This window comes from Schistocerca nitens, chromosome 5 (genome assembly GCF_023898315.1).
Source record: "Schistocerca nitens isolate TAMUIC-IGC-003100 chromosome 5, iqSchNite1.1, whole genome shotgun sequence".
Lineage (NCBI taxonomy): Eukaryota > Metazoa > Arthropoda > Insecta > Orthoptera > Acrididae > Schistocerca > Schistocerca nitens.
The window spans coordinates 850,167,288-850,311,466 of record NC_064618.1 but is presented as its reverse complement, the minus strand read 5'-3'; the positions used below and the strand labels follow the sequence as shown (position 1 = coordinate 850,311,466).

The 144,179-nt window shown below is 41.1% G+C and overlaps 1 protein-coding gene across 1 annotated transcript; it reads left to right on the top strand.

The window, feature by feature from the left end:
* Positions 1-65,365: 65,365 nt before the first annotated feature.
* Positions 65,366-130,616, top strand: LOC126260756 (uncharacterized). The gene is made up of 5 exons (XM_049958095.1): positions 65,366-65,551; positions 71,711-71,816; positions 79,652-79,845; positions 104,829-105,083; positions 129,788-130,616. The coding sequence occupies exons 1-5, from the start codon at positions 65,366-65,368 to the stop codon at positions 129,971-129,973; spliced, it is 927 nt and encodes a 308-aa protein (XP_049814052.1). The 3' UTR covers positions 129,974-130,616.
* Positions 130,617-144,179: the final 13,563 nt, after the last annotated feature.

Genomic DNA, 144,179 nt, shown 5'->3' with positions numbered 1-144,179 from the left:
TCTATTAAATGTTCCATGACAGGTGTCGAGGCGAAAGTGTCTGAAATCGCGAGGAATGATTGCTGGGGAAATATGGAGAAAGTCTCATAAGCTGTTTCTTTTGTATAAGCAGCTGGACAGTGGAGATAAGCTTCCTGTATCTTTGCATAGGAAGAAAGATTCAGATCTTCCTTTCGACAGCGTATCAGTTAATGGTATTGTTTGCCACAGTCAGAGCTAGCGAGTCCAGAAAATAAATTGTGCCTAAACCGTGTAAGACCTACTTTCTACAGATTCCCACGCATTATCTTAGTGTCAATAGCTGAAACTTTTACCTCAAAACACTTTCAGAATCTTATCTGGACAACAAAAGCAGTGATACATAACACGCACTTTCTCATGCAGTTAGAAGCTGTTACCTCGTGTTAAACAGAAACACGATCTGCAGTGGAGTGTGGACTGTTTATTAACGCTTTCTAGTTATTAAATAGTCCGTCTACAGGTAGAATACCATATTTGACTTATGCACAGAAAAAGTGTGTCACAAGTAACTTTCAAACCGAAGAAAGTCGAATCCACTTCATAGAATTACCGCTAGATTGGATGTTCTCAGACCGTTACAAGTATTAGTGTCTTCATGTAACAGTGCGTCATCGTAATTACTGAATGTTAGTTTGATGTCAATAGACCAAGAAATTACTCACTTTGCTATTCAGTACGATTATCATGCACACTATGTCTTATGAGGTAGAAGCTCTTGCAATTATATTGCGTAATTGTGTTAACCTCTAGAGTCCTGAAGGTTGGTCTGAAGTCTGATTTTATTGAAACTGATATTCACAAGCGATAAGGACATAAATAAGACAAAAATACAGAGAAAAATTTTATTTTCATTTTTACATATATTTTTCAGATGGTATCATATGTGATACCTGCCGTCTATGTTCATACAATGTAATGCATACGAGTGTTACAACAAAATTATTCTTAACAAATAAAATAATCCTGTTTTTGTGTGAGAAAATTCACTTCTTGTGAAAAAGAGCAAAACAATTTCTTTCAGATGTGAAGCACGGGAACATTTGACATGTGCTACATCGTACAAACGCTAGACTTCTACAATCTTCTAACCTGCAATTCGATATATTTTTCTGCATGTTGTTCGTCATCTGAGGCTTGTGCTTAGCATTTGATAACCTGAATATTAAAGATGGTAAAGCTTTTGGAGTTCTTGCCCATTTTGCTGGTGGACCTTCATCATCATCATCATCACTCTCATCATCATCATTGCTCGAGTCTGATCTTTGCTCATTTTCTGGCACACCATAGAAAATAAGATTTTGTGCAACATCAAGCTTGAAAGCTTGATATTGCATGATGTCTTTTTTCATAAATTTATTACTTTGCCTTGCTTGACTATCTTCTAGCCAAGCAACTGCAACAGCAAAATCTATGAAGTGGTGGATCACGTGTACTGTCCATTTGTTAGTTCTGCTTCTCATTGGGTATTTTACCACTACCCTATCCACGAGGTCTACATCAACTATATGTTTGTTATATTGGGTAACTGCATTTGGCGTAGGAATTTGAACATAATCTTATCTTTCTTTGATCAACGTTGTATTTGGACAGTGGGGTGAACATCAAAAGCTGAAGATGCAACTTAAAAAGGTCTATTGTCAAACCGTTTCTTTGCAGCTAATTTTTCATCACTCCTAACAAGCTGAACAAAAAACCTCTGCCCTCCCTTTTCAAATACAAATCTCTCTTGAAATTTACAGCTTTTGGAAGACGATTAGCCATGATAGTTCCAGTAGCTAAGATTGGGCCATGAGTTAGAAGACTATCTTGTAAGGTGACAGATGAGATACGAAGTATCTATCAATGTAAATGAGTGACCCAGGTGGCAAGGAACCTGAAAGATTTAGAACAACACGCCCTCCAATGTCAAGGTTGTCAGGAACTGGAATTTTTCCAGACAGTGATATCTTTGCCCTTTTTTTGGTATAGCAAAAATTCAATTGGTATTCCGTTGGATGTAGCTAGCTCAAAGTTCTTCAAGCCAACTGGGTGAGATTTACTCCTAACATACTGTCTTGTTCTTACTTGACCTATAAAGGGTATCATCTGCTCATCTATACATGCATGAGTTGGTTGGGGATGATTTCGAAATGCATTTCTTAGTCTGTCAAGTAGTCTATCTTCCAATAGCTGTCACTTAGTTTCGTTTCCTCTAATATAGTATTGTCATTAACCAGTTTCAGATTATTTCTTATCTGGTAAAACCTGTCCATGCTAATTGTATCTGCAGTCAGTGGATAACATGTTCGCCTTTCCCAACATATTCTCAATCTAGGTAACCCCAGTAAAGCAATCAGCATACGCCCCCCCCCCCCCCCCCCGCCAAACTTTTTTAATTGTGCTCCACTCAGTCCAATGACTTTCCTCTTAGCGTAACATGACGTAAATTTATATAATAAGCCATATAATCAAACAATGTGTGGTCAATATATTGCGTGAAATATCCAAATGGTGACTTCACAGTTGGAATTTCAGGTGTTGCAAATTCTGGTACTTCTGGATTAAACGTAGAAATTAAAGTAAAATAACATAAATCTTTGCAAACTATACATTAAATATGCCATACAGATTTGTATCTAGTAACTACTTACGCTGTCATGTGTCTCTATTTTGCACCTTTGTATTGGATCTCACTCAAAGGTACCCCATCGTCATCTGATTCGGATGATGACTCATCAGCTGCTGGAGTTTGTGATCTGACAGCTATATCAAGCTCATCTTCAGACAGCTCAAATTCACAAATATTTGGATCTTACACTGACAAAAGTTCCGCTATTTCTTCATCGGTTAGCCCTACAGCATCGAAAATGGTATTACTGGGATTATTAATTTCATTAAAGTAATACAATAAATACGTACCCAATATATTTACATGTAAGGGAAACACGTAATTTAATACAAGTAAACAATGACAGGAGATTTATAGTTATGGAGTCCCGAGGTATCAGGGATGATAAATGCAATTAAGTAGAACATTTCGTTTATGAAGAGTAGTTCCTCGGTAGAGATATTTATTTACAGGATAAATGAACCATTTGCGAATATAGATATGCTTCTAAATGTGTCAAATTGCAAAAGATAAGAATATTTACCTTTTTTAATTCCCGACACGGTGCATGCCGTCGTAACACTCTCTTTCCAGCTGCTGCTGCCATCTATTGATGGCGTGAAGAAGTTTAAAGAAATGACGAACAGAATGCGCTGAATGTATAGTCTGTGACACCGGCAAGCGTTCTCGCTAAAGCAGTCGAAAAACGCGTGAAAAAAATTCTAGGCCAGAGGTGTCATATAATACCTACGGACGCTAGAGTTAAACTTATTTTCGTATCTTCTGAGACTTAGCTCTGCTTGAAAGGGACATCATTCAGCTAGGAATTTACATATAAACACGATATTACGCCACCACCAATTTACTTACAAACAAGTGACGTTGAAGTAAGAAACCTGCTTCGAAAAGCAACTGATGCTGTTAAAAATGAATTAAAGAATAGTGGTCTTCATTGCGAAGACTGGTTTAATGCAGCTTTCCATGCTACTGTATCCTGTGCAAGCCTCTTCATCTCCGAGTAACTACTGCAACCTATATCCCTCTGAATCTACTCACTGTATTCATCTTTACTATTTTTACCCCACACTATAAAATCACTTAGCTATCTTCACTTACTGTTATTTGTATTTTGCCTGTACTGAGCCTTTAATACTGAGATGTTTCCCACACCACCTTGTGTTGTAGCTTTATATGTATGAGTGATTGTCTGTGTGTGTGTTCTGTTGTAGAGAACACATACACCGTTGGTAGGACACAGGGCGAAGGGTGAAACTGCTTTCACACTATACGCCTCCATTGTTATGGCGATCTGCTCCAGCTGCTGCAGATGCTGTATTGAAGCTGAAAGTGTTAATCAAAGATACTGAGAAATATTCGTCTGGGATCTGCTGCATAGCAATCAGATTTGCCTTCAGTTCTTACAAGGGAACCTCCCCATCGCACCCCCCTCAGATTTAGTTATCAGTTGACACAGTGGATAGGCCTTCAAAAACGGAACACAGATCAATCGAGAAAACAGGAAGAAGTTGTGTGGAAGTATGAAAAAATAAGCAAAATATACAAACTGAGTAGTCCAATGGCAAGATAGGCAACATCAAGGATAGTGTGAGCTGATGAGCGCTGTGGTCCCGTGGTTAGCGTGAACAGCTGTGGAACGAGAGGTCCTGCGTTCAAGTCTTCCCTCGAGTGAAAAGTTTACTTTCTTTATTTTCGCAAAGTTATGATCTGTCCGTTCGTTCACTGACGTCTCTCTTCACTGCAATAAGTTTAGTGTCTGTGTTTTACGACCGCACCGCAAAACCGTGCGATTAGTACACGAAAGGACGTGCCTCTCCAATGGGAACCGAAAACATTTGATCGCAAGGTCATAGGTCAACCAATTCCTCCACAGGAAAACACGTCTGATATATTCTATACGACACTGGTGACGGCATGTGCGTCACATGACAGGAATATGTTGTCGACCCACCTAACTTGTACACTTGGCGAATGGGTAAAAAGATTCTAGGTTTTCTTGTGGATGTGATAATCACTCCCAAGAAAGTGATGGAAACATAACGGCCGGACAGATAATAATTGTCTAAAAATAAAAAATTAAAATCTTCACCAAGGACGTACCGTTCCGCAGCTGCTCACGCTAACCACTGGACCACGGCGCTCCTTAGCTCAGACTATCCTAGATGTTGCCTATCTTGGGCATGGACTACTCATTTTGTATATTTTTGCTTATTTTTTTCATGGTTCCACTCAACTTCTTCCTGTTTTCTCGATTGATCTGTGTTCAGTTTTTCAAGGCCTATTCAATGTGCCAACTTATAACTAAATCTGAGGGGGGTGCGATGGGGAGGTTCCCTTGTTGGAAGCATTGGTGGCAAAAAAAAAAAAAAAATGATCCGCGAAATCACTTCTTTCCCGAAGAAAGCATCAAATTATTTAATGAGAACCGAACACTCCCGTCGGAATTGTTCTCGAGCTGGAATTCATTAATAGATCACACTTGAGTATTCGTCGTTTGTGGAAATAATACGTACCTTTTTGAAATGAACGTAGTTTTATTGATCTTAATGCCAATGAAATTCTTCTTGCAGATGAATTAGCGATTTTCTATCATACACTCCTGGAAATTGAAATAAGAACACCGTGAATTCAATGTCCCAGGAAGGGGAAACTTTATTGACACATTCCTGGGGTCAGATACATCACATGATCACACCGATAGAACCACAGGCACATAGACACAGGCAACAGAGCATGCACAATGTCGGCACTAGTACAGTGTATATCCACCTTTCGCAGCAATGCAGGCTGCTATTCTCCCATGGAGACGATTGTAGAGATGCTGGATGTAGTCCTGTGGAACGGCTTGCCATGCCATTTCCACCTGGCGCCTCAGTTGGACCAGCGTTCGTGCTCGACGTGCAGACCGCGTGAGACGACGCTTCATCCAGTCCCAAACATGCTCAATGGGGGACAGATCCGGAGATCTTGCTGGCCAGGGTAGTTGACTTACATCTTCTAGAGCACGTTGGGTGGCACGGGATACATGCGGACGTGCATTGTCCTGTTGGAACAGCAAGTTCCCTTGCCGGTCTAGGAATGGTAGAACGATGGGTTCGATGACGGTTTGGATGTACCGTGCACTATTCAGTGTCCCCTCGACGATCACCAGTGGTGTACGGCCAGTGTAGGAGATCGCTCCCCACACCATGATGCCGGGTGTTGGCCCTGTGTGCCTCGGTCGTATGCAGTCCTGATTGTGGTGCTCACCTGCACGGCGACAGACACGCATACGACCATCATTGGCACCAAGGCAGAAGCGACTCTCATCGCTGAAGACGACACGTCTCCATTCGTCCCTCCATTCACGCCTGTCGCGACACCACTGGAGGCGGGCTGCACGATGTTGGGGCGTGAGCGGAAGACGGCCTAACGGTGTGCGGGACCGTAGCCCAGCTTCATGGAGACGGTTGCGAATGGCCCTCGCCGATACCCCAGGAGCAACAGTGTCCCTAATTTGCTGGGAAGTGGCGGTGCGGTCCCCTACGGCACTGCGTAGGATCCTACGGTCTTGGCGTGCATCCGTGCGTCGCTGCGGTCCGGTCCCAGGTCTACGGGCACGTGCACCTTCCGCCGACCACTGGCGACAACATCGATGTACTGTGGAGACCTCACGCCCCACGTGTTGAGCAATTCGGCGGTACGTCCACCCGGCCTCCCGCATGCCCACTATACGCCCTCGCTCAAAGTCCATCAACTGCACATACGGTTCACGTCCACGCTGTCGCGGCATGCTACCAGTGTTAAAGACTGCGATGGAGCTCCGTATGCCACGGCAAACTGGCTGACACTGACGGCGGCGGTGCACAAATGCTGCGCAGCTAGCGCCATTCGACGGCCAACACCGCGGTTCCTGGTGTGTCCGCTGTGCCGTGCGTGTGATCATTGCTTGTACAGCCCTCTCGCAGTGTCCGGAGCAAGTATGGTGGGTCTGACACACCGGTGTCAATGTGTTCTTTTTTCCATTTCCAGGAGTGTATATATGGATGTATATTCAAATGTCCTTTATGTTCTCACAATAGCGTTAATATGTACTATGCAATATAGAACAGACTCCTCTCATGAAATTAAATCTTGACAAGAACAAAAACTTACCATCAAAGAATAATTATCTGAGCGCACAACGCCGCAGAGTAATAAAGAATATCTTTCTCTCTCTCTCTCTCGTACTGTCACATTAATGCATAGCAATCTTATTACATGATGCATCATATTTTCCCCTCTTGTGGACGAACGTTTTCGGGGAAAACAAACATGATCGTTCACACAACACTATTTTGATGATTTTTCATGACACTGTATACTATTAATGTCCAATATATTTGTAGTAACATTTTTTTGTGTTAGTCCAGTTACCATCAATTGTAAACTGAACTTAAATTATACATTTGGGTGAATATACATAATGTGGCACACTATTGTGCTAACAAGTCTGTGTTGCTTGGTAATTATTGAGATGCAGTTTATTTGCATAGCTCATTTTACTTGCATTAGTTAGTTTGCCGAGGGTGGCATGAGATGTGACCATAATCTTTTTTCATCATCACTCAAAGCTTCTGTCACACGTCTTGGGACTTCCCAAACTTGTAATCTAGCCATTCGGCCGAGCCTCACGAAAACCTCGGGGTAGATTTACCATCGCCGTACTTCTCATTTGCAAAACAAAAATTTCATTTAATAATACTGAATAAAAAAAAAACACAATAATTTCCTTTGAAATGAATTTAAACACTTTTCACACTAGAACCATAACACTGTTAATCTCCTGTGTCTTTAAGTGAACCATCGACGCATTGGGTTACATCCGTGTACGATTCCCTTTTATTTGTCATCTCCGGACAGCTGATTTGAATTCTATTCCCATTTCACAATATCCTCGTGGGTATTATTTTTTTCCAGCATATAGTTTACATGAAAATAAGAGTCAGTATAAGTTCTGTGCAAAAGGTGTTTGATCGATGCTGAGCTGAAATAGAATCTAATCTAAAGTCCTTTCTAATTCTCTGTCCTGAATTCCAAATATTCGTAAGTTACAAGATGTTCTTAATTCTTATCAATAAACATAGGATGCACTATACGCTAATCCAACTAGTGATGCCGTCTCAACTTATGTTCGTCATCTTTCAGCTGTACCTTAACACTTGTCGATGTGCTTGTAAGTGCCCAGCGTTCTCCTAGTTGGTAACTTCGCGAGTAACAAATGACATGACAAAAATTACATACAGAGGTATGTTACAACACTGATACAATTACAAAGCAAATGTCCATTACAAAAGATTGAAATAAAGCATAAGCAGGTGTGTAAGTACGCTGTTTAGGTTTTTATGTTGGTAACGCCACATAGCGCTCTGTATGAAAATCATTGGCTGTGCTGTGTGCAGTCTGTGGCTGGTTGGCATTGTTGGAATGAGTTTTGAGGGCGGACGATCTGGTCTTGTGTCCGTCAGGAAAAGGAAATTTGTAAGACTGGATGTCATATATATAATGACCTTTGAACACTATTAAGGTAAATACATTGTTTGTTCTCTATCAAAATCTTTCATTTACTAACTATGCCTATCAGTAGTTAGTGCCTTCAGTAGTTAGAATCTTTTATTTAGCTGGCAGTATTGGCGCTCGCTGTGTGGCAGTAGTTCGAGTAACGAAAGTTTTTGTGAGGTAAGTGATTCATGAACGGTATAGGTTATCGATAGGGATTATTGAAAGTCAGATTGCGTTGCGCTAAAAATATTGTGTGTCAGTTTAATGTTGATCAAAATAAGTAAAGAGGGAAATGTCTGAGTATGTTCAGTTTTACTCAGCTGTTTGAAAATCAAATAACGTAGAGGTTTTCCAGCACTGTCATTTATAAATTTTTTCTAAGGGGATGTTTCATATATCGACCCTTAGCTGAGGATACCTCACTGGAATCTTCTGATTTTTTCTTGTAGTTTGTGTAATTAGTGTAGCTATTGTTTATTGCTAGCACGTAATTGTAGAGAAAATCTTCTTTGTAGTTGTAGTTTTTCATTGTTGTACTGTAAAACAGTTGTGGTGTGCTTGTAGATTTGCATCATGTATTTCGTAGCCGCGCTTGCGATTAACTAGATATTATTTTCAGTGCTATGTTGATGTGTTTTCTTAATTTACTCTCCAAATTGTGCTTTTCTGTGTTATTGTGTGAAATATTGTAACAATTATGGCGTGTGAAACAACGTAACACTAGGCTCAAAAGTAAACTGATAAATGACAATGAAAACGAAACCAGTGTGTTAGCGCCACCGTCTAATGAATTAACTAATGTTCAAAGTAGTAATTTGGTAATTGTGCATAGGGAAATGGATCTGGTGGCAAATAATAGTATAGACAGTGAAACAATTAGTGAACAGGGAAGCATTATCGATCGATCGGTCGACAACAGTTCGCCTCAGGAATCCGAAATTAAAGGACACAATCTGGCAAATAATGTAGATTCAAGTTTTGCGTCCACACCGTTTCTCAAATAAGTCAAGACACATTTTGTGCTTTTCAAAATGCGAATGCACTGCCGAATAGCATTGAGGAACATGTTTCAGGCACCAGTGCATTGTTATTACAATTAATGCAACAAATGGGACAGAAGCTTCAAAAGTTAGACACAATGGAAAAAAATCTCTCACAAGTTAGACACAATGGAACCAAATCTTCAAAAGTTAGACACCACGTTAAGGTTTAACTTCTGAGTTGCTTAAAATCGAATCGAAATGTCAAAAAGTCTGTAATGGCGTAAAAACACAAATTTGTGAGCATTTACAACCTATTTTTTCGCGGCATGAAAATGCATTACAGAATCACGAAGCAGCCATAAAGGAACTACAAACTATTGTTCATGCAAATCACGACACCTTGTAAGCTAAAACTGATTCAATTGCATCTACCGATTCGGTTACACAACTTGCAAAAATTCAAGGAAACTCAAAGGACATCGTAGATACGATTTCAACACAAATGGACACTCTGAAACTTGGTTCAGAAAAACACACTGAGGGAATCAGTTCACTATCGGAGAAAGTAGACGAACTTTCGGATCAGTTCACTAACTTATCTGCAAAGGTAGATGATGATCTGAATGACACAAGACCGGTAGCCTTCACTGACACAGAAGAGTATGAACAAATTAGAAAATTCGAACAGAATCAGAATCAAATCAATACACAGTACAAAAGAGAAATCCGAGAAGTACAAGATCAGTTGACACAGGTAATACAAGAATTACATATTTCAGAGGACACTCGCGCTCCAATACGAGAAGAGGGACATAGAAATATGGAACAGCCATAAAATAATAACACAGGGCACTTCGGAAATTTTGAAAGAAACTGGCAAGGTACACCGAAACGACGTAACAATGACCGATATACGACTCACCGACATGATGATTTTGTCTATAAGCTGTTCTTTACTACACGTAAATTCAAAACATTTAAGAATTCTGGCGACGACATTCATCCACATGCATGGCTTCATCAATTATCCCATTGTTTTCCTCCCAACTGGTCATTGGAGCACAAATTAGAATTTATGTGTGCCTACTTAGAGAATGAACCAGCTGTAAGAATGCGATCAGTCATTCACGATTGTCACAGTGAAGGAGAATTTTATCATGCCTTCCTCTCAGCATATTGCTCTCAAGCTACTCAAGATCACGGAAAACAGCATCATAATGATGAAGCATTTCGAACAATCTGATTTTTTCAGTCTCGTCAAATATTTTGAGGATATGTTGCACAAGAATCAGTATCTGTCAAACCCATACAGCCCCTCAGAACTTATTCGCATTTGCTTAATCAAATTGCCTGAACATTTACGACATATTATTTTGGCAGGACGTTGCAAAGACGACATCGAAGCTTTTCAGGGACTGTTACAAGAAATGGAAATTGACACTGACAATCGCGCGACGCGAAACCAGGAACACAACAATTACAGGTCACATCCGTCACAATTCAGCGATGACAGAAATAATAACTGGACACGACAAGGCTATTCTTACAACGCAAATCGTGACCAAAACAGACACCACCCATATGACAACCGTTGGCAGATTAATAAAAATTACAGGGAAAGATCACCTCTCCGCGGTAATGACTATAACAGAGACAATCAGAGAAACAGACAATATGGGAACCAACATAATTATTATCAAGGGAAACAGAATAACTTCAGACGCAACGGACCACCGCAGAGTTACGGTTCCGGGAGAAATTCTCCACTACATGACCGACAAGAAAGACACTATGGAAACTATCGACATGACGACAGGCGATATAATCATAACCACAGACCTGAATTTCATCAGAACTGGCGGGATTCAAACAGGGCTGGGCCCTATCGCCAAGGTGAATTTGTAGAACTTAGGTCTGCTAATCCCAATAACGACGCGCGCCAACAAAGAGACAGTAGGCAGTGACTCACACCGCTGGCAGCCACAATACGTACTTATGAAGCTGACGACGTAGCTGCCTTGGCTGCTAATTATGTGAAAATGGAAGACATTAGGGACATCTTACTCCAGGAACTCGACGTAATACAGAACAATATTGCATATCCTGTAATTCACATTACAGTAAATGACGTAAAATTTTTGGCAGTACTTGAATCTGGCTGTCCCATTTCAGTAATTAATAAAACAGTCTTTAGCAAAGGCAACTAATCGAATGATTGCCCCACACTTGCATTACGTAAGATTAAATTACATGGTGCAGTCTTTGGAAAAAGTGTAAATGTACGCCAACAAACCAACTTAGAATTCTTTTGTCAAAGCCACAGTTTCTCTATGAACTTCCTTATCGTTCCATTATTGTCAACATAAATTATATTGGGAGTAGACTTTTTGAATGAATACAAAGTAATCTTAAACTTTCACGATGCTGAAATAAATTTAGAGTAAGCAAGGTAAGTCAATAGCTTTGAAATATGAAGATTGGCTCTCAAACCATGATGGGGAAATTAATCGGCTTTATCTCCTGTTAGACAACAGTTCGGAATGTTCGACGGAATTTGACACTAACAATCACTCTGCAAGTTTTGACAGGGATGATATTGACGACGTATTTGATACTAATGAGTTAATTCAGAATAAAATTCAAACAACTGAGAACTGTAATGACACTGATAGGCAGGACCTTTTTGACATTTTACAAGCACATTCCACAGTCTTTACTCACGAAACAGGAATAATCAAGGGATTTCAATACCAGTTTCGTGTTCTTGAGCATACTAAATTTTGTGTTAGACCATACGTAATTCCGGCACATTATAGGGACCGTGTTAGAACAGAAATACAATCTATGCTTGACAAGGGCATTATTGTGCCTGCAGTAAGCTCACGCAACAATCCATTACATGTTGTTGAGAAGAAAAATGGATTGATCAGGCTTGTCTTAGATTCTTAACAAATCAAACATTGGAAGAACTTCTTAAAAATTTTAATTGTGTGATAGTGTTGTCTTCCATTGATCTCAGATTCAGATTTTATCACATCAAACTTCATCCAGAATGTAGAAAATACACAGCTTTTATTTGTTTCGGCGTTTGTTATCAATTTCGGAAACTTCCTTTTGGTTTGACATTTCTTCGGCAGGATTCATTCGTGGGATAAATTACATATTACCTGAGTTCTTAAAACGTCACATCACCTTATATGTGGACGATATTCTAATAGAAGAAGCCTCATGGGAACAACATAATCGCATCCTTAACGGTGTGTTACGTATTTTTGCAGAATCTGGAATTACAGTTAACTTGGGAAAGTCTCAATTCGGTAGATCAAAGGTTAAGTTTTTGCGACATAGTATTTCTTCTGAAGGCATTCAGCCGAATCCTGAAAAGTTAGAAGCAATCAGAGCCATTCCAGTTCCATCCACAAAAAAAAAAACAATTCCGCAGTTTTCTAGGTCTCGTAAATTTTTACTGTCGTTTTTTGAATATGCAAATTCTAGTTACACCAAAACTTTGTTCTCTCACTGGAACAAATACTATTTGGAACTGGGACGAACAGGCACAGTTGGAATTCAATTCTTTGAAAGAAGCGCTACTTAACGCGCCAATACTAGCTCATGCAGATCTGTCACAAGATTTCTGCCTTGGCACGGATTCTTCTAAAGTCGGTCTTGGTGCCCATTTATTTCAAGAAACCATAGAAAATGACACTACTGTTCAGAAAGTCTTTGTTTTTGCTAGCCAAGTGCTAACAAAATCTGAAAAAATTATTCCTTTACTGAATTAGAAGCTTTAGCTATCGTTTGGGCATTTAACAAATTCCGTTTCTTTCTTTCCGGTAGGCACGTAAAAGTATACAGTGCTCATCATGCATTACGGTTTCTTATGTCTTCAAACTTAAATTATGACAGGTTAAAACGTTGGGCATTGTTTATGCAAGAATTCCACTTCCCAATAGTCTGCATTCCCAGCAAGGAGAACATTGTTGCCGACGCACTATCACGTGCACCGGCAGGGCTTGAGAAAAGTAACACAGAAGGCAGCATAGAAAAAAATTTCAGTATTCTTTACATTCAGAAAGTCGCCTTTGAAAGTCATCTTTAAAGGACGCCGGCCGGTGTGGCTGTGCGGTTCTAGGCGCTGCACTCTGGAACCGCGTGACCGCTACGGTCGCAGGTTCGAATCCTGCCTCGGGCATGGATGTGTGTGATGTCCTTAGGTTAGTTAGGTTTAAGTAGTTCTAAGTTCTAGGGGACTGATGACCACAGATGTTAAGTCCCATAGTGCTCAGAGTCATTTTTTTAAAAGGACATTGATCTTGAACAATATAAGGATCCAATTTGGAAATACTTCAAGAGTAAATGGCATGAAAGGATAAACACGCAGAATCGGCATTATTATCTGGTTACAAACAACATACTCTTCAAATGCTGCACTGTTGATGACAAGCTATGGGTACTTTGCATTCCTAATGATTTTGTTAATAAGCTCATTTGGTACATTCATTTCAGATACGCACATTTTGGCCCACGAAAATTTTATCATATTCTTTGGGCGACATGTTATTTTAGCAATATGGAAAATAGAATTCGAAGAGTCTTGTCTATTTTAAACTTTGTCAAAGGGCTAAACCATCTACTATCTCACATTGTGCTCCGTTGTTTCCTATCATTCCTTCTAAATTAAAAGAATTTACTACTTTGATCTCGGGACCCCTTGTCAGAATATCGAATGGATTTTCGTACGTTCAAGTAGCTATTGAACTTACTTCAAAATTTGTTTCTTTCACTCCGTTACGTAAAGCCACTGGACGGTCTGTATCCAACGCCTTTGTTAAAAATTTCTTATGTTAAGTTGGCCACGTTGCTAAAGTCATATCATATAACGGACCGCAATTCAGATCTGCTGTTTGGTCACGCATGCTTTGGAATCATAAAATCAAACCTGTTTTTATTTTATTGTACTCACCACATTGTAACCCGTCTGAACGGATTATGAAAGAAATCAATAAGGTTTGCAGACTTTATTGTCACAGAAAGCATCAGTATTGGGACAGATATTTACACTTATTTCAAAATGTGCTGAATGAAATACCTCGTGACTCCATTGATTTACCACCTATTCTTGTACTGAAGAATGAAGAACCACCGAACAGAATCAGCTTGTACCTATTCCGATTGTATGTAAACTTCGACACAAAGACATAATTGATATTGCTATTAAAAATATAAGTTCTGCTGTAGGCAATATGAGAAAACTACACGGTAAAGCAAATCCAAAGAAACTATATATTGGTCAGAAAGTCCTCATTAAAGCTCATTCATTGTCACATAAGAAGAAACACTTGAGTCACAAATTCTTTCTGATTTACAATGGACCTTACAGAATCCGACGTATACCACATGATAATTACGTTGAAGTTGAAACTCTGTGCACTAGGAAGAGTAAAGGATTGCACCACATTTCACATGCAAAACCGTTTGTTGAGAGATAATCTGCTTTTTAACTTAGTCTTTGCCATAAAATCTTTCACTTCACATTACTAGTACGCTTTGTCACACTTAGAAACTGTTAATATGCAACCATGTTTTAAAGTTAACTATCCAGTCAAGAACCTAGGGAACTTATTTAGACAGTAATTACGAATGCATTTTTGTAGGGAACAGACGACACAGTGTTATTGTGTGTGTACATTCTTGCTTGTTCATTGCACGATTACGTAACGACTATAAGGCTTACATACTTATAACATATACCGGTACTGCTAATGAGATTTTAATCCAACATTTCTGTTTACTTGAAAATACATTCTGGATTTAAAGTACTTTCTGAGAGATACGAGATGACACAATGGTTAGTTTATTTGACAGCTACACGATTATATCACGACGCTACTAATGAGTGACACAATTTATATTATTGCTTTTGCGCTGCATCTGTTTTATACCTGCACTGTTTTTCTGAATTCTTCTGGAAAGTAAAACATGTTTTAGTAGTAACGTTTGTGGTATAGCTACAATGAGACAGTATCAACTATTGCACAAGGTTGCAGTTGATTTTATTTGCGTGGAATGAAAGACTTTCATTTTTTAAAAAAAAGGTCAGTAATAGCATTGTTCGTGAAAGACAATGTTTCGGGTTTTACAAATAACATGTTTAAATTACACTTAATAAAAGACATGTAAAACATTTGGTTGAATAATCAATGTAGTGACGGGAGAAAAGACGAAGGAAGTCCCACAGGATTCAGTTTTGGATCCGCTTCTATTTGTTATACCCTCTGAGGCAACTAGGGCAGGGGTACACAGGTATAGCGCCCACGTGTTTATATACTACTGGAGGTTTTCACTAAATTGTAGCAGACAACGTGGCAAATTTTACAACCTTCGCAAGAGTTTTTTTTTTTTACGCTCGTAGCTGAATTTCTTTTTTCAAAACAAAACTGTATTTTTTTTTCTATGGCGTTGTAAGTGGCCTTCGAAGGCGAAGCACGTTTCGGACTTCATCAGACAGTGGCAAGATAGCAACGCTGTAGTGTCATGCCATCGCGAGTACAGACAGATCTCCCAAATGTTTGCCTTCCTTTACCAAATATAAGCAAACGTGCAACTCAGGTTCGGTTTAAGTGTTTCCCTGTGCGCTTGTGGCCCATCAGTATGTTTCTGCTGTTGTAGCGATCAGACAACTTGCTCGTGATTCTATGGAGTCTTTCACTTTCACAACGTACACATCAATCGAAACTGTGAATATGATTTTGGTTTATGGCGAATGTCGCCAAATGTGTAGTGCAACAGTGCGGTTGGATGCTAGAAGGTATCCGGTTTGTGCCAAGCCCTCACGATATATCTCTTTTATTTTTTTAAAATGATGTTTACAAAGATGGAAGTGTGAAGACTAGTACGCCAACTGAGAAGAACAGCAACTGATAGTAGAAATGCAAGACACACCTCACGCGTTGCTGCGAGGAGGCTTGAATGTGTGAGTGGGTTCAGCCGAAACGAGTGTTCTGTGGATACTGTACAATACTCTGCTGCGTTTCGTTCTTTCCACGATTCGTTCCATCAACAGCTTCACGGCAATTAGCTTTCAAAATCGGTTACAGTTCTCCGAATGAGGTCAATGAAAACTGTAAAGAACTGCGACGTTTCAGCGTAGGATTTAGTTCACTGTAGAAGCATCGTACACAAGCCACAGGCAAATCAGTCTTCAAAATAGAGGCTACTGATCAATTGACAAGCCATAAATGCTTAAAGAAGTGGACGAATAACTATCTTTATCTTGAACTTGGTTTTCAAGAATCGCATTATTGGTCCCCGCTGTAATGACGGTACACTAAATACCCTAAAGTACCTACAAATCTTAGCAGATATTCCGATGCAAGTTTGCACCTGACATCCATATGGTTGCAACGTGACAGATACCTCCCCCATACACAACTGGACCGATCCTTTTTGAAATCGCAAAATCGTCTGCAGACTTAACACCTTTGGACTTTCATCTGAGGGGAAAATTTAAACAAGAGGTTTACGAGCAAACGCTGATGACTAGCGAAGATATGGAACGTCTTATAACACGAACCCGTGCTGTGATAATTCCAGATGTTATCCAGCGTGCAGTATGTGTCTCCCAGGAATAACTTTATGGCATGTATCAGCGCTCAAGATCAACATTTTGAACGCTTGATATGATAATCATAGTGATACCAGACTTTTGTATTTGTTTACATTTCTTTCAGTAAGAGACACGTAACCGCGGTGGGAAACCGGTTTTCAGCGGTGTTAATCTGTGACTACCTGATCAGGCTCCACACATATTACGATGTTGAAGTCCGCTTCGAATGGTCTCTGCAAGGCTATACGAAAAATATTATTATACTTCCATTTTTAAAAACGAAATGGATGTTATAATTTGTCAGCTATAAACTTTAAAAATTACTGTCTTACGTCGCAAAACTCGCCACATTGTGCGCTGTAACTCGGTAAAAACCACACCCCGACAAACAATTACTCGTGTCGATATAACTGTGTGGGTCTGTCTTAGCTGTTTCACCCCGCACATGTGAATGACCTTCGGCTTTACACGCATCAAGACGTTTGAGAAGTTACGACAAGTGAATTAAATGTTACACTTAACGTTGTAAGAGTCAAAGGAAAGGCAGAACAGAATTATTAAGTAATTGTCTCAAAATGAACACTCCTCCATTAAAAAAAACAATATATTTAGTTTTTTGCAACTAACGGAATAACAACAACTGTTGATGTACCTAAGGAGTAGAAATCAGTAAACAGTGGAGAATCTTCAACATTTTTGACTGTACAATTACTGAAGACTAACTGAAAGGAACATATTACTGAACTAGTTGAAATACTTTTGTTCTTCCTAAAATGCCTAATTTTGGAAACAAACAATTGGGGGTAAACTATCACGCATGACGAAGTATTGATTACACAAGAGCGAGGAGTGAGAATAATATGTCGTATTATCCAAGATTATGTTATACATACCTGTTCAGGAAGTTGGACATTACAACCACTTTTCGAAGTATATGCATTCACTAATGAAAGTCGTCCCAAATAATCCAAAACAGTCTGAGAACAATGGTGATGTCCACTGCTACAACACTACAACAAAAAATTATCTTTATATCTCATTACTAAATTTGTCAGTGACTCAGAAATTTTAATGTGCAGCAACGTAAAGCTTTGTTCAGTTGCCGAATAGCATAAAACGTCTGACGGATAGCAAGGAAACTTTTAAATCTAACGCAAAATGTTTTTTTTTCTGAAGAACACTTTCCTTTCTATGGACGACGTTTTAACTAAAAACTGGTAGCATTTCTGGCTAAAAAACCGTAAGTGTGTAACAAATGACGTATGTAGTATTATAGGTTAACAAATTCAGTTTCATTCAGATTAAGCTGATAAGATACTTGTTAACCTGTAAATGGCCATCGTGTTGCTACTATTACAAACAAATCATATACACGTATCCTATAAACTGATTTGTTCCACGTGATTTCGATGTAAATTATGCATGTGATCTGAGGAACATGTAAGAAACTAGCTCACTTAGTCGTACGTAGAATAGTTGTAATTTTTGGCACTTTGTTAATGATCGTACTTCACGGACAGGCGCAAGAAAATCCATACAAAACTACAGCTCACTCCACGCAGCAAACTGCAGCTGTTGTCAACACACCTACAAGCCGTGAGAGGTGGAAGAATGTTTTACAGGGGCTATAACACTAAACTTCATGTCAATAAAGTCTCATTGTAATACATAACTTGATGAGACAGTTCATAACCTTAGCAAACTAGCATTCGGAAACGGAAGCACTATCGAGATTCCACTCTCACACTACAATTTTCATTACGGTAGTAAAGAAAGAACGTATACAAAATGGATGTCCGAGTGGGCCATAAATAGGAAAGGGGAAGGTCAGTGGTACGACTGCATCCAATCTGATATCTACAGATAGCCCACGTTCCACAACCTTAGATTCAGGATGCAGATTAGAGTGTCAGTAATCAGGATGGGATTCAGTTGTGTCATTTTTTGGCGTTTCTTAATTAACTGAAAATAAAGGAGAATACTCTCTTTGACTGTTTATCTAGAGATTTAAATTAAATGTTTTTTTAAGATTAAAATGCACAATAAAAATTATTTGTGAACCTAGAAACGTTGAATAACTATTTCCCCATAGATGTTAATTCCGACAGACGCCAGACTCTTTGTGCACAGACCTATTTCCACATTATTATTAGAGAGCAAATCAGCTAACATAAAGTTAATGCTGATATTTTTTATCTTACAAGTGGTTTTTAATGTTATTATCAAACTAATATCACATTATAGCTACAAAAGAATTTTTTAATTACTTCTTAAACATTGTTAATCTGAAATTTGTCCGGTCCATATTGGGTGTACCAAAAAGATACCAACAACATTAGAAGGTTTGTAATGGCTCTTATGGAGACAAAAATTTTCATTATGGAATCTATGTCTGTGAGCAAAATTCGGCACCGCTCCAGAGTGTAAATGTTATGGCATAAGAAAGCCTGCATCTAAGCCACGTAGGACATAAGAACACTCTAGGTTTGCCTAAGGGCAGTTGCGGTAGAGGAGGAAGTCAGACACATGCAATCATAATTACGTGTTCACATGTAGTTTGAACCGCATCGTCGGGTACTTCATCTGTGATATCTGTTTTGTTTTTGGTGGAGTTAGAGGAACACACAGCTTAAGGCATCTATGGGACAAAGTCATAACAATAGGCGAAGATGCCGCTTGCAGTAGATCGGAGTGCGTGGTTCCAGAATGACTGGACAATCATGCATTTTTGTCTATCTGCCAGAAATCAAATCCGACTGGTTTGGAGGTCGCTGGATTGGTCAGACAGTCCTTAACTTGACTGCCTCGGTTGCGTGATCGAAGCCCCCTGGATAATTTCCTACGGGGTCATTTGAAGGAAGTGTTGCAAGAATCCCTTGTGGACTCACCGAAGGACATAGCTGCAAGAGAAGACGTCTGCAATGTGCTCGGGTTCTTTGAGTGCCTGCGTCAATAAACGATATGTAGATGTCAAACGTATTGCAATGCTGGAGGCAAACATTTTGAACAACTCCTGTACTTTTATTTACGTCCTCGTAAAAATGGGACAAACAGTAACATTCATCCTTTTGAAGATGTGTGTTCTCTACGTCAGTAAATGATCTTAAGAACTTTCAGCATTGCAGCGCGTCAGCAATCGTAAGTATCGAAATAATTATGAAATCGAGGCGGATTTTTCATAATTATGTAAATGATCTTATATTTCCTCTCGTTTTGTGTGTGTTTACATTTACTTTCTTTTAAGTTAAATGAAAATACTGGTACTATATCTGCCACTGAGAGATGCTTGATAAGAAATAATAAGACAGAGGTAAACAAGAATAAGGGTTTATTATTAGCACAGTAGAGAGGTTAAATAACAAAGGAAACTCTTCTCAGCCGGCCGAAGTGGCCGTGGGTTAAAGGCGCTGCAGTCTGGAACCGCAAGACCGCTACGGTCGCAGGTTCGAATCCTGCCTCGGGCATGGATGTTTGTGATGTCCTTAGGTTAGTTAGTTTAACTAGTTCTAAGTTCTAGGGGACTAATGACCTCAGCAGTTGAGTCCCATAGTGCTCAGAGCCATTTGAACCATTTTGAACCAAACTCTTCTCAACAACAACAAAAATATATGCAACTTCTCGGATACTAACAGGAGCACCCAGTGAATAAACGTAGCTGGATGTGAAAACTACGTCACGTTTGAGCGATCAGGATTACTGGCTGAGAGGTACGTCTCGGCACATCGCTGGAAAGTCGTGGTTCGCGTTGCGTTGGCCTCCAACGGGCTCTGACTGGTGGGCTGGCGAGAGCCAGCGCGTGGATAGGCCCAGAATTCCAGTGGTGTGAACTGCCAGTGTATCGGCTTGTACCGCACTGTACAGCCGTGGCCGGGAAGAATACGTCCCGATCCAGTTCTGCACACGTGACACGGCGGAAGAAATAGGTTCCTGGCTTGGAGGACCTCTGGTGGTGCTTGTCCTGCCGTCTGTCGTAAGTATAGTGATCGACACAGTCCGAAGAGGCAACGCGCTGTACATGAGCAAATTCATGATGCATCAGTGTCTGAGTGATTGCCGATCCCTGTAGGTGAATGGCGGGTACATGGCATTCATTCCCAGCAAGAGGATGAGAGAGACGATAGTTGATTTCGCCGTCAGGGTCGATTTCCATGGCGTCAGCAGGGCCCCTTGGTTGGTATGGGTCTTGAACACTCTGCTCGACACCCATTGTTGTTTGTCCAGGTTGGGCACTGGAAGACCACCCTTCACAGGATAAGATGAAGGGATTACCTGACGTGGTACCCAGGCAATGACGTCCCCCTGTGTCGCAGATGGACCTGGAACAAAGAAAGGGCCTGAGTCTCTGTCGGTATCCAACGGCGGTTTTCTGAAGGGGACTTTGTTCAGAAGTTTGTGACAACGCTAACCATTTGGGAGTTGTGCTTTGACCACCACCTGTCCCAACAGCTGCGTCACTACTGCCGGAGTCCATCGTCGGTCTTGTCTGGAGAACGTCAGACACAAACGTCATCAAGGATGGAAAATAATTGCGAACGACCCCGTAATCGTGGCTCCTGCAGGTGCCGTGGGCGGAGGGGGAGAGAAGTGATCGCTGCGGCCATCCATGGAGCTGTTCAGCTGGAGTGGTTGCTTACTTTGGTGTCGATCGATAGTAGGCCAAAAAGGTAGGGAGTGTATCGTCCAGCAAGTAGTGATGACGAAGCTTCGATAGTGATCGTTAAATGTTTCAACGAACTGCTCCACCAGACCATTGGGAGTGGGGTGGAAAGGCGCTGTCGACACAGTGCCATTGTACGTACAGGAATACGTGAACACAGTGGATGTAAACTGAGGCCCACTGTCAGTGACTATTGTTGCTGGCAGACCTTCAGCTATGAAGATGAGGGTCAAGGCATGAACCACATGCCTTATATAGGTTTGGATGGTGACTCGTAGAACGATACTGAGTTTAGTAGGACTAACTGGAGAGAAACAGAGTCTTTTGTTAAAGGCAACGAACCCAATTTGTTGGATGTTGACATCGAGCGAAATAGTGGTAGCCATGGTTTTTGGTCGGTCAGTAGGATAAAATGACGATTTTAGACATAGTCATGAAATTGTTTTTAAAAGAAAAGACAATGATCAGAGCTTCTTTTTCTATATCTCGATAATGACACTGGGCCGACATCAATATCTTCGAGATGAACGCAACCAGTCGTTCTACCCCATCGATTATACACCAGAGAACGGCTCCTGTACCATTACCGGATGCGTTCGCCGCGATGACCACGGGAAGTGACGGATTGTAAACCATCAGGCATGCTGAGATATAGAAGAAATCCAGTAGATGTATGGAAAAGCAGAGCCAGCGTCGACTGCAATGAATTGTCAATGAACGAGACAAGGGCCCAAGAAATACAATTGTGTCTGTGTCTCTCGCCACAGAAAGTGGCGGCTCAGTGGGGCTGCTTTTTTGCTTTGGCAAGATGTGTAGGTGCCCCCCAAGGTAGCACTAACACTATCTATTTCTTTCCAATGTACATGTTGCTGCGACAGGGATGTTGTCAGTACGACGCCGCAATGACCGTGGTGAAGCAGATGCAGAACTGGCGCTGAATAGAAGATGGCATGACCACTCGAGTTTGGGCCATTCTCGTTCTGAAGCAACAAGACACTATTGAGAGCAGAGAATTCATGCCATCTATGCCTTTACCCTTAAATGTCTGAACTATCTGCCAGTGGTCCCATGGCCATCCTTGTGGGAGCAGAAGGAGAAGTTTGTGAGGAACTGGGTCTTCTGCAGAATGTTGGGACATTGATAGAGCTTTGATAGAGAGTGAGGCAAGAGCTGCTTCGTCTTCATTATCTACCTGTAAATGACGACATACTTCCAGATGTGAATCAAATGAGGAGTCCTGTCCCACCAGCAACCAGGAAAGGAGATTGGGTTTGGATGGTGACTCGTAGAACGATACTGAATTTAGTAGGACTAACTGGAGAGAAACAGAGTCTTTTGTTAAAGGCAACGAACCCAATTTGTTGGATGTTGGCATCGAGCGAAATAGTGGTAGCAATGGTTTGTGGTCGGTCAGTAGGATAAAATGACGATTTTAGACATAGTCATGAAATTGTTTTTAAAAGAAAAGACAATGATCAGAGCTTCTTTTTCTATATCTCGATAATGACACTGGGCCGACATCAATATCTTCGAGATGAACGCGACCAGTCGTTCTACCCCATCGATTATACACCAGAGAACGACTCCTGTACCATTACCGGATGCGTTCGCCGCGATGACCACGGGAAGTGACGGACTGTAAACCATCAGACAGGTGGGCTGAAGCAAATCCCGGTTAAGGGCGTGGAAAGCGCGGTCGCAAGACGTGTCCCAATTCCATGGCACGTTCTTGCCTAAGAGATGTGCTCTGGAGCGTTAGTTGAAGCGTGGGTAATGAACTTATGATAGTAATTCAGTTGGCGCAATACGGATTGAAGTTGCTTGAGATGGTGGTAAATCTTGCATAGCCTGAACATACGTGTTGTGGCATTGGCCAGATGCCGGAGGCGCTGACAATATGTCCCAGGTGTTCCACTTGTGGAACGAAAAACTGCGCTTCTCCAAGTTACAAGGACGATTTGCTGCGTGGAGCAGAGAGAAAAAGGCGTCTAGGTTACCAACCAGGTCTTGTGCGGACCGTCCCGCAGTGATGATGTTCTCTAGGTTGTGGCATGTTCGGTACATCCCGCATAAAGTGTTCCAAGTGTAGCTGAGGCACCCATAATCCCAAAGGGGAGGCGATTGATTGGAAGAGCCCGAAAGGCGTGTTGATTACCAGCAAAACGCGTGACACTTGATCCACCAGAAGCCGCAGACATGCGTTGTGTTGTTGAAACCAACACATACGCAGATGGAGCCGTCCGGCTCGTCCACCAGCACAAGATGAGTCACCAACTGACTACTGGAAAGTGCCATCAAGATGCCGGCGTCTTGCAAACGTTGCAGCTCCACCCGTAACCTCCCTCAGGGAGAATGGGACGTTCTGAGGCTTGAGAAAGTGGGACGTAGTCGTTGAGAGGAGGGTGGCATGTGCTTTGGATCTCACAATGCCCGGAGTAGAAGGCCCAAACACTAAATGATACTTCTCATGAAGAGTGTGGAAGGACTGTCAGTGCCTGGCTGGACGCTACTGGTCGAATCGTGCACTTGCAGTCCCAAAACGGCGAAGAGGTCAAGTCCTTATATGTCAGTCGCCCATGGATCATCGGCGACAAGAGGCGCCCTTCACAGGTCGTGGTCCCACGTTGGAAGAGGGCCGCGAACTGTCCTTTGACTGTCACTATGTCACTGCTGGACCTGAAGATGCGCTTGGAGAATGCTTGCAGTGGAGGAGAGCCCGTCCGCCAATAGGTGTTCTACACGATGATCGGGTGTTAGGATTGGTGTCCACCTGAAAGTCGGCAGGGCGATCATTGACTATCACCTGGAGGGACATTTATCGATCACGGAGAGGAAGAACGGCACAGACCTGAAGCAACTCTGAGGCAGCCGTATCCGATTCCTCCTTCGGGAAAGTGTCCAATTGAGCCGAATCCACGTCCATCTTAGTGGAGGATCGCCAGACATACGCCTTGTGACACGTCTTGCCACAGGAGGCACATCTGGCACGGTGAAACCGGCACTGGTGCCGAGGATGCGCGATGAAACAGTTAATGCAGGAAGGCAACAGTTGGGGGCTGCAGGCCTCATAGACAGAAGAAGAGTCTTTTATGCAAGCTGATGCAGGGATGGACTGCTCCAATGCTCGAACGATCTGAAGACAAGCGTCCAATGTTGGATCTTTCAGCCCGTCCGTCTGAAGTCACTCATTGGGTGCGTGCACCAGGATCATGTCCCGAATGATTGACGAGGCGTGAGACTGTTTACAGGCTTTATTGGAACACCGAAACTGGTATTCCCGAGACAGACCTTGGAGCGTCGCGATCCATTCCCGATAGCATACTGTTGCTTATGCCAGCTGAAAAATTTGTGCCACGCTACAGCAACGTGTACCTGCGAGTCAAAACACTCTTGGACGTAAAATTTTTCTTCCTCCTATCACAGGGCATGTGGTTCTAATTCATGGTTAATTTGCTGAAAAAGGCGGTAAACCTCTGGTCCAACATAAGCGAGGAGAAATCTCATGATAGGCGTCACCTGAGGTACCATACGCCAGAAAATGCCGCTCAAGGCGTGCCACGCAGTTCGCCCAAGGTTCGACTTTCCTGTCGAAAGAGGGAAAGCGAGGAGGCGCAGTGCGAAACTCTTTAGGTGGAGGTCCGGCCGAGAAGGGCGTTGGGAGCCACTGGCGGACGCTGCTGTAAAGCTCGCTGCTGTGGCGACCAGCCCTTGCATGACCTGCCAACATATGTTGCGTCAAGTCAATGGCTGGAGAAACAAGAAAAAGAAACCTGGGAAAATAAGGAACAGAAAAACAACAACACACACGCGGCCTTGTGGGTCCAAATACCTCGTCCCATGGGGAGATGCTTGATAAAAAATATCAACACACAGGTAAATAAGAACAAGTGTTCATCACAACCACAGTACACGGATTAAATGACAAGGGAACACTCCTCTTCTCAATAACAAATAATACAACTTCTCAGACACTAACAAGTAGACGCCTGGAACACACAGTGAATAGACTTAGTAAGACGTCAAGATTATGGCACTGATAATCCCTAACGAAGGAGGTTGAGCGTTCGGCGTAGTTGACTGATAGGTACGTCTCGGGATATCTCTGGAAAGTCGTAGCTCCTGGTGTGGTGGCTTCCGACCGCACTCTGACTGATAGGCTGCTAAGAGCTGGGGAGTGAATTGGCCCAGAACTCCGGTGCAGTGAACCGCCGACATGTTGGATTAGGCCGCCCTACATAGAGGGGGCGCGGATGTGTTAGTTCTCATCAAGTTCTACACACGTGACACGGCAGAGCAAATAGGTCCCTGGCATGTAAGACCTCTCTTTTGCTTGTCTTGTCGTCCTTCTTGTGATCGGCGGAGTCCGGGGAGGCACGCCTTGTACATATGCAAACCCGTGATTCTTCAGTGTCAGAGGGGTTGCCGATCACTGTTCGCTAACGATGGTACGTGGCAACTGGTTTCTCGAAAACTATGACGCCTGTTATTCACTGAATGCCAGTGATCGCCACAGTCCAGCGGAGTGAATGTTGTCCAGTGGAGAATGTGTTGATAGGTGCTGTGTAGCCACATATGCCCTATTGATTCGATCTTGTCGGTGTCATTGTGTTACACCCCTCATGCCGACAAACGTGGCGTGAATTTATGGCTAAAATGGAAAATAGACAGCCGGAACGGACCCATACCCGAAACTTTCATCGACGACGCTACATTGTATCGAAATCACAAGAATCAAAACCACCAGTGAGGAACAGACGACAAACGTCCACTATGAGAAGTTTAGCATGCGGTCTGTCAGCGAACAGACCTACGTTCGCAACCAATGGGGTGGTCCAGCCACAGGCGCTGTCCTCTGTGACTCCGACGCTGTGTAGTGACTGGATGACGTTTCCAGAAATGGGTTCTCTCCTTCAATTTGTTCAATATGTGCTCTATAATCTCTCAGTGTCTGCGTTTTGCACCCACTCAGTTTTATTCTTATCCGATGTGATGTACTTCCTTATTTGGATATGAAATGACGGACTTCCGCAAAACGCAGTAATCAGTTTCATGTTCAGAACAAATAAATCCCAAGTTCTCGGCACTGTAATTGCTCTGGAAATAGTAATCAGATTTTGAAGAGTGAAACACAGTTGAATTCGTCTCTTTTAGAGCTACGGTAGCGGCAGCAGAAGTCACAATACTTCCAGCGAACTTGCAATTGATATATCTATGACGAGACCATACGACTTTTAGTGAAGACTTATTCACAATTCATTTGGATAAAAACAAAATTACGATATCATAAACGGTTCATTAAACATCTGACATGCACAGCTTCGATGAGTCACCTTGTATGTGATGCTACTTTCTTATTATAAAATTATATTTTACCTCGTTCTGGTTAGCTGTTAAATGTATTACTATAAGTGGCTGAATAGACAAATTACTAGAAAACAAAATAAATAAACAACTGATGTATGCATCCCAACTCGTAGCTATGCGCATTTCACGAATTTTTTTTTTTTGACATGATTGGTTCTAACACCGTGAACATTCGATCTGACGGAAGTATCGAATGTAACAGACATCCAGTATATTTTGAATAGTTTCGGTCGAAAACTACATTTTTAGTAAGTAGCAACCCATCTAAGTAACAAACGCAGTTCTCATGTTTCCTCAGTCTGTCAATCTATGCAACAACGAGCAACATAGGATTAAGTGCATCCACACTTCAACCATATTTTTGCTGGAGTGACCTTCTACATCACGTAACGGAACTGTTCAATACACGTGTTTTTTGGTCAAGTATCGAAGGACCCATTATATTATAATTCACTGCACGCTCCAAAAAGATCGAAATTGCAAATTGTATATTTTCTATAATTTTGCCGTAAATACGAGCGTAATATTGACATAAAATTAATGGTTTTAAGGAAGAGTATGATTATTTTTGTATTTCTAACGTACTTCACAGTTTCGTTCTATTATGACATCAAGAACATTTAGCTTTAGTGTTATTATCATACTTGTTGTTTTCCATAATTTTTCAAAAACATAACATCTATGTCCTTGTTGTGGTCTTCGGTCTGAAGACTGGTTTAAGGCAGCTCTCTACGCTGCTCTCTCCTCAAGACTGCATTTATTTTTGCTTTCATGAAATATTAATCTAACTGTTATTCTTTGGATAAGGGCATCGATTATATCGATCATGTGCCATTATCTTTGTACTGAAACTGATGTATTTCTGTTCTTTCTCACTTGGAGTGTACATCATATCTTAGCGGGAGCTAACTGTTGTAAAGCAATTCTTGTTGCAACATGTTACAGTTAGAAGTTAGCAGTTCTTGTTAAGAAGAGCATTAATTTGTGAAACCTGAAAAATATGAAATACAATCATTTTTGACGAGAAAATAAGTTCCTACATAATGGCTTACTGTTTTGATGTATGGATAAACAGAACTCGGATACCTATTGGCAACTTTAGTATGAAGGTATCATTAACCTACGGTCACTGTGCCAAGGGAAAGAGGAACTTATAACATTCGACGAAAAATGAGTTCAGATACAGAATGCTTTTTACTGATTCTCTCTCTCTCTCTCTTTCTCTACTTCACGCTTTTATTAGTACACAGGTTACTGAAATTTTGGTAAGTTTTTTGGTTGATAAAACAATTATAAATAAAAAATATATAAAAATGTACAATTTTGTTCAAAATTCTTGGTAACTTACATAATGATAATAAATAAATAACATGCATAATAGGTTGTTGATGTATTTTAAATTAAGATTAAAAGTGTGTAAGTAGGCTGTTTAGGTTTTTATATTGGTAACGCCACGTAGTGCTCTGTATGAAAATCACTGGCTGTGCTGTGTGCAGTCTGTGGCTAGTTTGCATTGTTGTCTGCCATTGTAGTGTTGGGCAGCTGGATGTTAACAGCGCGTAGCGTTGCACAGTTGGAGGTGAGCCGCCAGCAGTAGTGGATGTGGGGAGAGAAATGGCGGAGTTTTGAAATTTGTAAGACTGGATGTCATGAACTGCTATGTATATTATGACTTTTGAACACTAGTAAGGTAAATACATTGTTTGTTCTCTATCAAAATCTTTCATTTGCTAACTATGCCTTTCAGTAGTTAGTGCCTTCAGTAGTTTGAATCTTTTATTTAGCTGGCAGTAGTGGCGCTCGCTGTATTGCAGTAGTTCGAGTAACGAAGATTTTTGGTGAGGTAAGTGATTTGTGAAAGGTATAGGTTAATGTTAGTCAGGGCCATTCTTTTGTAGGGATTTTTGAAAGTCAGATTGCGTTGCGCTAAAAATATTGTGTGTCAGTTTAAACACAGTCATGTATAATTTTTCTAAGGGGACGTTTCATATGTCGGTTCTTAGCCGAGGATACCTCACTGGAATCTTCTGATTTTTTCTTGTAGCTTGTGCATTTAGTGCAGCCTTTGTTTATTGCTAGCGCGTAATTGTAGAGAGAATTTCCTTTGTAGTTGTAGTTTTTCATTCTTGTACAGTAAAACAGTTGTGGCATGCATGTAGATTTGCACCAAGTATTTCGCAGCTGCGCTTGCAATTAACGAGATATTATTTTCAATGCTATGTTAATGTGTTTTCTTATTTTGCTCTTCAAATTGTGATTATCTGTGTTGTCGTGTGAAATATAGTGGCAATAATGGCGTGTGAAAAACGTAATACTAGGCTCCAAAGTAAACTGAGAAAAGACAGTGAAGAAGAAAGCAGTGTGTTAGCGCCGCCGAGTAATGAATTAACTAATGTTCAAAGTAGTAATTTGGTAATTGTGCATAGGGAAATGGAGCGGGCTGCAAATAATGGTGTAGGCAGTGAAACAATTAGCGAACAAGGAAGCATTATCGATCGATCGGTCGGCAACAGCCTGCCTCAGGAATCCGAAATGACAGGACACAATCTTGCAAATACTGTAGATTCAGGTTTTGCGTCCTCGCCGTTTTCTCAAATAAGTCAAGACACATTTTCTGCTTTTCAAAATGCGAATATTGCCGGTTAAAATGCATTGCCGAATAGCACTGAGGAACGTGTTTCAGACACCAGTGCATTGTTATTACAATTAATGCAACAAATGGGACAAAAGCTTCAAAAGAAAGAAACAATGGAACAAAATCTTCAAAAGTTGGACACAATGGAACAACACCAGAGACAAACACAGCAACAGTTAGACACAATGGAACAAAATCTTCGGACGTTAGACACCACACTTCAACAAACACTTGAAGATTTAACTACTGAGTTATATAACATTGAATCGAAATGTCAAAAAGTCTGTAATGACGTAAAAACACAGATTTGTGAGCATTTTCAACCTATTTTTTCGCGGCATGAAAATGCATTACAGAATCACGAAGCAGCCATAAAAGAACTGCAAACTATTGTTCATGAAAATCACGACAACTTGCAAGCTAAAATTGACTCAGTTGCATCTACCGATTCGGTTACGCAACTTGCAAAAACTCAGGAAAACTTAAAGGACACAGTAGATTTGATTTCAACACAAATGGACACTCTGAATCCTGGTTCAGAAAAACACACTGAGGAAATATGTTCACTATCGGAGAAAGTAGCCGAACTTTCGGATCAGTTCACTAACTTATCTACAAAGGTAGATGATGATCTGAATGACACAAGACCCGTAGCCTTCACTGACACAGAAGAGTATGAACAAATTAGAAAATTAAAAGAAAATCAAAATCAAATCAATACACAGTACAAAAGAGAAATCCGGGAAGTACAAGATCAGTTGACGCAGGTAATACAAGAATTACATATTTCAGAGGACACTCGCGCTCCAATACGAGAAGAGGGACATCGAAATACGGAACAGCCACAAAATAATAACACGGGACACTTCGGATATTATGAAAGAAATTGGCAAGGTGCACCGAATTTTGAGATGTAACCGCCGAAACGAAGTAACAATGACCGATATGTGACTTGCCGACATAATGATTCTGACTATAAGCTGTTCATTACTACACGTAAATTCAAAACATTTAAGAATTCCGGCAACGACATTCATCCACAAGTGTGGCTTCATCAATTCTCTCATTGTTTTCCACCCAACTGGTCATTAGAGCACAGATTGGAATTTATGTGTGGCTATTTAGAGAATGAACCAGCTGTAAGAATGCGATCGGTCATTCACAATTGTCACAGTGAAGGAGAATTTTATCATGCCTTCCTCTCAGCATATTGGTCTCAAGCTACACAAGACCGAGTAAAACATAGCATCATAATGATGAAACAGTTCGAACAATCTGAATTTTCCAGTCTTGTGAAATATTTTGAAGACATGTTGCACAAGAATCAGTATCTTTCAAACCCATACAGCCCCTCAGCTGGCAGCCACAAAACGTAGTTCTGAATCTGATGACGCAGCTGCCGTAGCTAGTAATTATGTAAAAATGGAAGACATTAGGGCCATCTTACTCCAGGAACACGACGTAAAACATAACAACATTGCATATCCTGTGATTCACATTACAGTAAATGACGTAAAATTTTTGGCAGTACTTGAATCTGGCAGTCCCATTTCAGTAATTAATGAAACAGCTTTTAGCAAATGCAACAAATCGAACGATTATCCCACACTTCCTTTACGTAAGATTAAATTACAAGGTGCAATTTTTGGAAAAAGTGTAGATGTACGCGAACAAACCAACTTAGAATTCTTTTGTCATAGCCACAGCTTCTCTATGAACTTTCTTATTGTTCCATTATTGTCGACGGAAATTATATTGGGAGTAGACTTTTTCAATGAATACAAAGCAATCTTAAACTTTCACGATGCTGAAATAAGTTTAGAGAAAGAAGGTAAGTCAATAGCTTTGAAATTTGAAGATTGGCTCTCAAACCATGACGAGGAAATTAATCTGCTTTACCTTCTGTTAGACAACAGTTCGGAATTTTCTACGGAACTAGACACTAACAATCACTCTGCAAGTACTGACAGGGATGATATCGACGGCATATTTGATACTAATGAGTTAATTCAGAATAAAATTCAAACAATTGAGAATTGTAATGACACTGATAGGCAGGACCTTTTTGAGATTTTACAAGCACATTCCACTGTTTCTACTCACAAAACAGGAACAATCAAGGGATTTCAATACCAATTTCGTGTTCGTTAGCATACTAAATTTTGTGTTAGACCATACGTAATTCCAGCACATTATAGGGACCGTGTTAGAACAGAAATACAATCTATGCTTGACGATGGCATTATTGAGCCCGCAGTAAGCTCATACAAGAATCCATTACATGTTGTTGAGAAGAAAAATGGATCGATCAGGCTTGTCTTAGATTCGAGACAATACTATCATCATTCCTGAAACAGACAGGCCGCAAACGATGGAAGAACTTCTTCAAAATTTTAATGGTCTAAAAGTGTTGTCTTCTATTGATCTCAGATCCAGCTTTTATCAGATCGAACTTCATCCAGAATGTCGAAAACACACAGCTTTCCTTTGTTTCGGCGTTTGTTATCAGTTTCGGAAACTTCTTTTTGGTTTGAACATTTCTTCGGCAGCATTCATTCGTGGGCTAAATTCCATATTACCTGAGTTCTTAAAACGTCACATCACCTTATATATGGACGATATTCTGATAGCAGAAGCCTCATGGGAACAACACAATCGCTTCCTCAACAGCGTGTTACATATTTTTGCAGAATCTGGAATTACAGTTAACTTGGAAAAGTCTGAATTCGGTAGGACAAAGGTGAAGTTTTTGGGACATATTATTTCTTCTGAAGGCATTCAGCCGGATCCTGATAAGTTAGAAGCAATCAGAGCCATTCCAGTTCCATCCACAAAAAAACAATTCCGCAGTTTTCTAGGTCTCGTAAATTTTTACCGTCGTTTTCTGAATATGCAAATTATAGTTACACCAAAACCATTGTTCTCTCACTGGAAAAAATACTATTTGGAACTGGGACGAACAGGCACAGTTGGAATTCAATTCTTTGAAAGAATCGCTAGTTAACGCGCCAATACTAGCTCATGCAGATCTGTCACAAGATTTCTGCCTTGGCACGGATTCTTCTAAAGTCGGTCTTGGTGCCCATTTATTTCAAGAAGCCACAGAAAATGACACTACTGTTCAGAAAACCATTGCTTTTGCTAGCCGAGTGCTAAAAAAATCTGAAAAAAATTATTCCGTTTCTGAATTAGAAACTTTAGGTATCGTTTGGGCATTTAACAAATTTGTTTCTTTCTTTCTGGTAAGCACTTAAAAGTATACAGTGATCATCGTGGATTACAATTTCTTATGCCTTCAAAATTAAATTATGACAGGTTAAAACGTTGGGCATTGTTTCTGCAAGAATTCCACTTCACAATAGTCTGCATTCCCGGCAAGGAGAACATTGTTGCGGACGCACTGTCACGCGCACCGGCTGGGCTTGACAAAAGTAACACAGAAGGCAACCTCGAGAAAAATTTCAGTATTCTTCACATTCAGAAAGTCGCCTTTGAAAACTTCATCTCCACATCTTTAAAGGACATTGCTCATGAACAAGATAAAGATCCGATTTGGAAAGACATCAAAAGCAAATGGCATGAAAAGACAAACACACAGATTCGGCATTATTATATGGTTAGAAACAACATACTGTTCAAACGCTGCACTGTTGATGACAAGCTATGGGTACTTTGCATTCCTGACGATTTTGTTAATAAGCTCATTTGGTGCATTCATTTCAGCTGTGCACATTTTGGCCCACGAAAATGTTATCATATTCTTCGGACGACTTGTTATTTTAACAATATGGGAAAGGGAATTCGAAGAGTCTTGTCGCCGGCCGCTGGTGGCCGAGCGGTTCTGGCGCTACAGTCTGGAACCGCGCGACCGCTATGGTCGCAGGTTCGAATCCTGCCTCTGGCATGGATGTGTGTGTTGTCCTTAGGTTAGTTAGGTTTAAGTAGTTCTAAGTTCTAGGGGACTTATGACCTCAGCAGTTGAGTTCCATAGTGCTCAGAGCCATTTGAACCATTTGAAGACTCTTGTCTATTTGTAAACTTTGTCAAAAGGCGAAACCATCTACTATCTCACATCGTGCTCCGTTGTTTCCTATAATTCCTTCTAAATTAAAAGAATTTGCTGCTGTTGATCTATTGGGACCCCTTGTCAGAACATCGAATGGATTTTCGTACGTTCTAGTCGCTTTTGAACTTACTTCAAAATTTGTTTCTTTCACTCCGTTACGTAAAGCCACTGGACGGTATGTATCCAACGCCTTTGTTAAAAATTTCTTACGTGAAGTTGGCCACGTAGCTAAAGTCATTTCAGATAACGGACCGCAATTCAGATCTGCTGTTTGGTCAGGCATGATTCGGAATCATAAAATCAAACCTGCTTTTATTTCGTTGCACTCACCACATTGTAACCCCTCCGAACGGATTATGAAAGAAATCAATAAGCTTTGCAGGCTTTATTGTCACAGAAAGCATCAGCATTGGGACAGATATTTACACTTATTTCAAAACGTGCTGAATGAAATGCCTCAAGACTCCACTGCTTTACCACCTACTCTTGTACTGAAGAATGAAGAACCACCGTGCAGAATCAGAGAGCTTGTACCTTTCCCGAATACACGTAAACTTCGACACAGAGACATAATTGATTTGGCTATTAAAAATATAAAATCTGCAGCAGACAAAAGGTGAAAACTACACGGTAAAGCAAATGCAAAGAAATTATATATTGGTCAGAAAGTTCTCATTAAAGCTCATTCATTGTCACATAATAAGAAACACTTGAGTCACAAATTCTTTCTAGTTTACAATGGACCTTACAGAATCCGACGTACACCACATGATAATTGCATTGAAGTTGAAACTCTGCGCCCTAGGAAAAGTAAAGGATTGCACCACATTTCACATGCAAAACCGTTTGTTTTGCGATAATCTGCTTTTTAACTTAGTCTTTGCCATAAAATCTTTCACTTCACATTACTTGTACGCTTTGTCACACTTAGAAACTGTTAATATGCAACCATGTTTTAAAGTTAACTATCCAGTCAAGAACCTAGGGAACTTATTTAGACAGTAATTACGAATGCATTTTTGTAGAGAACAGACGACACAGTGTTATTGTGTGTACATTCTTCCTTGTTCATTGCACGATTACGTAACGACTATAAGGCTTACATACTTATAACATATACCAGTACTGCTAATGAGATTTTAATCCAGCATTTTGGTTTACTTGAAAATACATTCTGGATTTAAAGTACTTTCTGAGAGATATGAGATGACACAATGGTTAGTTTATTTGACAGCTACACGATTATATCACGACGCTACTAATGAGTGACACAATTTATATTATTGCTTTTGCGCTGCATCTGTTTTATACCTGCACTGTTTTTCTGAATTCTTCTGGAAAGTAAAATACAGTATGCTTTAGTAGTAACTTTTGTGGTGTAGCTACAATGAGACAGCCTTTTCCCTATCACAACAATACGTTACAGCACAGTACTTTCTTCATCATGGCAATAAGTGTAATAACTAAGATATCTATACGCAAAGCAGTTCACTTTTGTTTATCATGAGGTAAGTACATTGACTTCTGCAGAACTTAGCTTTCGGAGGACGATAACTACGACACTTCCACAGAGATTGTCTTAAACAAGACGCACAGTTTAGCGCTACAGTACACGTATTTGAGTGATTAATTTTGTACTTAAAACATTTATTTTTAAAGATATTTGAAGTACAATGATACAAAGGTTTTCCGTGATACATTTCATTCCATTGCTGTAATCTGTAACACCTGAGGGTATAATTACATTAATCCTCAGGGGGGTACACGCTTACTTTGTTTACCACGTGTCTGGCAAACACAAGGAGCTAGCTAATATGGTATTTGCTTATACAACTTTACACATCGGTACCATATTTCTCTAACACATAAATTACACAGCTATCTGATCATTAAACTGAGAGAGACAAACTTTTTTTTTACTATGTCAGTGACAGATGTTTACACATTTACACAGCTGGATAACTTCACACTTATGAAATTGTATTTTGTCTGTACTGTGTGAACCCTTCATATTTTTCGGAACCATTGTGATACTATGAGAGCTTTGAATGATGTATTTGGTATGGGATCATGATTTTTAAAGTATGTTTGAGGTAGATGACACTATTGAAATGAGCAGAGATTTTTTTTAGGTTTTGAAATTATTGGAGGAAGCTACGACGATTTTGAGAATTGACTGAGATGTTATGATATTATTACGACGACGATGTGTATTATGCTGTTGAGATATGTTTATGATCAATAAGATGATGCTACCGTATATGAGGAATTTGATTATGCTACGTATTTCTTATGATGAAATATTGAAGAAGTGTCGACGAATATGTACATGTATAATAAGGTAAGGAATAATGAGTAGTGGTTAGGGACTCTGATTTGTGGAAAAGGATGTTGGAAACCAAGAATCGTACTTCAAGAATTATGAAATGTATGTGCATGCGCGAATGTATTACAATGATGTCGAAATTTTTTGGACACTGTTATATTTATAGGATTTTATTTTCTACACATTTGTGACACAAATTCTCAACCTGTGAAAATATTTTTATATGTCACTATAGTGGAAACTGCTGTCGTAAATATTTCAGTAAGAAAGGTAAGTGACCTTGACGTAATGCGTTTTGGGCGCCCAGCTGAGAGATAGTCGTCTGACAAAAGAAAGCCATTAGGTGAAAAAAAAAGAGGCCATTATCCTCGCTATTGACATTTCTTTGTCGAAAGCATCGTAAATACGGCACGCTCAAACTTGAAAACATATGATTACACTGTGGAGCTCTTAATTTATGATATTTACTAAAATGCCTAATGAAATGATGAGAAACATTTTACATCTATTGTCTTTGCAGTTGAGAGATTGCTCATTTTGTTTAATATCTAGTTTCTAGCTGCACTGCAGCATTGGTTAAAATAAAATTTTATAGATGTACTAATATAAATATTTTATGCCTACAGATCCAGTAAATAATAACTTTATAATCTACTTAAAAAAAAAACAAGGGAGCACAAAATGACATTTCCCTTCACAGGAATTGCATACATCATTTTTGTCAATGACTGGGTAACTCATTTAGTAGTGTAAGTTAAGGTGATGCATCACCCTAGTGTTAAGATGTGATATAGGTATTAAACATGGCCATTTTTACTGTAATATTTTTTCTGCTTGAGCTTTGTCATGTTTAGATATAAGTTGTTGCATTTGCTGCTGCTGTTTGCCAGGCATAATGTTACTGAATTTGACTTTGTATTACTCTGTTAAGCCAGTTTTACTACGGATTTATTTTTCTTGTCTGCTGCACATTGCCTTATATTAGTTGTAATATTGCATTTGCTTTGCTAATTTATGCTGCTTGCTTTGCCAATTTGCATATTTTATCATTGCTTGTTTGTGTTAATTGTTTTGCGCTGCTGCATTACCTCGTCCCTTAGTTTAGCATCTGAGCTCAGTAGATTTAAGTTAGCTTAAGATGGGGTAGGCTATATAAGAGATGAATGGAAAGTAATGCATTGAGAAGCTATAAGGAAATGGTTTGGCCAAAAAAGTATTTAAAAGAGGATATGAACAAAAAAGTAAGGTTTAGGGACAACAGGTGTAGGTAGGATTTTCTTGGAAATAAATGATGAGGTAAGATAATGGAAAATAAATAATGAGGTAAGAAATATGTGAACATATAAATACAGAAAGCATGCTTGGATAGGATTTTTTTGGTGGAAACAAATGTTGAAATAAGACGAAAGATCTATGGAATGAAGTTTTGGGTTGGACTGCAGTAACAAATGTTACACTGAAAACGAACCCTGTCCTGTATTTTTGTGTTATTATACTATGTGAATTTGTGTTTTTCCTGTCTGTATGTGTCTAGCTAATAAGATTTATGTTTGTGTTTTTCCTGTCTGTATGTGTCTAGCTAATAAGATTTATGTTGTAGAATTTTTCTGATAATATGTTATTTACCTTGTAAATATGCATAGATACTATTTATTCTGTTTTGTTTTAATGCTCATGTGTAAAGTTAATGTTTAGAAAGTTATTCTGATCTTTTATGTATTTACTTACGTCATAATTCCTGTAACACTGATGTATACGCTAGTTCGATTCTTTTGTAAAGCCCGTATTACTACAAATGTTATCTGTATTGTTATGTTCTTTAATGGTATATTTTGTACCTTTGTTATTGTATTCTCATGTTATAATATTGTAATTGACACCAGTTCAGCAAATTAAGTAACTTGTAAGCATTCATTTCACTGCACACATTTCTGTTGGTCATAGTATATGCACAATATGTAAAAAAAAAGAGGACTGTTAGTGCTCCCACGTGTGTTGATAAGTCAGCAAGGGACTGGTTAACAGCATTGCTGGTTCTAAGGACAATTCCAAAAACTTTGTGAGTACACAAGTGGTGGTTTATGGACTTGCTATATTCTCCGCAAAACTCTTCGATGGTGATTGTGCACCTGCACAGTCGCAACAGTTGGTTGCTGGCCATCTCTACAAGGACTACAGTGGGTCTGCATCTTTGATGACTCACCAATACCATTATTTCTACAAGGACTGCACTGGATCTGCACCTTTGATGACTCACCAATGATGACCTACCTCCCAATATTCTTCAAAACTTCGACTGACTCTGCTGTGGATTTGCTCTGTTGTGGCCCATTACCTGTCTGTATGTCAAGAGTCAGCACTGTCTTTCCGTTGGAAGGACAACATTACTTCTTCAAGACTGCATGGAAATCCACTTCTTCCGTGTGCATTTTCTTTAACTGGTCAGACTTTGAGAAAAAAAAAAACACTGCAATTTTACTGTGATGAATGATCAGGACTGTCTTTATGGACTGTGAGAAAATTTTAGCTTTTGACCAACATTGTATCAATAAGTGTGTGCATTTGATTTCTTTGTTATTGTAATTATGAAAAATGTTTTCAAATCTGCATTGGCCACTGCCCAAACCAATTTGTAAATTTTTTTGTGGGGAGCATGGGGGCTATGTAAGTAGGCTGTTTAGGTTTTTATATTGGTAACGCCACGTAGCGCTCTGTATGAAAATCACTGGCTGTGCTGTGTGCAGTCTGTGGCTAGTTTGCATTGTTGTCTGCCATTGTCGTGTTGGGCAGCTGGATGTTAACAGCGCGTAGCGTTGCACAGTTGGAGGTAAATGGAAATGTCGTGTGGCTAGGGCCTCCCGTCGATTTGACGCCACTTCGGCGACCTGCGCGTCGATGGGGATGAAATGATGATGATTAGGACAACACAACACCCAGTCCCTGAGCGGAGAAAATTTCCGACCCAGCCGGGAATCGAACCCAGGCCCTTAGGATTGACAGTCTGTCACGCTGACCACTCAGCTGCCGCCAGCAGTGGTGGATGTGGGGAGAGAAATGGCGGAGTTTTGAAATTTGTAAGACTGGATGTCATGAAGTGCTATGTATATTATGACTTTTGAACACTAGTAAGGTAAATACATTGTTTGTTCTCTATCAAAATCTTTCATTTGCTAACTATGCCTATCAGTAGTTAGTGCCTTCAGTAGTTTGAATCTTTTATTTAGCTGGCAGTAGTGGCGCTCGCTTTATTGCAGTAGTTCGAGTAACGAAGATTTTTGGTGAGGTAAGTGATTTGTGAAAGGTATAGGTTAATGTTAGTCACGGCCATTCTTTTGTAGGGATTTTTGAAAGTCAGATTGCGTTGCGCTAAAAATATTGTGTGTCAGTTTAAACACAGTCATGTATAATATTTCTAAGGGGACGTTTCAAGTGTATTTAATGGAAGAAACAAGAAATGACAGTTTGACATAGATACGATGTGACAATTCTTTCCTTACCTTCTGTAAATACAATTACATCTGTTACGTAACTTGTCTTGGCTGTGATAGTACTTAATTATATATTGATAAATTAGGTTACAATTTATTTCCGATCTTAAGGTAACAGTGGAGACTGGGAGTTTATTTAAAATGACACAGTCACATGTAGAAGGTGCGAGAGCTCGGTAAACTTCGAGCCAGTCACACTTGATGCAGCGAAAGAAGAAGATACGTCACATTTCAGATAGTATTACATTCTATGAAATGGTATAGCAACCATAGAGCTACATTTTCAGATTGATTCGATTTAGTGTTGGAGAACCTTAGTTTAGTGTTGCTATCTTTGTACGTTTATCTGGTCTTCACTTTCTGTGTGTGACACAACATCCGATTCAGTGTCCGTGTTCGTATCTGTGTCGTTTACTGGTGATGTACTGCTCATATATCATATGCGGTGCCTGTGTGGTCCCGCCTGCTTGTATGCTGAATGTAGTGCTCGGGATACTTCGTGTGCGATGTTGTTTATAGAGTTCCAGTCATCTTGTCTGCGTATTAACTGTCCTGGTTCCCTAAACTGGTTCTTATGTGTCCTAGGGTACCGCAGATGAGCACTACGTGTTCGGGTGTGCAGTTCTCATGACAGGCACAGGTGTGAGCCTGTTTTAGGCCAAACCTGTGGCGATGGACAGGAGACGGGCCGTGACCTGTGAGAAAGTGCACCATGCCACGTGTTGGATTTATGTACTTCACATTCACCCGCTCTCGGCTACTGGGGAAGAAAGAGCAGACTCGTCCTCCCCTATCAGTTGTGTCCCATTCTGTCTGCCGTATATCAATTCTCCACTTGTTTAATTTCCGCCTGTGGGTTTTTTCCAGTTATTTGTCTTATTTTGTCGCGTCTTCCCCTCTTCAGCCAGTAGTCTGCTGCTCTGTGACGAATTGTAATACCTACAGGCAGAACCCGCAGTACCAGACATATATCGCCTCAATCGAACTCTTGGCGTAACACTTAGTGTGTCCTCCATGTCTGTAGGGGTAGTCTGTATCTTGTAGTGTTCAGTCTTGCAAGTTTATGCACGAGTTTCGTCGTATTATTAATTGTCAGTGTGGCAAGTTCGTTAAAGCCTAAATGTTCCTCAGTATAAACGCCTAGGTATATTGTCACAGCTTTCCTTTTTATAGATATGTTGCCTAACTTCATAATTGGATTTCTTTTCAGTGTGCCTCTTACAAGTAGGTAAACAGTTCTCTTAGTTGCTATTGTAAATTTGTTGTTGGTGCATAATTCGCCGATGAACGCGAAGAGCAGCGTATCTTTACCCTTCAACTGGTACCTGGGGTTTGCAGATACCACGACCATAAAGTCATCTGCGAACGAAACCACCCAGTTTGTAATGTCGTTGTGTTCTAGTGTATTCACTAGTGGACCTATGGGTATATCCGAGAAAAACGGTCCCCGTATGGTTCCTTGCGGACAACCCCTTGTTACCCTTTGGATAACCTTTTGGCGACAAGTCTTCCATTCCACTATCCTGTTTTTACAATGATCTCTGAAGCTGTTGTATACAGCCGGTGGAATATTCATCTCTCTAAGCCTTCCAAACATGGCCGGCCACCAGAGGTTGTCGAAAGCACCAGCTATGTCAATTAGTACTGCTACTACGTATTTGTCATGTATTGTCTGTGGCATTTCAATGGCCGTTTTTACTGCGTCGTCAGTAGATTTATGTTGTCGAAACCCAGACTGACGTGCTACGGCCGAAGAGCGGCCGGTGCGACTGAGGTCTGTCACACAGCCAGCACTCTCGCCTGTACCTTTGCCATAGTGTTAATGAGACATATCGCTTTATATGTCTTAGGGTCAGCCGGGTCTTTGTCCTCTGCTTTCTTGATTATTACTGCATTGTACGCCTTGAAAAGATAGTAGAAGGGTCAGAATCATTAAAAGTTGTCACATTATTTGGATGGAAAAGTTAGCATCACGTGCTCTTTATAATGCAACGATGCAGCCATTTATTACGTGAGAAGAAATAGACAAGTTCATGAGCCGCAGACTTAAAAGAGAGAAAATCACTAAAGTAAGATCTGGTAATATTTTTTCATATAATGTAAGAGTTTCATCTGGTGTAGTATCATACCATAATCAAAGAAACTACGATTTAAGGGGGGTAGGACGTCAAACGGGCCGACTTGGAGCAGGAGAGTCACCACAGGACATTTTAATTTCTACTGTCTATACTTTTACAAATAAATTCATTAAACTTTGTCACCATGACCAGGAAGGATTGAAGACTCATACTGATCGCAGTGGAAGTTCAAAAACGTAGCCAAATACCTTTTTTTACATGTGAAATTTCATCATTTTTCACTTATTACTGGCTGCATTTGTTGCTATAGGTACACTTTTCTTCCTAAGTAAGAGAGATTCTTCGATGAATTTTTCATAGCATACAAACAGTAGTTACAGGTGTATGAAACTCTAGAATTTTCCAAATCTATTAAAAAAAGTGGAAAAAATTGAGATAATCAACTATAAAACTTAAGTTATTTCTAAACATGAAGTTTAAAATGTAACAGTTCATTCGTTTTTTCATAAATTAAATAACTTCTAGAGTTTCATACACCTGTAGCTATGGTTTGTATGCTGTGCAAAAGTCATCGAAGAATCTCTCTTACTTAGGAAGAAAAGTGTACCTATAGCAACAAATGCAGCCAGTAGTAAGTGAGAAAATGATGAAATTTCACACGTAAAAAAATGTGTTTTGTTACGTTTTTGAGCTTCCACTGCTATGAGTATGAATCCTGAATCGCTCCTGGTCATACTGTTAAAGTTTTATGAATTTATTTGTAAAAGTATAGACAGTGGAAATTAAAATGTCCTGTGGTGCCTCTCCTGCTCCAAGTCGGCCCGTTTGACGTCCTACCCCCCTTAAACGAAACATAGGTAATACTTTTTCCAAGGAAACTTATCTATTCGTGAGAAACTTGCTTTTGAATTGCTCATAAAACACCGTGCCAACTGAACTTGGAATTCATACGTTGATTACTCGCCTTGCGCAGAGGTCGTTGCTGTGTCTCGAGAAATGTCATGTTTCCGGTTAAGCGCCGGTGTCAGAGCAGCTCCTGCTGCCGAGGAACCATCAGCTGCTGCCGCTGTTTACCCGCAGAGCACGCTCGCGTTTCGCTTGCCCTAGATCTGCCAGCTGGCGAGTAGTCTTCGCGTTGTGTTGGCGGCCTTGTAGCGAGGGCGGAAGGGACGTGTGAGCACCTGGTTTACCTAGCCACCAGCGGGCGTAGCGCAGTACCAGGAAGGGGGAGACACCTCACCTCTTCTGACGCGTGAGGGTGTACGAAGTCAGACAGCAGTCAGGAGCGCTTTAGCAATTGAGCACAGAAAGCAAGAAATCCGATTGCTGTCGCTCAGTCCACATAACCGTTCATTACCTTGTCCCGGCTTGTTACTTGACACAACATTAGACGGACGCACGGGTTCTAGGTATCACATTGTAGACCAATTTCATCTACATCTACATCCATACTCCACAAGCCACCTGACGGTGTCTGGCGGAGGGTACTTTGAGTACCTCTATCGGTTCTCCCTTCTGTTCCAGTCTCGTATTGTTCATGGAAACAAAAATTGTCGGTATGCCTCTGTGTGGGCTCTAATCTCTCTGATTTTATCCTCATGGTCTCTTCGCGAGATATACGTAGGCGGGAGCAATATACTGCTTGAATCCTCGGTGAAGGTATGCTCTCGAAACTTCAACAAAAGCCAGTACCGAGCTACTGAGCGTCTCTCTTGCAGATTCTTCCACTGCAGTTTATCTATCATCTCCGTAACGCTTTCGCGATTACTAAATGATCCTGTTACGAAGCGCGCTTCTCTCCGTTGGATCTTCTCTCTCTCTTCTATCAATCCTATCTGGTACGGATCCCACACTGCTGAGCAGTATTCAAGCAGTGGGCGAACAAGTGTACTGTAACCTACTTCCTTTGTTTTCGGACTGCATTTCCTTAGGATTCTCCCAATGAATCTGTCTGGCATCTGCTTAACCGACCGTTAATTTTATACGGTCATTCCATTTTAAATCACTGCTAATGTCTACTCCCATATAATTTATGGAATTAACTGCTTCCAGTTGCTGACCTGCTATATTGTAGCTAAATGATAATGTATTTGCAGCACATTACACTTGTCTTCATTGAGATTGAATTGCCATTCCCTGCACGATGCGTCAATTCGTTGCAGATCCTCCTGCATTTCAGTACAATTTTGCATTTTTACAGCCTCTCGATATACTACAGCATCATCCGCAAAAAGCTTCGGTGAACTTCTGATGTTATCCACAAGCTCATTTATGTATATTGTGAATAGCAACGGCCCTACGACATTTTCCTGCGGCACACCTGAAATCACTCTTACTTCGGAAGACTTCTCTCCATTGAGAATGACGTGATGCGTTCTGTTATCTAGGAACTCTTCATTCCAATCACACAATTGGTCTGATAGTCCATATGCTCTTACTTTGTTCATTAAACGACTGTGGGGAACTGTATCGAACGCCTTGCGGAAGTCAAGAAACACGGCATCTACCTGTGAACGCGTGTCTATGGCCCTCTGAGTCTCGTGGACGAATAGTTCGAGCTGGGTTTCAGACGACCGTCTTTTTGGAAACCCATGCTGACTCCTACAGAGTAGATTTCTAGTCTCCAGAAAAGTCATTATACCCGAACATAATACGTGTTCCAAAATTCTACAACTGATCGACGTTAGAGATATAGGTCTATAGTTCTGCACGTCTGTTCGACGTCCTTTCTTGAAAAGGGTGATGACCTGTGCCCTTTTCCAATCTTTTGGAACGCTACGCTCTTCTAGAGACCTACGGTACACCGCTGCAAGAAGGGGGCAAGTTCCTTCGCGTACGCCGTGTAAAATAGAACTGGTATCCCATCAGGTCCAGCGGCCTTTCCTCTTTTGAACGATTTTAATTGTTTTTCTGTCTCTCTGTCATCTATTTCGATATCTACCATTTTGTCATCTGTGCGAGAATCTAGAGAAGAAACTACAGTGCAGTGCAGTGCAATTTCTACTAACAAGAACAATATTTCATACTCATGTGACTGACGGTTTGTAAACACTTACTCGCAACTGTCAAGCAAACGGTTCGTTCGTGGATACATGTTTTTGGAACTTTTTCGCTTCTATTATCGAATTATCAGTTTTGGCTCTTAATTACGGTACATCACGCGTACAAAGATAACGTAATACGTAAATTTTCGTTTGCAAAATAATGATTATTTAATAACGCGTTTCATCCTTTTTGGGTCTCTACAAAGCAAGAGAAAGAAAGATAAAATTAACAAGAGCAGAGGCAAGCTGCTACCATGATCTCTACAACGAGTAAATAAGTTATTTAGAAAATATCGTAAATGGAAAGCCTAGGCAAGGTAGCCTAGGGCGTAGACATATAACAGAAATAAACCGGTAAGAAATTTTGACAGTAATAGGTGAAAGGGAGAAAAAGCGCAAAGAGGCCAGAGCAGCAACCTCAAGTCTTACCTTAAAACACACCAGCATCCGCAGACGTAGCGCAGAAACAGGACCACGCTTACAGATCTGTACAAATGTGGCGTCATCTACATAAACAGCAGCAGTTTTCTCAAAACAGGCTTGCAAAATTGGAAATTTGTGGTAAGGTCTTATGGGACCAAACTGCTGAGGTCATCGGTCCCTGTGCTTATACACTACTTAATCTAACTTAATCTAACTTACACTAAGGATAACAAACGCACCCATGCCCGAGGGAGGACCCGAACCCCCCACGGGAGGAGCCGCGAGGACCGTGACAAGACAACAGGCTTGTAAACATACACGTCAAACTGGGAGTAAGCTGAACGCTACGTGACATTTAGTAATGGATACTTTACCTAGTTGGTGCGGATAGATGTAACACAGAAATTACAGCATTTGAGACATGATGAACACTTATAATACAGAACAAAACTACAAACGTTTAATACAACTGCAGATGAAGGCGGAAAAGATAAGTACGTCCACAACAATTTGGATATATGGAAAGAGTGCTGCAGTAGAAGTAGCAGCAACCAGCGTATGCACTAACATGAGCCGCCAGATAAGATATAATTATGTGGTTGAAAAATTACTACAATCAAGATTACAAGTAGATAAATAAATATGTAAAAATCAGAATTAAAATACAAACCCCCATAATGTGGGAACTAGTGCGCAAGAACACATTTATCCACGTAGCAAAACAAGGCAAGAAATTTAAGCAAAACAGCCTTAAAAAACACGGAAGTTCACTGCAGCAATCAAAAATGGGAAAGCCATTCCATATATTCAAATAGCACATCAGCATGTTTCGCATCTACTTATCTTTTCCCCTTGATTTGTAATTCTTTTAAACGTTTGTAACTCTTTATTATTGTTCTATATCACAACTATTATCATATGTTAAATATCGTAATTTGTATATTACGTCCATCCGCGGCCCACTCTACATATTTTTAAACGTCGTCCTTTTTCTGCGCATCTACGTCTGCGGATGATGGTGTGTTTGAAGTTAAATTTACGGTTACTGCTCTCTCGTTTTGGTCCCCTTTACCAATTACTTTCAAAATTTCTTACCGTTATATTTGTGTTATAGGTCTAAGACCTGTCTCGCACGCTTTTTGGCGAACGCTTATTTGCAGAATCTTACGTGAGTTTTCCCTTACGAAGTTTTTCAAAATTTCTTATTTACTCGTTTTAGCGAGAACCATGCCCCTTCTCTTCCTAATATATTCTTTTCCCTTCTTTTGTAGAAGCACAAAAAAGGACAAACACGTTATTAAATAATCATTATTTTACAACCAAGATTGTTTCCTTCTTGAAAGAAACTGTAACGGTTGCTGTACCAGACAGGAACGGGATGTAACAGATAACGTAATATTCAAATGCATTCCTTGACTGTATTTTTTTCTTCTTTAAAGATAATTATTAATTTACATCGTGAATATATTCACGTTTCTCTTCCATACTATCATTTATAAGGTTTGTTTTTCGTGTGCAACTATTCTTCGACGTTTAGTGACATAAAGTACATAAGAATTCTAAGCACTCAACATCACGACACGTCGGACCACATTACGCCCTTCCAGTTTCTGTGTTGTTTGGCCCATTTAATACATGAAGTTGTATGTGCCAGCGTGAGCAACGGCCTATTCCGGGATGCCCAACATCAAATGTCCATTGCATGCAACTCCTTTCAGTTTCAAGGAAAACGATGCAACTTGGAACATGGTATTGAAAGAGCAACAAAAGGGAAATAAATATAATTCGACATAAACCGTGTATTCTCGTTAGGCTGCCACAGATAGGTTTCTTTTTTGGGATGACACAAAATTATAGTCATTGGTGTGCACAGCAGACTCTGGGTCGCAGCTCGATGACTGAAGAGAAGGGCTTTCCTGCTCTTATTCTCGAAAGGAATGGAGGAGTGAAGTTCTTTTAAGTTGCTGTAACGCCAGAAATCTTACGGAGTTATATGCAAGTGGACTATTTACTCAACACAGCTGCCGGCATGTGTGAATATTACAGTACTATCAGTTTAATAATTCGTGGTTACGCAATATTAACAAAAATTCTTTACATAAGAATGGAAAAATTGGTGGAAGCCGACCTCGGGGTAGAAAACTTTGGATTCTGGAGAAATGTGGGAACACGCGAGGTAAGGTTAAGGAAAGGAAAAGCTATGTTTATAGCATTTGCAAACTTAGGGAAAGCTTTTGAAAATGTTGACTGGAGTACTCCTTGGAATCCTGAAGGTATCAGGGGTAAAATACGAAAAGCTATTTAGAAATTGTATAGAAACCAAACGGCACTTACAAGAGTCGAGGGGTATGAAAGGGAAGCAGTGGTAGAGAATGGCGTGAGACAGGGTTGTAGCTTATCTCCAATGTTATTCAATCTGTATACTGAGCAATTTGGAGTAGAAATTAAAGTTCAGGGAGAAGAAATAAAAATTTTGAAATTTACCAATGACATCGTAATTATATCGCAGACAGCAAAAGATTTGGAAAAGCAGTTGGTCATTGTCTTAAAAGGAGGATATAAGATGAACATAAATGAAAGTGGAACAAGGATAATGGGATGTAGTCCAGTTAAATCCAGTGACGCTGCGGGAATTAGATTAGGAAACAAGACACTAACAGAAGTAGATGGGTTTTGCTATTTGGGCAACAAAATGACTGACGATGGACGAAGTAGAGAGAATATAAAATGTTGACTAGCAATGGCAAGAAAAGTGTTTTTGAACAAGGGAAATTTATTATGTCGAATTTAGATTTAAGTGTTAGGAATTCTTTTCTGTAAGTACTTCTCTGGATCGCAGCCAGATATGGAAGTGAAACATGGACGATAAACAGTTTAGACAAGAGGAGAATTTGGTGCTACAAAAGAATGCTGAAGATTAGATGGGAAGATCGCGTAGCTGATAAGGAGGTAGAGTTGGGGAGACACGAAATTTGTGACACAGCTTGACTGAAAGGAGGAATCTGTTGATAGGACATATTCTGAGACATCAAGAAAAAAAAAATGGTTCAAATGGCTCTGAGCACTATGGGACTTAACATCTATGGTCATCAGTCCCCTAGAACTTAGAACTACTTAAACCTAACTAACCTAAGGACAGCACACAACACCCAGCCATCACGAGGCAGAGAAAATCTCTGACCCCGCCGGGAATCTAACCCGGGAACCCCGGGCGTGGGAAGCGAGAACGCTACCGCACGACCACGAGATGCGGGCTGAGACATCAAGAAATGACCAGTTTAGTATTAGGGGGAAGTGTTGGAAGTAAAAATAATAGAGGGAGAGCAAGAGATGATTAGAGTAAGCAGGTTCAGAAGGATGTAGGTTACAGTAATTATTTGGAGAGGAAGAGGCTTGCACAGGATAGAGTAGCATGGAGAGCTGCATCAAACCAGTCTTCGGACTTAAGACCACAGTAACAACATTCTCAGAACACCTATAAACCCATGAGAAGCTCATGTCTTAGCCGAGCTGTGCACAAATAATTCTAGAAGGACAAATATCAGAACAAGGTTAACGCACCAGTCTTTCAAGAACAGACACATGTTCTGCTTATTCCTTTGAACACTGTATAGAACGCAGTTTGGCTTTCCGATAGGAAGGCATTTAACCAGCTCCATTTTCAAAAAAATGAAAAAATTAAAAACTAATTTATCGTTGTATATTTATAGATCGTCATAAGTTCACACAGGATCATGTTACAGACTGAAAGTGACGGCACACCCATGTTATTTCTCGCTACCCGAGGTCACGGCGAACAAAGCCTGAAAAGGATTAGATACTATCTTAGGACTGACGGGTAAATAGAATGCCGAAGACGTACAAAGATCTTCGTCCATCAAAACCATCGGACATTGTTAACGCATAATCCACGTTTCTATTAGTAAACAGCTCTTCTAATCGCGAATATGATCGTCGGGGAAAGGTGCAGAGCTTCTATGTTAAGTACACATAATTCTCCAACGAGATAAAGCAGGTAATCACAATTAATCTGTGCGACTTTGAGCCACCATCTCCAAAATTTCGCTGTTTTTAAACCAGCTTAGTCAGAGAAATTGAAAAACATCTTAAAAAAACGGCAGCAATCGTCATGACAAAATGAGAAGTATATCCCACTAAAGAGAACGTCGGCACGGTAATAAATACTTAGCCAGACGAGGTGTGGGTTGTATAATGATATCCACAACACATCTCTAGGCGGATTACTTCGTTATCAAACAAGAAGATTAATTATGCGTAGCAGGGAAATTGATTTTCGTATAACAGGGATTAAGCTGCGTATGCTTGGTGGCGGAGATAAAAAAGCGGAGGATAATTTGTCTGTCTTGTTGTACGTAAAGGAGATATGACTATCGTCAACTGTAAACGGCTTTCCATCGTCGTAATGTCTGCTGCGAGAGAACTGTTCCGTTATTAGATTAGGTTACCCAGTATTTTTTGTGGAACTATCGGCACAGAACTAGCTACAGCACAGATTAAAACAGCACAATTAGCGTCTGCATCTGAGATCGCTAAAGCGAGCCCGTCTGTTAGCATTAGACGGCGAAGTTGGCGCTAGTTGATGTCATGGATGTGGAGTAAGTATTTGGCGTAACTTTCCTGTCAGTCCCACGGTCTTTCCATGTGCCTCGCAGACTGAGTGCATGTGACATCTGGTAGTCACCCACGGAAACGTTCAGATCATTGGCGTCGTTGGCGAGAAGAATAATCTACACTCCTGGAAATTGAAATAAGAACACCGTGAATTCGTTGTCCCGGGAAGGGGAAACTTTATTGACACATTCCTGGGGTCAGATACATCACATGATCACACTGACAGAACCACAGGCACATAGACACAGGCAACAGAGCATGCACAATGTCGGCACTAGTACAGTGTATATCCACCTTTCGCAGCAATGCAGGCTGCTATTCTCCCATGGAGACGATCGTAGAGATGCTGGATGTAGTCCTGTGGAACGGCTTGCCATGCCATTTCCACCTGGCGCCTCAGTTGGACCAGCGTTCGTGCTAGACGTGCAGACCGCGTGAGACGACGCTTCATCCAGTCCCAAACATGCTCAATGGGGGACAGATCCGGAGATGTTGCTGGCCAGGGTAGTTGACTTACACCTTCTAGAGCACGTTGGGTGGCACGGGATACATGCGGACGTGCATTGTCCTGTTGGAACAGCAAGTTCCCTTGCCGGTCTAGGAATGGTAGAACAATGGGTTCGATGACGGTTTGGATGTACCGTGCACTATTCAGTGTCCCCTCGACGATCACCAGTGGTGTACGGCCAGTGTAGGAGATCGCTCCCCACACCATGATGCCGGGTGTTGGCCCTGTGTGCCTCGGTCGTATGCAGTCCTGATTGTGGCGCTCACCTGCACGGCGCCAGACACGCATACGACCATCATTGGCACCAAGGCAGAAGCGACTCTCATCGCTGAAGACGACACGTCTCCATTCGTCCCTCCATTCACGCCTGTCGCGACACCACTGGAGGCGGGCTGCACGATGTTGGGGCGTGAGCGGAAGACGGCCTAACGGTGTGCGGGACCGTAGCCCAGCTTCATGGAGACGGTTGCGAATGGTCCTCGCCGATACCCCAGGAGCAACAGTGTCCCTAATTTGCTGGGAAGTGGCGGTGCGGTCCCCTACGGCACTGCGTAGGATCCTACGGTCTTGGCGTGCATCCGTGCGTCGCTGCGGTCCGGTCCCAGGTCGACGGGCACGTGCACCTTCCGCCGACCACTGGCGACAACATCGATGTACTGTGGAGACCTCACGCCCCACGTGTTGAGCAATTCGGCGGTACGTCCACCCGGCCTCCCGCATGCCCACTATACGCCCTCGCTCAAAGTCCGTCAACTGCACATACTGTTCACGTCCACGCTGTCGCGGCATGCTACCAGTGTTAAAGACTGCGATGGAGCTCCGTATGCCACGGCAAACTGGCTGACACTGACGGCGGCGGTGCACAAATGCTGCGCAGCTAGCGCCATTCGACGGCCAACACCGCGGTTCCTGGTGTGTCCGCTGTGCCGTGCGTGTGATCATTGCTTGTACAGCCCTCTCGCAGTGTCCGGATCAAGTATGGTGGGTCTGACACACCGGTGTCAATGTGTTCTTTCTTCCATTTCCAGGAGTGTACGTGCCTGCACTGGGATCCAAAACAACATCCACCCATAACAAAACACACACACACACACATGCACACACACACAAACACACACACAGACACACACACACACACACACACACACACACACAGTTTCTGGAACAATGCTCGACTTGGCTTGACTTGGTATAGTCCCATTTATTAAATAAACATATTTTCCTTCTAACTCCAACACTTAGTTGATATCGAAACCTGGCTATTGCTACAAAATTTGTGCAACCGGTTCGCTAATTGTATCCTTCATGAAAACTTACACACAGTTGTTGAAAGTCAACCATGTTTAAGACTGTAATATTGTGTGCTCTTTTCTGACACCATTTCTAGATCAGGCTGTGAACAAATTTGTTCTTCGAAACGTAATAGGACCACACATAAAGTACAGCTACCGACTGAAACTAAATTTCGTTGCTTTTAAAAAAGCCTTTGACGGTCTACACCGAGAATCATGCTGGAATATTGTCAGCCTATATAGAGTTGCTACCAGCTCATTGATGTTTTCCGAAACCTGCATCTAAACTTCAGTTGCTGTATAAGAACAGAAGATGGGAAAAGTCCTGTCTTTACCATTCTGACAAGCGTCAGACAAGGATGCATTTTGTCGCCATTCCTTCCCATATTAGTCATAGATTTTATAATGACAGAAACTATGCACAACTCCAACATGGTAATAAGTGGGAATGAGCAATCTAGGCTTATGGATCTGGATGTCTGATATCATGCTATCGCTGTTCACGGAAAACTTTTCATAATTGTTCTCACAATAATATGTACCGCCAATGGAAACTACCAACAATGGCTATACTGTCTCGTCCACAGACTTTATATATAATCACATGCAGCTTTCCGTGAATAAACTGGATCATTAATTACTTTTGTCCTTCTTACCGATTAAATGTTTTAAAAATCATAATTTATCACTTAGGAAAATCTATACTGATATTAGAACTATAAATCTGTCGCCTCTGTCTGTTTGAACACGATAATCCCAAAAACTACTAGGCGAAATTTCTCGTGGTTTTAACAGGTAACTAGAGCATGGCGCATGGCCAAATAAAGGCGTTACTGCATCAAAATCGGATCATGAAACGAATATACTAATTTAAAGTGTTTCCTGAAACCGCTGTGTCCGTCTCTTTGTCTGTCTGAACAAGCTAATGTCCTAAACTACTAGACCAATTTTAATAAGGGTTTCAATAGTAACTTTAAAGTAACTTGGAGCAACGTTTACGCTTTATTTCATCAAAATCATATCACGGAAAAAATATCGTGATTTAAAGGTTTCCTAAAATCACAATATCTGCCAATTTCTCTGTTTGAACACACTAATTTATAAAACTACTTGACGGATTTTCATGTAGTTTTCACAGACAACTAGAGAATATCTTGGGTCAACATGTCGGCTTTAGTTCATCACAATCAGATTACACTTTTCCGAATCTTCGGAAAAAATTAATATTTCGGTCAACATTTGTAAAACTCTAATTCCTCTCTTTCAAACCCCACCCTTTGGGGAGAGTTTTAGTTTTGGCGAATCAAAATTTACGAAGTAAATAAGTATTTTTATTTATCCGTAACCATTTTCCACGCAAAAATGAGAACATAATTTTCTTAAATTACAGAGCCAACTACCAAAAATCAAAACAAATGTACGTAGTTTTTTTTTATGTAGAATCTGATTCTGCAATAAAAAATTGGGGTTCCCATTTGAAATTTTAAAGTTGTCTCCCGCCCCAACCCCAGGGGGTTGGAGTGGCGGGCTAATTTTAGCACCAACAGATGTCCCCTTCAAAAATAATCAACTTTGGATTCCACACATTTTTTCGTGTGAAGCTCATTTTTCGAATTATTCTGGTTTGTCAACTTAAAATTTACACCCTTTAGAACACATACTGTTTGTCATCACTCCCACGCAATTGAGCCACTTAAACTCCAAATGCTACTGCTTTCATAACACTTTACTGCCACCTTTTATCTGTATTACTGGTTAATATTCTTTTTCCCATGAGATTTCACCTGTTCATTTATCGCCGACAATAATTTCACATTTCATATCCATTAGTCACTCTTTTCCTTATAATTCCTATTCTCTAGACTGCAGCGATTCGCTGACTACCGTATGTCAGAACAGAAGCATCCATGAGTCTAAATCTTCGCATTATCAGCGATACTGTACTGTACCCAGCGAATGCTCGGTCCCGAAATAACACCTCGCCCCCAGTAGATACGGTGTAGCTACAGTATGCACAGCTGACAGCGCTGCACTTGGTACTACAAAATGCTCCACAAAGTGAAAGTGATTCGTAAATCAAGTTTTTCGCAAGTTCATCGTGGATAACAAATAACAAAAGAGTAATATGCTTTCCATAAAAGCATTCTTAATTCCTGAAAGCGGCTCGCAAAACTCAGTATCATTTAAGTCCCAGAACATATCATTTACACACATCAAAAAAAGTTTTGCATCACCCTAGAACTCCTGAAGATAGACGTTGACTGTGGATATTGTATCACAGACACAGTCCTTTTGACTGTTCAGAGATGTCACTAAACCCGCCCAAAGATGTAAACAACCAGGCATGAGTAGCGCCTATTAGACGGAGGGGGTCTGACAGCCGATCAGTTCCAGTCATTCCACCAGGAAGGAGGTACACGGCTCGTGTTGTCTGTAGTTCAACCATGCTTAGACGGTCAATACCGCGGTTCGACTGCGTCCGTATTGTTACTTTGTGCCAGGAAGGGCGCTCAACAATGGAAGTGTCCAGGCGTCTCCGAGTGAACCAAAGCGATGTTGTTCGGAAATGGAGGAAATACAGAGAGACAGGAACTGTCGATGACATGCCTCACTCAGCCCGCCCGAGGGCTACTACTGCAGTGGATGTCGGCTACCTGCGGATAATGTCTCGGAGGAACCCTGACAGCAACGCCATCATGTTGAATAATGCTTTTCGTGCAGCCACAGGACGTCGTGTTACGACTCAAATTGTGCGCAATCTGCTACATGATGCGCAGCTTCACTCCTGACGTCCATGGCGAGGTCCATCTTTGCAGTCGCGAGACCATGCAACACTGTACAGATGAGCCCAACAACATGCCAAGTGGACCGCTCAGGAATGGCATCGCGTTCTCTTCACCGATGAGTGTGACATATGCCCTGAACCAGACAATCGTCGGAGACGTGTTTGGAGGCAACCCGGTATGGGTGAACGCCTTAGACACACTGTTCAGCGAGTGCAGCAAGGTGGATGTTCCCTGGTGTTTTGGGGTGGCATTGTGTGGGACCGACGTACGCCGCTGGGGTCATGGAAGGCGCCCTAACGGCTGTACGATACGTGAATGCCATCCTCCGACCGAAAGCGCAACCATATAGACAGCATACTGGCGAGGCATTCGTCTTCATGGACGACAATTCGCGCCCACATCGTGCACATCTTGTGAATGATTTCTTTCAGGACAACGACATCGCTCGACTAGAGTGGCCAGCATGTTTTCCAGAGATGAACCCTATCGAACATGCCTGGGATGGATTGAAAAGGACTGTTTTTGGGCGACTTGACCTACCAACCACTCTGCGGGATCTACGCCGAATCACCGTTGAGGAGCGGGACAATCTGGACCAACAGTGCCTTGATGAATTTGTGGATAGATTGCCACGACGAATACAGGCATACATCAATGCAACAGGACGTGCTACTGAGTATTAGAGGTACCGGTGTGTACAGCAATCTGGACCATCACTTCTGAAGGTCTCGATGTATGGTGGTACAACAAGCAATGTGTGGTTTCCATGAGCAATAGAAAGGACGGAAATTAGGTTTGACCTCTATTCCATTTTTCTGTACAGGTTCCGGAACTCTCGGAACCTAGGTGATGCAAAACTTTTTTGATGTGTGTATTATCATCCGGCAAGCATCCTTCAAACTTCAGGGCACGAAGTAGGCAGTCCGACACACTTCTACGGCCAGTCATACTTCCCGTAACGTAAATAAATACACAAATAAGGGAATGTAAATGGTTCACAATGGCGTTTTACAATCTGTTTTGCAGTGTTTACATTTCCTGTCACGTCTTTAAGTTCATAAAACTGTATGGTAAGGGGAAAAAACAGACCTCTCCCATTGATCAAATGTTTCTGTATTAGTCAGTCAGATTGTATCACCTGTAATATTTCTGAATCAAAAATGAATTTTTCTTTCTTTTTCGGATTGTCCGTCTGTCTGTCTTTTTGTCTGTCTTTCCGTCTTTTCAAAACCCTTTTCTCTGGACCGGGTAGACTTACCAATTTGAAATTTAGGTCCCATATTGATGTCTACGGACCCTTGGCGATGTAAAAAAGCGAAGCTTCTAAGTTAATGTAATAAAAAGATATGGTCACTTATGTGACTTATTTTGGTACTCGCTAAGTCACTCATTAAAAACTTACGGGTACTTCCCCTTGACGTATAATGATGGAATTTGCTAAGAAGAATGATTTTTCATTAAAGGTAAAGGAAAAAACAGAAAACTGTTAATTTGTAATTATATCAGAAGGAAAAATATTTATTTTGTGATTCGTTGTCTGACTTCAAACTTGAAATTAAAGCATTCTCCAAGGTCTTGAAATCCCTGGGTCCGATATGTCACCAGTATCAACGTCGATAACAGGCAAAATCGTCGGAACGGACGAGTTGTCTGTACGGGTGTGGCCGAGCGGTTCTAGGCGCTACAGTCTGGAACAGCGCGACCGCTGCGGTCGCAGGTTCGAAACCTGCCTCGGGCATTGATGTGTGTGATGCCCTTAGGTTAGTTAGGTTTAAGTGGTTCTAAGTTCAAGGGGACTGATGACCTCAGCAGTTAAGTCCCATTTTTGTACGGCCATCAGAGGACTAAGGACTAAGGCGGCTACACGGGTAGCAGGGGCTGTGTAGCGTGGACTGGACGGTGCTTTAGGTTAGAGGGTCACGGGAAAACACAAGAAGAGCTTCAGTCACAAAGGGTGCAGGCTGAACACAGGAAGAACGTAGATACAGGAACCACTGGTATAACAGTTGTAAATTGTCGTAGCTGTGTTGGGAAAGTACCAGGGCTCCAAGCGCTAATAGAAAGCACTGATGCTCAAATCGTTATAGGCACTGAAAGCTGGCTAAAGCCGGATATAAGTTCAGCCGAAAGTTTTGCGAAGAACCTAACGGTGTTCCGAAAGGATAGGCTGAACACGGTTGGCGGTGGTGTGTTTGTTGCTGTCAGAAGTAGTTTAACTTATCGCGAAATTGAAGTAGATACTTCCTGTGAGTTAGTATGGGCAGAGGTCTTTGTTGGGTACCGGAATAAAATAATAATTGGATCCTTTTACCGACCTCCGAATTCAGATGATACAGTTGCTGAAAGGTTCAAAGAAAACTTGAGTTTGATTTCAAACACGTACCCGACTCATACGATAATAGTTGGTGGTGACTTTAATTTACCCTCGATATTTTGGCGGAAATATATGTTTAATTACGGAGGTACGCATAAAATGCTAACCGCATTCTCTGAAAATTATTTCGAGCAATTAGTTCATGAGCCCACGCGAATAGTAAACGGTTGTAAAAACACACTTGACCTCTTAGCAACAAATAATCCTGAGTTAATAACGAGCATCAAAACGGATACATGGATTAGTGAGCACAGTGTTGTAGCGAGATTGAATATTGTAATCCCCAAATCCTCCAAAAATAAGCGAAAAATATGTCTATTCAAAAAAGCAGATAAAAATTCACTTGACGTCTTCCTGAGAGAAAATCGCCACTCATTCCAAATTAATAATATAAGTGTAGACCAGATCTGGCTTAAATTCAAAGAAATAGTATTGGCAGCAATTGAGAGACTTATACCAAATATACTAACAAACGAGGGAGCTGATCCTCCTTGGTACACAAAACGGATTAGAACACTGTTGCAGAAACAACGAAACAAACATACCAAATTTAAAATCCACAAGATTGGCGATCTTTAACAGAAGCTCGAAATTTAGCGCGTACTTCAATGCGAGATGCTTGTAACAGTTTCCACAACGAAACTTTATGTCGAAAACTGGTAGAAAATCCAAAGAGATTCTTGTCGTATGTGAAGTATGTTAGCGGCAAGAAACAATCGATGCCTTCTCTGCGCGATAGCAATGGAGATGCTATCGAAGACAGTGCTGCCAAAGCAGAGTTACTAAACACAGCCTTCCGAAATGCCTTCACAAAAGAACACGAAGTAAATATTCCAGAATTCGAATCCAGAACAGCTGCCAACATGAGTAAAGTAGAAGTAAATATCCTCGGAGTAGTGAAGCAACTTAATTCATTTAATAAAAGCAAGTCTTCTGGTCCAGACTGTATACCAATTAGGTTCCTTTCGGAGTATGCTGATGCATTAGCTCCATACTTCACAATCATATACAACCGTTCGCTCCACGAAAGATCCGTACCCAAAGACTGGACAGTTGCACAGGTCAGGCCAATATTCAAGAAAGGTAGTAGGAGTAATCCACTAAATTACAGGCCCATACCGTTAACGTCGATATGCAGCAGGATTTTGGAACATATATTGTGTTCAAACATTATGAATTACCTCGAAGAAAACTGTCTATTGACACACAGTCAACATGGGTTTAGAAAACATCGTTCCTGTGAAACACAACTAGCTCTTTATTCACATGAAGTGTTGAGTGCTATTGAGAAGGGATGTAAGATCGATTCCGTATTTCTGGATTTCCGGAAGGCTTTTGACACTGTACCACACAAGCGGCTCGTAATGAAATTGCGTGCTTATGGAATATCGTCTCAGTTATGTGACTGGATTTGTGATTTCCTGTGATAGAGGTCACAGTTCGTAGAAACTGACGGAAAGTCATCGAGTAAAACAGAAGTGATTTCTGGCGTTCCGCATGGTAGTGTTATAGACCCTTTGCTGTTCCTTATCTATATAAACGATCTGGGAGACAATCTGAGCAGCCGTCTTCGGTTGTTTGCAGATGACGCTGTTGTCTATCGACTAATAAAGTCATCAGAAGATCAAAACAAACTGCAAAAATGTTTAGAAAAGATATCTGAATGGTGCGAAAAGTGGCGGTCGACCCTAAGTAAGAAAAGTGTGAGGTCATCTACATGAGTGCTAAAATGAAATCGTTAAACTTCCGTTACACGATAAATTAGTCTAACCTAAAAGCCGTAAGTTCAACTAAATACCTAGGTATTACAATTACGAACAACTTAAACTGGAAGGAACACATAGAAACTGTTGTGGGGAAGGCTAACCAAAGACTGCGTTTTATTGACAGGACACGTAGAAAATGTAACAGACCTACTAAGGAGACTGCCTACACTACGCTTGTCCGTCCTCTTTTAGAATACTGCTGCTGCGCGGTGAGGGAACCTTACCAGATAGGACTGACGGAGTACATCGAAAAAGTTCAAAGAAGGGCAGCACGTTTTCTATTATCGCGAAATATGGGAGAGAGTGACACAGAAATGATACAGGATTTGGGCTGGACATCATTAAAAGATATGCGTTTTTCGTTGCGATGGAATCCTCTCATGAAATTCCAGTCACCAACTTTGTGGTGTCACAGCCAGACACCACACGTGCTAGGTGGTAGCTTAAATCGGCCGCGGTCCTGTAGTACATGTCGGACCCGCGTGTCGCCACTGTGTGATCGCAAACCTAGCGCCACCACAAGGCAGGTCTCGAGAGACTGACTCGAACTCAGCCCAGTTGTACGGACGACAGAGCTAGCGACTAGACGTACGAAGCCTTTCTCTCTCGTTAGCCGAGAGACAGAATAGCCTTCAGCTAAGTTAATGGCTACGAACTAGCAACGCGCCATTAGCCTTACAGTGATTGTAATTAAAGTCTCCTTTGTGCGATGTACCACAATGATTGATTAAAGATAAGTATTATACCAGCTACGTACTTTTCTTCATAGCATTAATTACGTATCCTGTTCCAGTACTTCACGCCCGTCTGCGTTAGTCTAGCGTGCCTTTTAAGCCACCTCTATCTACAAGGTGTTGGCCCAGCTGCCGACACATCACATGGCGACGAGTCTACAAAGGATCTTGTGTTTTACTTTGCCCTAATTTCTTTGTGTCATGGCTTCGCCACAATCTCCAGATGTACTGTCCGAATTTTATCGCTTGCAGAATCAGCAGATGCAGGCGTTATTGGATGCTCTTGGACAGCTCGTCCAGGGTCAACGTGCGCTGCACACCGAAGCGGCCGCCGCCGCTTCATCGCTACCGCAGCCACAACATGCTGTTGCACCTCAATTCAGACCCTTTGATGCAACCCACGAGTCCTGGCAAGAGTGGTCCCGTCAATTCGCCTTCCACCTCGCCGCCTACAGAATTCAAGGTAATGAGCGGCAGCCGTTTTTGCTTTCTTGTGTCGGTGTGTCCACCTACCGTGTGATAGTGAAGTTGTTTCCCCGGCGCGACGTAGCAACTCTGTCCTACGAAGAACTTTTGTCTGCTTTAGATGCCTATTTCAAGGAAACAGTAAATGTCGTTGCAAAAAGGTATACGTTCTTTCGTACAAAATGTACGGCCGGTCAGACTAATAGGGAGTGGGTTGCGACATTGCAAGGACTTACTAGGGAGTGTGCGTTTGAATGCGAATGTGGCCTTCCTTATTCAGATACTATGGTGCGTGATGCACTAGCACAGAACGTTTCTGATGTTCGCATACGGGAACAGATTTTGAAACTAGTTAATCCCTCCCTTCAACAAGTGATAGACATATTGGATAGGCAAGACACACTTGACTTTGCTCAGGACTCATTTGCGACTTCGCCGGCAGTGTGTCACATTAACCGGCCCGCCGGGCCCGCTGCACGGGACGCTCAGCGGCCCTCGCGCCCGTCAGCGCAGCGGCAGCCTAGCTCGCAAACACGTGCGCCGCGTAAGCAAGCTAATGCAGTGAAATCATGCCCGCGGTGTGCAACTCGACATACGCGTGAAAATTGCCCGTCACGCCAAGCTATTTGCTTTTACTGTCATAAGAAAGGACATGTCCAAAGTGTTTGCCAGAAAACGCTCAGATCAGACACTCACACCAATTCCTGGCCCTTTGCTTCGCGCCGGAATCGAACCAAGGAAACTCAGGCTCGTGAACCTTCGCCCATGGATATTCATGTAGTTCATTCCACCCCGTCCGCTGACAGTGTTCATTCCACAAAAAGTGTGCGTCGACGTCGACGGAAGTCCCGTCACGTCGCACGTGATTCTGTCCCAGTGTCTGTTCCAGTTGCACAACACAGTCGCTTTTGTCGTCAGCAGGACAATAAACTTTTTGTCGACTTCGACTTTGCAGGCAAAGTGATCCCATTCCAGCTCGATACCAGAGCTGCAGTTTCATTGCTCAATCACGACACGTACAACCAACTGGGCAAACCTCCGTTGCGTGCCGCAAATGTTCAGCTCAATAGTTACTCAGGCCAGAAAATACCAGTGTTAGGACAGTGCAGCCTTCTTGCAACATACAAGGGACAAACAAAACTTGTGTCATTTTACGTTCTTCGTTCTTCTACTGCAGTGAACTTGTTTGGTTTAGATTTATTTCAGTTGTTTAATTTGTCTATAGTAAATCAGGTCCTCTCAGTGATTCAGACTGTGCCTTCCGCCAGTGTTTCTAGTCTATGTGAAGAATTTGCCGACATTTTTGCGCCGGGCCTTGGTTGCGCTAAGAACTATGAAGCACATTTGGAACTGAAAGCAAACGCGCAACCGAAGTTTTTCAGAGCGCGCAATGTTCCCCACGCATTGCGTGATGAGGTCACAAGAACATTAAACGATTTAGAATCTCAAGGTGTAATTGAACGTGTACAGGCTTCTCTCTGGGCCTCACCCTTAGTAATTTTGCCAAAACCTTCCGGAAAATTGAGACTTTGTGTGGACTTCAAGGCAACTGTGAATCCACAACTAGTAACTGCTACTTTTCCTTTGCCCCGCCCGGAAGATCTTTTTGACAAACTGTGCCCGGGAAAATATTTTTCAAAGATGGACCTAGCAGATGCGTACTTGCAAATACCTGTGGACGAAGAATCCCAGCGCGTCTTGGTGGTAAACACGCATCTTGGCTTGTATCGCTTCAAAAGACTGCCTTTCGGGTGTGCATCCGCCCCTGCATTGTTTCAGCAATATTTACAAAGTATTTGTGCGTCGGTCCCTACTGCTGCGAACTATCTGGACGATATTGTGATCTCCGGAAAGACAGAAGCCGAACATTTGCAAAATCTCCGAACATTATTTCAGGTCTTGCGACAAAATGGTCTTCGCTTGAGGAAGGACAAATGTGTGTTTTTTGCTCGGGATTTACCCTACCTGGGCCATGTCCTCAATGCCCAAGGAATACATCCGAGTCCAGAGCACCTCCGTGCCATACAGGATTTGCCGTCACCGCAGAACTTGAAACAGCTGCAAAGTGTGTTGGGGAAAATTAATTACTACCATAAATATATTCCCCATGCCTCTTCCATTTCAGCTCCGCTTCATCGCTTACGCTGTAAAGGTGTTCCGTTCGTCTGGACGACGGAATGCGAACGCGCCTTTCGCCAGTTGAAATCTGCGTTGCTTTCACATACTTGCCTTACGCCGTTCGATCCCCAGAAACCCCTTTTGTTGATGGTAGATGCATCGGATTTCGGGATCGGTGCTGTGCTTGCGCACAAAGATGGATCGCATGATCGCCCTCTTGCCTTTGCGTCAAAATTGCTCTCATCTGCGCAAAGAAATTCTTCACAGATAGAGAAAGAGGCTTTAGCTCTCGTGTTTGGTGTTACTAAGTTTCACGATTTCTTGTATGGTCGTCACTTTACCATCATCACGGACCACAAACCTTTGACATCGCTTTTTCATCCGAACAAGCCGGTACCTCCGCGTACGGCGCAGAAATTCATTCGCTGGTCTCTTTTCCTCTCGCAGTACCGCTACGATATCTTGTATCGGTCCACTGCTAAGCACGGAAACGCTGATGCGTTGTCCCGTTTGCCTGTTGCTGAGGATAAAGCATTCGATTCTTCCGAACTTGCTTGCATGTTCATTGATGCGGAAACCGATGACGTGGTCGCATCGTTTCCGATTGATTTTCGTCGTGTCGCTACAGCCACGGCTGCTGACCCTGTCCTTGCTCCCGTTTTGCGTTTTGTTGCTACGCAATGGCCCTTGTCCAAGTCACGGATCGAGGATCCGCTGGTTCGCCGATTTTTTGCTCACAAGGAGAGACTTTTTGTACGACGTGGTGTTTTGTTGTTGCGTTCTGATAATGATCAGTCCCGAGTCGTGGTACCACGTTCGTTACAGTCCTCTGTCTTACGGCTTCTTCACCACGGCCATTGGGGTATAGTGCATACGAAACAACTTGCTCGTCAGCACTGTACTTGGTTCGGAATCGATGCTGCGATTACGAATTTGTGCTCCTCTTGCGTGGCGTGTGCCGAACAACAATCCGCACCGCCGCGGAAATTCTTTGCATGGCCGAAAGCCACTTCCCCTTGGCAACGCTTGCACATCGATTTTGCTGGTCCATTCTGGAATGCTCGTTGGTTGGTTGTGGTCGATGCTTTCAGTAATTTTCCTTTTGTTGTCCGGATGTCTTCCACGACGTCTTCTGCCACAATCCAAGCCTTGTCTGCTATCTTTTGCATTGAAGGTCTTCCGCAGACTATTGTTTCCGACAATGGCCCACAATTCATGTCCGCAGAAGTTCAGTCCTTCTGCAAGGCCAATGGTATTCAACATCTGACGTCCGCGCCGTTTTCGCCTCAGTCAAACGGTGCCGCGGAACGATTGGTCCGGACTTTCAAGTCACAGATGTTGAAATTGAAAGAGTCGCATTCTCGGGAGGACGCATTATTGCACTTTTTGTCCTCGTATCGCTCTCAGCCCCGCGATGGTCGCTCGCCAACTGAGTTGCTCCATGGTTGTTCTCATCGATCCTTGATGTCTTTGCTGCATCCGCCGCATCAGGATACTCCTGCTTTTGCTCCTGGCGACGTTGTCTTCTATCGCACCTATCGCGGTTCACGGCGTTGGCTCGCAGGGCGCATTCTTCGCTGCCTCGGCCGCGCGATGTATTTGGTTTTGGGGGCCTCTGGTGAGGTGCGTCGGCATCTCAATCAGCTGCGCCTCTGTCTTCGCCCGGGTTCTGCCGCTCCCCGTCCGCTTTCAGTGACGGAGCCGTCAGGTCAGCACCCCGGGGACCCATCTACTGGCTCGCCTCATCCCCAGGTGTTACCGACGCTGCCTTCCGTTTTGCCTCATGGCGTCGCGCCGCCGCCGCAGCCGCCGCAGCCGCCTCCGGCGCCGCCCGCAGTGGACGCTTCGCTGCAGCCGCCACGCGCCTCCCTGGGTCACGCGCCGCCGATCGCTTCCCGTGACCAGCTGTCCTCCGCCATGGAACTCTTGCCCGCTCCGGACCAGATGTCGTCATCGCGCGTCGGATTCTCCGACCACATGGAGGTCGACCCTTCGGCCCCTCCTGTCTCTTTACGGGCGCATACACCGCATGTTGACGTGCACCCTGGACTAGGTTTTCAGGCGTTTCCTAGCTCCCCTCGGACCGAATGGCCGGGTGCGGGTGGCACAGCCTCGCCTGTTGTTAGGCTCCCCACCTCATCGCATACGTCAACATGGGGTCCTCCCCACGGCGGGCGGAAGCCTTATCTCACGACCGTTCGCCGATTTGCGGGGGAGGAATGTGGTGTCACAGCCAGACACCACACGTGCTAGGTGGTAGCTTAAATCGGCCGCGGTCCTGTAGTACATGTCGGACCTAAGTGTCGCCACTGTGTGATCGCAAACCTAGCGCCATCACAAGGCAGGTCTCGAGAGACTGACTCGAACTCAGCCCAGTTGTACGGACGACAGAGCTAGCGACTAGACGTACGAAGCCTTTCTCTCTCATTAGCCGAGAGACAGAATAGCCTTCAGCTAAGTTAATGGCTACGAACTAGCAAGGCGCCATTAGCCTTACAGTGATTGTAATTAAAGTCTCCTTTGTGCGATGTACCACAATGATTGATTAAAGATAAGTATTATACCAGCTACGTACTTTTCTTCATAGCATTAATTACGTATCCTGTTCCAGTACTTCACGCCCGTCTGCGTTAGTCTAGCGTGCCTTTTAAGCCACCTCTATCTACAAGGTGTTGGCCCAGCTGCCGACACATCAAACTTTCTCCTCCAAATGCGAAAATATTTTGTTGACACCGACCTACACAGGGAGGAACGATCACCACTAGAAAATAATGAAAATCAGAGATCGTACGGAAAGATATAGGTGTTCATTCTTTCCGCTCGCTATACGAGATTGGAATAACAGAGAATTGTGAAGGTGGTTCGATGGACCCTCTGCCAGGCACTTAAATGCGATTTGCAGAGTATCCATGTAGATGTAGATGTAGATGTAGAAACGGAAAGCAGAGGTCATTTAGACGGCAATAGTATCGAGTTTTATGAAATGTATGTAAGAATTTAATTTGAGATACTTCCTGAATTTTTTTCTTATTTTTGCCACGCATCGCAATATGAGGAAAAGCGATTTTCTGACGTGCTTTATTTGTTGTGATGCAACGCGCCAAATACTTACGGATCGTTGGCGACCTCAGTTTATGGCTGCAGCTGTAATGGTACTTTGACTACCGCGCCTCCGCCAATACAAAGATATGATTTACGATCGTGCATGCGGAAGAGCGCTGCGCCAGCGACCGATTTTTATAAATAATTTTGATCTTTTTTTTTTTACTTTTGCGTAGGTGTTTGTTTTTAACAACTAATTGATTACTGTCTCTCTTGTCTTCATACGAAAGACGTGTATTTTTCGGCGCTGTGTGAAATATGCTTTTGGGTGGAAATTAAAATTATATTAAGAAACGAAGTTGTTTCAATAGTGATTCGAAATGGTTATCACCGAATTTGTAAATTGATCCTGACAGTGACAACTTGAAGAAGTTTTCAACAGACGGAGAAAAGTGAAAGACGGGTCGTCCTACAAGAGAATTAGGAGGACAGCCATGAAGACTATATTGTAATTAGTACTGCGTTTCAAACAAGATTATAAGGTAAATTTCAACTAATTTCTGATGTTATTTCCGTACAGTCGCTTTTTGTAGTGTTGCCGACCCGGTTTGCCATGCACGGTCAAATTACAGCACTATCTCAATCAATAATACGAAGTCCGCCTTATCCGTAACTTATTCCATCAAAATTCAAAACCGAATCAGATTTTCTATTTTATATTTTCACGGCAGAACCCCGAGGAAAGGAAACACTACACAGCACGTGGGGTACTCTTTTTTCTCCGTACCCGCGAGGACAGCTACTGACACGCTCCGCTACAAGGGAGGAAGTGATGTGTATCGCGGCAGACGTCGGCCGCACAGTGGGAACGTCACGTAAGCTGGGACCAGGCGGCGCGTGCAGCGGGCTTGTTGACAGTAGGGGCACGCTCGCAGCACCGTTTCGGGCAGCAGTGGCAGAGTGGAGTGTCCACCAGGGCACACTCACCTACTCACCCAGCCTGAACTCACTGTACCAGGTATGTACCGGCCGCGGCGTAACATTAAGGCTAGTCTGCAATGACACCAGGTTAGCACAGAATACTACAGATATGTCTTCATATGTACACTGACGAGAAAGAAAATAGTAACTCCAAAAAATATTTAACGTAGATTAATGAAATTTCGGGAGTACATTTGTCTACGTAATATACAGGGTGTTACGAAAAGGTACGGCCAAACTTTCAGGAAACATTCCTCACACACAAAGCAAGAAAATATGTTATGTGGACATGTGTCTGGAAACGCTTACTTTCCATGTTAGAGCTCATTTTATTACTTCTCTTCAAATCACATTAATCATGGAATGGAAACACACAGCAACAGAACGTACCAGCGTGACTTCAAACACTTTGTTACAGGAAATGTTGAAAATGTCCTCCGTTAGCGAGGATACATGCATCCACCCTCGGTCGCATGGAATCCCTGATGCGCTGATGCAGCCCTGGAGAATGGCGTATTGTATCACAGCCGGCCACAATACGAGCACGAAGAGTCTCTACATTTGGTACCGGGGTTGCGTAGACAAGAGCTTTCAAATGCCCCCGTAAATGAAAGTCAAGAGGGTTGAGGTCAGGAGAGCGTGGAGGCCACGGAATTGGTCCGCCTCTACCAATCCATCGGTCACCGAATCTGTTGTTGAGAAGCGTACGAACACTTCGACTGAAATGTGCAGGAGCTCCATCGTGCATGAACCACATGTTGTGTCGTACTTGTAAAGGCACATGTTCTAGCAGCACAGGTAGAGTATCCCTTATGAAATCATGATAACGTGCTCCATTGAGCAGTACATGCTGACGAAACTAAAATGAGCTCCAACATGAAAATTAAGCGTTTCCGGAAACATGTCCACATAACATCTTTTCTTTATTCGTGTGTGAGGAATGTTTCCTGAAAGTTTGACCGTACCTTTTTGTAACACTCTGTATTTAAGTGATTAACACAGCAAGATCACAGGTTAAGACAAGCGCATGGTATGCCATCGCAAATATTAAGTGCTGGTACATTAGTAACCGGTGAAACCGCCAGATTGTTGAATGTAAGCATGCAAACTCGCAAGCATTTTCTTGTACACCTACCGGATGTCAGTTTGTGAGATGAAGTTGCACTTGGTCGGCCAATACAGGGCGCATGTGCTCGATTGGAGACAGATCTGGTGGTCGAACAGTCCAAAGCAGCGTGTCGACCCTGTAGAACATGTTGTGTTGCAACAGCGACATGTGGCGGAGTGTTATCCTGTTGAAAAACACTCCATGGAATGCTGCTCATGGATGGCAGCACAACAACTCGAATCACCAGGCTGACGTACAGATTTGCAGTCAGGGAGCGTGGGATAATCACGAGAGTGCTTCTGCTGTCATACGAAGTGGCACCACATACTCGAGGTTAGGTCCAGTGTGTCTTGCGCACAGACAGGCTGGTTGCAGGCCCTGAACTGCCCTCGTCCTGATAAACACACGGCTATCTCTGGCACCGAGGCAAAACCAACTTTCATCAGAAAACACGACAGACCTCCAGCCTGACCTCCAATGAGCTCTCGCTTGATACCGCCGGCGTAGAAAATAGTGGTGGTTTGGGGTCAGTGGAAAGCACGTTACAGGGCGTCTGGCTCGGAGCTGTCCTTGAAGTAACCGGTTTTTAACAGTTCGTTGTGTCCCTGTGGTGCCAACTGCTGCTCAAATTGCTGCTGCAGATGCACTGGGATGCGCCAGAGCCGTACGCCGAACACAATGGTCTTCCCTGTCGCTACTGCCACGTGATCCTCCAGAGTCCGGTCTTCTTGCAACCGTATATTCTCGTAACCACCGTTGCCACCAGTCATGTACAGTGGCTACGTTCCTGCCAAATCTTTCTGTAGCATGGCAAGAGCACCGTTCAGCTTCTCGTAGCTCAGTTAGACAACCTCGTTCAAAGTCAGTGAGGTGCTGATACTGGCTTCTTTGTTGCCTTAAAGGTCGGGTTGACAGGGGAGATAGAGAAGAGCCATAGAAGAGCGGCGCCTTTCGTCACAGGGTTATTTGGCAAGCGTGATAGCGTTACGGAGATGTTTAGCAAACTCAAGTGGCAGACTCTGCAAGAGAGGCGCTCTGCGTTGCGGTGTAGCTTGCTGCCCAGGTTTCGAGAGAGTGCGTTTCTGGATGAGGTATCGACTATATTGCTGCCCCCTACTTATACCTCCCGAGGAGATCACGAATGTAAAATTAGACAGATTCGAGCGCGCACGGAGGCTTTCAGGCAGTCGTTCTGGGCACCACCCAGCCACAGCAAAGGCGACCTCGCCGTGGCCACTGCTTTGAGTTCTGATGCTCCTGGATAACAAGCAAACACTCCCGGCGTACATGGGGAGGCAACAACTCAGGTACCAATAATGTGATCCCTGTGTTGTCAGGGGACTCACCCACATGGGTACATAACAGTCCCACAACATGGAGTGGCTACACATTCTGCTGACGTAGTGTAGTGCAGGGGGGTACGGCAGAGAGGGAGGAGGGGATGGGAGGGAGCAATCCACACTGTAGACACTATGGAGGGAGTTCTTCCCCAAATGGCTCACACTGAAGAAAGAAAATTTAGCAGTGGCGGTCAGACCCCAAGGATAACGAAAACGCCGAAAAGGATGAAAGAGAATAGGCAAGAAGAACAAAAGTGCAAGGGTTACAGGAACCAGGTGGATAGCCTGATCGACATAAATCAGAACACCGAGAGAGGGGAAGGAGGGGGCTGTGGGGAAGGAGCGAGAATGAGGGGGGAGGGGCAGAGTGAAGGAAATGCAGCCAGGGAAGGAAGAATGGGCTCGGTGCCCTGTGTGCGCCAAGCACGAACTAACAAAAGAACCGTGAGCCCCCGGGAGGGAATAAATACACTGCTCAAAACAATTAGGCGACGAGGTGAGGTATCATAAACAATAGACATATGGTAACGTATTTTATTCAAATATCGGTTACAATTGTACTTTTTGTGTGATACAGTTCGATATCTTGCTGTCTCAACTCCTTACTTGAGGTTTACATGGCGTTTACATACAGCGAGGCGCCATGGAGCTACCATAACAGTGAAACAGTCATTCTCATTGCCCTCTAATATGGTGTGTGATCACTTTGGACGGCTGGTACAGTTGCCCACCTGCGTGGCATGGACAGTACGAGATTATCAATCAGCTCTTGAGGGATATTTGGCCATTCTTCCATGAGTGCAATATCCAGCTCTGCAACCATTGTGGGAGGCGCTGGTCTGACTGCAATGCGTCTGCCAATTGCATACCAGACAAGCTCAATCGGGTTTAAGTCCGGTGAACAAGTTGCCCACTCCATTCGTTGAATTCCCTCAGCTTCAAGCATGTTGTCCACCAGTGCAGCTCTATGGGGACGAACGTTATCGCTTACCAGAAGGAACCCATCTTCTATGGCCCCAGCGTAGGGCACAACAAAAGGTAGAAGGATCTCGTCTCTATACCTTTGAGCAGTCGAAGCGCCATTCCGAACGGCATAGAGGTCCGTACGTCCGCCAACACTGACTCCTGCCCACACCATTCGTCCACCACCATGATATGTTGATATTTCCTGCACATAAGCAGGATTGTTCCGAGTTCCATGTTATCCCCTGATGGGGAAACGACGATTGTCCGGCTGAACACAAAATCTTGACTCATCTGTGAACAGCACCCGGCGCCATTCGTTACGACTCCAATCCTGATGTTCCTCCGCCCAGTTTCTACGGGCTAAACGGTGTCGTGGTTTTAATGGGACACACACCATAGGCCTTCGTCCGTAGAGGCCACATTCCCGAAAGCGATTTCGGACTGTTTGTGTTGATATTGAGCGTCCTGTTGCTGCATGGAGGGTGTGTTGCAGCTGAGTTGCATTCAGCCTCCAGTCTCGTCGCGCTGTTAACCGGAGATGACGTCATCTCTTACTGATGTTACCCGTTGACGACCTTGGCCTTGCCTTCCTTTATCGGTCCTGTTGTCTGAAATCGTGCCCAGGTCTTGGAAATTATGCTTTGGGTCATTCCAATAGCTGCGACCACCTCCCTCTGTTTCTGTCCCCGTTTCCATCCGTCCTATGTCTATCCATGCCATCTTCGGGCAAGTCACGTTCTTTTGGCATTGCACTATCTGCTCACTACACTATCGGAACCAAGCTGCTTGTGTAATTCGCTTGGTAGAGTAAACACAAGTCAACACCAACACCCTCTGCTGCAACTTTCCGCTATTACCACTACCTCGTTGATCGTAATGTTGTTGTCTCCACTCCGTAGAACCGACAGAAAGACGACGAACCATTTTAGTTCTTTCTGCCGATGACAATCATTCGGAACCTAGATATCTCAACTGATCCCCTAATTGTTTTGACCAGTGTAGTTCTTCTCGCTGCCTCTTTATATGTGCTTCAACACAGCGCAGCAGCACTGGGTAGCAGTACAGAGCAGCTGTAGAGAAGGCAATTACCTAAAGCTGAAAAAACTGGTAGAAAACTAGCAAGTAAGAGGGCTTAAAATTGGCAGTTTCATCTGTCCGCTTAACTACTGCAAGGTTACTCCATAAATAAGAATCAAAAGATACGCAAAATACATGTGTGAGAAATAAAATGCAGTCTATATAACAAGCATGCAGATGACCTCTACTGCGTCTACGGTTGCATAGGTGGAACTCAGAAGCTTGGAAATATCGAGCACAGAGAGGATGGAGCGATGGGCAAACTTTCATAGTAGTCTGGTACAGATAAATAAATCAATAAAGCTTTCAAGGTTTCTCGAGATCGAAATCTTGTGAATAAATCGTAAAAATTTCAGCCATTTGTTATGCATAGCCGTCTTGGAGTGCGCAGCTCGATTTTGGTACGGAACAATGGTAAAAAATCCATTTTTGGGGTGTTCATAAGGAATCGAACATCATCTAATGGTGCCTCCATGAGCCCGTAAAGTTACATCGTAGACCACATCAAATGCAAAAAGAGTCAACCGATTTTCTCCATTTGACTAAGCAGGAGGAAGAGTGTAATGTTTAAACTTTCACCCTGTACTGCTGTACTGCAGTATAGTGACACCAAGAATGTCCTTCTGTTGGGTATGCAGATGGGCCTAGCTGAAGAGCTAACCAGAACACATGACCCTACCTTCCTACGACTAACAGAACCCGAGGTATCAGCTCGGGAAGAGCAGCGTTTCCATGCGCGGTATTTTGGAACGTATTAGGTAATGCATGCTGTCGCATGCGCACCGATTACAAAGCAGCCAACTATATGAAGTTTCTTAAACAAACGTCTATCATTCTTGCAACCCCATTATGCTATTTTTTCATAGTTAGAGTCCTGACACATGACATTGTCCCGCCTAAGTTTTTAAAAGTTTCTCTACATGCATTAACAAGAGTTGTATCGCTATATTCCCTTTCCCAATGGGACCCAGTACTATTAAATCTTTCTACGGAAAACCAGATGAAGTGGCGCAGTAGCTAAGACAGCGTACCTGTATTCGGTAGGACATCGCTTTAAATCCCCGTCCGGTCATCCTGATTTAGCTTTTCCGAGATTTCCCTAAATCACTTGAGGCAAATGCAGGGATGACTCCTCTGAGGAGAACATGGACGCCCTCTTTCCCCATCCTTTTTCGTACTTCCTCTCTAATACCTTGTTGTCCACGAGATGTGGAACCCTCATCTTCCCCCCTTCTTCCTTCATCGCCTGGATAGAATATTGCGTTAAAATTTCAGAATATAAAATATTATAAATACAAACGATAGAGCAAACTATGGACCTTACATGTTATCACTTGCTGAAAATTTCTCGTCGGTATCTTCAATCGATTATGAAATTAAGGAAGTTTGTATTATGCTTTGTACGGAACACACGCTATACATGTAAAATGTGTATCAACATTAAGCTGCTACAATACACCTGTTATCAGTCTGTAATTATAACAGTGAAAAACTCACATTTTACTTTCAGTAAAATGCCATTTACATATAACCTATCTAACATGCTAATTTCAACAAGTGGTCGTGTGTTTCGTATTTTACTTTCAATGTCATGTAATTCCTATACTTCTTCGTAACATGCTAATCCTATTTAACTTTCAAATCAATGCCACTTGTGTGCTCCCTTCGTAACATGCTAGTTTTAACAAGCAGTTGTCTGTTTCAGAAGGAGAAAACAATCTTTTCATCTCCAATGGATTTCGGAAGACGACATTTACGACTTACGTGTGTGGTCTACTTCCTCACAGCAATGGCAGCCTTGCTTTCCAAAGGTGAAACTTTCTCCATTGTGATGTACATAATGATGCCGAGCTCTGACTGTCCTTTTATACTGAACCCTTTTACAATGTATCCCATAGAGCTTTCTCCCTGCCAACTAAGTGTAGTCGAGAATATCGAAAGTAAGCTTACGTGCTAATGGTGGTGTCATCATGTCTAATAATGTAACTGAAAGTTAATTTTACTGCCACCGAGCTTTACTGCAACAGTCTTGTTGTTGCTCTGTTAATATTTTGACCCTTATGATTGTCCTCCTGACACACAGCTATACTGACACTGAAGGGAATCGCAACACCAAGAGGGAGATGTACGACATAACGAAAATTGGTAGGAGTGTTTCTATATCCGAAAGATGATGTCTATTCAAGTTTCGCGCCAAGCGCATAAGACTGGCGCTAGTAGTGCCACTATGAGACTGCTAACCAAGTTAGCTTTAAATTCTCGCTATAAAGGTCGTGAGCGTTAGTTAGCTATGAGATTGTATCCTGAGCATGATTGCTGGCAACGGTATTCACGAGAATGTACGGTCGGAAAAAGACTGGACTCCGGATGGCCACGCGTCACTACCAAGAGGGAAGATCACCGTATTGTGCGCATGGCTCTGGCGCATGTTCTGCATTTGCAGCAGCACTCAGAGCTGTAGTTGGCACGATAGGGACACAACCAGCTGTTACAAGTCGGTTGCTTCAAGAACAGTTCTGAGACAGACGCTATGTAGCATGCATTCCATTTACCCGAAACTACCACCATTTATACGACTTCAGTGGTATCAACCAAGGGCTCATTAAAGGGTTAGGGTGGAGGACTGCTGTGTTTTCTGTCGAATTCTGGTTCTGCCTTGCCAGTGATGGCCGTGCATTGGTTAGGAGTCCATTTGGGGGCCTGCAACCAACCTGTCTCCGTGCTACAGACAGTGGACATACACCAACAATTATGGTCTGGGGTACGATTTCGTATGGTAGCAGGAACACTGTCGTGGTTATCTCACGCATCCTGACTGCAAATTTGTACATTAACCAGGTGATTCCACCTATTGTGCTGCCACTTGTAAACAGCGTTCCCGGGGGTCTTTTCCAACAGGATAACGCTCACCCACATGTCGCTGTTATAACTCAACATGCTCTACAGAGTGTCGACATGTTGCCTTGGTCTGGTCGATACCAGATCTGTATCCAGTCTACTACATATGTGACATCATCGGACGTCAACTCCAGCGACACCCACAGCTAGCAATTACCGTGCATGTACTGGCCGACGAAGTGCAAGAGGTATAGAACTCCATCACACGAACTGACTCCCAGCACCTGTACAACCAATGCAGACACGTTTGCATGCTTCCGTTTAGCGCTCTGGTTGTTACGCAGGTTATTAACGTATTAGCATTTCACATTTACAATGTTTTATCTCTCGCTTACGTTAACTTTTGATCTTGCATTGTTTATCAAATATGTTTCATAGACGAATGTATTCGCGAAATTTCATTACTCTACATTAATTATTGTTGGTAATGCGTTTTTGTTCCGTCATTCTGTATCTGGAAAACAGACTGAGAGCTCAAAAACCTACTGGATCACCTTGAGCAATGCGGGAAACCTAATAACGACAACCATAAAATATGTTGAACTTTATTGAGCTGTGGAGAAAAGGATGGACACCGATACCTCCCATATCCCGAATTTTTCTCAGTCCATGATTAATTATTTATTCAGTTAGTTTGGGGACAAATGCAAGGAGAAAATTTATGTGCCGGATTGTAGAAGACTGTTCTGAAATTCGAAAGTGCACTTACATTTTGACGTGATTCTATTAAGTCAATACACTTCATTGTACGTTTTCCCGATGTTTAGATTCTATCACGGAAGTATGGTTCTGGATAGTTTACAAATAACCATCTACGGTTATCCTAATCTCATTACTGGTGTCAAGACCAGTTCCAGTCGTATAGTGCTAAGACAAGTGAATATAATGGATATTCATATCACTCAGTTCTCCAACTACCAATCAGTATCACAGGCGTGTGCAATGAGTTTTTTTCCGGTCAAATTGACTAGAAGACTTGTACAGTGTTCGCCAGTTATTACTTTGTCCTTAGGAACTTCATCAGCAAGTACAATTCCTCTTGAACACCAATTATAACCTTTCCATGTTATGAAATCGACTTCCTCCTATCTGGGTGCGAAACTATCGATGTCCACCCACGTCTTCGTTTGCTGACCGTGTACGGAGTGCAGTTGTGGCCCCACGTCTCATTCACAGTATTAAATGAGCGCAGAAAATCAATCAATATGATCTAAAGAGATCCAAGCTTTACTGTATAACGTTGTCGCTCAACGCCGTTTTTGTACCAGGCTGATAATTTTTCTCCCTGATTTCATACACCAACAAAGATGTTTAGGCTTATGGAAAGCTTTTTGATACAAACACAACCTTAAAGAAGGTGACTGGCAAAAAGAAAATCCAACATAGAAATGCGAGACAATTGTGAGAATGTTGCAGAGTAGGCTGTGCTGAGAAATAATCGTGAGGAGGAAAATCGATATGTTGCGCCATTTTCGAGTTGATTAGCACTGAAATTAGCGTATCTGACAGTTGCGAGTGCAAATTCAAGCGGCCCTCCGGAGACGGTGTCGTCAAACGAATGCTTCGTTTAGCTGCCTAAAATCGAAGAAGAGAAATGTACACGGGACAGTAGTAAGGATGGAACCAGAGAAAAGGGCTGAGTAGCCTTGTGCGCTGTCGACTACGCTATGAGACCAACTGGCACGAGCCGCATCTGGCGGGCCGCTTGAATTTGCGCTCGCAACTGTCTGATTGGCTAACTCAGTGCTAATTAAGGAAACTGTGTGACGTTCAGAATTTTATCTTAACAATTATTTCTCGGCACAACTTACTCTGCAGCACCCTTCCAAGGTTTTAAGACTGTTTGCGACTATCACCTCTAAGGAGCAGCATTGGCCGTTCTAACAATACCACCACTTGCAAAGTAGGTTAGAAATCATATTAATAATGTTGTTCACGCAGCATATGTTCGCTTTATCAGGCAACTACAAAGTTATTGACTGTGGATGGCATCGTCAGAATGGAAACAATGAAGTCACTGTAAAAAATTCATTAATTTTGGCACTTATCTTGAATGGATTCCCACGTAGATTTCGTCGATGTTGTTATGGCTCATCTTGTTGATTCTAGGGTGATTCCACTTTGACTGCTAGAATTTCCAGATCTGTATTTTAGCAATATTTGAAGACCTAACAAATGCGTTTTTCAGGAAATTCTTAATGATCAAACAATCCCAAATCAGAACAATGGTATGGTAAAAATAATTTTTGACTTGGTGTTCACGATCCACATTTTCATTAAACTTCTTGTAAATTCTCATATACTTCTTCTTAATTGTCACATCATCAAGAAAACAGTTTTGTATCAATCTTCATATATTTAATTTCCACTTTAACCAAACACAAGACTTGACTGTTCTTTTACAAAGCGAAATAACAACTTAACTTCTGCAAAGTGAAACAAAGACAGCTCTGTGCGCATTCGCGCCAAAACGGTTACAAGTAAGTCAAAGATTATGACAGTCTCACAGAAACGAATACACACAAGAACCATATCACTGTAATATATCGATACATCGGAGTACCTATACATTAATAAAACCAAATGTGAATATTGTCACAAAAATATGTGTGTTTCTTCGCAGAAAAGTAGTACGATATTATTGGTATCGAGAACTGGGGTTGGAGTGCCGTAATGGTCACGTAAATAAAGAACCATTACAGCGTGCAGCTGCACTTCAAAACGTCTAGCAGCTTGTGAAATTGCCTGTGAACCTGCCGTGATCTGTGGACTTGGATTTTTATCGGACTGCTGCTTCGGAAGACTTCGTTATTTCGTGCGACAACTTGCTTTTAAACTCCTCGACTTTCTGGTTGACTTATCTTGTTTTGTTTTGGGCTCTACTGGACTTTGATTCGGCACGAACAAGGTCCGAACTATAGTACCTTTTGTACTGTGATTGTGTTTCAGTTTGTGAATAAATCAGTGTATTCTTCCAGTCGTTGTCGAATAGCTCACTTTTCGTAGTATAGGTATATCAGTTTTCTTATGTAGAACAGACAGTCTACAATAAAATATCAAGCGCCTTGGTAGGGTGAAAATAGAGCCCCAATTGCGAATACTTGGGGGGCCGGGGCGGGGGAGTTTCCAGTTCTGGCATTTCTCTTACAACCAATGGAAACATCAGCAGTCCAAGGTCGGTGCTGACGGGCTCAGGCAATACATAGAGCTTTGTGTTGTGCAGTCATCAGGGGTACACGAGTGGACCTATGGATGCGAAAGCCCATATCGATGATGGTTCGCACGCTGACACTTGTTGACGGCCCAGCATTGAAATCTGCAGCAATTTGCGGAAGGATTGCATTTCTGTCATGTTGAACGATTCTCTTCAGTCGTCGTTAGTCCTGTTCTTGCAGGATCTTTTTTCCGCCCGCAGCGACGTCAGGGATGTGATGTTTTACCCGATTCCTGATATTCACGGTACACTCGTGAAATGGTTGCACGGAAAATACCCAGTTCATCACTGCCTCGGAGATGCTGCGTCCCATCGCTCGTGCGCGAACTACACTCCTGGAAATGGAAAAAAGAACACATTGACACCGGTGTGTCAGACCCACCATACTTGCTCCGGACACTGCGAGAGGGCTGTACAAGCAATGATCACACGCACGGCACAGCGGACACACCAGGACCCGCGGTGTTGGCCGTCGAATGGCGCTAGCTGCGCAGCATTTGTGCACCGCCGCCGTCAGTGTCAGCCAGTTTGCCGTGGCATACGGAGCTCCATCGCAGTCTTTAACACTGGTAGCATGCCGCGACAGCGTGGACGTGAACCGTATGTGCAGTTGACGGACTTTGAGCGAGGGCGTATAGTGGGCATGCGGGAGGCCGGGTGGACGTACCGCCGAATTGCTCAACACGTGGGGCGTGAGGTCTCCACAGTACATCGATGTTGTCGCCAGTGGTCGGCGGAAGGTGCACATGCCCGTCGACCTGGGACCGGACCGCAGCGACGCACGGATGCACGCCAAGACCGTAGGATCCTACGCAGTGCCGTAGGGGACCGCACCGCCACTTCCCAGCAAATTAGGGACACTGTTGCTCCTGGGGTATCGGCGAGGACCATTCGCAACCGTCTCCATGAAGCTGGGCTACGGTCCCGCACACCGTTAGGCCGTCTTCCGCTCACGCCCCAACATCGTGCAGCCCGCCTCCAGTGGTGTCGCGACAGGCGTGAATGGAGGGACGAATGGAGACGTGTCGTCTTCAGCGATGAGAGTCGCTTCTGCCTTGGTGCCAATGATGGTCGTATGCGTGTTTGGCGCCGTGCAGGTGAGCGCCACAATCAGGACTGCATACGACCGAGGCACACAGGGCCAACACCCGGCATCATGGTGTGGGGAGCGATCTCCTACACTGGCCGTACACCACTGGTGATCGTCGAGGGGACACTGAATAGTGCACGGTACATCCAAACAGTCATCGAACCCATCGTTCTACCATTCCTAGACCGGCAAGGGAACTTGCTGTTCCAACAGGACAATGCACGTCCGCATGTATCCCGTGCCACCCAACGTGCTCTAGAAGGTGTAAGTCAACTACCCTGGCCAGCAAGATCTCCGGATCTGTCCCCCATTGAGCATGTTTGGGACTGGATGAAGCGTCGTATCACGCGGTCTGCACGTCCTGCACGAACGCTGGTCCAACTGAGGCGCCAGGTGGAAATGGCATGGCAAGCCGTTCCACAGGACTACATCCAGCATCTCTACGATCGTCTCCATGGGAGAATAGCAGCCTGCATTGCTGCGAAAGGTGGATATACACTGTACTAGTGCCGACATTGTGCATGCTCTGTTGCCTGTGTCTATGTGCCTGTGGTTCTGTCAGTGTGATCATGTGATGTATCTGACCCCAGGAATGTGTCAATAAAGTTTCCCCTTACTGGGACAATGAATTCACGGTGTTCTTATTTCAATTTCCAGGAGTGTAAAACACAACGCTCAAACTCACGTAATACTTGATAACCTGCCATCGTAGCAGCAGTAACCGATATAACTGGCGCGCCGGACTGGATGTCTTACTTCCTGTCTTATATAGGCGTTGCCGACCGCAGTGCCGTGTTGTACGTGTTTACGTATCTCTGTATTTGAATACGCTTGCCTACACCAGTTTGTTTGGCGCTTCAGTGTATATCTCATAACAATACCATAAGGCAGAGAAACAGAGATACAGATTGTAACAGATTTTTAACTAAGTTTATTGACGGTAGATACTGGAGTAGGCGTTTGGGAAGACTTGTATTCAGACTGAAAAATAGCTTTTAAATATCTGAGCCATCTGCGCAGTGTTTTCCATTTCTGCGAGTGTCAGAAACAGAGAATGAGACCGGATTATACAGTTATTACATCCAGACTGACTTTCGCAGCCGGCCGAAGTGGCCGTGCGGTTAAAGGCGCTGCAGTCTGGAACCGCAAGACCGCTACGGTCGCAGGTTCGAATCCTGCCTCGGGCATGGATGTTTGTGATTTCCTTAGGTTAGTTAGGTTTAACTAGTTCTAAGTTCTAGGGGACTAATGACCTCAGCAGTTGAGTCCCATAGTGCTCAGAGCCTGACTTTCGCCAGAAGTGTTCAATGTACGTCACATATATGTCCGTATAGATAAGTGAGATCTGTATAACGATACATTCGCATGAGCTAGAGGTAACAGGAAATCCATCCTTGAAAGGCAACACACCCCCACGAATGTAGAGCTCACGAACGTTACACGAAACTAGGATGTTTTTATACCAGTGTAACATTTTCTCTATGAAACCGGGGCTCTAATAATCTTACACAGACTAAACTCTTTTGCAGTGACAAGAGTATTTGACAAACTACTAATTAGCATAGTACAGTGAAACCCTGTAAAAATAATCATTAATCAGCCTCCTGCCTCAGATGCTAGGAGCAGCACGAAGACCGCTGAACATCGTAAAAAAAAAAAAAAAAAAAAAAAAGTGGTTCAATTGGCTCTGAGCACTATGGGACTTAACATCTGTGGTCATCAGTCCCCTAGAACTTAGAACTACTTAAATCTAACTAACCTAACGACATCAGACACATCCATGCCCGAGCAGGATTCGAACCTGCGAACGCAGCGGTCGCGCGGTTCCAGACTGAAGCGCCTAGAACCGCTCGGCCACACCGGCCGGCTCGTAAATTTAAAACAGAAACTCCATCACGAACTACTAAGTATACAGAATACAATTATTATATTGGTAATTAAAATAGTCATTAAAACTCATTCTATAATGCAATCACTTTAAATCTTAATATTCCTGCTAGTTACACAACTATTAATTTAGAAACCAAACTCCCTTTTCTTGCTGTGGTTGTGCTATTAGTTACTATATCAATGGCCGCATCAGTGATTTTTATGGGGAAACGTTCAGTATAATATTTACATACTTACTTTACTTATAAGTTTGAAATAGCTTATTATCAAATTTTTTCTTAAATAATTTGTTACATACTACTCGTTTCATGTCTTGGCAATTTTATACGTTTCCTTGCATGTGGATATTAATATATAACACTTCCATTTCACTTGAGAATATTTGTCACAGATTAGCGTAGAAATTTCCTTTTGTCGCGTACTATATAGTGTGAAACATTTGACTGATGTTTTGGGAATTACTTCACATGTCTCACACGTATACTCTGATGATGTTTGCTGAAGTATTGTTTCTTTACTTGGCCTTAATTGTCTCGGTCGTGTATTTATTGCAGGTGCTGTGTCGGAGACAACGCTATACAATGATTATATGGAACTGTGTGAAATCGTGCCGTTCAACAAAATAGTCGAGACTATTCGCCACTATAACGAGACGAGCGCAGATGTGAGGGAGTTCCTAAAACGCCTGCAGGACCCCGACATAACAGAATACGGCGACTGGCTGTACCAGCAGCCGCCGCTGCACAAGGTAAGCGCTGCGTGCAGCAAACAACATACCGTGATTCAAGCAAACGAAAGAATATGCACGGTTATTGTCTGCTGAGAGATGTTATATGAAACTTTGTGTGAATATTGGTGCTGTAACCGAAAACTTAAACTGCTGACCTATCGATAATCAGTTCAAAAAAGTGGAGAAAAAACTGATAGGATTTCTTCTTTTTCACTGCTGACGCTGCCTGTGCTCTTACCATTTTGATACATTAAGACAGACTCTTTTTGAACACTCAACTGCGGTCTGATTTTCACAGCAACTTTTTGTTCCATAGCATTTTATAATGTGCAATAAATGTGTGTACAATGACGTAGAGTTTATCTGGGAAGTAGGAAGGAATATTAAAATGCTATAGAACATACAAGTTTTATTGAAAATGTAATTTTTTTTTACAGACACATTGAATAACTTCTCCCATTTATGTATGACAAATTACATCCCCCATATGACCACACAAGGCCCTGCGGCAACGAGCATTGTGTTCACTAAAGTTCTCGATGGTGGGATGCCGTTAATAAGCCTTTCAGTTTCATTCTTCAATTGGTGTACTGTTTGTGGTTTGTTCACGTACGCTTTTGATATCACAAACTCCATCAAAAAAAGACACAAGAGGTAAGATCAAATTATCTGTCAGGACATTCCTGGTTGCGAAACTAACAGACAATTTTTTGAGGAATTTTTTATTCAGCAGAGAAATCGTTTCACCGGATGTGTGACATGTCGCAACATTTTGTTGAAACCAAAGATCGTCATTTTCGCAAATAAGAGAGAAAAACTAATCAGGAAGCACGTTCCTCCTGTCCAGAACTCACACCACACGGTTGTGCGTTGTGGATGCGTCTCATCTTCTACAATCACTCGCGGATTTTCGTTACCCCAAATTCTGCAGTTTTGCTTGGTGACGCACCCACTATGGTGGAAGTGCATCTCATCCGAGAAAATTGTTCTTTTTGTGAAGTTCTCATTCACGCTTGTCGAGTAAAGACCCACTGAACAAACTGATGTCTCTTTCCACCATCTGCAGGTTTCTAGTCCTCTGTAAGTTGAATCTTCATGCTTTTTCAAATCTTTTGAAAGGATTTCATGCAGTGAACTTGCTGATAAATTCAATTGCTGAGCTAGTCGGCGAACGGAATTCCTGGGGCATACGGTCACGTTATCACTCACGACAGAAATATTTTATTGTGTTCGGACAGAACGCGACAGTCCTGTTTTCTTAGCGTTTCAAACAGAGTCCGTGGTCTCAGACTTCCGGATCAACTTCCGGACTGACGATTCTGTCTGAGCAGCGTTACGTATGAGTGTCACACGCAATTCACGAAGGGTTCAAAATGGTTCGAATGGCTCTGAGCACTATGGGACTTAACATCCATGGTCATCAGTCCCTTAGAACTTAGAACTACTTAAACCTAACTAACCTAAGGACATCACACACATCCATGCCCGAGGCGGGATTCGAACCTGCGACCGTAGCAGTCGCACGGTTCCGGACTGCGCGCCTAGAACCGCTAGACCACCGCGGCCGGCTTCACGAAGGGTTGCCGTGGGAGTTTCACTGTTTTCGTAATAACTTTTCATCACTTGGACACGTTGCTCAGTTGTCGTCTGCTCCATGACGAAAATAAACATCAAACAACAATGATCACTACACAAAAACTATCAGGCTACTAATGGGAAGGATCGCAGACAACAAACATGAAAAAGCCACGGCTGCCAACCGTCATATGACAAATGGTGCAAAATTCAAATCTGTTCTTGCATCCTGGACACCCGTTAGAAACTAAAGAAAAAGGGATTCCAGATGTAGGAGTGATCTTTGGGATTCCAGATGTAGGAGTGATTTTTTTTTTTTTTTTTTTTTTTTTTTTTGCCATCAGTCTACTGACTGGTTTGATGTGGCCCGCCACGAATTCCTTTCCTGTGCTAACCTCTTCATCTCAGAGTAGCACTTGCAACCTAGGTCCTCAATTATTTGCTTGACATATTCCAATCTCTGTGTTCCTCTACAGTTTTTGCCCTCTACAGCTCCCTCTAGTACCATGGAAGTCATTCCCTCATGTCTTAGCAGATGTCCTATCATGCTGTCCCTTTTCCTTATCAGTGTTTTCCACATATTCCTTTCCTCTCCGATTCTGCGTAGAACCTCCTCATTCCTTACCTTATCAGTCCACCTAATTTTCAACATTCGTCTATAGCACCACATCTCAAATGCTTCGATTCTCTTCTGTTCCGGTTTTCCCACAGTCCATGTTTCACTACCATACAATGCTGTACTCCAGACGTACATCCTCAGAAATTTCTTCCTCAAATTAAGGCCGGTATTTGATATTAGTAGACTTCTCTTGGCCAGAAATGCCTTTTTTGCCATAGCGAGTCTGCTTTTGATGTCCTCCTTGCTCCGTCCGTCATTGGTTATTTTACTGCCTAGGTAGCAGAATTCCTTAACTTCATTGACTTCGTGATCATCAATCCTGATGTTAAGTTTCTCGCTGTTCTCATTTCTACTACTTCTCATTACCTTCGTCTTTCTCAGATTTACTCTCAAACTATACTGTGGACTCATTAGACTGTTCATTCCATTCAGCAGATCATTTAATTCTTCTTTACTTTCACTCAGGATAGCAATGTCATCAGCGAATCGTATCATTGATATCCTTTCACCTTGTATTTTAATTCCACTCCTGAACCTTGCTTTTATTTCCATCATTGCTTCCTCGATGTACAGATTGAAGAGTAGGGGCGAAAGGCTACAGCCTTGTCTTACACCCTTCATAATACGAGCACTTCGTTCTTGATCGTCCACTCTTATGATTCCCTCTTGGTTGTTGTACATATTGTATATGACCCGTCTCTCCCTATAGCTTACCCCTACTTTTTTCAGAATCTCGAACAGCTTGCACCATTTTATATTGTCGAACGCTTTTTCCAGGTCGACAAATCCTATGAAAGTGTCTTGATTTTTCTTTAGCCTTGCTTCCATTATTAGCCGTAACGTCAGAATTGCCTCTCTCGTCCCTTTACTTTTCCTAAAGCCAAACTGATCGTCACCTAGCGCATTCTCAATTTTCTTTTCAAAAAATGGTTCAAATGGCTCTGAGCACTATGGGACGTAACATCTGTGGTCATCAGTCCCCTAGAACTTAGAACTACTTAAACCTAACCTAAGGACATCACACACATCCATGCCCGAGGCAGGATTCGAACCTGCGACCGTAGGAGTCGCGCGGTTCCGGACTGAGCGCCTAGAACCGCGAGACCACCGCGGCCGGCAATTTTCTTTTCCATTCTTCTGTATATTATTCTTGTAAGCAGCTTCGATGCATGAGCTGTTAAGCTGATTGTGCGATAATTCTCGCACTTGTCAGCTCTTGCCGTCTTCGGAATTGTGTGGATGATGCTTTTCCGAAAGTCAGATGGTATGTCGCCATACTCATATATTCTACACACCAACGTGAATAGTCGTTTTGTTGCCACTTCCCCCCAATGATTTTAGAAATTCTGATGGAATGTTATCTATCCCTTCTGCCTTATTTGACTGTAAGTCCTCCAAAGCTCTTTTAAATTCCGATTCTAATACTGGATCCCCTATCTTTTCTAAATCGACTCCTGTTTCTTCTTCTATCACATCAGACAAATCTTCACCCTCATAGAGGCTTTCAATGTATTCTTTCCACCTATCTGCTCTCTCCTCTGCATTTAACAGTGGAATTCCCGTTGCACTCTTAATGTTACCACCGTTGCTTTTAATGTCACCAAAGGTTGTTTTCACTTTCCTGTATGCTGAGTCTGTCCTTCCGACACTCATATCTTTTTCGATGTCTTCATATTTTTCCTGCAGCCATTTCGTCTTAGCTTCCCTGCACTTCCTATTTATTTCATTCCTTAGCGACTTGTTTTTCTGTATTCCTGATTTTCCCGGAACATGTTTGTACTTCCTCCTTTCATCAATCAACTGAAGTATACCTTCTGTTACCCATGGTTTCTTCGCAGCTACCTTCTTTGTACCTATGTTTTCCTTCCCAACTTCTGTGACGGCCCTTTTTAGAGATGTCCATTCCTTTTCAACTGTACTGCCTACTGCGCTATTCCTTATTGCTGTATCTCTAGCGTTAGAGAACTTCAAACGTATCTCGTCATTCCTTAGTACTTCCGTATCCCACTTCTTTGCGTATTGATTCTTCCTGACTAATGTCTTGAACTTCAGCCTACTCTTCATTACTACTATATTGTGATCTGAGTCTATATCTGCTCCTGGGTACGCCTTACAAACCAGTATCTGATTTCGGAATCTCTGTCTGACCATGATGTAATCTAAGTGAAATCTTCCCGTATCTCCCGGCCTTTTCCAAGTATACCCCTCCTCTTGTGATTCTTGAACAGGGTATTCGCTATTACCAGCTAAAACTTGTTACAGAACTCAATTAGTCTTTCTCCTCTTTCATTCCTTGTCCCAAGCCCATATTCTCCTGTAACCTTTTCTTCTACTCCTTCCCCTACAACTGCATTCCAGTCGCCCATGACTATTAGATTTTCGTCCGCCTTTACATACTGCATTACCCTTTCAATATCCTCATACACTTTCTCTATCTGTTCATCTTCAGCTTGCGACGTCGGCATGTATACCTGAACTATCGTTGTCGGTGTTGGTCTGCTGTCGATTCTGATTAGAACAACCCGGTCACTGAACTGTTCACAGTAACACACCCTCTGCCCTACCTTCCTGTTGTTGTTGTTGTTGTTGTAGTCTTCAGTCCTGAGACTGGTTTGATGCAGCTCTCCATGCTACTCTATCCTGTGCAAGCTTCTTCATCTCCCAGTACCTACTGCAACCTACATCCTTCTGAATCTGCTTAGTGTATTCATCTCTTGGTCTCCCTCTACGATTTTTACCCTCCACGCTGCCCTCCAATGCTAAATTTGTGATCCCTTGATGCCTCAAAACATGTCCTACCAACCGATCCCTTCTTCTAGTCAAGTTGTGCCACAAACTTCTCTTCTCCCCAATCCTATTCAATACCTCCTCATTAGTTACGTGATCTACCCACCTTATCTTCAGCATTCTTCTGTAGCACCACATTTCGAAAGCTTCTATTCTCTTCTTGTCCAAACTGGTTATCGTCCATGTTTCACTTCCATACATGGCTACACTCCATACAAATACTTTCAGAAACGACTTCCTGACACTTAAATCTATACTCGATGTTAACAAATTTCTCTTCTTCAGAAACGATTTCCTTGCCATTGCCAGTCTATATTTTATATCCTCTCTACTTCGACCATCATCAGTTATTTTACTCCCTAAATAGCAAAACTCCTTTACTACTTTAAGTGTCTCACTTCCTAATCTAATCCCCTCAGCGTCACCCGATTTAATTAGACTACATTCCATTATCTACGTTTTGCTTTTGTTGATGTTCATCTTATATCCTCCTTTCAAGACACTGTCCATTCCGTTCAACTGCTCTTCCAAGTCCTTTGCTGTCTCTGACAGAATTACAATGTCATCGGCGAACCTCACAGTTTTTACTTCTTCTCCATGAATTTTAATACCTACTCCGAATTTTTCTTTTGTTTCCTTTACTGCTTGCTCAATATACAGATTGAATAACATCGGGGAGAGGCTACAACCCTGTCTCACTCCTTTCCCAACCACTGCTTCCCTTTCATGTCCCTCGACTCACCGAGCGAGGTGGCGCAGTGGTTAGCACACTGGACTCGCATTCGGGAGGACGACGGTTCAATCCCGTCTCCGGCCATCCTGATTTAGGTTTTCCGTGATTTCCCTAAATCGCTTCAGGCAAATGCCGGGATGGTTCCTTTGAAAGGGCACGGCCGATTTCCTTCCCCATCCTTCCCTCAACCGAGCTTGCGCTCCGTCTCTAATGACCTCGTTGTCGACGGGACGTTAAACACTAATCTCCTCCTCCTCCTCCTCCCTCGACTCTTATAACTGCCATCTGGTTTCTGTACAAATTGTAAATAGCCTTTCGCTCCCTGTATTTTACCCCTGCCACCTTCAGAATTTGAAAGAGAGTATTCCAGTTAACGTTGTCAAAAGCTTTCTCTAAGTCTACAAATGCTAGAAATGTAGGTTTGCCTTGTCTTAATCTTTCTTCTAAGATAAGTCGTAAGGTTAGTATTGCCTCACGTGTTCCAACATTTCTACGGAATCCAAACTGATCTTCCTCGAGGTCCGCTTCTACCAGTTTTTCCATTCGTCTGTAAAGAATTCGCGTTATTCCTATTCATAACGAATCCTACACCTGTTATGCCATTTTCTGCCGCTGTTGATATTACCCGATATTCATCTGACCAGAAATCCTTGTCTTCCTTCCACTTCACTTCACTGACTTCTACTATATCTAGATTGAGCCTTTGCATTTCCCTTTTCAGATTTTCTAGTTTCCCTACCACGTTCAAGCTTCTGACATTCCACGCCCCGACTCGTAGAACATTATCCTTTCGTATATTATTCAATCTTTTTCTCATGGTAACCTCCTCCTCGGCAGTCCCCTCCCAGAGATCCGAATTGGGGACTATTCCGGAATCTTTTGCCAATGGAGAGATCATCATGACACTTCTTCAATTACAGGCCACATGTCCTGTGGATACACGTTACGTGTCTTCAGTGCAGTGGTTTCCATTGCGTTCTGCATCCTCATGTCATTGATCATTGCTGATTCTTCCGCCTTTAGGGGAAATTTCCCACCCCTAGGACAAGAGAGTGCCCTGAACCTCTATCCGCTCCTCCGCCCTCTTTGACAAGGCCGTTGTCAGAATGAGGCTGACTTCTTATGTCGGAAGTCTTCGGCCGCCAATGCTGATTATTTATCAAAATTTAGGCAGTGGCGGGGATCGAACCCGGGACCGAACACGTTTTGATTATGAATCAAAGACGCTACCCCTACGATTATCTAATAATCACAAATTGCAAAATATGAGTAGCTACTTATGTTAATGGTTGTCAATACTTGTTTCTGGAAATTGCGAAGTTCTCACAGCTGCATTTGTGACGACGGCTGTCACTCAAGATTAGTGTTCAGCTGCACCTTCCATGACGTTTGAATAATCATTCCAGTCCAGCCTCATGTTTGGAATCTTTACCTACCGCTTTATCAAAAAACCCGAAAGACTTTTTGTCCTTACGTGAAATCATCCACTGTACCTAAGTCATCCGCCCACTAGCTTTGTTAACCCTACTGACACCAAAATCGAAGAGTACCGAAAACAACCGATGCGGTGTCGTATCCGTATCAGCCACTCTCCGAAAACGTAACTGGGGATGACTGGATGGTAATCTGATAAAATTTCCGATTTTAATGCTGCAAACCATAGCGCTTACTACCATCGTTGTCTGCCGGCCGGTGTGGCCGAGCCGTGCTAGGCGCTACAGTCCGGAACCGCGCGACTGCTACGGTCGCAGGTTCGAATCCTGCCTCGTGCATGGATGTGTGTGGTGTCCTTAGGTTAGTTAGGTTTAAGTAGTTCTAAGTTCTAGGGGACTGATTGATGACCTCAGAAGTTAAGTCCCATAGTGCTCAGAGCCATTTGAACCATTTGAACCACCGTTGTCTAGTCGTTAATGACTTTGCCTAATGAGATTTTAGATACGATTCCCGAATGATATTTCAGATTCTTGTAGGATGGGATTGACCAAATATGGGTCACCTTAGTTTGAGATGCCATACGACGAACTTCCTGCAGTGGATGATTAATTAAACGAGAGTACAACCGCCGAAGTAGGGTCAACTGAAAGTCTTTCTGACTCTCGGCTACCAAAGGAAACACAATGTGAATACCTGGCTTCTTTCACGCCGAGTATTAGGGACCTGAAGATCACCATTCATATTTAACTCGGCACAATTGCTAGTTTACGGAGTGAAAGATATACAAACACCAAGGTGTGTACGTTATTTCAGTGGCTATAGCCGTACAGTGACAAAAACTGAACAGTCTTGCAATCCGCAAGCATCTCATCGCTATGTAATACGTAAACCCATTGTCTCCCACATGTGGTACAAGCGCAGAACAGAGAATGAACATCTGCATTGCGTACCTGGAGCATGTTATAAGAACACTAGTCGTGCTGTCCGCCATTGACAGGTGGTGATTACGACTGACATGATGCGCTGGTGTGTGGAATGCTAGACGATAATTAATGGGGCTCATATTACACTTCACAATGAATGGGCCAGGAGCTGTTTGTAGGTACTTGCTACAGCGCCCTAAAGATGAGTATGCTGTCACCACTGTTGTTCTACACAGAACAACCACTTCTGCAAATAACAATCAGAATAGGACCAGCAGCGTGGCAATACACTTCGTTACCCAAATGTAGAAACTATCTACAAATTTTATGTTACATGTGAAAAAGGTGCTGTGACACAGAGGCAAGACAGCTAGAGAGAGAGTAACTTTTCAAAATTATTGAAACGTTAGTTTGTTTGTTTGACAATCGATTCGCTGTGTCCAAATATACTGACGGAAAAAAATCGCAACCGCCAGAAGCAGTTGTGCGACATAACGGAAGTTGGTGGACGTGTTCCTACATCTGAAAGATAATGTCTGTTCAAATTTCGTGCCAGTAACGCCTCTACGGGGACTCAAATCAGGTTTACCTTCAAAACATGCTGCAACAGTTATGACGTTAGTTACTTGTGACTGTGCGGCTGGTCCCAGCGGATGTTCAAGTCCTCCCTCGAGCATGGGTGCGTGTGTTTGTCCTTAGGATAATTTAGGTTCAGTAGTGTGTACGCTTAGGGACTGATGACCTTAGCACTTAAGTCCCATAAGATTTCACACACATTTGAACATTTTGTTACTTGTGAGATAAGACGTGGAGACTTGATGTTAGTCAAGAATGCCTTTAAGGCAACAAGGACGCCATTATCAGCACCCCACAGAACGAGAACGAGGTCGTATTAACGCTGCTACGAGAAGCTGGATATTCCTTCTCCGATACTGCATAAAGACGTGTCAGCAACGTAGCCACTGTACATAACTGTGTAACCTCCCCCTCACTTATCGACCTTAATGACAGTGAAACATTAAACCGCATGTACCTAATGGAAATTTGGGAAAAGCAATCGTCACCGAAGTTAATTTTTCGGTAGAGAGGGAGGAAAGGGTTACATCTAAATGAAACGAAAGATGCAAATGAAATTGATGGAAATTAATTTTGAAAAAGGGTAAAGTTAATGAAGAAAGTAAATGTGCCGTCGTTACGTTAACAATTAACTGGCGTTAATTAGATATTTGAGATTTGCCGAAAATTACGGTCGCCAGTCGTATGGACACCTACTATAATAACTGAAAAAGAAATGTTAATGCATATATAATTAGCATTAAAAGCGTAGCAACTGAAGGTTGACATGTGTTGTGTGAAAACTGAATGTTTGTCAGAAGCAATAAATAAATAAATAGGAGTGTGGGTAAGCTACTACAAACAGCATAGTGAACGTATTATAGTGGCCAAGATAGACACGAAGCCCATGCCTACTACAGTAGTACAAGTTTATATGCCAACTAGCTCTGCAGATGACGAAGAAATTGAAGAAATGTGTGATGAGATAAAAGAAATTATTCAGGTATTGAAGGGAGATGAAAATTTAATAGTCATGGGTGACTGGAATTCGACAGTAGGAAAAGGGAGAGAAGGAACCATAGTAGGTGAATATGGATTGGGGCTAAGAAATGAAAGAGGAAGTCGTCTGGTAGAATTTTGCACAGAGCATAACTTAATCATAGCTAACACTTGGTTCAAGAATCATAAAAGAAGGTTGTATACATGGAAGAATCCTGGAGCTACCAAAAGGTATCAGATAGATTATATAATGGTGATACAGAGATTTAGGAACCAGGCTTTAAATTGTAGGACATTTCCAGGGGCAGATGTGGACTCTGACCACAATCTGTTGGTTATGAACTGTAGATTGAAGAAATTGCAAAAAGGTAGGAATTTAAGGAGATGGGACCTAGATAAACTGACTAAACCAGAGGTTGTACAGAGTTTCAGGGAGAGCATAGAGGAACAATTGACAGGAATGGGGGAAAGAAATACAGTAGAGGACGAATGGGTAGCTCTGAGGGATGAAGTAGTGAAGGCAGCAGAGGATCAAGTAGGTAAGAAGACGAGAGCTAGTAGAAATCCTTGGGTAACAGAAGAGATCATGAATTTAATTGATGAAAGGAGAAAATAGCAGTAAATGAAGCACGCAAAAAGGAATACAAGCCTCTCAAAAATGAGATCGATAGGAAGTGCAAAATGGCTAAGCAGGGATGGCTAGAGGACAAATGTAAGGATGTAGAGGCGCATATCACTAGGGGTAAGATACATACTGCCTACATGAAAATTAAAGAGACCTTTGGAGAAAAGAGAACCACTTGCATGAATATCAAGAGCTCAGATGGAAACCCAGTTCTAAGCAAAGAAGGGAAAGCACAAAGGTGGAAGGAGTATATAGAGGGTCTATACAAGGGCGATGTACATGAGGACAATATTATGGAAATGGAAGAGGATGTAGACAAAGATGAAATGGGAGAGACAATACTGTGTGAAGAGTTTGACAGAGCACTGAAAGACCTAAGTCGAAACAAGGGCCCGGGAGTAGACAACATTCCATCAGAACTACTGACGGCCTTGGGAGAGCCAGTCCTGACAAAACTCTACCATCTGGTGAGCAAGATGTACGAGACAGGCGAAATACCCTAAGGCTTTAAGAAGAATATAATAATTCCAATCCCAAAGAAAGCAGGTGTTGACAGATGTGAAAATTACCGAACTATCAGTTTAATAAGTCACAGCTGCAAAATACTAACGTGAATTATTTACAGACAAATGGAAAAACTGGTAGAAGCAGACCTCGGGGAAGATCAGTTTGGATTCCGTAGAAATGTTGGAACACGTGAGGCACTACTGACCCTACAAACTTATCTTAGAAGAAATATTAAGGAAAGGCAAACCTACGTTTCTAGCATTTGTAGACTTAGAGAAAGCTTTTGACAATGTTGACTGGAATACTCTCTTTCAAATTCTAAAGGTGGCAGGGCTAAAATACAGGGAGCGAAAGGCTATTTACAGTTTGTACAGAAACCAGATGGCAGTTATAAGAGTCGAGGGGCATGAAAGGGAAGCAGGGGTTGGGAAGGGAGTGAGACAGGGTTGTAGCCTCTCCCAGATGTCATTCAATCTGTATATTGAGAAAGCAGTAAAGGAAACAAAAGAAAAGTTCGGAGTAGGTATTAAAATCCATGGAGAGGAAATAATAACTTTGAGGTTCGCCGATGACATTGTAATTCTGTCAGAGACAGCAAAGGACTTGGAAGAGCAGTTGAACGGAATGGACAGTGTCTTGAAACGAGGATATAAGATGAACATCAACAAAAGTAAAACGAGGGTAATGGAATAAATTGGGTGATGCTGAGGGAATTAGATTAGGATATGAGACACTTAAAGTAGTAAAGGAGTTTTGCTATTTGGGGAGCAAAATAACTGATGATGGTCGAAGTAGAGAAGATATAAAATGTAGAGTGGCAATGGGAAGGAAAGCGTTTCTGAAGAGGAGAAATTTGTTAACATCGAGTTTAGATTTAAGTGTCTGGAAGTCGTTTCTGAAAGTATTTGTATGGAGTGTAGCCATGTATGGAAGTGAAACATGGACAATAAATAGTTTGGACAAGAAGAGAATAGAAGCTTTCGAAATGTGGTGCTACAGAAGAATGCTGAAGATTAGGAGGTATTGAATAGGATTGGGGAGAAGAGAAGTTTGTGGCACAACTTGACTGGAAGAAGGGATCGGTTGGTAGAACATGTCCTGAGGCATTAAGGGATCACAAATGTAGCATTGGAGGACAGCTTGGAGGGTAAAAATCGTAGAGGGAGACCAAGAGATGAATACACTAAGCAGATTCACGAGGATGTAGGTTGCAGTAGGTACTGGGAGATTAGCATGGAGAGCTGCATCAAACCAGTCTCAGGACTGAAGACCACAACAACAACAACAACAATAAATTTCGCTACACTCTGACTTAATTTAGCAAAAGAATTAATAAAACCGAAAAATTGAAAGCTAATTTAGTGACTGAAATTAATAGTGAACTTTGTTTCTAAAGCACTACGAAATTAAATAAAATTAAGTAAAAAAATAAATAAAAATAAAAAAGGAAAATAAGAAGTAAAAGAAAACAACAAAATAAAAAAGTGAAAACAACAAGAAAAAATAGAAAAAAAGAAAAACAAAAAAAGGAAAAAAAAAGACTGTCAATCCTAAGGGCCCGGGTTCGATTCCCGGCTTTGTCGGAGATTTTCTCCGCTCAGGGACTGCGTGTTGTGTTGTCCTTATCATCATCATTTCATCCCCATCGACGCGCAAGTCGCCGAAGTGGCGTCAAATCGAAAGACTTGCACCAGGACAACGGTCTACCCGACGGGAGGCCCTAGTGACACGGCGTGCTAGCAGCTGTGGCCACCAGAACGAACGGTCGCAAGAAGACCGAGTTCTGGACGGCCACGTAGCACTACCGAGAGGGAAGACCATCGCATTCGGCGTATGCATCGTAGTGCATATGCAGCAACAATATGAGCAGCAGTTGGCACTAAACTGACACAAAGAAATGTTACAAATCGGTTACTTCACGGACGGCTCCGAGCCAGACGGCCTGTAGCGTACATTACACTGACCCCACACCATTACCATTTGTGACTTCAGTCGTGTTAAAGGAGCGCTTGTTAGACGGCAGGATGGAGGTCTGTTGTGTTTTCACGTGAAAGTTGGTTCTGCCTCGCTGCCAGTGATGGCCGTCTGTTGGTTAGAAGGAGGTCAGTTCGGGCTTGCAACCAACATGTCCGCGTGCTAGACACACTGGACCTACATCTGGAGTTAGGTCTGGAGCGCGGTTTCGTTTGACAGCGGGAGCTCTGTCGTGGTTATCCCACTCTCCCTGACTGCAAAACTATACATCAGTCTGGTGATTCGGCCTGTTGTGCCGCCATTCATGAGCAGCATTCCAGGGACTCTTTTCCAACAAGATAGTGCTCGCCCACATACCGTTGTTCTAACCCAAGATGCTCCACAGAGTGTCGACATGTTGCGTTGGCCTGCTCGATCGGCAGATCTGTTTCCAACTGAGCACATATGGGACATCATCAGAGAAGAACTCCAGCGTCATCCACAAACAGCATTAACTGTTCCTGTATTGATCGATCAAGTGTAACAGGTATAGAACTAGATCCCACATACTTAGACCTGGCAACTGTACAACACAATGCTTGCACATTTGCATCCATACATTCAACATTCTCGTGCTTACAACGGTTATTAACGTACCAGCATTTGACACTTGCAATGGCTTATCTTGCGCTTGTATTAACCTGTGCTCTTGCAATGTTATTCACTTAACTATTTTTTGCTGTACAAATGTGTTCCCGAAATGTCAATACTGTGCATAAATTTCTTTTGGTGCTGCAATTTTTTTCCTTCAGTGTAATTAGCATCGGGCATTCGGAGGTTCAACGCAAATAATTTTCATGTAAATTCCTTGCCGCAAACGCTTTAGCGTTACCAGTTAAGAAATTTAAAACTATCCAAAGCTTTGCAGAAAATATTTTTGGACTCACGATTTTAATGTGAATAACAACTGAAAATTAATCTGAGTACTTTAATACGATCATTTTTGTTTACCCATAGGCTTTTTTTTTTGCGGAACTGCTTTATGATCGTTTTTCACACAGATCACATAGACTTTTTGAAAACACAAAAAACAGTAGCGACGAGACACGCCTTGTAACCTGTGACACTGAACCTGATGTAAATTCTCCAAAGTTCCGTTTACGGGATGAACCACGGTACACGGTCTTAGGCAGATTGATAGCAAGCTGAACTCAGAAATGTGGAGGTCATCACAATTTGTCCTCCTCTTGGTCACAGAACGAGGAAATAGTTTTCACTTGTCCGGCATTTAGAAGATTCAACCAATAACGGCCGAAGAGCGACATTTACATTTATGTACTTGACGAAACATCTTCACAATCTTACTCCTGTTATGCTCTGCAGCTATCCAATATTTCTCCGACACTCATCGTCTGTCACACAAGGCGGCTCAGGCAGTGCGTGTGGTGCCACTTACACTCAACTGCAGGGCAACTGGATGAATCTCAATTTAGTTTGCGGACCTGTATCTTGGCAAGAAGCCAAAATCCGTTAGAATCCACCAGATACTAACAAAAATAACGCCACCGAAGGAGGCAGCACCTGTTTGTGAAGAGGTATACCTTAACTGGAAGCTTGGCTTTCCACATGGAAACACACTGAAGATCCAAAGAACCTGGTACACCTGTTTTATAGTGTAGCGCCCCCGCGAGCACGCAGAAGTGTCGCAACACGACGTGGCATGGCCTCGACTAATGTCTGAAGTGGTGCTGGAGGGAATTCTCACCATGAATCCTGCAGGGCTGTCCATAAATCCGTAAAAGCACGAAGGGGTGGAGATCTCTTCTGAACTGCACTTTGCAAGCCATCCCAGATATGCTCGATAATGTTCATGTGTGTGAATTCTGGTGGCCAGCGGAAGTGTTTAAACTCAGAATAGTGTTCCTGGAGCCACCTGTAGCAATTCTGGACGTGTGGGGTATCGCAGTGTTCTGCTGGAATTGCCCAAGTTGTTCGGAATGCAGAATGGACATGAGTGGATGCAGGTGATCAGACTGGGTGCTTACGTACGTGTCACCTGTCAGAGTGGTATCTAGACGTAGCAGGGGTCCCATATCACTCCCACTGACACGCCCCGCACCATTACAGAGCCTCCGCGAGCTTGAAGAGTCCCGTGCTGACATGCAGGGTCCACGCATTCATGAGATTGTCTCCATACCCGTACACGTCAATCCGCTCGATACAATTTGAAACGAGACTCGTCGGGCCAGGCAACATGTTTCCAGTCACCTACAGTCCAATGACGGTGTCGACGTGCCCAGGGAGGCATAAAGCTTTACGTTGTGCACTCATCAGGGGTAACCGAGTGGGCCTTTGGATTCGAAAGCCCATATCGACGATGGTTCTGACGCTGACACTTGCTGATGGCCCAGCATTGAAATCTGCAGCAATTTGCGGGACGGTTGCACTTCTGTCATGTCGAACGATTCTCTTCATTCGTCGTTGGTCCCGTTCATGCAGGATCTTTTTCCGGCCGCAGCGATGTCGGAGATTTGATCTTTTACCGTATTCCTGATATTCACGGTACAGTCGTGTAATGGCCGTAAGGGAAAATGTCCTCTACATCGCTACCTCGGAGATGCTGTGTCGCATCGCTCGTGCGCCGACTATAAAACCACGTTCAAACTCACTTGAATCCTGATAATCTGCCATTGCAGCAGCAGTAACCGATGTAACAGCTGCGCCAGACACTTGTCTTATATAGGCGTTGCCGACCGCAGCGCCGTATTCTGCCTGTTTAAATATCTCTGTATTTGAATGCTCGTGAATATATCAGTTTCTTTGGCGCTTCAGTGTAAGACTACGTGGTGGTGCGTACAGAGGAAGAGCTTGTTACATATTGGTTCAAAATGGTTCAAATGGCACTGAGCACTATGGGACTTAACATCTGAGGTCATCAGTTCCCTAGACCTTAGAACTACTTAAACCTAACTAACTTAAGGACATCACACACATCCATGCCCGAGGCAGGATTCGAACGTGCGACCGTAGCGGTCGCGTGGTTCCAGACTGAAGAGCCTAGAATCGCTCGGCCACAGCGGCCGGAGATACATATTGGTACCCTTACGTTGAAGCAGTAACTGATTGTTTCATGCTGCTATTCGACAAATCTTGATCGTTCGGGTTAATCAAGGACGAACAATTCGGCACAAGAAGAGACCAAATCGAACTGTCGACCTGAATTTGATAGAGCACGTTTTGGATGTCTTCAGGACGTCTACCACTTACAGATAGTAATTTTACAGACATCCGTACGGGTCGTAAAAATGGACGTGTGTTTGTCTGTGTGTGTGTGTGTGTGTGTGTGTGCGCGCGCGCGCTCGCTTGTGTGTGTGTGTGTGTGTGTGTGAGTGCCGCACTGGACCGATTTCAGCCAAAATTGGTAGGCATATTTCTTACTTTTAGGCAATAATCCTGTGGCATACCTATAATACTTTAGGAGATAATGGCATCCGTCCATCCTTGAGGGATGATGGTGTAACATACTTGGTTCAGAGCCGGCCGAAGTGGCCGTGCGGTTAAAGGCGCTGCAGTCTGGAACCGCAAGACCGATACGGTCGCAGGTTCCAATCCTGCCTCGGGCATGGATGTTTGTGATGTCCTTAGGTTAGTTAGGTTTAACTAGTTCTAAGTTCTAGGGGACTAATGATCTCAGCAGTTGAGTCCCATAGTGCTCAGAGCCATTTGAACCATTTGAACTTGGTTCAGAGTCTGCAGCGTTTGCTGTGGCTAAAAAGTCCCACTCGAGAGTGGCAGTGCCTACTGCAGTTTGGACTTGTGAAATTTGAAGGACTTCGAACAGAAGCCGCTCTGTCTCTTCGCTTTGTCCTAGATATGACATCACAAACACTGAGATGAGTGAAACACGGCCACATTGTCTCTGACGTTTAAATTTATTACTTTTTTGTTACTAACTGTATTGGCAACACATTTGCAGTCAGTATACACATAGGCAGCTAAAAGTACATACGTAAGTATATCATTGAACGACACATAGTTCAAGAGATATGACATCATAAACACTGAGATTCCGCGTCATGCATGAAGTTTTAATATATTTATTCTTTACTGCTCCAACAGTCGAGCCAATGCAAAGAAATCCTTCAGACCTGAAGGCACTTTTGAGAACTTCCAACTGCGAACCGCAAACGACTGTAAGGGGAAAAGAAAAGCTGTCTATAGAGTTATGAAGAGGCGTTGACATGGAGACGATTACAAAATCGCGTTGTAGACACGCGAAGTATCTGCGCCTGGCGAACAGAAACTGTCCGAAGGTTTTCCAGAAAGTAATTCACCGCATTTTTCTTTCTCAGCCGAAAACAGTGCTACGTCTACGTACGTATTATTTGAAGTCTCCTGTGTGAGCGCGCCAAGTTTCCGTCACTTCCGACAGATAGCGCAGCTGCAGGACAGTTTCAAAATGGCGTCTGTAGGTGATATACGTTACAAGCAACGTGCCGTCATTCAATTACTCGCTGCAGAGAAACAAACTGTGGCGAATGTTCACAAACGCTTGTGGAAAGTCTATGGAGCTTCTGCTGTCGACAGAAGTACAGTTAGTCGCTGGGCACGGAGGGTGAGGTCATCAGAAGGCGGTTCGGCGGAGCTCCACGATTAGCCGTGGTCAGGGAGACCATTCACGGTTGTCACACCTGATATGTTGCAGCGGACTGATCATGTCATTCGCGAGGACACACGCCTTTCGTGGACGACATTTTGGGGACGATGAGGAAGGGATTCACACAGTGAAGTACTGGTTCCGCCACCGGGACAAGGATTGGTACCGACAGGGCAAACACCCCCTTGTTTTGTGCTGGGGGAAGGCCACTGAACATAATGGATATTACGTGGAAAAATGGCGTGTGTGTTTTAAACACCATTCTGTCGTGTGTGTAATTCTCATTATGTTCAATAAAAATTGTTAAAGAAAAATAATGCAGTGCGTTACTTTTTGGTCAACCTATGTAGATACACAGTTTAATTTTTTTGTTTTCGTTTCTAATAGATAATTGTGAAAATGAATACCTGGGGAATGCCGTGTCTGTCGGTTACTGTACAACAAATCACATGAAGATTAAAAATGATATTCGACTAAAACTAGTAGATGTCACACTGTATTACAATTGTTCAAACAAATGATTGCGGCGCTGAAAAAATGTGTGAGATGGGAAGCGAAACTGGGCCACTTGTCGAAAATTTGGAATTTTGGGTTATTGCAATTTTTATATTCAGCGTTAAATTCTGAACAATCTGTAAAAAAGAAATAAATTTCGAACTCTAAATGTGAATGATTTATGACAGGGTGAACATTTTTTTTTTTGGAAAAGAGATGTTTTCAGATAATTGATTTTATTCACTTTGTTGCTATTGTTTATTTCGACATTCTTGTATTTAAGATATATATTCTGCATGGATATTATACTTAAAATATACTTTGCTATATAGTACAGAGATTTTTAAATAAACATTACATATTATGTAATTAACCCCTTCAGACCAATAGATAATAACAATGCACGTAAATTTCAAACCAAGTAAATTGCTCGCAAATTGACAAAACTGGTGAACCCTCTGGTGTTGTCTTTTGCCAAAGTTTGATATCTTTAGTCTATGTTACAGCCAACTGCATACTTGTAACATCCGTAGGCACTTAAAATTCTAATATAAAAAGGGTCCAATTATTTTTTTCTAGCTGCGTATGATGAAAGTCTTTTTTTCCACACTTTTGTTAGTCAGAGCCTGTGTGGCAAATAGTGCATATTCATCACGAATCCTGTACCAGAAATCATCAAGTGACATTCTTTTGAACAACGATCCATGATAGAATCTAAAGTCATTTCTAAAAATTATTCATAGGTTTCATTTGACATATTTTCTGGTTTTTGTAAATTCAGTACAAAAGGATTTTGAGTCCATGAAGACATTTTCAGTTTTTTATTCTGCTCTTCAGAAAAATATGTCTCAAAAGATGCACGCAATACCAAGCAGACATTGGACCAACTCGTCGAATATCTCGTCAGGTAATTTTGCTGTCTCACACACGAACATATTCGGTGTTATAAATGTGGTGTCACCGCCAGACACCACACTTGCTAGGTGGTAGCTTAAATCGGCCGCGGTCCATTAGTACATGTCGGACCCGCGTGTCGCCACTATCAGTGATCGCAGATCGAGCGCCACCACACGGCAGGTCTAGAGAGACGTACTAGCACTCGCCCAGTTGTACGGACGACATTGCTAGCGACTACACGTACGAAGCCTTTCTCTCATTTGCCGAGAGACAGTTAGAATAGCCTTCAGCTAAGTTAATGGCTACGACCTAGCAAGGCGCCATTTGTACCATTGCATGTACCTCAAGATAGTCTCACTTGTATCATCAAGAATGCTGTATACCAAAGGACAATATAAAAGTTAAGTGTTCTAGTAGCTACGTTCTTTTCTTTATCACATTCATTACGAATCCTGTTCCAGACTTAACGACAGACGGCGTGAGTTGACGCGTGCCCTTTCGGCTACTTCACTGTGGACTGGCTGCCTTAACAATCCACAACAATAAAGCTTTCTACTTCTCTCTTGCCAGTGCTGACAATGCCAAATATAATTTTTAAGACAGTTATTTTGTCATTAGTATTGAAAACTGTCGTCTGGTTTCCCCATAAACATACATTTAATCAATTAATTTTTCCAAATATATCTGGCAACGAAATCACATCACTCCTGCGTATTTTAATTTAAATTGAATTCAGTTTTTAGTTCGAAAAACCTTGTTTAGGTCTTACTCCGAGATAACCTTCTAACCTCGTCGTGGGGCAGTGGCGTTTTATATCTGCTGACATAATCTTCACACAGTACTGATAACAATCAGCACTGATGAAGGCATGATTACTTTCACTGCTTCATCAAGAACCAGTGTTAGATTTGACAGCGTCTGTCTTAGTGCGAGTGCTTGTCTGTGCAGGATACAACTGCTGGGACTACAGTTTGGCGCTTTACTTTTTATAAGTGGTACTACTCCTGCTGCTTCAGAAGTCATTGCTTGGCCGTATCTGTACAAATATCAATATATCGACCGTTCCAATCGAAGTGGTTCACTTCAAGCAAATTATTAATTGGATTAATAATTTCTTTCCTGGTAATGTTAGTTGGCAGCAATGTGCACAAAAGCAAGTCATTGTTTATATGTGAATGGTACATTATCATGAAGGCCAGTCCAGCAACACCAGTCTACTCATCCAACTGCAAGATGAATTTCTCTTGTTGAAGGCGACCAACTACTGCTTGGTTCATATATAGCATGCGAGATTATTATGTCACTAAAAAAGTGTCGTGCAAAAGTGGCGTTATAGGTAGATTTTTCGTTGGACATACTTCGTGTTACGTCTGTCACAAATGGTTTTATTAACTGCTGATAGTGTGCGCTTTGCCTGCTTGTGCAATATGATAGCTGATCAAATACTTTGGCTTTTTCATTTATATTTAGGGTCGCATACTTCCTAGCATTCTGACTACTTAATAATTGTTCTTCTTTGCAATCGGGGTGTGTAGTTTCTAAACGTCGGTGCATCTTAACGGATACCATGAAACTTGATATGTAACATGCAATGAGGTGATCCGTTAGAATCAACAAATTCGATATTGATGAAACATTCACCATACTTTGTTTCTATCTTTAGTGGCTTGTTAGATATCTTACTGCTTGAAATAATGGAGTTTGAGGTTGCTACATCACCTTCTCGAGTCTCTTAGTGTTGATTGGGCATGTATAAGGTAGATGCATCATCTTCTGGGCGAACCATCTTTGAACTTTCGATGCGAGATTTTGCTGGAACATCTTTAAGTCAACGCTCCATTCTGTCCTTTAAAATCAAAAGTTTGAGTAACATAAATAATATCGCCACAGTGTACTGAATTTTACAACTGTAGCGTATGAGAAACACCAACTGAAAATACTGTGGTCCGAGAGCGTTGCGTGGATTTTCCCTGCCGAACTGGACTGTGTGTTGCAGTGGCAAACTCTAGTAGCAACTGTACCGTATGCAGCGCGGCGTGGGCTGTGTGTTTATATGGTCCTGGGAAGGGTGGAGCGTAGACAGCGAAGTGGCGGAATCCTCCGAGCCGATTCGCGGTGTTTGTGGATGAGAGAGGAACGGAGAGAACGTAGCGGAACGTTCACAGCGTTTGAAGATGACATAGCACACAGCGTTAGAAGATATATAGAGACAGTGAGTGAGAGAGAGAGAGACAGTGAGAGAGAGAGAGAGAGAGAGAGATGGAGGAGAAGGAAGCGTCAGCGCGGCCACTGCGTGCACGTGTAGTGACGAGTATTGAACGGCCACTTAGTACTTGTCCAAGCTAAATTCTTTTGTTTGTAATTTTGTTTGTAGCATTATTGTAGATTTATTATTATGTTTGTCGATTCATTTTTGGCTCTTACGCACTGACAGAAAACATAACTTTTATGAAACTAATATTAATTTGGTACGAGCGGCGTTCAGTAAGTACTGCAACACATTTTTTTCGGGCAATTCGGGTTGAAAAAATGCTGAATTTGCTGTGGGACATCGTGTAATATTACCGCTTCGTCCCTTCAGTTTCATGAAGTTTCGACAGGTGCCTTCAAACTGGTGTCTGTAACGGAGGTGCGTTCGAAACAGAGAGCAGTCATTGAGTTTCTTTTGGCGATAAATCAGAGCGTCGCTGATATTCATAGGTGCATGCAGAATGCCTACGGAGAAATGGCAGTCAACAAAAGCACGCTGAATCGTCGGGCGAGGCGTCTGTTATCATCGCAACAAGGTCGCACAAACTTGTCCGATCTCCCGTGCTCCGGCCGGCCGCACACTGCTGTGACTCCTGCTATGTTGGAACGTGTGGACACTCTCATTCGAGGTGATCGACGGATCACAATCAGACACCTCGCTGCACAACTGGACGACTCTGTTGGTAGTGCTGACACACTTGTCCAGCAGCTAGGATTCTCAAAGGTGTCTGCCCACTTGGTTCCTCACCACCTGACAAAAAGCTATAAAGAGCAACAAAGGTCCGCTTCTGCAGATTTTCTTGCACGTTATGAGGCTGATGGTGCCAGTTTTTCACCGAACATCTTCACAAGCGATCAAAAAGAGATTATTCACTTCGAACCAGAAACAAAATGACAATCCGTGGAGTAGCGCCACACCATCTCTTGCCCGAAGAAAAAGTTGAAAGTCACATCCTCAGGTGGTAAAGTCATGGCGAGGTTCTTCCTCAACATGCAACGATGAACGCGGAAGAGTATTGTGCTACGCTGAAGAAACTGAAGAAACGACTTTAGCGTGTTCGTCGCCACAAAAATGCAAACGAACTTGTTCTTCGTGACAATGCGAGGTCTCACACAAGTTTGCGCACCCGACAGGAGCTCAGAAGAGCTCATTGGACTGTTCATCCTCATGCACCCTACAGGCCAGATCTCGCACCTTCCGACTTACAACTGCTTGGCCCAATGACGGATGCACCCTGGAGATAGCAGTACGTGGAACGCGGAGAGGTTACTGATGCAACAAGACGTGGTCGCCGACGTCGACCAGTAGAGTAAATACCATTCGGGTATACAGGCCCTCCCAAGAAGGCACTGAACGGAGATTATGTTGAAAAATAGTAAAATTTTGTACGTGGCTGTTCGTTCAGAGACCGTGAATAGTTAAACTGAAAGAAAACAGCCCTCGGTCAGTATTTTTAACGAATTAACTGGGTTTCAACCCTGCTAGGAGTGTCTTCCTCAGAATTTAAATCAAAGAATGGTCTATAACCTGGTCACAGAATTATGACTAAAACCGTATCATACAGAGTATAAGTACGGAATCATCGTGAAAGACTGACTGTACGTATATGTCATTTATAAAATAATAAATATGCCAGAAGGGCATTAGTCACAAAGATATTTAAGATAAAAAATTGTGATGGCGAGCCACTAAGGGCTGCTCGTTACTTATGCGGTTACAGGTTGCAAACGGACTGAAGTGCCCACGTTAACAAATGCGGCCAGGTGAACATGGCACTGCAACGAGTGCACCATCTAGTAGCCGTAGATACAATTAGGCTACTTCACATTGAAATATAGGAAGAAATGGTTATAAATAAACAGTAATTGGTACATCATGGAAAGTAATGTTTGTTTGATAGTAGCATACAACATAACATTTAGTCTACATCGAAGCTTATAAGAGTAAGATAAAACATGAAAATATCATTATGAAAATGTAGATAGGACTGAATGACAACTTGTAGAAAGCAATATTGACGTGAAATACAGCCAAGAAACATTTGATAATTAGAAAACATAGGGCTACCTTAGAAGGAAAAGAAGTAAGTAACGAGCAGCCCTTAGTGGCTCGCCATCACAATTTTTTATCTTAAATATCTTTGTGACTGATGCCCTTTTGCATATATATTATTTTATAAATGACATATACGTACAGTCAGTCTTTCACGATGATTCCGTACTTATACTCTGTATGATACGGTTTTAGTCATAATCCTGTGACCAGGTTATAGACCACTCTTTGATTTAAATTCTGAGGAAGACACTCCTAGCACTGTTGACACCCGGTTAATTCGTTAAAAATAGTAAACGAGGGCTGTTTTCTTTCAGTTGTTGAAAAATAGGGTTTTGTAGCCGAAAGAGTGGGGAATAATATAGTGTATAGGAATGCTAAATGAAACCAACCAGCTTTTAGAAAAAAATTGTAATGCAGTAGTTATTGAACGCCCCTTGTATTTATAAGGGTTGCTTCTCCCATTATGTGACAAGACTCGACGTGGCTTTTCTTTAGGTTGCTATTATTTCGACGGAACCCTCGCCGAGGATTTGTGGAGCCCCACGGCTGCGCGGGGCACACTTTGAGTATCGCTGGTGTAAAGATATGAAGTGCACTACCGGCCATTATAATTGCTTCACCAAGGAAAACTTCAGATGATAAACGGGTATACATTGGACAAATATATTATACTAAAAGTGACATGTGATTACATTTTCACACGACTTGGGTGCATAGATCCTGATAAATCAGTACCCAGAACAACCACCTCTGGCTGTAATAACGGCCTTGATACGCCTGGGCATTGAGTCAAACGATACCACAGTTCATCAGGAGTAGTGACTGGCGTATTGTGACGAGCCAGTTGCTCGGCCACCATTGACCACACGTTTCCAGTTGGTGAGAGATTTGGAGAATGTGCTGGCCAGGGCACCAGTCGGACATTTTCTGTATCCAGAAAGGCCCGTACAGTACCTGCAACATGCGGTCGTGCACTATCCTGCTGAAATGTAGGGTTTCGCAGGGATTGAATGAAGGGTAGAGCGACGGGTCGTAACATATCTGAAATGTAACGTCCACTGTTCAAAGTGCCGTCAATGCGAACAAGAGGTGACCGAGACGCGTAACCAATGGCACCCCATACCATCACGCCGGGTGATACGCCAGTATGGCGATGACGAATACCCGCTTCAAATGTGCCTTCACCGCGATGTCGCCAAAGACGGATGCGACCATCACGATGCTGTAAGCAGAACCTGGATTCATGCGAAAAAATGACGTTTTGCCATTCAAGCACCCAGGTTCTTCGTTGAGGACACCATCGCAGGCGCTCCTGTCTGTGATGCAGCGTCAAGGGTAACCGCAGCCATGGTCTCCGAGCTGATAGTCCATGCTGCTGCAAACGTCATCGAACTATTCGTGCAGATGGTTGTTGTCTTGCAAACGTTCCCATGTGTTGACTCGGGGATCGAGACGTGGCTGCACGATCCGTTGGGATCCAGCACGGCGTTCCGTATTACCCTCCTGAACCCACCAATTCCATATTCTGCTAACATTCATTGGAACTCGACCAACGCGAGCAGCAATGTCGCCATACGATAAACCGCAATCGCGATAGGCTACAATCCGACCTTTATCAAAGTCGGGAACGTGATGGTACGCATTTCTCCTCCTTACACGAGGCATCACAACAACGTTTCACCAGGCAACGCCGGTCAACTGCTGTTTGTGTATGAGAAATCGGTTGGAAACTTAGCTCATGTCAGCACGTTGTATGTGTCGCTACCGGCGCCAACCTTGTGTGAATGCTCTGAAAAGCTAATCATTTGCATATCACAGCATCTTCTTCCTGTCGATTAAATTTCGCGTCTGTAGCACTTCACCTTCGTGGTGTAGCAATTTTAATGGCCAGTAGTGTAGATTCCTTTTACGTTGGTTATTTTCACCGTGTACGCAGGCGCTGGGGTTCCTGGAGCGGCACCGCGTGCCCGGCTACGCGCTGCTGAGCAACGTGACGTCGGTGCTGGGCTGGCCGCCGCTGCGGCCGCCCCCCGCCGCCCACCGCCGCGCGGCGCGCTCCGTCCACAAGGTGGCGCAGGAGGTGCGCGCCGCCATCCCGCCGCTCGCCCTCTTCAGCTTCTTCTCCCGCAAGATGAGGACCAGCAAGGACTTCAAAAGATTCGTCCACATACTCCGATCCGACGAGTTCAACGTACGTGAGTCTACTCCAGTTGCTCAGCAGTACCTTTTATGCGCAAAGTGTACCAGTCTAAAAACAAATTACTCCCAATTCTACACAGTGGATGACTCACCATCGACAGGAAATGCAGTACACAAACAGTTAGACTACCTATGACGAGGTAACTCCTGTTTATCTTCGATGAGGATAGAAACTGAAGCAATAAACTAAAATCTGTGCCGCATACTACACAGACGTGTTAACTACTACAGCACCACAGCACTGCTGCACAGACTACCCAAGTCGAATGTCTTCCCTAACACAAACTACAATTCACACCTTCAACTAATTTTCCCCTTCTTGAATTGTCAGTACTGCCGATGCTCTCCGGCACTGCACATTCCCCATTACCTGCAAACCTGGGATGCTACTCCAATGTTGGAGAGCCTCGACAATACTGACGATTTAAGAAGGGGTAAGTGAGCTGAAGGTGTGAAGTTTGCTTCAGGGAGGACATCGGTCTAAAGTACTCTGCTCAGCAGTGGTAGCAACAGTGCTGCGGCGCCGCAGTGGTTAACATGTATGGCTAGTAAGCGGGAGACATGGGTTCGAGTCCTGGCAGTGGCACAAATTTTAATTTATTACTTCAGCTTCTATCCTTATCGAAGGTAAAGTTCAGACTCAAATATCTCGAGGGAAATATAATTCCATCAGATCAATAGTATATCCAGTTGTTCGATCTTTTTTATTGGATGGTACCAGTAAAATATGAGCCTCCGCATCTGACTACACCGCAGAAATTTATAATGTGTCACAGTTTCAGCAAGCCGGCCATTGTGGCCGGGCGGTTCTAGGCACTTCAGTTCGGAACCGCGCTGCTGCTACGGTCGCAGGTTCGAATCCTGCCTCGGGCATGGATGTGTGTGATGTCCTTAGGTTAGTTAGGTTTAAGTAGTTCTAATTTCTAGGGGACTGATGACCTCAGCACTTAAGTCCCATAGTGCTCAGAGCCATTTTTGAACAGTTTCAGTAATCGCTAGCAGTATTGTGTCTGAGAAACAGAAACTCCCTCTTCTATTAACAGGGAAATCCACAAAACTTCCTTGCTTTACAACTTGTGAATCGCTCCCCCATGTTACAGTTTGCTGGCCTCAAACGGTTCAGCCTCATTTAATGTCGTATGAAGTTTTTCTACTCTAGGCTGACCTCTGTGGTGATAATAATTGAATATGTGACGCAAAGCTGCGTCTTCATGGAAAAGATCCAGTATTGTTTGGCGAATGGCGTGTACGAAACGAGCGTATTTCGTTACTTTCGTTTGTTTGTGTGTATCTGTGTGTGTGTGTGTGTCTGTCGTTTTTCGGGTTGTTATTATGTCTGATGAATTGCGAAGTAAAAGGGCCAAACCCAGGACTAGAGACCCAATCACATTAAAGAAAAAGAATCAGAAAATGTACTGTACGAGAAGATGATTGTTTGCTATAGCGGTTTAACAATGGCGAACACTTCGGGCGTGACGCTGAGGGTCCGATTGGAGATTGGAAGCAGACAGCTCCAACGCATGAAATGTGAACTATCAACCAATTCTAATGCGACTATAGTCTCTTTCAAGTAACAAAATAATGCGTGGAAAAACAGTTTGATTTTTAAAAACTCTTTCATTGAAAATTTTGAGGTATGTCTAACAAAATTTCTAAAACACGAAAATTTGCCTCTGTAGACCATATCGTTGCTTCACGATGCTCTGTCACAGCCGTGTGTCGAGGAAGTAGTCACTGGTGCGGTCAGGCAGCTTTAGCAAAAAGGCTACAAACGCTTAACCTCTTCAGCAATACTTTGGTCCATTGGCACCAATACTGACGTTACGTTAATAGGCAAGACCTTCACTCTGATGGCTCCATTGTCCAGTTATTTTGCCCCTGCATCTGACGGACCATTCTGAACCAACAATATAACCTAAATAGGCAAACGTTCTTCTTTTACAAACTCTGTTATACATGGTACAGAATCTTCAAAGAACGAGGTTTTAAGACTCAATCTGCCCATTCACGCATTATTTTGTGACTTATAACAGACTGGTAAGGAGAACCGATTAACCGATTTACATTTTTTTAAAGCAGGGGAACTTCTTAGATTTCCATTGTTAACAGATGAGGAATTTTATTGTAATTCTATCGTCTTATTATAACCTTTTGCAGAGTAATCTAATGTGGAAGCTAAAGTTTTACTGATTGGTATCTGATAAGAAAGAGCTGGTTGATCGGCGCTGTTAATATGGAGTCAACTTGTCAAAGGACACAAAATTTCGAATACCTGTTTGAAATTTTCAGCTCCTACCGTATCGCTTGAAAGGCGTACACTAGTCAGTGACAGCTGATGTATTCATTGTCGATTGTTCCACCTTTGTAACCAACACAAACTGCCTGTGAAATTACGTTAATTATTGTACAGTATCTGGTTTAACTTAGAGTTTTTCCAGTAGTATCGGACCTAATTCGAAGAGCCATTCGACCTCTTTGGACTAAAACACATGAAAAGTGCAACATCTATCGATCCATTCTGTTTTTCTCTCACATGAGTCGTTAATTTGCCCTTTATCATCAGTTTGGAACAAAAGTCGTCCATTTATTCTTCCAAATTGACACCATTGAAGTTACAACACCAATTATGCGACAGTGTTTTTCAGCAGTTCAGTATATATTAGTGAGAGCGACATCAGGAACTTTCAGTGCGGATACTCTATACCTTCAGAACCCTTGCAGGACTTAGCTAATGCCGCCAGCAGAAGGGCTAAGGGAATGGGGAGCAACTTGCATGTGACAGGTTGAGAATTTTTCCCGGATGTCCGAGGCAGCATTGGCATGGTAGCGTAGCGTGTGTCGTCAGAGGGCTGGCTCCCCCCTGTAATAAAAAAAGATATTCAACGATCAGCTTTAAGGCGTATCATGAGACGTCCACTCAGACGAAACGCCAAAAAAAAAAGGGGGGGGGGAGGGCGGTTAAGTCTCTAGAGAAGTGAATCATCCTTGTTCGAGAGTCGGTCTGGCACAAATTTTTAACCTTTACCATTGATTCATATCGGTACCCATAGGCGGCTGAAGTCCTGTTTCTCTTAATATTTCTCCTTAATCCATCATAAGTAATGCACTGAATTTTTCATCCATAGACACTACAACCCACTTTCTCTTTGATGTCATTTTACAAATACAACAAACGGTGGCAATAAAGTATCGTACAACTCAGTGTTAACTTCTTAGCTGACGCACAGTGCAAGGATCCGTACAAGGCGGATGGCTGAATCTAAATTTAAAGATTGTCGTCGTCGATTCTGCCCACTGTTCTCTCCATAGTAATAAAAACTGCATAGTTAGTATTAGAAAAAAATGGGGACATGAGGGCAGGAGAAACGCAGTCCCTTTTATTAATGATTTTTTTTGGGCAAAGCTTCCACACCTACAATAAATTGTCCAAACATATTACCGCTCTGAATTTCATACGGAAAAGTGAAACGTCCGTGCATCTTGTTTCCATTGCTTTACACCACTCAGACATTTGAAAACGGTTTCACAGTCGAAACTGAACACTAATGAAACAAAGTAAAGGGAAATTTTGCTTCTTCTAATGACAGTCTTTGTAGTGCATTATCACTCTGAAGACGAGAATGGACTCTGGCTTTCTAAAGACTTCAGCTAAGCCTACTTTGTATTTCGTGAAGTTGCTAACAAACATCATAACAATTATAGTTGTATTAACCACAATCACACTTCATTATTACCTATGAATTAGACTTTTAGCACTACTTATATCATATAGCGAACATTTTTCATCAATAATAATAACTAATTTGGTTAAATAGAATTAAGGTGTCTGAAAATATAATAAATAGAGAGAATCCTAAGAGTGGTGATATTTGAGGGATTTGGATTAAAATTACTCATCAGAAATAGACGTTAATTTACTATTATTTGGTTTAAGAGACCATTACTTACATTCAGTCATCTGATGTTTCTAGGTGTACTAATTATTCAGCTATTTTAGAATGACACTCTAATATTATATATTTTAACTAACTCCTTAAATTATCTTACATAATCACTTGATAAATAAGCTTTTACCAAAGTTCTTTCAAGAACAATTAGTATAAATCTGTGGTTTGCCCCACAAATTTCTGAGAATTGACCGAAAACTAGTCCAGGTCATTTTATTGTATGTGTTCCTTGATTTAGCAGACAAGGTGTGGCATCAATTTTAACTCCTAGAGCAGGAACTGCTCACGAGTGGAGAATGTCTGACACTTTTGTTAATACTCGCACTTCTGTATTTATAGGTAGAATTGTCTGAGCCGGCCGAAGTGGCCGTGCGGTTAAAGGCGCTGCAGTCTGGAACCGCAAGACCGCTACGGTCGCAGGTTCGAATCCTGCCTCGGGCATGGATGTTTGTGATGTCCTTAGGTTAGTTAGGTTTAACTAGTTCTAAGTTCTAGGGGACTAATGACCTCAGCAGTTGAGTCCCATAGTGCTCAGAGCCATTTGAACCATTTTTTAGAATTGTCTGATTACCTACATCAAAGATTATATGCCAATTAGCTCTGCAGATGATGAAGAAATTGATGAAATGTGTGATGAGATAAAAGAAATTATTTAGGTAGTGAAGGGAGATGAAAATTTAATAGTCATGGATGACTGGAATTCGAGAGTAGGAAAAGGAAGAGAAGGAAACATAGTAGGTGAATATGGATTGGGGGTAAGAAATGAAAGAGGAAGCCGTCTGGTAGAATTTTGCACAGAACATAAGTTAATCATAGCTAACACTTGGTTCAAGAATCATAAAAGAAGGTTGTATGCATGGAAGACTCCTGGAGATACTAGAAGGTATCAGACATATTATATAATGGTAAGACAGAGATTTAGGAACCAGGTTTTAAATTGTAAGACATTCCCAGGGGCAGATGAGGACTCTGACCACCATCTATTGATTATGAACTGTAGATTAAAACTGAAGAAACTGCAAAAAGTTGGGAAATTAAGGAGATGGGACCTGGATAAACTGAAAAAAGCAGAGGTTGTACAGAGTTTCAGGGAGAGCATAAGGGAACAATTGACAGGAACGGGGGAAAGAAGAACAGTAGAAGAAGAATGGGTAGCTCTGATGGATGAAGTAGTGAAGGCAGCAGAGGATCAAATAGGTAAAAAGACGAGGGCTAGTAGAAATCCTTGGGTAACACAAGAAATATTGAATTTAATTGATGAAAGGAGAAAATATAAAAATGCAGTAAATGAAGCAGGCAAAAAGGAATACCAACATCTCAAAAATGAGATCGACAGGAAATGCAAAATGGTTAAGCAGGGATGGCTAGAGGACAAATGTAAGGATGTAGAGGCTTATCTCACTAGGGGTAAGATAGGTACTGCCTACAGGATAATTAAAGAGACCTTTGGAGAGAAGAGAACCACTTGTATGAATATAAAGAGCTCAGATGGAAACCCAGTTCTAAGCAAAGAAGGGAAAGCAGAAAGGTGGAAGGAGTATATAGAGGGTCTATACAAGGGCAGTGTACTTGAGGACAATATTATGGAAATGGAAGAGAATGTAGATGAAGATGAAATGGGAGATACGACACTGCGTGAAGAGTTTGATGGAACACTGAAATACCTGAGTCGAAACAAGGCCCCGGGAGTAGACAACATTCCATTAGAACTACTGACGGCCTTGGGAGAGCCAGTCCTGACAAAACTCTACCATCCGGTGAGCAAGATGTATGAGACAGGCGAAATACCCTCAGACTTCAAGAAGAATATAATAATCCCAATCCCAAAGAAAGCAGGTGTTGGCAGATGTGAAAATTACCGAACTATCACAGCTGCAAAACACTAACACGAATTATTTACAGACAAATGGAAAAACTTGTAGAAGCCGACCTCAGGGAAGATCAGTTTGATTCTGTAGAAATATTGGAACACATGAGGCAATACTGACCTTACGACGTATCTTAGGAGAAAGATTAAGGAAAGGCAAACCTACGATTCTAGCATTTGTAGACTTAGAGAAAGCTTTTGACGATGTTGACTGGAATACTCTCTTTCAAATTCTATAGGTGGCAGGGGTAAAACACATGGAGCAAAAGGCTATTTGCAATTTGTACAGAAACCAGATGGCAGTTATAAGAGCCGAGGGCCATGAAAGGGAAGCAGTGGTTGGGAAGGTAGTGAGACAGGGTTGTAGCCTCTCCCCAACGTTATTCAATATGTATATTGAGCAGGCAGTAAAGGAAACAAAAGAAAAATTCGGAGTAGGTATTAAAATCCATGGAGAGGAAATAAAAACTTTGAGGTTCGTCGATGACATTGTAATTCTGTCAGAGACAGCAAAGGACGTGGAAGAGCAGCTGAACGGAATGGACAGTGTCTTGAAAGGAGGATATAAGATGAACATCAACAAAAGCAAAACGAGGATAATGTAATGTAGTCGAATTAAGTCATGTGATGTTGAGTGAATTAGCTTAGGAAATGAGACACTTAAAGTAGTAAAGGAGTTTTGCTGTTTGGAGAGCAAATTAACCGATGATGGTCGAAGTAGAGAAGATATAAAATGTAGACTGGCAATGGCAAGGAAAACGCTTCTGAAGAAGAGAAATTTGTTAACATCGAATATAGATTTAAGTGTCAGGAAGTCGTTTCTGAAAGTATTTGTATGGAGTGTAGCCATGTATGGAAGTGAAACATGGACGATAAATACGAGGGCTATCCACAAAGTACAGTACGTTTTGGAATTAGAAATAAATAAAGTATTGGAAATTTTTTTATTATATGCAGATGAAAGCCACACTTAAATACTACTTTTCTACATAGTTGCCATTTAAATTAATGCACGTGGTTGAAGGCGCAGGCGGCCGAATTTTACGACGAAGCAATTTCCAAGCTCGTCCATCGCTACGATAAGTGCCTTAATTTAAATGGCAACTATGTAGAAAAGTAGTACTTAAGTGCGGCTTTCATCTGTATATAATAAAAAAATTTCCAATACTTTATTTATTTTTAATTGCAAAATGTAATCTATTTTGTGGATAGCCCTCGTAGTATGGACAAGAAGAGAATAGAAGCTTTCGAAATGTGGTGCTACAGAAAAAGCTGAAGATTATATGTGTAGATCACATAACTAATGAGGAGGTATTGAATTGAAGTGGGGAGAAGAGGAGTTTGTGGCACTACTTGACAAGAAGAAGAGACCGGTTGGTAGGACTTGTTCTGAGGCATCAAGGGATCACAAATTTAGCATTGGAGGGCAGTGTGGAGGGTAAAAATCGTAGAATACACTAATCAGATTCGGAAGGATGTAGGTTGCAGTAAGTACTGGGAGATGAAGAAGCTTGCACAGGATAGGGTAGCATGGACAGCTGCATCAAACCAGTCTCAGGACTGAAGACTACAACAACAACAACAACAACACCTACATCTAATAGTTGAAATCGATATTTTTCTAGATCTTATTCTGGTGTTATATATGTATCAAATTCTAAGTCTATAAAGTTTGAGTATTCATATATTCAGTATAATTGTCGTCCAACTGTTTTAATTGTGATTATTGTGTTCACTGAATCATCAAGTAAGTATACTAGTCATAGTGAGGGAAGTGCAATTAAATTTAGAGTAATTTCTGGTGGTACTATTCAAATAGTTTCAATTAAGTGTCCATTAAGTACGTTTCGGGTTGTGTATGCAATAAAGAGTATATATCTTCAGGCACAGCCAATATTACTGTAATTAGCAATAATAGTAGTATGATCATGGAAGAATGATAATTGCTCCATTAATGGTGAAGCTCTATCTTGATGTAATAAATTTGATCATGTTGCCCTTATAAATTTCTAATAAATGGTCAAACGTTTATTTGTAGACCTCAAATCTACTGCACTAATCTACCATATTAGAATCTAGAAATTAATCGTAATACTGAGTAGCTATGTTCTGCAGGGGGATTATTTTGTAATCATTCTGTTGATCTTCTTATATTATCTCTGAATATAATGGTTTGATTTGTAACCATTCTTCACCACACGGGATTAGCCAAGCGGTCTAGGGCGATGCACTCATGGACTGTGTGGCTGGTTCCATAGAAGGTTCGAGTCCTCCCTCGGGCATGGGTGTGACTGTAAAATAAATTTTGGTTAAGAAGCGTGTAAGCTTAGGAACTGATGACCTTAGCAGTTAAGTCCCATAAGATTTCACAAACTTTTTTGTAACCATTCTTCCTCATACAATTACAATAAATATAATGATTCCTACAATGGAGGTTGTTGACCCAATTCTTGAAACTATATTTCATGATGTATATGTGTCTGGGTAGTCTGAATATCATAAGGGTATTCCTAACCAAAGAACTGTTGAGGGGAAAAGGTTAAAATTACTCCAATAAATGTAATCGTGAATTGAATTAATAATCTGGTATTGCTAATGGTTAATCCTGTAGATTATGCATATCATTGAATAACACCTCCTATAATTGCAAATACTGCTCCTATGGATAGTACAAATGGAAGTGCGCTACTACATAGTATGTATTGTGGAGTACAATATAAAGGGATAAACTTGCTAGTACTATACCTGTTAATACACCAATTGTGAATAAATAAATAAATCCTAGAGCTCATAATAATTTTGGGTTGAACTTAAGTTTAGTTCCATATAAGGAAGCCAATCATCTTAATACCTTAATCCCTGTTGGTACAGCAATAATTATTGTTTCTTGTGTGAACTATGCTCATGTATCAATGTCCATTCCTACTGTGAATATATGATGTGCCCATACAATAAATCCTATTAATCCAATTGATAGTATGGCATAAATTATACCTAGTGTTCCAAATGATTCAATTTTCCCTCTTTATTGACATAAAATATGTGAAATTATACCAATTCCCGGTAAAATTAAAATGTAAACCTCTTGGTGCCCAAAGAATCAAAATAAGCATTGATATAGTACTGGGTCTCCACTTCCTGCAGGGTCAAATAATAATGTGGTTAGGTATTGGTCTGTTAATAATACGGTTATAGCTCCTGCTATAATGGGAAGTGAAAAGAAGAAGAGAAAGGGCTGTAATGGCAACAGAGCAAACGAATAAGTTTACTTTCTGATCATATATTAATTGCTGTTGTACTAAAGTTTACTGCACCAAGAATAGATGAAACCCCTGCTAAGTGTAATGAGAAAATAGCTAGATCTACTGATGCACCCCTATGTGCGATAGCTGCTTTTAGTGGAGGGTAAACTGTCCACCCTGTACCAGCACCGTTATCTACTATATAAGATGTAAGAACAAGGGTTACTGAAGGAGGTAATAGTCAAAAACTTATGTTATTTGTTTTGGGGAATGCCATATCTGGTGCTCCAGTTATTAGTCGTATAAGTCAATTACCAAATCCAATTATAACTGGCATTACTATAAAGAAAATTATTACCAATGTGTGGGCTCTGATAATAACACTATAAATTTCGTCATCCTCCATTAGTGATCCTAGTTGGCCTAGTTTGGCACGAATAAGCATTCTTATTGCTGTTCCTACTATTCCTGCTCATGCTCCAAATAGATAACATAAAATGCCAATGTCCTAACGGTTTGTTGAGAAAAATCATTTTTGCGGTAAGATGGCTGAAGTTATAGATCGTAGACTGTAAATCTACTTATGAGATATTTTCTCTGTTGCCATTCATTGCTCTTATATTCGGTTATGATTCTAGACTGCTATCTAGAGGTGTAAAGTTTTACTAAGGCCAATATGAGTATTCTTTTAATTAGAACTTTAATGTTATTAGTTTGATTAACTCAAATCCTTAATATATTGAAAGTAGGGTTTGTGTTGAAATTAATCCTATTGGTGAAATTATAACAGTTATATGAAGAATAAGTTTTGATTTTTGGGACTTTATTTTTTTATCACAAAATTTCGGTATATGCTTTAATTAGTGCTGAAAATCTAATTTGTATGTAATAATGAAGTGTGATTGTGGTTAATACAACTAAAATTGTTATGATGGTTGTTGTCTTGCTTTCTATGAGTGATTGTAGAACAATTTATTTTGTCAGAAATCCAAGAAATGGGGGTAATCCTACTAAGGTAAAAAGTGAGAAGAATATTATAAATTTAATTTCAGTTTTTATATTTTTCGCTGAGTAGATTTTTTTTATACAGAACAAATTTATTTGATTAGAAAGTAAAACTATAAGTAACCTTAGTAAAGAGTAATAATGAAATACAGTTCCAAAGTTTTTTCTGTAATGGTTAATAAACTAATTATTCATCCTAGGTGTCTAATTGAAGAATACGTTAGAAGTTGTCTGAGTGATGTGATTTAAGCCCCCTATTGCTCCAATAATAATTCTTAGAATAATAATGGTTCAAATAAATGTTCTTGGTTGAATACAATATGATATAACTATTATTGGAGCAATTTTGTTATTATGTTTTTATTTCTTGTTACAAGTTGAATAAATGAAATTAAGTTGATCTCTAATCCTATTCAAGCGCCAAATCAGGAATTTGATGCAATGGACAGGATTGTTCCTGTTATTAGTGTTGACAGGAAGAGAAGTTTTGTAGAGTTGTTGGTCATTAAACAGGAGAGGATTGATACCAGTATAAATGGGATATGAAGCCCTTATCTTTTTTTTAGTTTACCTTTTTACATTAAGGTGTATGATGCACATTATTTTTGATACTAAGGCAGGTAGTTTAATTCTATCTTATGCAATTGCTTTCATGAAGGTAATTTTATCTACTTGATTTACCATATCAAGGTAACCCTTTAATCAGATTCTTCATTTATATTTAATTTATAAATTGCAAGTTTTTAATTACATTATGTATAATTTTCTTTGTTGTGAATTAATTTGTAGTGAGTTCAAAAAATTCCAACACACACACACACACACACACACACACACATATATATATATATATATATATATATATATATATATATATATATATACACAATTGTTCTTATAAGTTTTATTTTATTAATATAAACTGATTATTTTAATTCATACATTCGCCAAGGATTATAGCTGCTTATGTTTTTGGATTAGAGTAGGTTATTATATAGTAAAATAAATCAAGATATTTAATTAAATATTTTGCATTGGTATAATTGGATATAAAACATATAAGTATTTCATAAGTATAATATATTATAGTAATATAAGCAATTATTTTCATTACAAAAATATAATTTAATAATCATTAAAAATAGATCGTTTAATTTCCATCTATTAAAGTTTACTTCATATAAAGTTAATTTTACGTAAATAACGTATTATAATAGACTATATAATTGTCTATATATTTATTATATTATTTATCTTTCTTTATTAGTACAGAAAAGAAATAATAAATAGAAAGATATAATATAATACATTTATTGGTACACAGGATCGATATTTACCTTTAACTATATACAGGGTGTCTGATTTATCTTGACCACCCTAAGCAACTGATTGTCCAGATGCAAATTACAAAATGTTTCAAGCACATGTTCTTTAACCATCAGGGGGACATCATTCAGCATGAGTGCTTTGTTGTCACTTTGTGTCTTACAAAGATATGAACAGCAGTATGAATTTTTTTACATGGCACCCTGTATTTTTTATTCAGTAATTCATTTCGTCTCCTAAAGACCTATTCAAAAATTTATCACAGTGTACCATTCAGTGACACACAAATCTGACTTTGAGCCAGGGATTACAAACTCGTCCACTTGCTGGAGTTGTCAGAAAACAAATGAAAACTAAGTAGAAACATTAGACAAAACTGACTTTGACTCTCCTGTACCATTGGCCAGGAGCATAACATTCGAAGGTGCTCATACTGGTGACCCTGGACACCGATACACTGAGGCACTCGTTAAATGAAAAAATTATTTACTGTTTGCAGTGTTGCCTGCTGAAGAAAATTACGAGCAAGCACGATACATTCCTTCATGTCCTCTGTAGTCGTTGGAATTTTACGATAGACAACGTCTTTAATGCATCCCTAAAGAAAAAAGTCCAGAGGTTTTAAATCAGGAGACCTAGCAGGCCAAGTAACTGTTTCTCCACGACCAATCCGTCTTGTGGCATACCATCGGTTCAGAACATGACATTCATGCAAGGCATTATGAGCTGGACATCCATCGTGTTGATGCCACATAACCATTCTGGTTCTTAGCGGCACTGCATCCAGAAGAGGAGGAAGAATTCATCTGAGGAAGTTGGCATAAGCTGTGCTGTTTGGACTACCATTGATGAAATAAGGGCCAATAATTGTAGTATCAAGCATCCCAAACCAGACTTTAACTCATCATTGACACTGATGTTCCACCTGTCTAAATCATCATGGGTTGTCGCTGGACCAATAATGCATGTTCCTTGTATTTACCTGTCTTTGTTTGAGAAGGAGCATTCATCGATATATAGAACATTGGAGAAGAAGTTCGGGTTGGCGATGATTTGCTGCTGTGCCCACTGACAGTACTGTACACGATTGTGGAAACCATTCCCATGCAATTCTTGATGTAGGTGTACATGGAAAGGATGGAACGTGTAAGAATACGATGTACAATTGTTTTAGGACTAACAATCTCGTGTTCAGCCTGTCGTGTGCTCACATGTGGATTCATAGCAACGGAAGTGAGAACAGTAACGTCGGCAGCTTCGTCTGCGCGAGTGCTACAACGATTGCATTTTCATGGGTTGGAATCCCATTTCCTGAAGCATCGCATTAAGACGAGAAGGCATATATCGGGAAGTTGGTTTCTTGTCAGGATATTGCTCTCCGTACAGTTCAGCTGCCCGCATAGCATTTCGCCTACCTTCAACAACAACAATAGAAGAAATGTTATGCTGCTGCAGCTTGTAGGAAGGACAGCGTTTACTGTGTACCAACTCTACACAACAGTATTTAAAAGGACTAAACTACTCTACTAAATGTACCCATACATAAGAAAACAGTGTTGCAGTTACTGTTCTAATAACTTATATTCCCCACAGATGAGTAGCATTTCTACTTTCTCTTTGTTGGTGTACATTCTACTCAAACAACTCTTCAACTAACGATGGTTGATGGAAAGATGGGTGTGCATTCTACTTATGTTTAGATTTGTCTCTGTCAGTGTCAAAACGTGGAAGTGTTCCATTACCCCGATTACCTGAATTACATCAATATTGTATTATGAAATTAATAACATTTTGTTTCAATGAACGGTACACTGTGATACATTATTGAATAGGTCTTTAGAAATTAAAATGAATTAATGAAAAAATACAGGTTGCCATTTTAAAAAGTCATATCGCTGTTCAAGTCTTTGTAAAAATCAAAGCTACAATGAAGACAATCACGATGAGTGAGGCCCCCAGATTGCTACAGAACATTTACTTGAAACATTTTGTAATTGGCATCTGGTCAAACAGTTATTTAGGGTGGTCAAGATAAATGAGACACCCAGTGTAATAGAGACGTTCCTGTGGTCATGAATGGGAGTGTGGTTCATTTTTTTATTTTTATTTGTCTGTTTTACTATTATTTTCTTGAAATACGAGGGCGGTTCAGAAAGTAACCTCCGATTGGTCACAGTGCGGGTTGTGGTGGGAGTAGCGACGCCATCTGTGCGTTCACGCACTCAACAGGTCAGTCGGCATCAAGCCGTGGTCGAGTGAACGTCGTACCTGCGCTAGTTTAGTTTTTGTGGCAGTTTGAAATGTGTGCTGCAATAGAAAACCCCGCCAAATGTGAAGTGCGTGCTGTCATAAGGTTTTTTACAGCCAAAGGATATTCTGCAGCAGCTATTCATCGTGAGCTTTGTGCCATGTACGGACCAAGAGTTATGAGTGAAGGAGTTGTCCAAGAATGGGTACGTTTATTTAAAAGTGGACGAGAAAACGTTCATGATGAAGAGAGGAGTGGTAGACCATCATTGGTGACTGACGAACTCGTTCAGACAGTTGATGCAAAAGTTCGTGAAAATCGACGTTTCTCAATGTCGGAGTTGTCTACTGGTTTTCCACAGATTTCTAAGACTCTCTTGTACGAGATAGTGACAGCAAGATTGGGTTACCGTAAGTTCTGTGCACGATGGATGCCCAAAATTCTTACCGACCACCACAAAACTCAAAGAATGGCCTCTGCATTAGACTTTCTGTCACGTTATGAGGACGAAGGAGAACCATTGTTAAACAGAATCGTGACCGGTGACGAAACGTGGATTAAGTACCTGAACCCTGAGACAAAAGAACAATCAAAGATGTGGGCACATTCAAATTCGCCTACCAAACCAAGAAAAGCCTCGCAAGATTTTTATGCCAGAAAACTGATGGCAACGGTGTTTTGGGATGCCAAAGGGGTGTTGTTGGTTGAATTCATGGAACGTGGTACGACCATTAATCAAGACGTGTACTGTGAAACAATAAAAAAGTTACGAAGGGCTATACAGAACAAACGCCGTGGTATGCTGACTTCCGGTATCGTTTTTTTGCACGATAACGCCCGTCCTCACTCTGCTCGCAGAACAATGGCCCTTCTTGAGTCCTTCAAGTGGGACGTTATCAACCATCCACCTTACAGCCCAGACCTGGCGCCAAGTGATTATCACCTCTTCATGCATTTGAAGAAATGGCTCGGGTCACAGCGGTTTGATGACGACGAAGAGCTCAAAGATGCGGTCACAGGCTGGCTCCAGGCACAAGCGGGTGATTTTTATGCAGAAGGAATTTCAAAGCTTGTGAAGAGATACGATAAGTGCCTCAATCGCTATGGAGACTATGTAGAAAAATAGTGCAAAGATGTAGTTGTAAGATGTATATATTAAAATATTTTTATTTAACTTGGTGTATTTTTTTAAATCAACTGGAGGTTACTTTCTGAACGGCCCTCGTATTTGTATTTCTTCCCATCTCTTGTTATACATGCTTGATTCGTTATGCTTTATTATTTTTCCCAAAAGTTTTATTCCTGCTTGTTTATTCACCTTTTCTTTGTATTATGTGCAAGTTGTGTTAAACTAAATGTTCTTTTTGAAGCAATTTGACTTAATTATCAAGTGATCTTGTACTTAGCAATTGATTTAGTATTGGCATAATTCGTGCCAGCAGATGCAGTTATACAATTGATACAAGAGAATATTATTGGGTAAATAGTTATTTATATTTTGGTTAAAACAAATTTTTATGGTGATATCTTAAAATTTATTTATAGCCCTTTTTATGAATCTGTGGAATTTAAATAATAAACTAAGATTAGATATCCTATTATTTTATATGTTAATTAAACTTACCTGAGTACTATTAGATAAGGTCTTAAAAACCCAAAGAATCTGGTGGTATCTCATCCCATTCAGAGGAACCTACCCCATGATTAATCTATATCTATATCTACATCTACATCTACATCTATACTCCGCAAGCCACCTGACTGGGTGTGTGATAATACACAATTTACATTACTTAATTTATTTTTTTATGTATCACCTTCAGAGAAACAATTTAGAGTTATAATTCTCAAGATTTATGATTATAAAATATGTCAGGTTGAATGCAGCTCATAATTAAGAGGAGATGGGTTACAGTAAGGTTTTGTTTATAACAGATTGGATGGTGAAATACTGTTAATGATGGTGGATTTCATTGTAATTTGATTTATTTAATTTAACTAATATTGGCTCTGAGGAGTGTACACATCACCCATCACTCTCATATTGATCATTTAATTTAACTAATATTGGCTCTGAGGAGTGTACACATCACCTGTCACTCTCATATTGATCATTCTATTGAGATTATTTTAAGGTAGCTTCAACTGAGATAAGTCGCAATATAGTAGATCTAATGAAAAATGTATCTAGGAAGAGGCTGAAGAGGCTGATGACGTAACTTATCACTGAAGTACTTCACTGACACTGAAAATTTTTCTGTGCATATCAGGAAGTCTTGTTCATTAAACATAATTTATTGGTTTTTGGTTTTGGGAAATTGTTTAATATAAATAATTTTGTTGTTTTTTTGTCTTAGTATATTTTATACAATTGATTTTTAGATCAATTCTATAAAATATACTAAGACAACAAAACAACTGGACAACAATGATACTGAAGATATGAATACTCAGACTTGATAGACATAGAATTTGATACATAAATAATAACAGAATAAGACCTAGAAAAACATGGATTTAGACTATTAGAGGTAGGTAATCAGACAATTCTACTTATAAATACAGAAGTGTGAGTATTAAGAAGAGCTTCAGATGTTCTCCACTTATGGACAGTCCCTGTTCTAGGAGTTAAAACTGATGCCACACCTTGTCGACTAAATCAAGGAACATTTACAATAAATCGGCCTGGACGTTTTTCGGTCAATGCTCAGAAATTTGTGGTGCAAACCACAATTCATACCAATTGTTGTTGAAAGGATTTATTTATCAAATGATCATCTAAGAGAATTTAAGGAGTTAGTTAAACTATATAACTTTAGAGTGTCATTCTAAAATAACTAAATAATTAGTATACCTTGAAACATCACATGACTGAAAGTATGTAAGTAATGGCCTCTTAAACCAAATAATAGTAAATTAACATCTACTTCTGATGAGGAATTTTAATTAAAATTCCTCAAATATCACCACTCATAGGATTCTCTCTATTTATTATATTTTCAGTCACTTTAATTCTATTTCATCAAATAAACTTTTTCTCTTTTAAACCTAATCTTATTAAATGAGCAGAAAAGAACTATTGAGATAAAAAATCAAACCTGATAATGATAACCAATTTATTCTCAACAGTTGATCCATCTACAAATATTTTTAACTTATCATTAAATTGAGCTAGAACATTCCTAGGACTGTAATTAATCCCATCATTATTTTGAATTACACCATCACGAATTAATATTGTCTGAAATAAACTTAATGTAACCTTACATATTGAATTTTAAAAAATTATTAGGACCATAATCAATTAATGGAACAACATTCATCTTTATTTCAATTTTCAATTATTTCATAATTTCATAGAACTATTCTCTTACATTTTTACAAGAACCAGACATTTAGCACCAACATTCGCAATTGATTTACCTATATGATTAAGATGTATATTATTTGTATGACTTAATCACACTAATCACATATTTAAATACCTTGTACCTCGAAGTACACCACCTGCACTAATGTCATTGATAGTACTAATTGAAACAATTAGAAATGTTATTCGACCAGGTACTTTAGCAGTATGACTATCAGCAAATATAATCGCTAGAAACTAATTATTAACCTTATTAGGAAACACAGGGCATCTATAGCAAAAAATTTAATTTCGGTATTAATTACTGGACAAATTAATCCTAGAATCAGCAGTAGCCATAATCCAGACTTACGTTTTCTCAATTTCAACAATTTCATATTCTAGAGATGTATACTGAACTTATGTTAACAACTCTCTGAAACCACCCATTTCACTTAATAGATTATAGACCTTGATCATTAACAGGAGCAAATGGAGCAATGGTTCTATTATCAGTATAAGCAGAAGGATTTCATCTATTCAATACTAACCTATTCAAATTGGATTTGGAATTACTTCATTAACAATAATTCAATGCTGACGAAATGTAGTTCATGAAGGAACATAACATGGTTTACATACAGGATTTGTATCTATTGGATTACAGTGAGGAATAATTTTATTTATTGCATCAGATGTTTTATTCTTCATATCATTCTCCTGAACTTTCTTCAGCAGAAGACTAGCCTCAACAATTGAAACAGGAATATTATGACCACAAACAAGAATTCAACCTTTTAATCCCATACAACTTCCATTACTTAATAGAGCTATTCTTTTAGTTTCAGGAGTAACTGTAACATGAGCACACCTCAGACTTATAGAATCTAATCATACTCAAGCAATACAAGGATTATTTTTTACAGTATTATTAGGACTATATTTCACAATAATTCAAGCATGTGAATATTGAGAAGCACCTTTCACTATTGCAGACACAGGATATGAATCAACATCCTTTGTTACAACTGGGTTCCATGGACTTCATGTGATTTTTAGAACAATCTTCCTAATAACATGCCTACATCGACATCCAATAAACCAGTTGTCAAAAAGACACCAATTTGGATTTGAAGTAGCAGCATCATATTGACACTTTGTAGATGTAGTGTGATTATTCCTATATATAGCAATTTATTGATGAGGTATATAATTGTTTTTCTAGTATAACTAGTACATTTAACTTCCAATCAGAAAGATTGATATAAATCAATAAAAACAATCCTAGTATTAACTACAAGAATATTTATTAGATTTATTATCCCAGTAATCGTTACACTCCTCACAACACACCATCCGAAAAATAAATCAATGACTGAGAAAAAAGTTCACCATTTGAAAGTGGATATGACCCAAAAAAATTGGCACAAATACTATTTTCCCTCTGATTCTTTCTAATTGCTGTAATTTTTCTAATCTTTGATGTAGAAATCACATTAATTCTACCAATTGTAATTATTATAAAAACATAAGACATTGTAATCTGAACAGTATCAACAATATTCTTCATTCTAGTACCATTAGGAGGACTATACCAAGAATAAAGTCAAGGAGCTTTAAAATGAGCAGAATAAAAGGGTTGCAATTAACTATAAAGGTTCGGTTACATTCAAAATATACTGATATAATCAATCAACCTTAAACAGAATAAGTTTCGACCTGCAAGATTGGTAAATAATTATTCTCATTCATCATTAATTAAAGTCAAAAAGAGGCATATTACTGCTAATAATATAATTGAACTATAAGGTTCCAATTAAGGAAATGTAAAACCAATATGAAAGCTGCTAACTTTTTATATTAGTGATTAAACTCCGTTAACATTTCTGCCATTTATATAGTTTAAATAAAACATTATATTTTCACTGTAAAAATTATATAAATTACACTTATAAATACCTAAAAATAAAATTATCTCCTTAACATCTTCAGTGTCAAGCTCTAATTATAAGGTATTTAGGTATAAGAAAAATAATATCATTAAAATAAATGATCAAAAAATAAAAGATAAATCTGATGATTTGAGTCATTCCAACTTTGAATATAATTAATCAAATAAATAAATGGCCTAATAACTCACCCCAACCATAATCAAAAGACTTTGATGAATAATAACACAATTTAAAAGGTATATATCTAACAAACTTAGTTGTAAGGAAAGATATAAATCATCTAGAACCAGCAAATCTAACAAAAGACAATATATTCAAAGAAAATAAATTATATGATAAATCAAACTTAGAAATAAGATAACCTAAATAAGCTTTAAACAACATCAGTAATTGTTAAAAATTTCAAACAATAAGGTAAAGCAATCACACGATGAACAGGAAAAATTAATCAAGACAAAATACTACCACCAAGAACAGCAACAAATACTAAACCAGTTATACCATATGAAATATCATAAACCTTATCATCAAAAGAAAATCTCAAGTAAAAATTATTATCCTCGGATATTGAATAACAAAACAAACGAAAAGAATAAGAAGCCATTAAACCTGTAGAAAAAATAAGGAAAAATATTAAACAATTAATTCAACTCAAACAACCATCTCAAGAATTATATCCTTTAAGTAAAACCCAGCCAAAAAAGGCATGCCTCACAAAGACAAACTGGAAACATTAATACACAGAAATTAAAGGTTTAAAGGTATAGAACCTATAAAACAAAGATCCTGAGAATCATTTAAATTATGAATTATTGAACCTGCACAATAAATAACAATGCCTTGTATAAAGCACGAGCAAAAAAATTAAAGAAAGAAAGCTTTGGATAATGTATAGCCAAAATTCTCACAATTAAACCAAGTTGTCTTAAAGTAGAAAGAGCAATAATATTTTTTAAATCAAACTCATAATTTGCTCCCAAGCCAACCATAAATATGGATATACAACCACTTAAAAGCAAAAACCCACCACAACTACAAGTCTTTAATAATGAATTAATAAATAAGCCCCCACAGTAACATGAGCAGCAATTTAACAATAATTATTAAAATCAAAACCATAAAAAAATTAAATGCTATGAAGTTAAATAATCTGAATCTCTAGCAGTAATTATTAATGAACAAATCCAAAACTCCATAAAATTAAACTAAAAGAAAAATAATCAATACCAAAATAATATCTAATTATATTCATATCTCCATATGGGTATATAGAAATCATGGAAACAAAACTTGACAGGAACATCGAAGAATGAACTAACCAACAACAATTAATTAATAAACAAAGAGGGATCCCAGAAACAATCATAAATAAATATTTTAACATAATGAAAAACCAAAAGAAAAATAAATCAGGTCCATGAGACCGACTCATTGAACCCAAAATAGAAAGACCTAAAACTCCCTCATGAACAGAAAAACTAAAAAAATTCAGGAAAAAATAATCATAATCAAACACAATAAGAGAAATAATAGTTATTATAAATAGATGGTTGGTTGTTTTGGGGAAGGAGACCAGACAGCGAGGTCATCGGTCTCATCGTGTTAGAGAAGGACGGGGAAGGAAGTCGGCCGTGCCCTTTGAAAGGAACCATCCCGGCATTTGCCTGGGGCGATTTAGGGAAATCACGGAAAACCTAAATCAGGATGGCCGGACGCGGGATTGAACCGTCGTCCTCCCGAATGCGAGTCCAGTGTCTAACCACTGCGCCACCTCGCTCGGTTTATAAATAGAGAAAGAACAATATACTCTGATCTCAACAAAATCATCAGTAAATGTTTGCATTTAGAAGAAAAACATAAGCACCAGCAAAGTGAACCAATAAAGAAGTAAAAACAGAGAATATAATCATTAGTTTTACTCGTTTAAAAAAATGCTGATCTTGTAAACCGAAAATAAGTCTGGCCCCCACTTTTAAAGCTTCAAGGGTGGAAAATAACATGAGTTCAGGTTGTAGGTATAATTTCCACACAATAGTGGTTTGTTGTGTGACATTTTTGCTAAGCGGTTCATTAGAAAGAAAGTGTTTCATATTCTATTGTGGAACCAATGTGAGACAGTACACAAACACATTTTGCATACGTCTTCTTAACAAATTGGGCATTTGAGACTGATATCCAAGACAAATATATTTGCTAATGAAATTTATCATGAAGACCATAACAATTTAAGTGAATAGTAACACCCACAGACACAACACAAAGAAGGAAATCTTCACCATGCCTAACAGAAGACGTCTATATCTCAGAAGGTGCTTCTATAAAAATCTTTGATCATTTATTAAATAGCTTATGTTGTTCGCCAAAAAGCCTAATATAGTAAACTTCGAAACCAAACTAAACCATATGTTCTAAACCGCTCCCTTCTTTGATAGGTGAAAGTTTAATGACAAACTAGCAGTAAACGTATTTAGAAGACTAGGGTGTTTTCTTGTGTTATCTACATCTACATCTACATGGATACTCTGCATATCACTTTTAAGTATATTTACATATACTTCATTACCAGCATTTGTAGCATGAAAGAGTTTCCTGGTTATTTTAGTTACCAAATATATTCGTATTATTTATTAATAATGGATGAATTTTGAATTGCTTACGCAATTTCATGCCTCATATTTGCGATATTGCTTATATTTGTATGATGGGCATTAGGCCCTGATCTAAGTTATAAATATACCCATAACACAAATATCAGCAATTTCCCATTGATTATTTCGCTGACAGATATCCACAAGTTGCTTTTTCAACAAAACGTTTACTGCTACTTTTCGTTAATCTTTTGTAATATCTTTCGAAGATTTGCTATGTCATTTAGAGCGATAAAATATCCATTTTTCCCCTTTAAATACATAGCGTTAGTTTCATACCTCCCCTTATTTAAGGGAGTACATATTGAAAGATACTATTATTCCAAAATACCTTTTTGTTTTCTTTTCCCAGTTCTTTTGATTTTACGTCCCGTTGATCTCAGAGTTACTAGAGTTGATCTCCGAGTTACTAGAGACAATTCTTGCTAGTTTGTTGATGCATTTAAAAGTTATCTTTTCCCTTGTTTTGTATGTACGTTTGAGTGTAGGAACTCTATTTCTGGCACACAACCATGGCAGAAGGAACTGTCTGTGATCTGTTGCAAGAATATATTAATAAACCACAAAAACCCAAATAGGGATGGGAGATGAAATTTTGAGCTAATACTCTGCTATATAAACAACACTCATAACTTTTTTCATCGTTGTATTAAAGCAACTGTATTATTAAACCGAGCTGTGTACTATTTTAACAGAATTCGATGATGATGATGATAATGCTTTGGACTGGGCGCAAGGCAGAAACGCTTTGATGTCGATGCTAAAATTGTATGAGACGAGTGTGGATAAAAGTGCACAATAACAAAACTTAAACACTAATTTAAAAATAAAAATGCCGTAAAATTTGTGAACGCATACACACACAGATGTACACAGACACACAGAAATGCGAGCGCGCGCATTCACTCAAGCATGCACGCACATGAGTGCGTGTGCGCCCGCGTACAGAAATACGAAAATCATTGACAGTCATTTTTAAAATATATGATATAGAAGACGAATTCCGTGCAAAGAATTAAAAGAGTATAGTAGATAACTGTGGCTGGCTGATCACTGGAATAAAATAATGAGCCAAGCACTTTTCAGCGTGCTAAAATGTGTCTCTTAAAAGCTTATCCTCGAGGCTGGACACTATATTACATGTTACAAGCCTTAGCCCACTTGTCTCGTCAGAGGCCATGTCTCTACTTAAATTTGTTTGCAATCCCAGGAACCATATGTCTGGGAGGTTCTCTTAGGAGCATGCAGCCATGTGTTAGTGGACAGAGCCCTGGTTGTAAGTTGGTCAGTCACTTCATCCTGCCAGAGTGAGAGGTAGGAGGTACGCTACCGCCAGACATTGTGAATCACTGACCACATTTTATCGTCCCTCTCTGCCAATCACTCCTCCTCCGACAGCTGCATGGTTCTCTAACTTAAAAGTGAATTTACAGCCTGTAGGGGAAAGGCAGTTTGCGTCACTTGTGCCTTTCTGACCTCTTTGGCTGCATTTCCAGGAGCCTCTAGAGTACAGACATGTTTCAACTTCCTTTGAAATAAAAAGAATCGTTAATCATTAAATCGAAGGTCTTTCTGTTACCTTCTTAATTTTAATTCTACAAGGTGTGGCTGTACAATAACGGATCTGATGCTATCACGTAGTAAGTGCGCTTGCGCCAAAAATGAACGACCAAGAGCTGTAAAGCGTGAAACCTTCTCAGACGAATTCGGGCATCTGTGATGTCAGTAGACAAATCAGCCTGGCCGTGGCCGTCGTTTGTTCAAATGTTCAAATGTGTGTGAAAACTTATGGGACTTAACAGCTAAGGTCATCAGTCCGTAAGCTTACACACTACTTAACCTAAATTATCCTAAGGACAAACACACACCCATGCCCGAGGGAGGACTCGAACCTCCGCCGGGACCAGCCGCACAGTCCATGAATGCAGCGCCATAGACCGCTCGGCTAATCCCGCGCTGCTTTCCTTTGTTAAGAGCTGTTATTTTATTATGCTAGAAATATAAGTGCAATAAAGCAGCAACGAGCTGTCGTGAAGTATCGCATGAAATTTGGAAAACTGCTACCGAAATTTATATTTTACTGAAAGAAATGTATGGTGAAGCCTGTTCATGACGAACGCGAGTTTTGGAGAGCTTCAGGCGTTCGTTTTCAAGATGGTAGAGAAGACGTTGAAAATGACTCACGCCTGGGACACCCTTCAATATGAAAAATGGATGAAAATATCGAAAAAGTAGGTAATCTGATTCGACCTGATCGTCAGTCGAATATTCGATCGATTGCTGAAATTGTAGGAATTGACAAACAATGCATAAGGCAAATTTTACGTCATCAATTTAACATAAGAAAAGAGTGCGCGAAACTGCTGCCGAAAATTCTCACGATCCATTAAAATGAGGCTTGTGAGAATGTTTCTACTCACGCTTTGAATACCACTGAAAATGAACCTAACTTCTTGGAAAGAGTGGTAACATGTGACGGATGTTGATTTTTCTCTCATGATCCAGAAACTAAGAGCCCAAATGAGCAATGCAAGATACAAAGCAATCATTTTTTTTACTCATGATTTGTGTATTTTCCTTGTGTTCCTGAAGGTAAATATATTAATGAACATTACTACTTTGAGGTTCTTGCTCAACTCCATGAGAAAATAAGAGAAGAATTTAATCGTGAAAGGGCTAGTCATGGGTTCTACTTCAAGTACAAGTACAGCATCCCTCTATTGGAACCCCTACCTTATTCATCTGACCTACCACCATGAGACTTTTATCTATTCCCCAAGGTCAAATCTGCATTAAGAGAAACAAGATTTCAGTCCGCTGAAGCAGTGAGGGTATAAGCGGCACGTGTCCTCTTGGAGGTCACAGAAGAAAATGGCAGCACTTTCATAAATAGAAAATTCTCACGGATTGGTGTAGGAATAGAAGAGGGGAGTGTATTGAGGGTGACAGTAACTAAATACACATTTTTTAAAATAAAATGTTTTACGCAACAGTCCCGTTCTGTTATTGCCACACCCCATATAATCATTTAGTTACCTTGTTCCGTACTTATTTTCGTTTCATTTCAACAATCATGTCACTGTCTAATATCCTATGACAATATTTGTTTCAGGACATGGTACTCGCAGCAATGCAACACAAAGGTTACAAGAAGCTGACAGACATTCTAGAAGAAGGTGGAATGGACATGGAAAGCTTCAGAAGATCTCTAACAGTTATGTTTGGCTGGGGACCCCGCGGGAAGAAAAAACACAGTGCTGGATTACTTGGCAAAATATTTTCATCGTTCTTTAACTGACTGTATTCCTACCTCCTCAGAAATTCCATACAAACTTTACGTGTGACTAATAATTTTGTCGCAGTTGTTTTGTGAATGTGGCCAACGAATGTGAGGGAAATCTCTATACTGTGCAAAAGAAAGTGTTCCACAATGTCCCCGACATGGCTTATACAAATTGTTTTTTTTCACAATGTTGAAAGTGATATTCCTTACAACAAATCTAACGGTTGGTGAAGAAAATTATTGTGGGAGATGAGAGTCATTGTCCTGCAATATTTTTCCTATCATAATATCCCCCAGTGCCGCTGGTGTAAAAACGGGAGAACTCGAGTATTACATTTGGCATAATTATCCAACATAACTGAAAGTTCTACATCCGCAACAATCTGACTTACATTCGCTTTCCTGCAGCTGTTCTATCGCCATCATATACAATCATACACCTAGACGTCGCCATGACTTTTTACTGAATAGTTACAGAATAAATGGATACTTTTTTTACGGGATTTGCGTTTGTTGGAAACTAATTTTGCCTCTGTAACTGCGAGCTAACATTAGGCGAACTTAGAGGTATCTGACAGCGTTTTATTTACAAAGGCGTTCTTCAGGAGACAGGTGCAAGCGACTTGCAAACAACAGCTTTGTGCTAAAGAGAACATCATTGGAAGAAAGACGAATTCCTCTTTTTTCATTTTTTCACTTAAATCCTGTCCGCTGTATAACGATGGCAGGGCTTCATAATCTGATTTAAAAATTATGTGACAAGTTTTAGTTAATTTTGTACCTTAACTACAACATGCTATTTGCTTATACAGGAAATATTACCTCGAAAATCAGAAGTGAGTTAAAAAAATAAAGAAGGATATAAGACTGTATCTCAGTATTTTTCGAAATTCAACCCCTAATGGAGTGAAAGTGGTGATCACATTTTTATGAAAGTATTTCATTATATTAAAGCAGTTTTAAAGGTAAGCCAATGAAAACTGGTATTTGTCTTCCAAAACTGGACGTGGGCATAAGATGTCAAACAAGTGAGAAAGGCATACTGTTGATGTCATTATCAGCTGCTGCTTACTCAATTTGTTGAATATGAGCACCGGAGACGTTGACGAGATGCTGCACAATTCGAGATTTGCAACTGGTGGCCTAAATTGGTACTAATTTTTTTTCAGTGTAAATAGGTTCTGCATTAACACATTACAATAGCTACCAAGCTTCGCTGCCATACAGCAATTAAAGCCCCCACTAGAGCTCTGTGAGTAGCTGGACTTTTATTACAGCCACTTGGTACAAACAACTCCTTTATTAAATTTCAATACCCTGTCTGCAGCTTAGATTGCGTGGACTAGATATATTATTTGCACAATATCTAGAGTTACATTTGTTTAAAGAAAAACAAAAAAATTCTGTAGACCATACAGTCTGTGCAAGCGAAGTGGTAGGCACTAAGCTTGTCAGTAATAATATGCTTTTTGTTTCTCGTATCTGTTTGTCCAATAGAAATTTAAAAGCACAAGCTCCACAGAACTGTGTTTGCACAAGAAGTGTTTTATATTGCACGTGATTACTGATTTTTATACCATATTTGAGGATGTTGCCTTACAAATTTTCTATTGTTCTCCCTGACCTTTGTTTAATGAATCTTCTCACGTGTTACATACCTCCATATGTGTTCACTTAAGAACAACGTTCTCGAAATGTAGCCCATTCATTTGACTTGTATTCAGACCTGGAGTGAAGTTGCCTGCCTTGGGCAGTAATTAAAGATATACTCATCAGAATTTCACCTACGCTGGTAAGTGTGTACCATTGTGCAACTTTGAGACATTAGCCAGCAGAGAGTGAGACATGAATATAATATCTTCTACTACACTAAATCAGAGTTTTTTCCTGATTATATTTATAAGATACAATTACTCACATATAGTTACTAGATGCGCGAGGGCTACAGAGATTAGTCTAATTTCAGTTCTGTTTGTTTAATTTTGGTTCTTATTCCCATGCACTTTCTGAAAATTCTTGACACTCCCAAATTTCAAACATCTTTGTCAGACTGCGTTTGCTCACTTGTGGGTTAGATTTGACATAAAAAAGTAAGTTGAAAAAAGATGGTCAAATGTTTTGTGAAATCATTTGTTTGTACTTCTTTTTTGTTGGCAAAAGTGAGTGAACAAGAACAGTGATGACGAGAACACTTGCAAGGAACGCATTACGTCTTGCACCACATGTGTTCACTTTCCCGATGTTTACAAGATTCTCTAATGAAACATTTTTGAGATTAAAAACCATTTAGAACATTTTTACACCTCTGGGCGTAGATGAAAGAACCACGTCAAGGCCACACAACATCCGACTGCATGGTCTGCATAACCTAGGAGACAAATATCCTCATTACTCTTTACAATTGTTTTAGTTTGGGAAAATGAGCCACCAGACACCTTTTTATGTACAGGGTGATCAAAAAGTCAGTATAAATTTGAAAACTTAATAAACCATGGAGTGGTTCATGGTGTGGGTTCCTGGTGTCATGTCCTAGTTCATGAACCATGGGCAACGTATGAGTGGCCACGTAAGTGGTCCCGACAGTCGGGATACCAGTTACTTTGGAATAAGGCTGGGCATCTCGGACATATTCCGAGTAGTGGTCACTCTTGTGCTCAGACGGCAAAGCCTACCAAATCCACCAGTCAGTCCCTCAACCGTTAGGGGTAAAACTCAATGGTCCGGGGCAAGTAAGGCTAGCAACCTGCTTCCCTGGTACTATAAATATGATGCTGGCAACAATCAGAGCAAAATGCCTCGGACCTTTGGAGGTGACGGAGTCCCACCTCTAATTGACAAACCAGGGACTCCTAAGATACGACTCGGCAAATGAATGGTAATGAGATGGGGAGCTATTAATATCAATGGGGGCTATTCTGGGAAGAAGGTAGAGCTGGCAGAGGCTGCAAGTAAGATGGGGTTGGACGTTTTAGCTGTTAGTGACATTCAGGTAAGGGGTGAGAAAGAAGAGGAAGTGGGAGAATACAAGGTCTACCTGTCAGGAGTCAAAGCAGGAATAGCACAATGGGGTGTAGGGCTATTCATCAGGAAAGAAATGGAACCCAGCGTAGTTGCAATAAGATATGTAAACGAACGGCACAAGTACATAACAGTGATCTCAGAAAGGTACCAGTTAGTTGAATGTAGTCAATTGCAGTCACTGGAAAAGGAATGGACAAGGTACAGGGACGCAGTATATTCGCATTGTGAGGGGACAGATCAAGATAAGGTGGATAGTTTTTATGATGCACTTAGTGATGTAGTTGTTAGAGTAAAGGACAAGGACAGTGTTCTGCTCATGGGTGATTTTAATTCCAGGATTGGAAATCGAACAGAAGGGTATGAAAATGTTATGGGTAAATTTGTAGAGGATATGGTGGCCAACAGGAACGGGAAACAACTCTTGGATTTCTGTGCCAGTATGGGCTTAGTAATCACTAACTCCTTTTTTAAACATAAGAACATTCACCGGTATACTTGGGAAGGCAAGGGAACCAGATCTGTCATTGACTATATAATAAGAGATCAGGAATTCAGGAAGGCTGTGAGGGATACACGTGTATTCAGGGGATTCTTTGATGACACTGATCACTATTTAATCTGCAGTGAAATTGGGATTGTGAGGCCGAAAGTGCAGGAGGTTAGGTCCATGTTTAGGAGGATAAGAGTGTAGAGACTTCATGATAAGGAAATCAGGCACAAGTACATAACAGTGATCTCAGAAAGGTACCAGTTAGTTGAATGTAGTCAATTGCAGTCACTGGAAAAGGAATGGACAAGGTACAGGGACACAGTACTAGAAGTGGCCAAAGAAGGTCTTGGAAAAGTAGTGTGTAAAGGTAGGATGAAGCAAAGAGCTTGGTGGAATGACAGAGTCAAGGCAGCCTGTAAAAGGAAAAAGAAGGCATATCAAAAATGGCTACATACTAGAACTCAGGTAGACAGAGAAAGGTATGTTGATGAAAGAAACAAAGCCAAACAGATAATTACTGCATCCACGAAGAAATCTTGGGAAGACTTCGGAAACATGTTGGAGACTTTGGGTCAAGCTGCTGGAAAAACATTCTGGAGTGTAAATAGCGGTCTTCGAAAGGGAGGTAAGAAGGAAATGACAAGTATTTTGGACAGGTCAGGAAAACTGCTGGTGAAGCCTATTGATGCCTTGGGCAGATGGATGGAATATTTTGAAGAGTTACTCAATGTAGGTGAAAATACGATCAGTAATGTTTCGGATTTCGAAGTACAATGGGACAGGAATGATGATGGAATTAGGATCACATTTGAGGAAGTGGAGAAAATGGTCAATAGATTGCAGTGCAATAAAGCGGCTGAGGTGGATGAAATTAAGTCGGAACTCATCAAATACAGTCGAATGTCAGCTCTTACATGGCTACATAGGATAATTGAAATGGCGTGGGAGTCGGGACAGGTTCCATCAGACTGGACAAAAGCAGTAATCACACCAATCTTTAAACATGGAAACAGAAAAGATTATAATAACTACAGAGGTATCTCTTTGAACAGCGTTGTGGGTAAAATCTTCTCAGGTATTGTTGAAAGGAAAGTGCGAGTATTAGTTGAGGACAAATTGGATGAAAATCAGTGTGGGTTTAGGCCTCTTAGAAGTTGTCAGGACCAGATCTTTAGCTTACGGCAAATAATGGAGAAGTGTTACGAGTGGAACAGGGAATTGTATCTATGTTTTATAGATCTAGAAAAGGCATATGACCGGGTTCCTGGGAGGAAGTCATTGTCTGTTCTACGTGATTATGGAATAGGAGGCAAACTTTTGCAAGCAATTAAAGGTCTTTACATAGATAGACAGGCAGCAGTTATAGTTGACGGTAAATTGAGTTCATGGTTCAGAGTAGTTTCAGGGGTAAGACAAGACTGCAACCTGTCTCCACTGTTGTTCATATTATTTATGGATCATATGTTGAAAACAATAGGCTGACTGGGTGAGATTAAGACAGGTGAACACAAAATAAGCAGTCTCGCATATGCGGATGACTTAGTTGTGATGGCAGATTCTATTGAAAGTTTGTAAAGTAATATTTCAGAGCTAGATAAGAAATGTAAGGACTATGGTATGAAGATTAGCATCTGCAAAACAAAAGTAATGTCAGTGGGAAAGAGATATAAACGGATTGAGTGCCAAATAGGAGGAACAAAGTTGGAACAGGTGGACGGTTTCAAGTACTTAGGATACATAATCTCACAGGATGGCAACATAGTGAAAGAACTGGAAGCGAGGTGTAGCAAAGCTAATGCAGTGAGCGCTCAGCTACGATCTACTCTCTTCTGCAAGAAGGAAGTCAGTACCAAGACTAAGTTATCTGTGCAGCGTTCAATCTTTCGACCAACTTAGTTGTATGGGAGCGAAAGCTGGGTGGATTCAGGTTACCTTATCAATAAGGCTGAGGTTACGGATATGAAAGTAGCTAGGACGATTGCAGGTACTAGTAGATGGGAACAATGGCAGGAGGCTGTCCACAATGAGGAAATCAAAGAAAAACTGGGAATGAACTCTATAGATGTAGCAGTAAGGGCGAACAGGCTTAGATGGTGGGATCATGTTATACGCATGGGAGAAGCAAGGTTACCCAAGAGACTCATTGGTTCAGCGGTAGAGGGTAGGAGGCATCGGGGCAGGCCAAGGAGAAGGTACCTGGATTCGGTTAAGAATGATTTTGAAGTAATAGGCTTAACATCAGAAGAGGCACCAATGTTAGCACTGAATAGGGGATCATGGAGGAATTTTATAAGGGGGACTATGCTCCAGACTGAACGCTGAAAGACATAATCAGTCTTAAATGATGATGATGATGATGATGAATAAACCACGGAATAATGTAGATAGAGAGGTAAAAATTAACATACATACTTGGAATGACATGGGGTTTTATTAGAACAAAAAAGAAGTCCACAAAATGTCCGACAGATTGTGCTGGACAGCAAAACTGCTACCGTGACGGGTGAGAGGTACGCCGATATGTTACAGAATCGCATTCTCGCCAGCCTGGCTGATAAACACCTGCTGGAACGTACGATGTTTATACAGGATGACGCTTTACCCCATATTGCTAGACGCGTGAAAGATCTCTTCGCGCGTCGTTTGGTTATGATCGTGTGCTCAGCCGCCACTTTCGTCATGCTTGGCCTCCCGGGTCCCCAGACCTCAGTCCGTGCGATTATTGGCTTCGGGGTTACCTGAAGTCGCAAGTGTATCGTGATCGACCGACGTCTCTAGGGATGCTGAAAGACAACATCCGACGCCAATGCCTCATCACAACTCCGGACATGCTTTAGAGTGCTGTTCACAACATTATTCCTCGACTACAGCTATTGTTGGCGAATGATGGTGGACATATTGGGCATTTCCTGTAAATAACATCATCTTTGCTTTGTCTTAGTTTTTATGCTAATTATTGCTATTCTGATCAGATGAAGCGCCATCTGTCGGACATTTTTTGAACGTTTGTATTTTTTTTGGTTCTAACAAAACCCCATGTCGTTCCAAGCATGTGTGTCAATTTGTACCTTTCTATCTACATTATTCCGTGATTTATTCAGTTTTCAAATTTATATTGACTTTTTGATCACTCGGTATTTTTATTTAAGCCACTACGCGTTTCGGACTTTCACCCATGTTCGTATAGCATAATACATATTTGTATGTTCAATCTACATCGTTGCAATATCGATAGCAAAGTGAATGCTGCAGCTGCCCTGTGTGAAATAACAATTTTGTTTAACTACTACACTTCACGAGTTGTATATTTACCATATATTGCTGTTTATGTGTACTTACTTTCTGTTGTGCTTGTTGTTGTTCCGATTTTTGCATTTACAGATGTGGCAGAAACACGTTTCTGCTTTCACCTTGCACAAAAGCAGCACAGTATCCGCCATGCTGCCAACATTTTTGTTTACGTACGGAAGTTATGTCTCTGACCAAAGTTATATTTCGATTGCCAGTTCTGTTATGAAAAGTTATATTTTGCTTACTGGTTCTCTGTGACTTAAACCATAGACCATAGATAACATAGACTCCACATGACATCATTACACTGAAACCAAAATCTAAGTCGAGACGCCGAGGTTCTATTATTATACAGTGTGTGGAGTGGAGTTGACAGTTACAGTTTTTCTCATTTATAGCTGAAATCAAGCACTGATTTTAACAAGAAAATAAATTGCCTTATTGACTTATTGCAGTAGTGCAGTTGACCTGATTTCTCCGAAATTCCTCATATTCATGTGATCATTACCGTTATTACATGTGGCCAGGTGAAACATATAGACACTTCTGTTTATAAGCAACAAAATTACAGTTCTTCATTAAATACTTGCTTTTGTTGCACCGGTTCCACAGGAGTGGATCACAAACTATCAATTTGGCAGGGAACATTACTTTTCTGTCCATTCCTCAACAAGACATGTGAAATGTTTTATTATGCTTTTATAAGAAATGAAACCCTGTTATTATCGTAAGGTTTGGTTTTACTCACAATAAGCATTCATATTTTAACGCTTTAGCAATTTAGTGATGCCAGCACACAAAGCAAGTAAACGAGAGCCTGTTTATATTAAAAGAATCTACTGAGGGAACGTAAGTGGTTTACTCAACAATTTATAGGTTTAATTAACAGTATACATTCATCTTGAGTTGTGTATGATGTCATCAGAAGAAGATCTGCACCACGAAGGACTTTCGTGCTGCCAAATAAACTAATTAAAATCCTGCTGGAAGTATTTTTCCATGCTGTGATAAGTTGCGGAGGGGCAAAATATCAATCTAACAGTCTGAAGCTGCTTCCAAGATATTTTTGGTACACATTCAGATTGGTACACCTACTAGTGCTAATCGCTCTGCCATTGTAATAAACAATGACTACGGTTATATAGCTCATCCAGTTTCTTACACTTTGTATTTGTCTAGGAAATAGAACAAAAAGCTGGAGTGTCACATTTGGCAAATATCACCATGTCCTAAAACTTCTAATACCAATATCTTGAACAGAAAAAAACAGAGGTGGTTTATCTATTATTACCAATGACCATATTTATTTGTGCAAAATAGGCTAGAAAATATCAACAAATATCCATTTGTTATTTGGAGAACCCTTTTAGGAAAACGGATACCTCATATTTGCAGGACATGATGAAGGATGTCATCCTTTAGCTGAATAAACATGTTTCAAATAGTCCTCCCCTTGGTAATCAGATTCTTCAACTAAAAAGAAGCTGCACTCGTTGAGTATTGTAAAATATGACTACATGATGAAGTGAGACGCCACAGGAAGAATCTGCACCTTGCTCTGATTAGAAGTGTCCACACAAAAATAGTTTTGTTTAATAATCAGTGATTTTGTGATTGTTTTGAAAATAGAATTACATACAAATGTGGTGGCACCCACAACTGCAGAAGTCAAATCACCTACAGCTGAATTGTAGTTTTCTGTTTTTTGTGTGAAATAAATTAATGAATTTGAGTCCCATTCTGTAAACCTTATCTATATTTTTCTTAAGCTCTGTTGCTGACAAGTGAGAAACATAATGCCTTATATTTGTTACTGGGCGTAATTCAGAATCGCGTTCTCCAAATCTCTTTGCCTAAAAACTGTGTTATCATTTTAATTTTTAAGATGACTGAATTTTTTTTCTTCTTGCCCCTCATACAAAGTTTCCATTGCAGCAAAAATTGGATTAAATAAAGTTGAATATAAAATATCTGTGTTAAGTGATATTGTAATAACTTTCTGCAGTATAAGGATGTTAACTTTGTATAAGTGCTGTTTTTCTGTGATAAATTAAGTGCTTGTATTATTACCATCAGTAGTTTCATTCTTCTTTTGTATTAAATGCTGATTTTAGAATTCTGTTCTACTGTTTGGTAGCAGGTCAGGAAGTGAAATGTACTCCCCCTGACAGTCTACCAGAAAAATCTGCAACCTTAACAAACGTAATATAGCCTATTGCAGGTCCTATAGAAGTTATGAAACTAGTAATGGTAAAAAAGGCTGTTCACCTTATTCTCCCGAGTGAGCGGTTAATCTATAAGAAATATACAATGATATTAAGACAAATGCAGTGATATAAAGCTTGATTAATGTCTGTGTAAAGTGTTTGGGGTATAAATTGCTACCATGCAAATGATGATTCTTTTGTGTGTGTTTGGGGGGAGGAGGTGTAGTATATTTTCACTCTACTGTAAATGAATCCTTTGGGGCAGGGAACTTTAACTGAATAAAGTGTTTGGTCATGTGTAGTACATAGTGTTTATTGACCAGAAGAGATTATTGTGTAAAGCAGTTTGTAGTGTTTCGAGAATTTCCACGTAAATTGTAGAACCACTCGGCCTTCTACGGTCTCGAACACACGCTATTTTAAATATAAGTGTCAGAGACCCTATTTACTGCGCATCACCTGTCTGTGTGTGCAGGTGTGAAGTTTATCATGAGACAACTGAAGGATGCAGCAGTCGAATGGCACCGACAAGTGTTTGCCGGTCGCGCCATGAAAGCTCTAGTGAAAGAACAAGGAATGTTTATGTATTCAGTGCTGTTCTGTAACTTCGACTGTTGTAGTGACAAGAGACCATTGGAGTCGGAAAAAGACTTTTAATTAATGTTCGTTTTGGACATAGAGAGGATAAGACGTATATTGAGGAAAGGCCAAGGTTATCAAGCCAATCTTACCATATATGTAAATCTACTTTGTTTCTAACGTTTGGAGACATGGAGAGACTTACTTGATAGTAACTGTTTATGTGGAGACTGAGAATTGTAAAAGTTTGATGTTCAAATATACGTCATTGAGTGAAGCAAAAGAAACTGCGTACGCCTGTTAATTTTTATAAGTAGAAAGAGTCTTGACAAATTCCTGTTCCTAGCAAACATACTTCGGAGAAGAAGAGAAAAGGAGGTTGGAGCGTCCGCAGCTCGTGATCGTGCGGTAGCGTTCTCGCTTCCCGCGCCCAGGTTCCCGGGTTCGATTCCCGGCGGGGTCAGGGATTTTCTCTGCCTCGTGATGACTGGGTGTTGTGTAATGTCCTTAGGTTAGTTAGGTTTAAGTAGTTCTAAGTTCTAGGGGACTGATGACCATAGATGTTAAGTCCCATAGTGCTCAGAGCCATTTTTTTGAGGTTGGAGCAGCAAGCTAACCAGCAAGGAAAGTCGGCTGCCAATCTCAAGTATGTGGTATCGTCAAAGAAGTGGGAGCTTACACGTATACTTCACCACTTTAAGTCGTCCAAACCTTTAGAAGCTAACCACACATTGTGTAGAGTGCTATTTAAGGCTCTTGGAGTTCTTACTTCCCAGTATCTATATTCCTTGATGGTTTTTCTTGTTGTTGTTGTTGTTGGGTCTTCAGTCCTGAGACTGGTTTGATGCAGCTCTCCATGCTACTCTATCCTGTGCAAGCTTCTTCATCTCCCAGTACCTACTGCAACCTACATCCTTCTGAATCTGCTTAGTGTATTGATCTCTTGGTCTCCCCCTACGATTTTTACCCTCCACGCTGCCCTCCAATACTAAATTGGTGATCCCTTGATGCCTCAGAACATGTCCTACCAACCGATCCCTTCTTCTGGTCAAGTTGTGCCACAAACTCCTCTTCTCCCCAATCCTATTCAGTACCTCCTCATTAGTTATGTGATCTACCCATCTAATCTTCAGCATTCTTCTGTAGCACCACATTTCGAAAGCTTCTATTCTCTTCTTGTCCAAACTATTAATCGTCCATGTTTCACTTCCGTACATGGCTACACTCCATACAAATACTTTCAGAAAAGACTTCCTGACACTTAAATCTATACTCGATGTTAACAAATTTCTCTTCTCAGAAACGCTTTCCTTGCCATTGCCAGTCTACATTTTATATCCTCTCTACTTCGACCATCATCAGTTATTTTGCTCCCCAAATAGCAAAACTCCTTTACTACTTTAAGTGTCTCATTTCCTAATCTAATACCCTCAACATCACCCGACTTAATTCGACTACATTCCATTATCCTCGTTTTGCTTTTGTTGATGTTCATCTTATATCCTCCCTTCAAGACACCATCGATTCCGTTCAACTGACAACAAAAACAAGTTTCAGCTGAGCTGTGATGTTCTTAACACAATACAAGGCAATCATACTCATTCTCATGTGCAGTTTGGATTTTTGCCCAGTGTTCCAAGAGGAGTAATGGATTCTGCCGCAGAGGTAAGGCATTCAGCAACCTCCCATCTAATATAACCAAGTAAATGGAAATTTATACTAATTCAAAAGAAAACAATACTGAAATTAACCACACGGTTTATTACTTGAATATCTAGATTCAGTAATTAAAAAGTTCTGTTGTTACTTGGTAGCTACGTATATCTTGAAATATTAATGCACTGCAAGCAAGACTCAGTTTGTGCAGATATAAGTAATTATTTTGTATGAAAAATTCAAGTCCAATCTAGTTAGTATTAAGTTGTCAGTGGGAAGCAAATAGCCAGTATTGATTGTAACTGAGGATGCAGCAGCTTTTTTCAAAGCAGCAACTTTCTTTCTACTTCAATTAACTACCTGCTGTAGGTATGAATATAATTATGGAGTATAGAGATAGGTACATGAATGTTAATACAGATTTCCTACAATTTTCTTATTGTTATTGTGGATCTTGACTCATTCCATGTCCTATAGGGCTCTGCATCTACAGGGTAGTTTTGTTCAAGATCAAATTTTGTACTTTGTATTAGCATCATAATTTATGACCTTCATATATATCTGGAGAAGTCTTTTGACGCTACACACTTCACAAATGGATGAAAATCTTAATTATGAAAGGGAACTATTTAAAAGTCCTTGCATATGTATTTCCATGAGTTGAAAGTTAGGATGGATGTTGGTTCCTCGATGTAAAACTTGATGAATGAATAAAATTTTAAGACGACATATCATTAATATCTACCTCACTACACAAGTATAATCAACGTATTATAACAAATTCCGATAGCTATCTTACTATCGTTTACGTATCTGTACTGGATTAAGCAAAAGTCGAAAATATATGCGGTTATTTTGTGTAAATACCTGACATTAACCAGATTAACGTATTTCCTTTCTTACAGAACCATATTAAAACATTTCACACATATTCCTGTGGAATTGTTAGAAAACTATGCTGCATGAGAAATTGTTATTTTGTCTTCCACTCCTGTGGCAGCGGTGACCTACAAGAACACATAGTGAAAAAATAAGTATTCACTAAAGAACAGTGATTCTGTCGCTTGTTAAAAAGAGCTGTCAATACGTTTCAACGATAACCATTGCTTTATTATCAGGAATTTCGGAGAAACTACGTTAACCTGCACTGCTACTTGTGTAATAGTAGTACTTCAGTTCATTGAATTGTCAAAATCAATGCTTGATTTTAGATATAAATCAGAAAAACTGTAATTGCCAGCTCCGCTTCACACAGCTCGTAATGGCAGGAACTCGACTTTCTGCTCGAGTCACACGACTTAGATGTTGGTTTCAAGCCTTAACACGGCAGAGATAGGGGCATGCGTGGGCTATGTTATGTATGATCTATGACTTAAGCCATAGACCATGAATAATACAGACTGCTCATGACGTCATTACACTGAGACCGATATGTAAGTCACGTGATTCGGCGCAGAAAGCCGAGTTTCTGTTATTACGTACTGTATGGAGTGGAATTGGCAGCTTTTCTCATTTATAGCTGAAATGAAGCAATGACTTTAACAATAAAACAGTTTGTCAATTTGTCTTATTACTATTACACAAGTAATAGTGCAATTAACGTAATTTCTCCGACACCGCTGATATTAATGCGATAATTACCTTTTTTATATGTGGCCAGCTGAAACGCACTGACAGTTCTGTTAACAGCTGACAGAATTACAGTTGTTCAGTGAATACTTGTTTTTGTTGCACTGTGAGACTTTTAGCCCACCGCTTCTAGAGAAGTAGAAGACAAAGTATCAGTTTGGGAGGCAGCATTACTTTTCTAACGATTCTTCGACAAAACGTGTGAAATGTTCTGTTGCGCTCTTATATGAAACGAAATCCATTTATATCCATATTTTCCGGTTTTTCCCCAAAATAAGGGTTTATATTTTATGAGTTCTGTCACTTTTAGTGATGCAGTATGTAAAGCGTGCAAATGATTGCCACTTTACGTTTAATTAATCTCCTGTGGGAACTTCACTGGTCCACTCAACAAGAACTGGTTCCATAGGTATAATCAACAATCTGTATTTATCTTTAGTTGCATATGATGCTGCCAGAAGCAGATGTGCACCATGAAGCACTTTTGTAATGGAATATAAACTGAGTCACGATCTGCCTAAAGTGTTTTCCAGTGCTGTGATAGGCCGTGGAGGAGCACAATATCAATCCAGCAGTCTGAAGCAGCTTTCAAAAGACCTTTGGTACACATTCGGAATGGTATATTTATTAGTGCTAATTGCTCTGCGACTGTAATAAATAACGACTATGAATACATATCTCATCCGGTTTCTTACACTTTGGTTAGGAAACTGAAAAAAAAAAAAAAATGGAGTGCCACTGTTGGCAAATTTCACCACATTCTAAAGTTTCTACGAGGGTCACTCCAAAAGAAATGCACACTATTTTTTTAAATCCATCTTTTATTCTACATGTCTGAAAGTTTTACAGTGTGTAGATACATCATTTAGGAACAATATTTTCATTTCTCCACATAATTTCCATCCCTCTCAACTGCCTTACGCCATCTTGGAGCCAGCGCCTGTATACCCGCATGGTAAAATTCTGGACCAACCTGTTGGAGCCACTGTTTGGCAGCGTGCACAAGGGTGTCATCATCTTCAAACCTTGTTCCACGAAGAGAGTCTTTCAGTGTCCCAAAGAGATGATAGTTACATGGAGCCAGGTCAGGACTGTAAGGCAGGTGTTTCAGTGTTGTCCGTCCGAGTTTTGTGATCGCTTCCATGGTTTTTTGACTGACATGTGGCTATGAATTGTCGTGCAACAGAAAAACATCCTGCTTTTGCCGATGTGGTCGAACACGACTCAGTCGAGCTTGAATTTTCTTCAGTGTCGTCACATATGCATCAGAATTTATGGTGATTCCACTTGGCATGATGTCTACAAGCAAGAGTCCTTCGGAATCGAAAAACACCGTAGCCATAACTTT

Bases quoted from the DNA above. Each gene is read 5' to 3' on its own strand.
- LOC126260756 (XM_049958095.1), top strand. From the start codon at position 65,366: ATGTGTATCGCGGCAGACGTCGGCCGCACAGTGGGAACGTCACGTAAG. The intron at 65,552-71,710 runs GTATGTACCGGC...TGTCTGTTTCAG, and splicing joins GCCTGAACTCACTGTACCAG to AAGGAGAAAACAATCTTTTC. The intron at 105,084-129,787 runs GTACGTGAGTCT...TATTTGTTTCAG, and splicing joins TCCGATCCGACGAGTTCAAC to GACATGGTACTCGCAGCAAT.